Here is a 144,179-nt window from a genome sequence, read left to right as displayed (position 1 = left end):
ATTTTATGAAAATTTTTTTGTTGGAGGCACATAAAATAAATTTTTATCACGATTCGATATACTGCCATAAATCTTTCAATTTTTTTTTTAATCTTAACTGAAGAGTCAGGGTTGGAAGATTTGTATGATGTAAAATTGAAAGAAAAAAAAATTAAAATTTAAATTCTAGAAATTTCATTCCTAAAAATTAAAAAAAAAAAAATACATACATATATGTATATTATAAAACGGAGCTAATATTTTAGTTTTTGATGTTATTTTTGTATTTTTTTAAGATAAACTTTGAAAAAAATGGAAAAAAGTAGTGTAGGGAAAAATGTAGGGAAAATGAAAAGTGGGTGTAGGGAAAAAAGGGATTTTTTCTCATAAGCGTAGGGATTTCTGAAAAAAAATCTCCTGGCATCACTGGTCTGCACACCAAATTTTACATTTTTATTTCCTGTAAATGTTTAAAGTAATTGGCTTCTATTAGTTTTATAAAAACTCTTCTACGCGCTTTCTGAAAAGACAAATTTATTGCCGATTTTTAAGAATGCTAGAAAAACATTTGTCTAAGAACCTGAGACTGAAAATAACTGGGCCACATAACCAAAGTGATTGAATTGTGATTTATTTTTGTTTTTTTAAATAAATCACTCAGAATTGTCGAAAATTTATTAAAAATTTTCATTACGTTAATTTCTAAATCAAATTTTAATAACATTAAAGTTTTTTTAAAAAACGCATTATTTTATACAAGACAAAGGCAATCAAACATCATGCCTTTTTAAGCTTAATAAATCCACTTTCAAATAGATGAGAATTATCAATAGCGATTCTATAGACTATTTGTCTATGGTCATATTTGAACCTATAAAATTATGGTTAAGTACAAAAAGAAGTACAATTACTAAAAAGAAGAACATTTGCGTACTTCTATAGGGGTTATGCAGTTAAAAGTAGAATTACTAAAAAAAAGTACGCTTACTGCTGAAAACAGTACGTCTGGCAAGCCTAATCCGATCTCCTAGCCGGTCCACATAGACCTGGTCCACATTAAGAAACTTTTGTTGAGAAACTTTTTCTTAATTCTCTTTTGAAGTTTCCTTAACATGAAAACACATGAAAACTTTTGTTTCAGAAACTACGTATTAATTGCATTGATTTGTTGTTGTACGAATGAGAAGAATAACAAAACAAAACAAGTTTCCGAGTACGGGAGAGATGAATGATATTCTTTCTCTTTCTCTCTCACGCAAAATTAAAAGATTCCCAAAAAAAGTTTCCTAGTGTGGACCGGCAGATAGGAAACAATTTTTGGGAAACTTTTGATTTTGCGTGAGAGAGAAAGAAATATCATTCATCTTTCTCGCGGTACGGAGTTTTCGTACTCAACCAGTGTCGCCAGATGTGGGGATTTGTCCCCAAATTGGGGATTTCAATTTTTATTTGGATACAGATTTTCGTGGGGAGGCATTTGGGGATTTTTTATAATTTTTGAGCTATTTTTGGGGATTTTTAAATTTTTTATATTTAAATATTAACTATTATTTTCATTCTAGTTTAGTTTTTTATAAAATGGTCCTTTTAAAATATTTCAAACAGGGTTCGAACCTTACCCTCTCCGATTTGGAGAAATTTGGTACACATACTATACGAATAAATACAAAATTCAAATTTTTAAAGAATTTTCAAAATCGTTAATTTTTAGATTATAACGAAATTTTTCCTCAAAGGCAGACAAATTTTTTCTCAAATTCATGAAGTTTAATATCGATTATTTTCTAAATAAATTGTTTGATTTTATTAATCTCGGTCTCAAATTAATGGTTATGTGTTCTAGCTTGACAATTTTTGTTTTTAAATAAGGATAATAAATTCAAAAACATATTCGAGTCAAGTATGTACATGTGCCTCAAAAAAGGTATCTTTGATTTTTCTTTTTTTTTGTTCGAAATTTTTAATTATTTTTGTTCATTAAAGATAAAAATTTTAAACTGGAGATCCCCATGGTCCTATTCAGATTTTTGTATATGTTGTCGTTAACATTATAGCCTAATTTTCGTAAAGGAATTATAAAAATTACAAAATAAATTTTTACGATATCTTTGGTCAAGAATTGTTTTTGAATTTGTTATCCTACAATACCGCGCAACAGGACTTATTGGACTTAAACGATACCATATATACATGCTACTAGTGGTCTTATAAAGTAAAACTGCGTTTTTAGTTTTTCATTTTCTGATCTTTTCTCCTTTTTAAAGTACTTTAATTAATTTTAATTATATAAAAATATATTGAAATATATTGAAATATTTCTATCAAATAGTTTTCGTCAATATTGGTATCAAATGAAAGAGGATAATCTATGGAAAACAAAACTACATTTTGTTTTTTCTTTTCAGGACGAAAAGTGTAAATAATATCTTTATATCCTTCAGAATTTTCAATATATTTTTCTCCAAAATATATATATAGCATTATTACTTAAGTCGCTAAAAATATTACTCTACTATAAAAAAAATAATTTCTTGATATATAAGGAAATCTCTGTTAGTAAAATACTGGACATTACTTTTTGGACTTAAACAAAACCAAATACATACTCGTGAAAACAGAGATTACATACAGAAGAACTGGGTACTCAGCTTTCCACTTTCTGATCTTTTTTTCTTTTTAAAGGATATCAAAATGTTAAGTATATAAACATTTAATTAAATGTTTTTATCCTTATATCAATATGGGCATCAAATTAAAGTGAAGGATCTCTGAAAATTAAAAAATATATTGTTTTCATTTGAAAGTTGAAAGATTGTAAACGATGTCTTTTAAATATATTATCCTTCAAATTTCTAAGAATTTTCTAATACATATTTTATATGGTTTTTATTTCTGATGATATTGCCATTTTCAGAGACTTCTTACTTAATGTAGGAACACAAAGATATACATATTTGAATAAATTAATAAATATTATATCCTTGAAAATTAAAAGTCCTTCAAAAAGGAAAAGGGATCAAAAAATTGAAAATTGATTATATAGTTTTTCCAATCTCTACTTTCATTCGTATTTGGTTTTGTGACAGTCCAAAAAGTAATGTCCAATATTTTACTCACATTTGTTTCCTTATTTATCAAGAAATAAATTTTTTCATATTAGAGTAAGTACATAATAATATTATATTTTTACGGCTTAAATAATAAAGCTATAGAAACAAATTTTAAACTAAACTATATTTAAAAAAATATAATGGAAATTCCCAAGGATATGAAGGAAGAAATTTTCAAAGGATATTATTTAAAATTTTTCGTCCTGAAAAATAAAAACAAAAAATATATTTGACTTCCGGAGATTGTCCACTTTCATTTGATACCCACACTGAATAAAACTATTCAGTAAATATATTTTAATAAATTTGTATATCCTAAAACGTTGAAGTATGTACTTTAAAAAGGAGAAAATATCAGAAAATTAAAAACTGAAAACACAGTTTCAGATTAAATGACCTCTAGTATCATATGTATATGGTCTCGCTCAATTCCAATAAATAATGTAAAATTGTATCAATGTGTAACAATGCAATTTTTTTTTAATAGTTTCCAAACTAGAAACGTAACTATTAAAAAACCAAGAATAATAAAATCGGATATGTAGTTTAGAAAATATGCGATATTAAACTTCATTCTTCAAAAATTTGAGAATTTTGGAGAACTTAAGTCTTTTAATTAATTTCCTAGAACAAATCTTTTTTGTTAAATGTTATCTTTGCCATGTTCGTCTGTGCGTCTGTTGAAATTGTCTGAAGACCACAGAATCTTCGGGATCCAAATATTTCAATAATTCTGTCAGACATGCTTTCGAGAAGTTTCCTATTTAAAATCAACAAAATCCATCCATAAATAACGGAAATATGAGCAAAAATCAGAGACAACCTATAAAATTTCATCATGATTGCCATTCTTTACAGGTACAACTTGTCCAAACTTAACGATTGCTGCTTAATTAATATATGTATGCATCAGACCTGGGATAAATGCATTAAATGTGTTAATGCATTAACAATTTTTTCTACATTAAAAAAAATTAATGTTAATGCAAGTTTATTGCATTAACATTAACATGGGTACATTTAATGCATTAAATTTGCATTAACATTAAATATTTTTAAATTTAATGCATTAATTTTCCATTAACATTAAATAATAAATAATAAAATTAATGCATTAATTTTCCATTAACATTAATGTATAAAATAATTTATAAAAATAAGAATACAGCGCTAAAGACCTCGGTCTAACAAAATTCAAGTAAAATTGAATGTGTTGAAGTCCTTTCTAATAAGTCCTATACTCGATAATACATATTAGAAGAATAGTATCACTTCCCAGATATTTCATTTTTAGTTTATTTTGTTAAAGTTCTTTCTAATAAGTCCTATACTCGATAATATATATTAGAAGAATAATATCACTTAACAGATATTCCTTTTTTAGTTTATTTTGTCTGTGGAATCTTATATAAATATCATATTTAAAACATACAAGTTTGAATGGAATATAGGAGTTATTAGAAAGGACTTTAACCTATTTAATTTTAGTTGTTTAGTTAGATCGAGGTCTTTTGAGCTGTATTTTTATTTATGTTTATCAATTTTTATATATATTAATGTTAATGGAATATTAATGCATTAATTTTATTGCTTATTTAATTTTAATGTAAAATTAATGCACTAAATTCAGATATATTTAATGTTAATGCAAAATTAATGCATTAATTTGAAAAATATTTAATGTTAATGTAAAATTAATGCATTAAATTCAAAAATATTTAATGTTAATGGAAATTTAATGCATTAAATTTTAAAAATTTAATGTTAATGCAATATTTTTTACATTAAATTAATTTTTTTTTAATTTAATGTTAATGCAAAATTAATGGAAATCGCCCAGGTCTGGTATGCATGCTTGTTTTGACTGTATTCCGGTGGCCTATTTGGAATTAAATTGCGATATTGCGCTACCTATCAGTGAATAATATTTGTGTCGGACGGACATAAGAGTTTTTCATGAACAAATTTTGGGGAAAACAAGTAAGAGTGCTATATTCGGCTGTGCCGAATCTTATATACCCTTCACCATAGTATATTTAAAAAAATATAAATTTTATAAAATTTAAATTTATGTACCTATTTAATTTTCCCGATTATATCATTATTATAGCAATAGCAAAACAAGATGAACAACAACAACGCTAAACGAAATAAACACTCAAAAAACAAAATACACAAGGCAGTAAAACCAACAGACATCAAACATACGAAACTGTACACCAACAAACAAAAACAATATACACAAGGCAATGAAACACACAGCCATCCAAACATACAAAACTGAATACACCAAGAAACAAAAACAATATACACAAGGCACTGAAACACACAGCCATCCAAACATACGAAACGAAATACTCGAAAAAAAAACAAAATACACAACGCAATCAAACCAACAGACATCCAAACATACGAAACTGAATACACCAAGAAACAAAAAGCAATATACACATGCCAATGAAACACACAACCATCCAAACATGTGAAACGAAATACTCAATGAATAAGCAGTGTTGTTGTTGTTGCTTATTAATCAAAGCATGAAAAAAATTGTCTTTTTTTATGAAATTTTCAGAGGTTGTCTCGGATTTTTGCTTATATCTCCGTCATTTATGGACCGATTTTGCTGATTTTAAATATCGATCTTCTCGAAAGCATGTCTAACAGAATTATTGAAGATTCGGATCTCGCCGATATCTGGGGTCCTCTAAAAACTGATTTCAACAGACAGACAGACGGACATGGCTTAATCGACTCCGCTATCTATAAGGATCCAGAATACTTATATATACTTTATAGGGTCGGAAAATTATATTATAGAAATTACAAACGGAATGACAAACTTATATATACCCTTCTCACGATGGTGAAGGGTATAATTATAGGGAATTCAATTTAAAAATGGGGATTTTTTGGGGACAACAAGCTTAAGATTGGGGACATGAGTCAAAATTTGTCTGGCAACAATGAATGAGGGGGTTATATAATCTTCGAAAAAACACAACTTTTATACATAGATACAAAACAATAACAACAACTGCTGTGTTTATAATATATATCTATAACTATAAAAACTTCGAGTAAAACAGTATGACTGCTTAACATGAACTATTTGACAGCAATTAAATTTTTGTTTAGTTTGGACACAAACTAATTAAAAAATGTTTCCACACCAAAAAAATTCGAACAAATTTGACATTTTTTTCCAATTTGCTTTAAAAATTTGTATCTGGCAATTTAATTTTTCTCATCAAATCCACAAACCATTACAAGGTGTATTTTGAAAACTTGGGAGCATTGTTATCCATACTTACCCCCTCATTTTATGAAACGAAACTCTCGTTAACGTAAAAAATTTGTATGAAGAATACTGGGAAATTTTTGAAAATTTGAATTTTTTCCATACAAATTTTTTTGAACGTTTGTCGTTTCGTTTTATAAAATGAGGGGGTTAGGGTCTCATTTTATATATTATATATATTAAGGGTCTCATTTTATAAAACGAAACGACAAACGTTCAAAAAAATTTGTATGGAAAAAATTCATATTTTCAAAAATTTCCCAGTATTCTTCATACAAATCTTTTACGTTAACGAAATTTTCGTTTTATAAAATGAGGGGGTTAATTTATATGTAGGTATATCTGTCGCTACTTATATATAAAATTTATACCTACTTAAATTTGTACTGAAAATTTTTATAAACTTCGAAAAAACACAACTAACATAAAATAAAAAAATTTGTACGGTTTGAAAATTTACTAGGAAAGTATTAACTGCTTACCATTCTTACAATAAGATGGCGCTGTTAATTTGATTTTCCTCTATTCGTCACAACTTTTATACAGTACAAATTAAACAAACTTAACACTTTGCTTTGAGCAGAGCATAGCATACAAATGTTTCCAGAATGTCAAAACACCCCTTCAAACTGTTGCGCATCACCCCAGACGCCACGTCAGAAACACTTCTGGACGATTGTCAGACGAGAACGCACATTTTACAAAAACAAAATACATTGATTTCGATTTTTCGTCTTCTAGAAATATACTTTTAAGTTACTTCCGGACGATAGTTAAAAGAATGCATCCATTTTACTTAAACAAAAAAACATGACTATTGCATTTTTTTCATCTGGAAGTATACGTTTTAGTTACTTCTGAATGATAGTTAGGAGAGAACACACATTTTACAATAACATAATACATTGTTTGTGAATTTTTATCTTCCTGGTTTGTATGTTTATGTCACTTCTGGAAGATAGTTTGAAGAGTGTACACATTAATGTTGCATTTAAATCATCTGGAAGTGTACATTATAGTCACTTCTGGACGATTGTCAGACGAGAGCACACATTTTACAAAAACAAAATATATTGATTTCGAGTTTTCGCCGTCTGGATGTATAATTTTAGGTTATATATAAATACTCCATTTTTTCAGCGTAAACGCGAAAAAAAATACTGCAGAAATTTTGCTAAGTTCAGTGATGTTTCTGTCCTGTCATGTTCAGTTTTAATTATTCATTGTAAAACTTAAATTAGTTCTTGAATTTAATATTCATAGAAAAATAATATTATTAATATATTGTGAATTTTAAGTAATAAAAAACAATATGACAGTGTTGTGCTAAAAATCAACTGTTAATAAACATTTAAGAAGGTTTTGTTAATTGCTGAAATTTATTAAATAAAAACCAAAAAGTAATTATCTTCAAGGATTATATAAATAAAATTTAAAAATTGTCATATTTTACATTAAAATACTATTTTAGGAATAAGTTAACAACCCGAAACGGCTTCCTTTTCCACAATTTTTAAACAAAGTCTAGTAAGTTTAATTAAAAATGTTTTTATTTTAAATTTTGTCTCTCTTTTAATTGGTTAAGGAGTTATAAGCATTTAAGGTGGAAGTGCACAACACGCGTTGAGGTAGCACGCGTTTTATGCTTTTCAAACTTTTCGCGCTTTACAAGCTGCAAGTTACACATCACGCGTCATTTTGATCTTTCTTTTAATGTTTTTTAAGACTATTACTGTTTTAAAAATCAAAATTTCGAGTTTTTGTTTATTTTTTAATATTTTTCTTTCATTGTTGATGAAATTTATTTTATTTTATATATTATGGGTCTCATTTTATAAAACGAAAAGACAAACGTTCAAAAAAATTTGTATGGAAAAAATTCAAATTTGAAAGAATTTCATCAACAATGAAAGAAAAATATTAATATGCCGCGTACAACGCGTGTTGTGTAATTTTCAATTTTCAATATTTTTTTAACTATTTGCACGCTTAGATCCTGTTTCTAGATTACGTATGATCACTTTAAGCTAAAATTTTATTTGTATTTCATTATCGTAACAAAAACAAAATGCATTAAAATTTTTACTTAAAGTATTCAAACGATATCTGGAATCATTATATTTATATTAATACTACTGTTTTATACATAAAGTATTTAATTTTTATATGATGTAATAAGTAAGGTGAGAGCGTTTCGGCAACAAACATAATATCTCTTGCTGTCTAGAGTATGGGTTTTGTCAAAATTAAATTTCTAAAATTGTAAAAAAAAACTTTACTTAGTGCATACTGAATTTTTTTATTTAATTTTTGTTATTTCTTTTAATTTTTATTTATTTTAATGGGCCTTTTTTGCTCAAACGAAGGCTTATACAATTTACTTTAAGATCTTTATTGTCGCTTAATGGGATGCGAGTGGGATATCTTTAAAATGTAAACATATTTTATTCAAATAAGATATTTAATTGCTTCCATTTAAAATATTTGTATTATTTTTGCGAAAAATATTTACCCATACAAGCTATTGCATATTGCAGCTTACAGACAAATATAAATTTTTTTCATACGCAATATATTTCAAAGCTACTCGCTAACATATTTAAAATACCTACATATGTATGTATGTATATATGTATGTACATACATATGTATGTGTATTTTATATTGCTTGAATATAATATCAAAATATTTTCCTACAAAAATTATTCAAATTCAAAAATATTTAAGCCATTCAGGCAAAAATGTACGAATGCGCAAGCAGAGAATATATGTGACGACGAATATGCTAAATAAAACGATAGTCGCGATAATATTAAGTTTAATTTTTGTAAGTTTAATTTTTATGTGTAGTATTAACATTTATTTATTTTTATTGATTGTAAAAGTTAATATAATTAGAAAATATGTATGTATATGTGAAGATGCAAAAAATATAATTAAGTTTTTATATGAAATGACAATTTCATTTGTGAGTAGGTATAATTATTTTTTGTGGATATTAAATGTAAAATTTGTATTTATTCGTGTTAATTGCATTAGGAGAACAAGAAAAAACGATCTAGATTTTTACAGGAAATATGTATGCACATTAGATCGACTCACAAAAAATGGTGCTTAAGTTACCCCTTCAAAATATTCGCTGTTATGTAATATGATGTTTTCCAAAATATTTTGGGTTCAGTGTTGTCCGATCGTAAGCTGGACAGTTTTCAAGAAAATATCCTATGGTTGACACGATTTTTCATGTTTAATTCAATGTTTTACCCAGTTTCAAAAAATCTTTGTTTTATGATGGTTCCCAAAATATTTTCAGTCTATCGGTGGCCGTTCGTGAGCTGGGCCAGTTACAAAAAAGTCGCTTTTTAGTTATTTTTTTAATTTTTACAGATTATTTTTAAACAAATATACAATATGTGATGTTATTTAAAAGGTCTCTTGAAGCCACGTCTAGTGATGTGCAAAATTTACCAAATTGTCCATTAATTTTATTTATTTTAATGAAAAATCGAATAATTTAAAACTTTTTGGAATATGACAATTATGAGCAGACGGTTATTTATGATTAATACATCATTGGACTTAAAGCCCCTTTCAAACGATACACCATATTGGATACATTGTTTCAAAACAAAACTAAAATTAAAAAAATAATTAAAAAATAAATTTTTTAAATTCAGTCCAGCTTACGAACGGTCATCGCTAGACTTAAAATATTTTGGGTATCATCATAAAACAAAGCCAGGTAAATTTTGAGCAGGGTAACAAAAATACGTTTTTGCTTTCCATACAGAGTGGGTCGGTCTAATGCACATACATATGTATATACATATACAGAGAATCAATTAAGTAATTTGCCTATGTAAAATTTTATAAATTTTAAGAAAAAACTTTATCTGAACAATTATTTTTAGCAAAATAAAGCAATTTGTTTGTTGTATTTTTTAAAGAATATCTTATATTTTAATTTTCTACCACAAAAAGTAAAATCGTGATATTAATTAACGAGATTTTTGATAAAATGTGAACGTATTGTTAATCTTTAAGGTCAATAAAGTATTTTGCTTTTTTAGGTTTTTTGTTCAGTTTTTTAATATTGCTGCATTATTTTATAAAATTTAATATTTTTATTACTCCTATATATTAGAATAACATTTTTTAGATATTTTAGTAGTGGAACGACTAAGTTTGGACATTTATTAGCCGATTTATTATCCTATATACCTATAAGAATTTTTCAATATTTGACTTAACATGAAATCTATCGTTTCTTTGATTTAATTTCGAAAATAATAAGTAATTTTGAATTGGATACATGATAATTTGGAAATCAATGGATTTGGACCTAGAAAAAATTTTAGTGGGGTATAAATCTATAGATTATAACAAAAATAATGTGGGTTTTTGGTCATTTTGTATTGATAAACAAAAACTACATTACGGAAACCCCATCTATTTGGGGAGTACTGTGTGAATTTTATTTAGAATATTGATTCTTATTCAATAAAGCTAACACTAAGTACCATCCTAGCCACTCTAAGTATGGCGATATCACCGTATACCACTATAGAACTATTACATGCTAGAATTTTGATATTCTACCTCATATTTTGAATGCATTATTTTATGAATAAAATACAGTAGGCGTAGTTGGATTTGGATAGTTATTCTTGATTTTGGTTCTAACTATATATAAGTGTATGTATTAGCTGAAAAATATTGCTTTTGTGGATCTTAGGTGATGAGAACCGCCTCTATTTGTAAATATCTAAATTAAGTATTTTTCCTGTACCACGCGATAGTTCACTTTATATTGTTTCCAAGCAAACTAAGGTCTGTTTAGAGGTCTAAATTTAAACATAGTGTTCTTTTAAGTTCGTATATGGACTTTGGAGAAGATAAATGAGGACTTCAATGGTTTTTGCTTGGATACAAGTCGCTCTCCTTTGGCAGTTAAAGATTTTGAAAGACAACTCAGTGCGTTTTTTAATAATTCTTTGTGTTATTTCATCAATTTCTATATTTTATATTTTTTAATGATTGATTAAACATCTCATAATTGAATTTCATTGATTTATGCTTGTTCTAAAAATCTAAACTAATTTTTTATATTGGAATTGCCTCATTATTTCCCTTTAAACATTTTTAACGCAAATAACTACACAGTTTCACACAATAAGGATATGATTTTTGAAAATTACAATTGAAAAATACTTAACACGTGTCCTTTTAACAATAAAACAATAAATTCCAAAAAGCAATTAAAAAATAATTTGAAAAACCCAACGAAATTAACTGGAAATTTCAATATGCAAAATGACGTGCAAATTCTGATGAAAAATAATAAAATGCAACAACAAATGCACCAAAATTTTTATTTTAATATTTTTTTCTTGGTTTTCCCATTCTACACAATCTCTATTTTCAATTGGAAGACATAAATTTACTTTTTACCTTTTTTTAATTTTATTTATTAACAAAAAACTAAATTTAGGCAAAAAACTTAGTTGATTCACTGTATGTAAAATGTAAGTTGTAAAAAATCCATTCAAAAATGTAGAAAAGTGTTATTTATAATTTTTTATATATAATGACTATTGTAGGATAAAATAATGAAGGATGTTATAAGTTATAACATCCTTCATTATTTTATTACTTATAACTATCTTAGAAATTTGTAACAGGGGAGTAAATAAAAAATGCGGAGAGGGGACACGAAAACATAAAATTTTGTTTTTGTAATTTTACATTGTGAAAGGTTAAAATAACAAAAATGTATAAGTGTATGTATGTATATTTTCTTACATACATACATACATACATACATACATACATACATACATACATACATACATACATACATACATACATACATACATACATACATACATACATACATACATACATACATACATACATACATACATACATACATACATACATACATACATACATACATACATACATACATACATACATACATACATACATACATACATACATACATACATACATACATACATACATACATAGACATGTATGTACATGTGAATTTTTCATACATATGTATGTACATATATGTGACATTTCTATAATTTATTTGTTACGAAACCTTCTTTGTTCTTTTGGTGATCTACGATGCCGCCTCTACTAGCTCAGTCTTCGGCGTGGGATCTCAACCCGCATCTACACCAACTGTGGTTCGTCACAACAAAAAACTACCTACCTTCACTCAATTTCATTTCCATATAACACAAACATTTATAAATTATGGGTAAAGATGTTAATCCCATCTTCGTCGCCCACCCTACCTTGGTCACTTATCCTATTAATGACCAATTTCATATTCTTGTTCCTATACACATATTTAACAACTCACCATGTCACCAACTTACACATCTTCGGCCCACTGTACCTGTAACTGCACAAAATTTAGTAACACATTTTTATAACAAAATTTCTTTTCAAATCACATTTATTACATTTAATACTTAAAATAAACATCAATATAACTTAAACTAACATTGTGAAAGGTTAAAATAACAAAAATGTATAAGTGTATGTATGTATATTTTCTTACATACATACATACATACATACATACATACATACATACATACATACATACATACATACATACATACATACATACATACATACATACATACATACATACATACATACATACATACATACATACATACATACATACATACATACATACATACATACATACATACATACATACATACATACATACATACATACATACATACATACATACATAGACATGTATGTACATGTGAATTTTTCATACATATGTATGTACATATATGTGACATTTCTATAATTTATTTGTTACGAAACCTTCTTTGTTCTTTTGGTGATCTACGATGCCGCCTCTACTAGCTCAGTCTTCGGCGTGGGATCTCAACCCGCATCTACACCAACTGTGGTTCGTCACAACAAAAAACTACCTACCTTCACTCAATTTCATTTCCATATAACACAAACATTTATAAATTATGGGTAAAGATGTTAATCCCATCTTCGTCGCCCACCCTACCTTGGTCACTTATCCTATTAATGACCAATTTCATATTCTTGTTCCTATACACATATTTAACAACTCACCATGTCACCAACTTACACATCTTCGGCCCACTGTACCTGTAACTGCACAAAATTTAGTAACACATTTTTATAACAAAATTTCTTTTCAAATCACATTTATTACATTTAATACTTAAAATAAACATCAATATAACTTAAACTAACAGGTAAGATTTCTATATATCATGAATTCCATGAGAAATCAAATAAGAATTGACCGATGGTCTTCAGATTTCTTTAATTTTTTGTAAACACATACTCTATTAGACACATAAGACATATCAACGTTAAATTCTTAAAAATTTCAAGAAACGCGATTTTTATGGCGATTTTAATTTGTTCGAAAAGTACAAAAAATCAAAAAGGTATAAAACTTTGAACCTTTATTTTTTAAAGAAATGCACTTTTTGAATGCATTTTTGAAATCGTTCTCCCTGTTTAAAATTTTTTAAAAGTGCATAAGTCGATTATTTGAAGCTTTTTATGCAAAATATAAAAATATTTTGTTGTGACGTTCATTACATCTATTTTTGCCGATTTTTTTTTAATGTTTTACATTGAAAATTTTTTAAATTTTATTGCTATTTTATGCATTTAACAGAATTTAAAACTGCTTAAAATACATTACTGATCAGAATTGGGATGCAAATATTTGAATTCGATTAAAACTAATGTACACTTTCATAAAAATTCATTTCTAAATAATATCTTATATTTAAATGAAAGAGCTCATCCATAGTAATAGATTGGGCTCTAAAATCCGATATAAACTCTGAAAGATATAAAGTTCAAAGTTTTATACCTTTTTGATTTTTTGTAGTTTTCGATCAAATTGAAATCGCCATAAAAATCGCGTTTCTTGAAAATTTTCAAAATAAACAATGGAGTTGTTTTATTTTCTACTTAAAGAACATATATTGATAATATGAAGGAAATTGGAAGACATGAGGTCAAAAATTGTCAGTTTTTCTGTGTTCTTTCCTGGAATTCATGATATATAGCAAAAGGTCTTTTAAAATTCAAATTGTCAAAATACGTTATTTTTTTTTTAATTATTTATATTCTTAGTTAATTACCTAATAATTAATTTATCTTTTGTTTCCGGTTTTTCCAGCTAACATAAATAACATTTAAGTTCAAACGAACGGTTACTTTAACCAAAAATAATTTTTCTTTTTCTATTTTTCTTTTTCTTCTCTTTTTTTTTGTGTTTTAACGAAAGCACACTCTATTTATTCAGTTTTTCTATAAACTTGAATAATTGAATGGGTTTTCAAGATCCAAGTAATATTCTCTCTTTTTATTTTTTTTCTTTGTTTCCTATATAAGGATGATATTAAAAACTAATATCTTTTCTAATACTAAACTTATTCTATATAAAATTAATGACTTAACCTATACAAATAACACAATCAAACTAAATAAGGATCAACTAAAACAACTTTTCTATTGAGTTTCAAAACTTTACTCACTTTTTTCAAAACGTTAAATTTCTATATTTTTTTCTCAAATCCCTAAAGGAGCTCCCTGAAGGATGAAACTTTTGAGGCTCTAATATACTATTCCTCGCCTTCTTTTTCCGAAAAATTACTATTATATTTAGTATTTAGTTCGATCCCTTCACAAACAAAGAAAACTTATTCTAAACAAATTAATTATATATAACTTAACCTAACCTAACTCGTATACCATAATGGCTTTTTGCTATAAAGTAAATTTTATTTTTTGGAACGTATTCGCAGGTTCTGATCCTGATTAATGGTTCTGATCCAGGGTTTCCTATAGAATTACTTTTCAACTCAAATAATGTGACTTGTAGATGGCGTCTGTTATTATACCACTACTGGGCTACCAATGTAATTTTAAATATATATATAAGGAACAGTATTACCTCCAAATTTGAATATTCTACTCCCAGAATATGTGTCGTATGGACTTTTCGGCAATGTTCATGAGTTATTCTCATACAATTCCCCGTCTGCTTGTCCTATTCTCTCTATGACACGTTTCTATTTTATTAAATATAAAAAAATATTCATCATTTCAAAACTAATCACTTTATTTTACTCTAACGTTTTTATTTTTATATTTTTACTGGTATTACTGGTATATCTGGAAGGCACTTGTACCTGTTGTCAATATATTCTTGCACAGTTTATATTCAATATGTTCACTTTATTGTTATATTTAAATGTAATTGGTACACACTTGTTTCACTTGTGAGTTACTTTCTATATCTGATTGAAATTAACTTTAATTTTCCTAAAAAAACACACAAGAAAGTAACAGACAATTTGTACAAACAAATACTATATATAAAAAAACAAAGTTTTCATTTTCTTTTCCAGAGCACTTTGTGCATCTGTCATATTTGGGTCATTGTATTATTGCCTTTGGCCTTGAAGTTGCCTTTTTTTATTAAGAGAAGACTTTTTATCTAACTCTCTTCCTTCCATCATCTTCCCTATCCAGCAACCCTATTTTTATAAATCATCTTAATATTTGAGTCGCCCAATTGATGTTTATTATTCTTTTTTTTTTTTGACATGTCAACAACAAAGAATAAACATTGAACAACTAAGAAAACAAACAAAAGCGAAACAACACAATTCAACATGCAAAGACCAAAATTTAATTTACACAATTCAATAACAAAAGAAAAACCACGCACAGGAAAATTCAACTTAACAAAACTTAAAACCACACCACAAAAACCTTCCACACACAAGAATCTACAAAAAAAAAAAAAAACAACAACACAAAACATGCAACCAGCACACCGGCCACATGGAACAAGAAGACCGGCCAGATTCCCAATCTATCTCAACATATTACATACTCACAATGAGATATAATAATGAATAAACAGGCGCAAAGAAAAATATAGCAGTTAATAAATTTACATATTACATTGCCAACCTTTTGAATATACATGAGCGAAATATTAATGATATTTCTCTCTTCTTCTCTCCACCACAAATTCAAAAGTAAAGCAAAAGGTGAGCTTGCATTAACCAGCGTTAAGCTGGAGGTCCACACTACGCGTCTTCGCGGCAAAGCATTTTGTGCTTTGCATCCCACGCATAAAGTTACTTGCTACGCAAGTAATATGATCTGTCAGAATTTTGTGTAGAAGAGATCGGACGGGATCGTCTAAACGCAATATGTAATAAAACCATCACACATTGAGAGAAAATACGGATGGAAAATTTGACAGTCGTATGGCTCTCTTCATTTTTTGAAATGATTCAAAAAACAAGCAAGTCGCATTAGATATGGGATGTATTTTTATGTAAACACATACAAAAAAAGTGAAACAACTGTTTCCATCTTACTTTGTTATTGTTTTATACCAATCGTGTAAACACAAAAAATATAAATCATACGACTTTTATTCTCTTTTTTGTCATACAGATGGAATTTCATTTTACTTTTTCATTAGACTTGTCGTACTTGTTATTTACAAATAACTTCGCGTTTTTTTGTTTACATTTTCACAATTTAACTCGTTTTAGTTTATTAAAATTTATAAATACACATTAAATAAGGAATATAAATTGTCAAAACATATTCATGCGCCGCTTATGACGCTTACAGAAGTAGAAAGTAGATCTACTTTAAGCAATCTACGCGTAAAGGCATCCTACGCTTTTGTGCTTATAACTTCTAGCACACAACAACATTCATTCTACACGAGTGGTGTTGACCTCCAGCTTTAAGGAATGTGCGTAAAAGGATAAAGTAACAGGTCATTTTTATGGCGCATGTGTTTTTGTTATACATATATTTATAACTGTTTATCACTTCGTTTTTGTTATTATTGTATTTTATAGTATAAAATGCAATCAACGCAAAAAACACATGTGTCATAAAAATTACCTGTTACAGTACTTTCTTACTTTATCGTTTTACGCGCATTCCTTAACGCTGGTTTACGCAAGGTCATTTTTTTGGTCAACTTTTGAATTTGTGGTGGAGAGAAGAAAGAAATATCATTATTATTTAGTCTCTCTCATGTAAACTCAAAAGGTAACATGTAAATTTATTTACAGCTATATTTTTCTTCGCGCCTGTTCATTCATTATTATAAGATCATTGTGAGCATATAGTAGGGATCAAGGTATATTAATTTTATAAGGTAGTGTCATCGGCGAATTCAGAATACCAAGCGAATTGGTTATATTTTTTTTATATGTAGTTTGACATTGTGCCTGCACTTGAAGGCGAATTGGCTGTAAGGGAAAATTCAAAAACAGCTGACAAATAAATCAAAGCGAATTTAATTTAAACAAAAAATGTTTATAAATTAGAATCTCTTTATAAGTTATTTTGATGTTTTAACTTTAAAAGATTAAAAACACAAAAATATACCCTAATCACACAATTTCACTTTAATCACAAAATCCACATATACAAAATGAAACCAGTTTGACATTAACAAAATTAAAACAAAGTTTGACATTTACAAAATGTAAACAAAGTTTGACATTAATTATACACCACGGCGAAAAATGAACATAATAGCAAAAAACGATCAGCTGTTCTGATAACACTACCTTAAGCTGCATGGCCACACGTCAACATTTGGTCAAAACTTGTTTATGTGTTAGTAATTTATTCCAGCAATCATTGAGGAAGAAGAAGCATAAATTTCATTTTTATTTAGATTTTACGACGGCAACATCATTTTTTTACCGCATGGTGATAAAAAATGTATGAAACAATTTTATGCGTTATGTGTCTATACTGTTACACATACAATTTTTACCATTATTATTGTTCCAGAACGAACCTTAATGGGTTATTTTATTATTAATTCTTAATGAATGTTATTTGTCATATTTTTTGCACCGCCACTTTTTTCATTCTTCTTCGTTTTATATTCTTATTTGTTAACTTTAAAAAGAGCAATGAAAAAGTTTAAGTAGAAATTTGACTTGGTCGAAGACGGGTGAAAAAACTGCGGTAAGTGACATTTTCTGATTTGTGACGCATCAAATTATAACGGTCATCTTTTTTCTACAGAAATAAACTTATATTTTTTTATGTTCATCGCAAACCCGTTTTTATTTAGTAGCAGAACATTTTTATTTCGCAGCCTTTTTCTATGTTTGTGTATACAAAATAACAGCCAGCGGCACAACCACACAAGCAAGAGATGTTAACATTACAGGACAAAACATGCCAGCCACGCCACATGTTCAGACGCAGCCAGCGTCAGCCGACATAAGTAAAACAACATCCAACAAAGCCAGTGGTGCTCAGCAGACACAGCCTGTGTCAAAGCCATCTGTAAGCCATACTAAAGCAAGCATGCCAGCCCAACAGCCCCAGAAGACATCAACTGCCAGCGTAATAGAAATGCAAAAACACATTGCTATGTTGCAGCGTCAACTTTCAGACACACAGGTGAAACTTTGTGACAGTAACCGCCAGTTCCAAGAGCTACAATCAACTATCCAAAGAAAAGACCAGGTAAGTGATCCTAACCTAAAACAAGTCAGTGTTTCGCAATCAACGACGTCCGTCATTGACCAACCGCCAACAACAACATTCGGATTGCATTATGTTTGTCAGCCAACAAATACATCGACTACTTACACAGCCGCCATGTCAAGTTTACAAATTGCCTCGACAGTTAGCAGCGTCGCTGCTCCATTGACGCAAGCAGCATATGTACCAAATAATACATTAGGTCTGCTTGAAACAAATACAAACACATCGTCTATACAAACAACGCCAACCATTGTTAGCAGTACAGTTGCACCGACGCAAGCTGTCGGTTTCGACCACCACAAACAATCCTATGCCGCCATTTTGGGAACTAAATACACAACCTCCTTCTATTAACACCTCATTGAATCCAACCAACATGCTGCCACGCAAAATTCAAGATTTGCCGGAATTCAGTGGTGACCCAGAGGACTGGCCCTTATTTTACACAGCGTTCGTTCAGTCGACAACAGCATACGGATATACAAATTTAGAAAACAACCAACGGCTACAAAAGTGTTTAAAGGGAAATGCAAGATAAGTGATCAAATCCTTATTGATTTACCCTGACAACGTTGACGCAATCATTGAGCAACTTAAATTTCGGTTCGGTCGACTTGAGCAACTCATTCATAGCCAGCTACGCCAAGTAAGAGAGTTGCCGCGTATTTCTGAACATGATCTAGTAAAACTTGTGCCCTTTTCCACTAAAGTTAAATATTTAGCCGTTTTTCTGCAGTCGGTAAATGGTCAACAGCATATAGCCAATCCAACATTACTGGAAGAGTTGATCTCCAAATTGCCCATGAGCAAAAAACTGGAATGGGCCAGAGTTGCCACAAGTATTCATCCCTACCCTATCATTATTGATTTTAGTAATTGGATTAGTGATGTGGCCAACTTAATATGCCGCGTTCAGGAAATTGAACAAAAAGAGCCTAAACGCCGAGTTTTACTGCACAGTATAGAAAATCAACACCAATGCCCAATATGTCAAGGTTCTCATAAAATTTATGATTGTGATCGTTTTTTAAGTATGAATACAAACGATAGGTGGGAGGAAGTAAAAAAGATACGTGCGTGTTTCTCCTGCTTAAATGTCGGTCATACCACTCGTGATTGTCGACGTAAGAAAACCTGTTCAAAGGATGGATGCCACCGCAAGCATAATAAATTGCTACATGAAAATATAACTTGCCACCCACCATCTACATCAACATGCCCTACCTACCAACCCCAACAAAACGTTCTTAGCTGTTCTGCTACAATTAACAACAAATTACTATTTAGAGTTTTGCCTGTCACATTGTATGGGGAAAATAGTCATATGGATATATATGCCCTCTTTGATGATGGCTCGTCCATTACAATGTTAGATAGAGACGTTGCTGACAAAATAGGCGTTCGTGGAAAAAATTGCCTTCTAAATATTCAATGGTTTTGTGGCCGATCTGCTCGTGAGCCATCAATATCCTTTAATGTCAAGGTAAGTGGGACCAACAAAAAGAGTTGCCAACTACTAAAAAATGTATATGCTGTTTCTAACTTAAATCTACCCATGCAAAGCCTAACGCAAGAAGATATTGAAAAAGCGTTTGAAGGGTCACCTTCTGCGCCGGTTAAATCTTACACAAACGTAGTCCCTAAATTATTAATCGGTTTGGATCATGCATTTTTAGGACTACCATCAGTGACCAATGAAAACAACTTGACGGGTCCCTTTGCTAGTGATACAGAATTAGGTTGGGTGGTGTTTGGACCGTGTCATACTTTATCACCAATGCAGAAATCGTGTTTTTTTGTCAATGTTAAAGAAGTTGACGATCTTCATCAAATGGTGGCCGATTATTAATCGGTTTGGATCATGCATTTTTAGGACTACCATCAGTGACCAATGAAAACAACTTGACGGGTCCCTTTGCTAGTGATACAGAATTAGGTTGGGTGGTGTTTGGACCGTGTCATACTTTATCACCAATGCAGAAATCGTGTTTTTTTGTCAATGTTAAAGAAGTTGACGATCTTCATCAAATGGTGGCCGATTATTTTAATATAGAAAGTATGGGCGTGAGGACATCTCCTATTGTGGAAAGCCAAGATGATATCAGAGCCAAGCGAATTTTAAGTGAATCCACGAAAAGAGTTGGTGATAGATTCCAGACAGATCTGTTATGGAAACATGACGAGGTGACGTTTCCAAACAGTTATTATATGGCACGTAAACGCCTAGAAGGAATCGAAAATAAAATGAAACGAGATTAAAATTTTTCTAAGGCCTATAAAGAAGTCATCCAAGGTTATATTGATAAAGGATACGTACGTAAATTATCTCCTGATGAAATAAAGGTGACCAATTTAAAAAAGTGGTATTTACCACATTTTGGTGTGACTAATCCCAACAAACCAAATAAACTACGATTAGTTTTCGATGCCGCCGCCACTGTATAGAACATTTCCCTGAATTCCCAATTGCTAAAAGGACCTCAAGTTATTGCGTCTTTTCCGTCTACGCTATACAATTTCCGCCGTGGTCAAATTGCCGTTGGTGCTGATATACGCGAAATGTTCCATCAAATTTTAGTGCAGCCAAGCGATAGAGTCTCCCAAAGATTTCTGGAATGATGCCAGTACAAAAAAGCCACCCAATGAATACGAAATGGTTGTCATGACCTTCGGCGCAACCTGTTCGCCTTGTTCGGCATTATATGTCATGAAAACAAATGCCCGAGATCATCAGAGTTTCCATCCCCGCGCGATTAAAGCTATATGCGATCACCATTACATGGATGATTTTGTCGATAGTTTCGACAGTGTGGAAGAAGCTATAAACATATCCAAACAGGTTAAAGTTATTCACAAAAATGGAGGATTTGAATTAAGGAGTTTTATCTCAAATTCCGATGAGGTTATTACAACCCTGCATGGTAGCTTAACATCAAAGCAAATTCCTGGTAACGATTGCACAGAAAGGGTGCTAGGTCTGATTTGGGAACCTGCTAGTGACAATTTTATGTTCAATTTAAAATTTCGTCGTGTTGATGATATTGTTATGTCTAGCCAGCGCAGTCCAACTAAAAGAGAAGTTTTAAGCGTCATAATGTCAACATTTGATCCTCTTGGTTACTTGAGTCATTTTATCATCGGTGGAAAATTACTGTTACGAGAAATTTGGAGATGTAACTGCCTCTGGGACGAACAAATACCCAAAGATTTGAATACTACCTGGGAACGATGGAGAAGTCAAATGAACAGTGTTATAAAATTTCGTGTCCCCCGTTTTTATTTTTCGTGTGGCAAGCCAACATCTCTTCAACTCTATATCTTCGTGGATGCCAGTGAGGAAGCATTTGCGGCAGTTGAATATTGGAGATATTCCTATGGTGACGGTAACATTAGTACCAGATTTATAACATCAAAAACCAAATGTAGCCCATTAAAAAGAGTTTCAATTCCACGTCTCGAACTGCAAGTAGCCGTTTTAGGGATACGTTTGAAGGAGAACATTTTAAGTGAACACAGTCTTGTTCCAGAAAAATGCGTTTTATGGGGTGACTCTAAAACTGTGCTAAAGTGGATTGCGAGTGCTCACAGAAAATATAAACCTTATGTTGCTCACCGTGTATCGGAAATACTTGCCTCTACAGATGTTGAAAATTGGAGATGGATTTCAACGAAGGAAAACGTAGCAGATGAGGCCACAAGACCATTCAATAAAGTAGATTTTTCCTCTTCTTCCCGCTGGTTAAATGGGCCAAACTTCCTTAAATTGCCTGAAGAAGAGTGGACAATAAATGAGATTGAAATCACTAATGAGGTGGATGAAGAAGAAATTTCCAAAAAGACTTCATTATTAATTACTAATAATAACATAATAGATTTTAACAGATTTTCATCGCTTAATCGTATAAAAAGAACCGTAGCTTGGGTATTAAGATATATAAACCTCTGTCGAAAAGAAAACAACGATTTGGAACGTCATGGTCTTACCTCAACTGAGGTGGAACACGCAGGAAAAGTATTATGTCTTCTAGCCCAGAGAGAGGCCTTTTCGAATGAACTGAAACACATTAAAAGTGGGCAACCCCTCGAAAAAAACAGTCATCTGTATAATCTGATGCCTTATGTTGATGATGATGGACTGTTAAGAGTGTACGGAAGAATAGATGCAGCTAGCTACTTGGCCTACAGCTCAAGGCGTCCTATTATTCTCCCCAAAAATCATAAATTTACCAAGCTTGTAGTCATGCACCATCACTGTCAGATGATGCATCAAAATCACGAAGCTACGATTTGTGATTTTGATACAATTTTGGATACCTCAATTAAGAACTTTGCTAGAACATATCGTATCAAATTGTCATCTATGCAAGATTAAAAATGCCACCGCTCAAACACCAGTTATGGGTCAGCTGCCATTTGATCGACTTGAACCAAATATTGAACCTCTTAAGTATACTGGCCTAGACTACTTGGGTCCTATAAATGTGTCTATTGGAAGAAGGACAGAAAAGAGATGGGTGGCACTATTTGCATGCCTCAAGATTTGCGCCATCCATATAGAGTTGGCTTACGATTTGTCAACGGACTCTTGCATAATTGCTATAAGAAACTTTACTAATCGTAGGGGGGTGCCTGCTAGAATTCGATCTGATAATGGAAAACATTTTATTGGTGCTGACCTGGAAGCTAAAAGATTTAGTGAAGTTTTCGACGCCGTGAGAATTCAAAACGAGATGTCAATGAAGGGTGTTGAATGGATTTTTAACTGTCCGGTTAACCCATCTGAAGGCGGCATTTGGGAAAGCCAACGAATCAGCTGACTTAAAGCCTATTACTCTCAAAAAACAATGGAGAGTCTCAAGATGTTTAGGAGAACGATTTTGGAAACGATGGGTTAATGAATATTTACCTATGCTAACTAGGAGAGTGAAATGGTGTGAACGAACTGTTCCAATTAAAGCGGGAGACTTGGTCTTCATATGTGATCCGAACGTTCCAAGGTGTCAATGGCGGAGAGGTTTGGTCACTTGTGTTTATGCTGGACCCGACGACGAGAAACCGATGTGAAAACATCCACCGGAAAGTTGCAGCGTGCCGTGTCAAAATTAGCCGTTCTGGATGTTGAAAGTGGTGAAGCTGATCGCTCCACGGGGGTGGGAGTGTTCCAGAACGAACCTTAATGGGTTATTTTGTTATTAATTCTTAATGAATGTTATTTGTCATATTTTTTGCACCGCCACTTTTTTCATTCTTCTTCGTTTTATATTCTTATTTGTTAACTTTAAAAAGAGCAATGAAAAAGTTTAAATAGAAATTTAACTTTGTCGAAGACGGGTGAAAAAACTGCGGTAAGTGACATTTTCTGATTTGTAACGCATCAAATTATAACGGTCATCTTTTTTCTACAAAAATAAACTTATATTTTTTTATGTTCATCGCAAACCCGTTTTTATTTAGTAGCAGAACAATTATAAATGTAATTTTTGCTGTAAAAAACAATTATCCATTTCTTTAAATTATTTTTTTATTAATGAAAAAATGTTTTATTAAAAAACTGGATATTTTTCTTTGTATATTTCAAGTAAAATTTGGTACTGTGTCTGCAAATAAATTCGAATATGTTTTTTTTTTATCCATATTTCATTTACCTTGCGGCATAAAATGTGATGTTGTCTCACCAAAAACTAAATAAAAATGAATTTATGCTTCTTCTTCTTCAAGGTATGCTACATCTGCTTCAATTTCAGTTGAAAATCAAAAGTGTTTTGATTTTCATCTAACCAGTGCGTGTGAGTTTTTTTTTCACTAACACAATCAAAAAAAATCCTGTGTGTGTAAATTTGTTTGATCATTGCCATCACCCTTTATAATTACTATATCTTGCCAGCACCTTATCTGAATTTGCCTTGTTTTTCTCTTACAGCTAATTCGCCTTCAAGTGCAGGCACAAGGTCAAACTACATATAAAAAATATGACCAATTCGCTTGGTATTCTGTATTCGCCGATGACACTACCTTATAAAATTAATATACCTTAAGAGTTACCAAAATTTTCGGGGTAATTTGTTTTTGTATTTGGTACGCACTGATGTCAAAAACAATAATTCCGGCGAATTCATTTAATGAAAATATTTTGTAAACTTTTCATATTTTATAAAAAATACACATAAAAATATTAAAATTTGTGAAGATAGTGGAAGAACGTCTGTTCCAAATGAAAAATTCTAATCCGTCAGATTAATTTTGCAAAACTTAAGTTTGTGTCCAAAATTATGTAAAATTAATATTTTTGGGAAAATAAGCATAAAAATGTAAAAATTTATGGAAAAATTATGTACCGAATGAAAGAATCTTTATTGTTAGTGGAAAATTCTACTCTGACGGAGTAACTTTTAAGATGAGGTAAATACCTCATATGGATTTTGTTATAAAAAGCGTTCCGAAACAGAATTTTGTTATTTAATCACATTACATACACAGCGTAAATATAAAACAATTTATTAATTTTTTTAGATCTGAAAATTTGATGGCTGTTAACATTTAATAGAAGAAATATTATTATACCCTCCACCGCCATCAGTGGTGATAGAGGGTATATATAAGTTTGTCGTTCCGTGTGTAACACCAAGAAATATTCATTTAAGACCCAACATATATACATATATATTCTGGGTCTTTATGAAATTCTGAGTCGATTTAGCTATGTCCGTCTGTCAGTCTGTCTGCCTAATACACGCTCACGTTAAAACTAAGCAAAGGAAAACAACCAAATTCACGCAAAATATTTATTATTATCCTTATCTTAGCAACTTTTCTCAGAAACTACCATAGATATTTCCATGAATTTTGACACACATTATTTATTCAAAGTAGTGATTAATTATGTTCAAAATCTTTACAATCGATCCAATATTTCCCATAGCCCCCATACAAAAGTATATATTCCCGGAAATTAGTTTATCGTTAATAACTCCCTTAAATATATCGGTATCAACACAAAATTACATGCAAATATAATATGAACAGAAATCATACTGTCAACGTAGATCTCAGTCGGTCCACAATTGGTCATAGCTGCTATATAAGGTCCACTTCCGAAAATCACATAAACATATTTCATTGATAAATAAAGCTATTATTATAAAATTCGACACAGATATGTTTTGTGTACACACAAATCATTCTACCAAATTTTTTACCGATCGGACCATTATTGGTCATAGCTCCCATATAAGGCCCACTTCCGAAAATCACATAAAGGCACATATTTTATTGTCAAATAAAGCTATCTTAATAAAATTCGACACAAATATGTTTTGTCTAAATATGAATCACTCTACGAAATTTTTTCCTAATAGACCCATTATTGGCCATAGCTCCCATATAAGGTCCACTTCCGAAAATCACTTAAACGAATATATTTCATCAAATTCTAAAGCTATAAGGATAAAATTCGACTTGAAGATGTTTTGTGTACATATAAATCATTCTAAAACTCCCATATAAGGCCCATTTCCGAAAATCACTTAAATGCAGATATTTCATTGTCAAATAAAGTTATCATGATAAAATTCAACACAAATATGTTTTGTCTTTATATGAATCACTCTAAGAAATTTTTTCCGGATAGGCTCCCATATAAGGTCCACTTACGAAAATCACTTAAACGCACATATTTCTTTGAATAATAAAGCTATCGGGATAAAGTTGTCTTAGATCCCATATAAGGTTTACTTCTGAAAATCACTTAATACTTAATACTTAATTAGATATTAAATGATTATATCCGGATAAATCATTATATTAAAATGTTTTCGAACTGACATATTAATATACATTTTTCTGGACTTAATTAAAATTAGATTGACATATGCATATCAATACGGAAAAAAACACTTTTGCCAAGTTATCTAAAAATTATATAGTTAAATGGGTTTTAATTAAAAATAGCTTGCTGGTGGAGGGTATTTAAGATTCGGCACAGCCGAATATAGCACTCTAACTTGTTATATTAAGTTTGTATATGCGTACCAATTATTCATTATTTATATAAGAAAAATATTTGTTTACAAAATGCTTGTTACTTTCAGATATTTTACATAAATTATTCAACAACTAAAGAAGCTTTTCTCTGATTTAACGGAAATTTTTAAATTAAAAATGTAAACAATAACAATACGTTTATCTTGGAAACTATTACAGATAGAATCTTCAAATTTTGCACGAAAGAAGTTGCAATTATACTTTAAATTGAATTTGGAGGACATAATGTACTAAGTAAGAAATGCGAAATACAGCCTACTTCGTTTTTTTATATAAGTACCGCGAGTTTTTTACATAAAAAGTTCCAATAGAAATATTAAGTTCCAATAGTAATATTAACGGAAGGACGGACGAGTTTGAATCGACCCAAAAAGCGATTTTAAGTTCATGGATGCACCAAAAGGAGAGAGAGGATCCATTATTCACGATGTTAGATTGGCTAGTGTAAATAAAATAATATTACGGTGTTGTTATGATCTAAATCAACTCATTTAATATGTGGAAAATGACCAACAAGAAGAAAACAAACAGGGGGATTTTTTGCAAACTTTTTTCAGAGTTGCATAAAAAGGTACTTTTTTGTGTATACACTTGGAAAAGTACATAAAAAATTTAAATAAAGCAAAAAATACGTAAAAAACGTAAACAAAGAGAACACAACCAATAACAAACTAATTGATTTATTTCTAAAATGTTGAATTATTGATATAAAATGAAATATATTGACTGTGCACCAAAATAAACTATACCGATCGATAGGGAATCGGAAAATGAATGGATTCCAGTATTTTTTTCATTTCTGGGTACTTGCTATTACATGTTATGAAGCAGCAAACTCTGAGATATTTAAATATGCTTTGTGCAATAAAACAGAAATATGTAATCGGTAGAAAATCGAAAAATGAATCGACCTCCGTATTGATTTTTGTTCTTCGTACTTGATATCGGCTGTTGTGATGCAACAAACTTTGAGTAACAGATTAAAAAGTTTTTAAACTTAAAAAATAGATAATATTGTGTGTGCACCAAAACAGCCAATAGTGATCGATAGAGAATCAATTAACGAATCGATCCCTTTATTCATTTTTTTCCGAAGTACTTTTTATTGGACGCTAAGACGCAACAAACTTTGACATATTGCCAAATCTGACGAAAATTAGGAAATAGTTTTTATACAAAAAAATTTTAAAATATTCCGTGTGCATCAAAACAGCCAATTGTGATCAATAGAGAATCGATTAAGGAATTCATCCCTATATTCATTTTTTCCCGGAGTACTTTCTATTGGATTTGGACAACTTCACAAATTTAAAAAAAAAGAGAAAGAAGTTTTTATCCAAAAAAAATTTTAAAATATTCCGTGTGCACCAAAACAGCTAATAGCATGATAAAAATATTAAGGTAGTGTCATTCCCCTCTCACAAAAAATTTTTTTGAAGTTTGCTGGTATTTTCTGAGATTTGTTTTTTGTAAACGTAAAAAAGTTGTTGCCACATACGTTAAAGGGGAAACAATTTTAAGGCTTTTGTATTTTTTATGTGTAATTTATAGATATTAAATTAGTGTATAAGATTTTCTCATTCCGTTTGTAACACGTGGAATGATTCATCTAAAACCCACAAAAGTATAAATTGGCAATTTCGTGTCAAGTGACCCAACTTTTAAAATCGATGTCTTCCGATTTGGATGAAATTTGCACCAAGGTTAGTACTATTGAATAGTAGGCCAGACACACATTCTCAGCTCTATCGGTCAAGAACTGCCGGTCTTAGAGGGGGTCAAAGTTGGACATTTTGGTCATACAGGGTTTTATTCAAATGAGTGTAGCTTATCAACTATTGTCGCGCATATGAAAGCTTATACAATTTCCTTTAATGGCTTATAGTCCCATAATGGACAGTTCTTGACCGATAGAGCTGAAAATTTGTGTCTGGCCTACTATCCGATAGTAACCAACCTTGGTGCAAATTTCATCCAAATCGATTTTTTGAGTTTGGTCACTTGACACGAAATTGCCCTATGTATACAATGGGTCCTTACAAGATTCTAAGACAGACATGTCGTATGTCTGTGGACTATGTTGTTATAAAAAAACTACTAAACGAATCTTGTAGCTTTAAATCATTTTGGTGGCCTTGGCAATGTAAATCATCGTAGATTTTTAGCGCTAGCTTTTTTTTCTATTTTTAATATTATTTAATTCCTTTGACTTTATTTTTTATATTTTCAAAAAATTCTGTGAGAAATTATTTTTTATTTGACTTTTCAATAAACAAAATATGTAGTATTTTTGGAATGAGTATGGTAGCTCGCAGGGTGCACTCATAAGGTGAAGTCAATTCAACAGCTGATCACTCATTTTTTTTATTTGAGGTAGATACAACTGTCAAAGTACACCATTTAGAGTTGCCACAATCCGAATAATATAAGGGGGCTTACCTTTATTTTTCAATTCATGTATAATTCTTAATAATTTTTATCTTATAATACATATTTACTTTACGTGAAGAGATTTTTGGGCATGTGGGATTGTCTTCTTGTAAGGTAAATTTAAAAAAACACGGTGGCAACTTGTAAATTTTTTGACAGAAGTATCTACTTTTGTTGTTTTTGTAGAATTGACTTCACCTTATAAGTGCACCCTGGTAGCTCGATTTTATAAAATACCAGCAAAAGTCAGAAGGTTAATATCAAGGTATATTAATTATAAGGTAGTGTTAACAGAGCAGCTGATTGTTTTTTGCTAATACACTTTGGATTTTTTTATATGTAGTTTGACAGTGTGCTGGCACTTTGAAGTGTAGGCATGCTGTCAAACTCCATATATACAAAATAAAATGAATTCGCTCCGTATTTCTGAATTCGCCGACGACACTACCTTATAATTAATATATCTTGGTTAATATGGCGAGAAAAAGAGATAATGACACTACCAAAGTAAATTAATAAAGTAGCATCACTTGAACAGCTGACTATTTTTTTTAAACTAGATAAATGAAGCAAGTTGTCAAAGTTTGTTTTGAAAATTGATAACATTGTTTACGTCGCCATTTTTAAATTGTGTTTTGCTATTTGTTAAAATTTGTGAAAAGTTGAAAAAGTGAATTAAAAGTGGTTTTAAAGTAGTTTAAAAGTGTAATAAATTGTATAATATATAATAATATAATTAAATCGTTAATATTTTTAACTTAAAAGTAATATTTTTTATTTATGTTTTGTTCACATTGTTGTTCAGGGAAATTTTATTTTGACACAATCTTAAATTATTCCAAAAACAAAATACATGTGGTTGTTGTAGATGTTGTTGTACAACAAGATATGTCGCTACTTTATTAATATACTTTGGACACTACCTTGATATTTTTACCATGGCTAATAGTGATCGATAGAGAATCAATTAAGGAATCGATCCTTATATTGATTTTTTTCCGGAGTTATTTTCTGTTGTACGCTGTGACGCAACAAACTTTGACAACTTCACAAAATCTGACAAAAAAGAGAAAAAAGTTTTTATACAAAAAAATTTTAAAATATTCCGAGTGCACCAAACAGCCAATAGTGGTCGATAGAGAAGCGATTAAGGAATCGATCGCAATATTGATTTTTTTCCGGGGTACTTTCTATTGGATGCTGTGACGCAACAAACTTTGACAACTTCACAAATCTAACAAAAAAGAGAAACAAGTTTTTATACAAAAAATTTTTAAAATATTCCGTGTGCACCAGAACAGTTAATAGTGATCGATAGAGAATCAATTAGGGAATCGATCCTAATATTCATTTTTTTCCGGAGTAGTTTCTATTGGACGCTGTGACGCAACAAACTTTGACAACTTCACAAAATCTGACAAAAAAGAGAAAAACGTTTTTATACCAAAAAATGTTAAAATATTCCGTGTGCACCAAAACAGCCAATTGTGATCAATAGAGAATCGATTAAGGAATTGATCCCTATATTCATTTTTTCCCGGAGTACTTTCTATTGGACGCTGTGAGAATCGATTAAGGAATTGATCCCTATATTCATTTTTTCCCGGAGTACTTTCTATTGGACGCTGTGACGCAACAAACTTCGGTAACTTCACAAAGAGAAAAAAGTTTTTATACAAAAAAATTTAAAATATTCCGTGTGCACCAAAACAGCTAATAGTGATCGATAGAGAATCGATTATCGAATCGATCCCTGTATTCATTTTTTTCCGGAGTACTTTCTATTTGACATATTGACAAATCTGACGAAAATGAGGAAAAAGTTTTTATACAAAAAAAATTTAAAACATTCCGCGTGCACCAAAACAGTAAATACTGATCGATAGAGAATCGAAGGACGAATTGATTTCTGTATTGATTTTTTTCCGGAGTACTTTCTATTGGACGCTGTGACGCAACAAACTCTGACAACTTCACAAAATCTGACAAAAAAGAGAAAAAAGTTTTTATACAGAAAAATTGTAAAATATTCCGTGTGCACCAAAACAGCTAATAGTGATCGATAGAGAATCAATTAAGGAATCGATCCTTATATTGATTTTTTTCCGGAGTACTTTCTATTGGACGCTGTGACGCAACAAACTTTGACAACTTCACAAAATCTGACAGAAAAGAGCAAAAAGTTTTTATACAAACAAATTTTAAAATATTCCGTGTGCACCAAAACAGCTAATAGTGTTCGATAGAGAAGCGATTAAGGAATCGATCGCAATATTGATTTTTTCCGTTGTACTTTCTATTGGATGCTGTGACGCAACAAACTTTGACAACTTCACAAATCTAACAAAAAAGAGAAAAAAGTTTTTATTCAAAAAAATTTTTTAAAAATTCCGTGTGCACCAAAACAGCTAATAGCGATCGATAGAGAATCAATTAAGGAATCGATCCTTATATTGATTTTTTTCCGGAGTACTTTCTATTGGACGCTGTGACGCAACAAACTTTGACAACTTCACAAAATCTGACAGAAAAGAGCAAAAAGTTTTTATACAAACAAATTTTAAAATATTCCGTGTGCACCAAAACAGCTAATAGTGATCGATAGAGAATCGATTATCGAATCGATCCCTGTATTCATTTTTTTCCGAAGTACTTTCTATTTGACATATTGACAAATCTGACGAAAATGAGGAAAAAGTTTTTATACAAAAAAATTTAAAACATTCCGTGTGCACCAAAACAGTAAATAGTGATCGATAGAGAATCGAAGGACGAATTGATTTCTGTATTGATTTTTTCCGGGGTACTTTCTATGAGATGCTATAACGTAAACTTTGACCAATTCACAAAGTAAAGGAAAAAGTTTTTGCACTATAAAATTTGAAAATATTCTGTGTGCACCAAAACAGCTAATAGTAATAGATAGGGAATCGATTAAAGAATTGATCACTCTATTGATTTTTTTCTGGGGTACTTTCTATAGGATGCTGTGATGTAACAGACTTTGACAAATTCTCAAATCTAACGAAAAATACGAAAAAGTTTTTACATAAACAAAATTTTTAAATATTCCGTGTGCACAAAAACAGTCAATAGTGATTGATAGGGAATCGATTAAGCAACCGATCCCTATATTGATTTTTTTCCTGGGTACTTTCTATTGGATGCAGTTACGCAACAAACTTTGACAAATTCTACACTACAAAATTTTAATTGTATTCTGTGTGCACCAAAACAGCAAACAGTGATCGATAGCGAATCGAGTAAGGAATCGATACCGATATTGACTTTTTCCTAGGTGCTTAAATAATATTTAAAAATTTTTAAACAGAGCTTTTCTAAATATGCAAATTTTTTAAAGTTTGTTACGTCTCAGCATCCTTTAGCAAGTACCCAGAAATAAAAATTTGTCAAGGTTTGTTACGTCATAGCATCTCACAGCAAGTATCCCGGAAAAAAATCAATAAGGGGATCAATTCGTCCATCGATTCTCTATCGATCACTATTGACTCTTTTGGTGCACATAAATTATTTTAAAATTATTTTGTATTAAAACTTTTTCGCCTTTTTAGTTAGATTTGCGATTTGTCAAAGTTTGCTACGTCACAACATTCGATAGAAAGTACCCCGGAAAAAAATCAGTATATAGATCGTTTCCTTAATTGATTCCCTATCGATCGCTATTAGCTGTTAAGGTGCACACTGAATAGCATAAAAACATTTTCGTTAGATTTGTGTATTTGTTAAAGTTTGTTACGTCATAGCATCCACTAGAAAGTACCCCCCCAAAAAAAACAAAATAGGAATCGATTATCTATCGTTCACTATGGGCTGTTTTGGTGCACACCGAATATTTAAATTTTTTTTGTATTAATACTTTTTCCACTTTTTGTCAGATTTGCGAAGTTGCCGAAGTTTGTTGCGCCATAGCATCCGATAGAAATCACCCCGGAAAAAAATCAATATTCCGATCGATTGCTTATTCGATTCCCTATCGATCACTAAGAGCAGTTTTGGTGCACACGGAATATTTTAGAATTTTTTTGTATAAAAACTTTCTTTTTCGTTAGATTCGTAAAGTTGTCAAAGTTTGTTGCGTCACAGCATCCAATAGAAAGTAACCATCAAAAAATTTATATAGAGATCGAGTCCTTTCTATCACTATTGGCTGTTTTGGTGCACACGTAATATTTTAAATTTTTTTGTATAAAAACTTTTTTCTCTTTGTGAAGTTACCGAAGTTTGTTGCGTCACAGCGTCCAATAGAAAGTACTCCGGGAAAAAATTAATATAGGGATCAATTCCTTAATCGATTCTCTATTGATCACAATTGGCTGTTTTGGTGCACACGGAATATTTTAACATTTTTTGGAATAAAAACGTTTTTCTCTTTTTTGTCAGATTTTGTAAAGTTGTCAAAGTTTGTTGCGTCACAGCGTCCAATAGAAACTACTCCGGAAAAAAATGAATATTGGGATCGATTCCCTAATTGATTCTCTATCGATCACTATTAACTGTTCTGGTGCACACGGAATATTTTAAAAATTTTTTGTATAAAAACTTTTTTTTCTTTTTTGTTAGATTTGTGAAGTTGTCAAAGTTTGTTGCGACACAGCGTCCAATAGAAAGTATTCCGGAAAAAAATGAATATTGGGATCGATTCCTTAATCGATTCTCTATCAATCACTATTGGCTGTTTTTGTGCACACGGAATATTTTAAAATTTTTTTGTATAAAAACTTTTTTCTCTTTTTTGTCAGATTTTGTTAAGTTACCGAAGTTTGTTGCGTCACAGCGTCCAATAGAAAGTACTCCGGGAAAAAATGAATATAGGGATCGATTCCTTAATCGATTCTCTATTGATCACAATTGGTTGTTTTGGTGCACACGGAATATTTTAAAATTTTTTTGTATAAAAACTCTTTCCTCATTTTCGTCAGATTTGGCAATATGTCAATGTTTGTTGCGTCTTAGCGTCCAATAAAAAGTACCTCGGAAAAAAAGTATAAAAACTTTTTAATCTGTTACTCAAAGTTTGTTGCATCACAACAGCCGATATCAAGTACGAAGAACAAAAATCAATACGGAGGTCGATTCATTTTTCGATTTTCTATCGATTACATATTTCTGTTTTATTGCACAAAGCATATTTAAATTTTTATTAACAAAAAACTTTTTGTTAAATATCTCAGAGTTTGCTGCTTCATAATATATAATAGCAAGTACCCAGAAATGAAAAAAAACTGGAATCCATTCATTTTCCGATTCCCTATCGATCGGTATAGTTTATTTTGGTGCACAGTCAATATATTTCATTTTATATCAATAATTCAACATTTTAGAAATAAATCAATTAGTTTGTTATTGTTTGTTTTCTCTTTGTTTACGTTTTTTACGTATTTTTTGCTTTATTTAAATTTTTTATGTACTCTTCCACGTGTATACACAAAAAAGTACCTTTTTATGCAACTCTGAAAAAAGTTTGCCAAAAATGCCCCTGTTTATTATATTCTCTTAGGTTGTAAGTTTCACGTTTCTTTATCTCGATTATTTTAACGTAAATAAACACATAGTACATATCCCTATAAGAACAGTGACAGTCATTTGACCGGTCAATTGACTGTCACTACTGAGAATATACCCATCATTGCGTAGAACAAAGCTCCCATCACTTTCTTAAGGGCAATATGTAAAAAGTGATGGAAACATTTGTGTACATGTGATGTTGCATCACCCTCGCACTTATGAATTCTATCGACTTTAAAACATATATTTGAGCTGCTCACTCTTTTGTTGTTTACTAATCATGGATGATATAAATATTAGACATGATTGACTAATCATGCTTGATGGATATATCCATCACAGTTAACAAATAAAAAAATGATGCATTAATCGGTCATTGTTGACTAATCACACTTGATGAATATATCCGTCAAATCTGACGGCTATACCAATTTATAATAAAACACAATTTATTGATATTTTAATATATATATTTTGTTAATTTTATTAATATAGTAATCATATACATAAATTACCAGTCTCTTCACCATTTTACATATCTCGCAGAATCTTAAGTCCTCTGATGCTCCTATTAATTTGTAGAAATAAGTTGTCTGTAAAGAAATACATAAGTATTCATAAATATCGAAATATAAAAATCATAAGTACATATTTATGTTACCATTGATTGATTAAACTCCGAATTGTTTATCTTCTGATCCACTTCCTGAACTTTTTTAAAATTTAGTTTATAATAATTCTCTTTATTTTTAATAATTTAAAGACTTTGTAATTTTTTTATTTTTTCGCTTCTTGATCTTTAGCTTTCGCAGAAACAATTAATTTGTAACGACGAAAAATACAACTCTGTAACACAGTGACAGTCATTTGATCGGTCATTTGGCTGTCATTGTTGATCAAAATATAAATTTTAATACATTTTAATCAAAATGTAGTTGTTTCATTCTTTCATATGCAAATTCAACCCTATACCACACATTGGGTCCAGTAACGGTCATTTTACCGGTCATTTGACTGTCATTGTTGATGGAATCATCCATTAAATTTTTTTTTTTTCGACAATTCTATAAAAAAATGTTGCGTGTGTGTTAGTAAAATCATTTTGTATGTGTTAGTTTCGGTCATTCATTTCTTATAGCCCTTCAAACATTTAGAAGACAAAACCATTGCGCATCATCCCAGACGCCACGTCAGAAACACTTCTGGACGATTGTCAGACGAGAACGCACATTTTACAAAAACAAAATACATTGATTTCGAATTTTCATCTTCTAGAAATATACTTTTAAGTTACTTCCGGATGATAGTTAGAAGAGTGCATCCATTTTGCTTAAACAAAAAACCATGACTGTTGAATTTTTTTATCTGGAAGTATATGTTTTAGTGACTTCTGTATGAGAGTTGGGTGAGAACACACATTTTACAATAACAAAATACATTGTTTCCTAATTTGTATCTTCTTGATTTGTATGTTTATGTCACTTCTGGAAGACAGTTTGAAGAGTGTTCACATTAATGTTGTATTTTATTCATCTGGAAGTGTGGATTGTAGTCACTTCTAGACGATTGTCAGACGAGAGCGCACATTTTACAAAAACAAAATACATTGATTTCTAATTTTCGCCGTCTGGAAGTATACTTTTAGGTTACTTCCGGATGATAGTAAGAAGAGTACAAAAACAAAAAAATATAAATACTCCATTTTTAGCCAGAACGCGAAAAAAATAAAAATAAATAATGCAGAAATTTTGCTAAGTTCAGTGATGTTTTGTGTTTTGTCCAGTCATGTTCAGTTTTAATTATTCATTGTAAAACTTAAATGAGTTATTGAATAATATTCATAGAAAAATAGTGTAATTAATATATTGTGAATCTTAAGTAATAAAAAACAATATGATAGTGTTGTGTTAAAAGTCAACTGTTAATAAACATTTAAGAAGGTTTTGTTAATTGGTGAAGTTTATTAAATATATACCAAAAAGTAATTATCTTCAAGGATTATATAAATAAAATTAAAAAGTAAGTTGTCATATTTTACATTAAAATACTATTTTAGGAATAAGTTAACAACTCTAAACGGCTTCCATTTCCATAATTTTTAAACGAAGTTCTAATATGTTTAACCTATTTAGATTTATTTGAGTTAAATCTTAACTTTCAATATTTTTTAAACTATTTGCGCGTTTAGGTCCTCTTTCTAGATTACGTATGATCACTTTGAGCTAAAATTTTATTTGTATTTCATTATCGTAACAAAAAAAAAAATACATTAAAATTTTACTTAAGTATTTAAAGGCTAGCTGGAATCATTATATTCAAATTAATACTACTGTTTTATACATACATAAATTATTTTTTGACTTGGGTCACTCGACACGAAATTGCCTATATAAGATATTTAATATTAAAATCAGATATTTTTAAAACCACCTTTTTTAAATAAATACAATTCTATTAATTTTCATATAGCTTTGGATTTAATTATTTTAATTATAGGTACTTTTTTAGTTATTAACACCAGGTCTTTCTATGACCTTTATATGATACTAATATTATTAATATTGAACATGCCATTCCCAATATATTGAACCTAAGTAGACAGTTTTTGAACGTGTATAACTCCTTAATTAGAAGAAAGCAAACAAAAAATAGTATTGCAGTATTAGTGTCAAAAGCAATATCCTGTTTAGGGTCGTTAAGGTGTTTCTATCGTTAGTGATTGTAAATAATTTTAAAAATAATCCATGACTTAGTAATTTCAGATCTTTATAGACGGTTTAGTTTCAAGTTATTTAAAAAATGTTCACGAAAGGTAATGTTTTTATTGATTCAAAACAATAAATAAATTAATTAATTAATTTTTAATTATTTTATTTTTTTTAGAAAGCAGTAGCTAATATTGTACCCCCTATTAAAATACTTCTAACTGAATTAAAATATAAAAAAGGGATCTGGTAAGTTATATATGTCTTATTTCATCACGCCGTTCCATTAAAAATGTCGATTATTTGCAGAAAATGTAAAAAATGGATCTGACCGTTTAAACTTTGGTGGGAAATGTATTGATCATAAGAGAATCCTATTTTTATTGCTTCCTAAAGTGTAACAGGTAATTTCAACAAATACAAAAGTACTTATGTACATATATTCAATATTAATTATAACATTATTTTTGTTTATTTCATTGAAGGATTAATGTGTTCCAAAATATAACTCTTACAATTTGATGGATTGATCATAAAATTTATGAAGAACTACAAAAATATTTTAGAGTCCAACGTTTTACAATTCCTGAAAATTATCTTATTATAAGGTAATAATTCTAAATTTTTGATACATATGTACATTAGACCGGCTCACTCTGTATGGAAAGCAAAAACGTGTTTTTGTTACCCCTCTCAAAATTCCCAAAATATTTTAAGTCTAGCGATGAACGTTCGTGAGCTGGACCAAATCAATAAAAGGTATTTTGGAATTATTTTTTTTTAATTTTTGTTTGTTTTGCAACAAAATATCCAATACGGGGTATCGTTTTAAAGGTATTTTAAAGCCGCGTCCTATGATGTATTAATCATAAATAACCGTCTGTTTATAATTGTCATATTCCAAAATATTTAAAATGTTAGGTTTTTCACTAAGAAAAAATAAAATGTATGTACAATTTTGCGCACCACTAGACTTCAAAAAACCTTTCAAATGATACCACATACTGTATATATTGATTAAGAACTGCTGTATAATTTAAAACAAAATAACTAAAAAGGGACTTTTTTGTAACCGGTTCAGCTCACGAACGGCCATCGATAGAAATATTTTGGGAACCATTATAAAACATAACAAAGATTTTTTGAAGCTGGGTAAAATATTGAATTTAAGATGAAGAATCATCATATTACATAACAGCGAATATTTTGAGGGGGGTAACTCAAGCACCATTTTTTGTGAGCCCGTCTAATGTACATATATTACTTTTTTTAGATTAGTTGTTAAATCAATTATTTTTTCTACTATTTTAATTTCAATTATTTCAATAAAAACTATAAAATTTCATTTTATTTAGATTTATTTTTATAGATTTTATTTTGGTGAGTATACAAATAGAAGAAGAGAAAACTCATCTTCTAGAAGACGAGAATACTCATCCTCTAGAAGACGAGAATACTCATCTTCTAGAAGAAGAGAAAACTCATCTACTAGAAGATAAGATAGGAACACTTCTAGATGATACTAGGTAGTCACTTCAAGAAGTGACTTCCTAGTCACATCTAGAAGAGTCTTTGGCAATACCTTACTTCCAAGAGTCATCTAGAAGTTTCTTCTGCGGGTCTTCCAGAAGTATCTTCCACGTTACTCTTAGACGTTCCCCAGCTCGGCATCAGTTCTTCCCGACTGGTGACAAGAATTCTTATACTTCCGCAACATCGCTGGCGAGCTTTTAACACGTTTGGAAGTTTCATACGGGTAACTTCCGCAATAGAAAATGTTTGTAGGGTAGGGATGTTTATATAGTTATCATATCATATAAATAATCGTAAATTTATGATTTCTTATAAAAATTTATTTGTTTTTATTTTTTTGCCTATTGTTGCTAACAATGCGTTATGTGATTCCCTCAAGAATGATAATAATGATACATTAGTAAATATTGACTTCAGAATTAAAGAAAAATCAAATGAATATATTGTAATTTTTAAACATTATTATTGGTCCCGTACAAGGGAAAAATACATTCGTGCGGCTTTAAGCAGTGAAAATGTAATTTGTTAAATTCCTATAATTATACAGGAAATATATATATACATATATATAAATAAATATATAATTTTACAGATTTCAGATTTTAAAGTTGTTTTGCGACCAAAGTTGTCGTATTTGTATCCCAGTGATTTCGATGTGGTAAAGTCTACTAAAAATGTTGTGCAAAAATTGTCGTCGCATCCAGCAATTAAACATGTTAGTTCTCAGTCGCACATTAAGAGAATACTTTCTTATACGACCGTAGCTAATGTGTCTAGATTATATTCTAAGAGCAACACAAAGTTTGTGAAGCAAAATTTATTGTTGAAAAATGTACCCATGGAGCTATCATATACACTAAATGCAGATATTTTATGGGATCGGGGAATTACTGGAGCGGGAATAAAAGTTGCTGTTTTTGACACAGGATTAGCTAAGAAACATCCACATTTTCGAAATATTAAAGAGCGGACGAATTGGACAAATGAGAAAACATTGGATGATGGTGTTAGTCATGGAACCTTTGTTTCAGGAATAATTGCATCCTCAAAGGAATGTCTTGGAATAGCTCCAGATGTAGAACTTCATATTTTCAGAGTTTTTACTAACAACCAGGCAAGTTACATTTAATCCGAAATTTTTCGTTTATTTAGATACTTATCTATTTTCTAGTTTACATGCTTTAATTACATTGGCCTGCAAAAAATTGTTTTCACTCCATAGAATTTTAACGGAATATTGGTGTAGATTTAGTTTTTTTTAGAATTCAGGCGTTTTAACAAACAATTCTTATCACGTCTACTTTTTTCGCAATTTTTTTTTGCAAGAAATTTAAAGTAACATTTTAGAATCTAGACAAAATTGGTAAAAATATAACAATCATGTAAAATTGACTTTAATGATGTCGGAACCTATATAACTTACTACGTTGCAATTGTTCTTCTATTCATTTTCCTTAACATCTTCCTACTTGTACATAATATATCTTGATAAAACTTTTTCCCATGTTCATCTGATACTGTTCCCGAAAAAAAGTGCGAGTCCAAAATATTAATTTTTAGTGACAAATTGAATTTTTTGTTTATAGTTTTCAGCCTTTTCTTCCCTAAAAAGTAATGCCAAACGTCTACCAATGCGACCATTTCTACCATGGTAAAAAAAATAACTTAAGAATTTAATCTAACAGCAAGTTAAGGAGTAAATGGAAACACGAATAGGAAATTTCCAATAAAATAAGCTGATCATACTTCCTTTTTTAAAGAGGACAATCATCTATTTTAACTGGCTGTCATCTTTAAAATTTATGTCCTCTTTCTGTCATCTATTTCCATAATATGTCATCTTTATATTTACTTTTGTAAATTAAAACAAATCTTAAAATACCTTAAAATTTATTGACAAATATACGATTTGTATTGTAGGCCCAACCCTACTTTAAGCCAACAATAAGTTATGTTTAAGTTCATGTCAAGTGACCCAATTCTAAAAATCGATTTTGTCGAAATTTGCACCAATTAGATGGTAAATTAACATGGTAAAAAAATATTAGAAGGTAATTTCGATTTGATATTTTTGACGAGAAGTTAATTTTATTTATTAATATTTAAAGAAAGCATTGCCACATTTAGGAAAAGTGTAAAATACTTCAAGAAATTTTTAAACAAACATGTGTAATTTAAAATTCTAATTTTTCTAAAGCACTAATTATGCATTTCCAAAGCAACTTCAAAAAACATGTATGTACTTGAATTGAAGACCAAAAGTAAACGATTTGTTGTTTCTTTTTCTATAATATTTTTAATTATTTTAAGTACAACAAGCATCAATTAAGCCAAATCATACACATATAACCACGATCAAAACATGTGTTATAACTAAAAGAAGAAGGTACATATATTATCCGGGGTTTATCTGAATTTCGTTCATATAATAGACCAATCAAATTATTTTAAGATTAATAAATATCAGTGTTCTGGGAGGGCATTAGTATGGGAACTAGCTCAAATTGTTGGACGACATTCGTAATACTAAATAAGCTGCATCAACAGAGAATATGATTATACCTCTAGCTCCCCATATTTGGTAGTGTAGGTATAAAAATGCATGTAATAAGAAAAGAAACAATATTTTAAGAAAAAGAACACATCCACCAAGATAAATTACATTACTTGAAGAAGAGACTCGATCTGCAATTCATATTCCCATTATTATCATTCACTTTTTCAGTTCTGTATTATAGCCATGATCAAGGCACGTGTAGCCAGTTTACCTTGCCCATGATGTTATAGATTTGAATGACTTTTGGAAGCTTTCCTTATGAGCAGCCCCGTTTGGGATTTGAACAAAAATGCTTCTAGCTCTCACAATAATAAATTTAAATGGCTGCGGTAAATCTCCATCAGCAACTTTTCAGCAATTTTTCCACAATTTGATAGTGTATGTATATTTTCTTTGAAAATTATTTGATTTTTAAACAAAATATATGTATACAATTTGTTAATTTTGTTGGAAATATATTTTTATTTTTATTTGAAATATAAGAAAAGTCGTACAAATTATTACAGATATGGTAGCAAAGTATAACAAGTAGTCCGACTCTTTGACAGCAGTACCTAACTCTAAGTATGTGTTAGTGAAAAAGTACCTAACTCTAAATTTGTGTTGGTAACAAAAATGTATATGTGTTGGTGCGTTTTGAACACACAGAGTTTTATAAAAATTACAATTTTAAATTTGTTTGAATTTTCAATACTAAAAATTGAAACTCTGTAAATTAAAATTCAACTACAACAAAAATGAAATGTCAATAAATAGAAAAAAAATTTTTCCAGTTTAAGAAAATTAAACAATATTTTATGTGAAAAGTGCAATGAATCTATTTTAAAAAATTACAGTTTTTTTGTGGATAACTGAAATTTCGCGTACGATCCTTAAAAGTGGTCAAAAAAGAAAGGTAAACTTTTGAGGGGTTTGACAAGTTTAAACTTCTCACAAGAGAGTTGAATTCACACGGAACTCGTATATGTGGGAGAGTATATTTTAAATAATTCATCCTTCATAGGCTCCCATAATTGTGGCCCTACAAAGAATCTCTCTTTTTTTAATACTCCTTGCTAACTTTAATACATCCCGCGAGGATTTCTTTGATGATATATAGATCGAACGATGCGTAATTAAGAGGCCTACTAAATCATATTTTAAATGTGGGTGGGGGGTATATTGATTTTTACATTTCGTTTGTAACACATCGAAATATTGGTCATAGACCCACAAAAGTATATATATTCTGGGTCTTTATTAAATTCTAAGACGATCTAGCCATGTCCGTCCGCTGTCTGTCTGTTGAAAGCACGATGGTGTCCGAACATGTTTTCGCATAGGCCCCATACAAGTTTAAACATGTTTTATAGATATAAATATCTCTTCAGATATTAAGAGGATCGGTCCATAATTGATTCTACCCCCATATAAGATGCCCGTCATAAAATGGCTTTAACGCTCATTACTATAACTTGCTTCAACATTAACCCAGCAAAAAGTTACATGACAAAGATGTTGTTTAATCTGAGGTTCAAGTGATGACGAAGTGGTTCGATTTAGCTGAAACATGGATGATTTTAACATTAGCGTCTTATTGGAGATCATGTGTTTATGCAAGAATTCCGAATAATCGAACCAATGCAAATTCGATGATTCGAAAACGATGTTTCATTGGTTCAAGCTATTTGTTTTATATGTATTTTTGGAAGTTATTTTAAATATTATAATAAATATGGGAAAATATATAAAATAATATTAATAATTAAAAATATTTCTAATAACACATAAATTTCCTTTGATTAAATTAACAATCTGAATTAATTTTTGAAGTTTTAAAGGAATTTTTTAACTGCGGAATATGTTGAATTTAGGAAGGCGTTTAGAATGAGTTGTATTAGCACTGTTATTAAAGAAGTCATGAAACATGCATTCACTTTGCACTCTTGTTTTGTGGATCATTCATGGACTAAATATGAAATATATTTTCGCTAGAAGTGTATCCAACCCTCATTGACAGTATTTAACAAAAAACCAGCAAAAACTTACACAAATTTCAAATTATTATTTTAACACAGTGATGGCATTGGAGGCAAGTACTTACCCTGCTCCCCATGGTATGTAGTAATCATTGAAAAGTATTATATACTTTTCATTATACATACTTTTAAAATTTGTGAGCACAATACTATTTAAAGTTTATTAAAAATGTATTACTAAGAAAAATGTTCGAGATTTAAATTCAATCCAATAAGGGTTATGAAAAATAGTGAAATTCCAAGAATTGTGACGTGAATGATTTCACTGCAGACCAGTGTTTTCGAAGTTTGAAGTTCATTGCAGAAGGTGGCCCTATACATACAGTGTCTCTCATATATCATTTTAGACATCATTTTATAATAGATTTTGTGGGAAAAATAAATAAATAAATTTATTATGTTGTCCAGACAGTCCTTAAATTTTATACCACATTTTAAAAATTAAAAAAAAAATAATTTACATAAACTAATTTAACTTTATTTTAAAAAAGTGCAAAAAATAGCTTCACAAAAATATTCGAATTTTTTGTATAAATCATATTTAGATTAGCATTATGAAGTAAAAATAAATAATTAAAATGAAATTAATGTTTTGTATAATAGCCTTTGTTTTTAAAAACAACTTCCAAGCGTCGTGGGACCGTTTCTACCAATTTATGGAATAGTTCTGGCGTTATTATGTCCCATTCTTCATGCAAAGCAACCCTGTGGTGGTTTTAGAGGATAATGAGTGATTTAAAAGTTGTTCTTGTAAATATAACCACAAATTTTCAATGGAGTTTAAGTCCAGACATTAACTCCATTGAAAATTTGGTGAAAGAAGATACTTAGTGTCGTTAATGATCAACATTTTCACGTACCAGGTCGTGTATTTTGGATCGTTTTTCTGTTGAAAAATAAATTGAATGGGTTGTAGCCCCATTTTGGTGGTACTAGCATGCAAATTCTGCTCTAAAATTGACAAGTGGACCTTCTAGTCTATAATTACAATAATAAATTTTAGCAGTCGAACACCGTAGACGGATACAGAACCCCAAAATATGGCAGAGCAACTTGGGTCCTTTACAGTTGGTTTTAAGTTAGATAATTCCAAGGCATCTCCAAGCTTTCGCCATATCATTTGACGACCATCTGAGCCAAAAATATTATATTTGTTCTAATCGTCCAAGATAACCTCCTTCCAGGATCCAATATTCTTACTTATGAGTCTATTTGCGGAGTCAAGACACTTAACATCGATTAACTTCGATATGAGCGGTTTCCACCTTGGTACTTGACCATGCAAATTATTGCTCCCTAGTACTTTGCGCACAATTTCGACACTAATTTTTATTCACAGGACTGTCATGAGTTCGTTGTTAATTTTTGGAGCTGATAGATGAAGGTTCTTCGGTATTTCCTCAGTATTTCTCTGTCGTCCTGTATTGACGATGGAATTCTTTGTTCCATGCGTGTAATGACAAAATATATTGTCGATGGGAATCTATCAACCATTTCCTATATGTATTTAATTGATCGGCCTTGATTATACAGATATAAATTAATTTTTTAATTTGAATTGATCAACTCTTTCTCTTTGAACATTTTAAGCGCTTATACAGGAAGGGTTTACAACATAATTATGGATTATGTATGTATATGGTAGGGTGATCGATTATTCGACATTTTCCAAAAACCGTTTTTCGAATAGTTCGAATAGTTTACATTTGAAAAACCCGGTTGATATTTTCAAAATTCAGAAAAACGGCTAACCGGGTTTTTATCTATATATGTATATAAAAATGAATGTGTGTTTGTTTGTATGTTTGTATGTTTATATGTTTATAAGTTTGAACGTTATAGACTATTAAACGGCTGAACCGATTTTATTCAAATTTTCACAGCGTATTTCTGTATGTCTGGAATGGGTAATAGGCTAATTTTTATTTTGAAATTCCAAGTGGGCGAGGAGCCACGCCTATATTAAGAAAATATTAAATCCGTATATTTTAGATAATATAACAGTTAGAGTCCTCAAATTTTGTCGGAGCAACTTTAGTGTCAATATAATTATTTAGGACAAAAAGTAGGCGGACTATCATTAGGGGGCGTGGCACCTCCCATATAAATTAAATACAAAAATACGTTTATCTTGGAAACTATTACAGTTAGAATCTTCAAATTTTGCACGAAAAACTTTAACATCCATCTAAACATTTTGGGTAATAAATTGGAGGACTACCCATGAGGGGAGCGGCACCTCTCATATTAATTAAAGACAAAAATTCGTTTATCTGGAAAACTAATGGAACTAAATTCTTCAAATTTTGCACGAAGAACTTAAATATTCATCTGAACATTTTGGAGGAAAAAAAAGCGGACTTTCATCTGGGGGGTCTTGAAGCCCCCACATGAATCAAATAGAAAAATTCTTATATCTGAGAAACTATTAGAGCTAGAATTTTCAAATTTTACATGGAGAACTTTGAAATTCATGTGAACATTTAGAGCATAACGGGCGGTCTTTCAATGGGTGGCTTGGCACAACATATATGAATTAAATACAAAATTTCGTGCATCTTGGAAACTCTTATATTATTCAAATTTTTTATAGATAGATAGAAATTGGCGATAGATAGAAACTGGCGAACTTGCAATAATTTGCTTGACATCTTTCATATGTAACATATAATAAATCTGGTATTTATTTATACATATTCCTTTTAGGGTAGCAAAGCACACTGGGTATAGCTAGTCATTAATAAAAAAGCTCTTTTAGCATTTATACTTAAATTTGGCATGGAAAATTTTGAAATGGTGTTATCTATATATATAAAATTCTAACGTTACTGACTCACTGACTGACTGATTCATCATCGCACAGCCTAAACGGTGGAAGCTAAAGAGCTGAAATTTGGACAGGAGATTGGCTTCCCCCCCCAAAAAGATCCACTAACACGGAATTTTTGGAAATTCGAATGTTTAAGGGTTAAAAAAGGGAAAAAACTGGTAAATTCGGTAACCTCATATCTCCTCAACTAGAAAAGATACAAAAACAGTTTAAAGCTTATTGTCGTTCATTTAAAAAATAAGCGGATAGGTGTCTGGTACTTTTTTCAAATTCGACACCTTGGTACTTTGGTACTTTTTTTGCACCCCATGTATCATTTAAACCAGTGAACATTCAAACAATATTTTTGACTCCTTTACAACTTGACGAAAAAATAAAAATATGAATTTAGTACTTTTTGGATATTTGGACTTTTAAGTGGTGAAAATTGTACCTATTTTTGGTACTTTTTTCATAAAACATTGTTTCCTATGTATTGATTTGTAAATGTGAATGTTTATTACTTCAATAGGGAAAAAAAAGTATTAAAAGGGGGAAAACGGGAAATTTGATTTTAGTCAAATTCACTGACTCAATTTTAATAAATTTGGAAAAAATTATAGATTTAGTAACACCAAGGAACTCCGGTACAAAGGACTAATTTTTGGTACTTTTTCGTTTTTTAACTGGTATTTTTTGTGTTTCTATAATATGATATTAAGCATGTGGAGTCCGGAGATAATGAGAACCAATAAAAGGGGACTTTTTGGTACTTTTTCGATCTTTAAAGGGTAATTTTTGAATTTTCTATAATATTAAACCTAGAAACGTGAAATTAAACATGTAAACGAGTAAGTGAGAACCAATAAAAGGGGACCTTTTGGTACTTTTTCGTTCTTCAAAAGGTACTTTCTGAAATTTCTATAATATTGAACCTAGAAACATGAAATTAAGAATGTAGAGGCCAGAGTAAATGAGAAACTAAAAAATGGGACTTTTTGGTACTTTTTCGTTCTTCAAAAGTTAATTTTTGAGTTTTCTATAATATTGAACCTAGAGACATAAGGAGTAAATAAGAACCTATAAAAGAGAACCCGTTCTTTAAATGTTACCTTTTGAGTTTTCAATTATAACATAGAAACTCAAAACTAAGCATTCAAGGACCTATGTGAATGAAAATCTAAAATGGAGTATTTTTTGTACTTTTTCGTTCTTTAACTGGTACTTTTTGAATTTTCGATAATATTGAACTTAGAAACATGCAATTAAATAAAATATGTCTTTTGGTATGTTTTCGTGCATAAACATAAAATGAAACACGTAGAGTCCTGGTTGAACGAAAATATAAAAAGAGACTTTCTGGTACTTTTTTAATAATACTTTTTAGATTTTCTATAATATTTAATCTAGAAACATAAAATTGGACACACAGCTTCCTGAGTATATAAAAATCTGTATGAGAGGAACTTCTGGTTGAAAATTTAACATGCACCATCCTTATTCAACTAAAATCTCAAAAAGGAAATTTCTTTCCGTTACATTTTCGTTCTCCAACTGATATTAATCATTATTGATTGAAAATCTATGAAATGTTGAACCTTGCAACCTGTATGAAAATCTATAAAAGGGGACTTTTTGATATTGCAGATATACATAAATGTATATTGGACTGACTGAAAATTTACAATAATATTTTTTTTATTTCATTACGATGAGGGTAGCGAAGCACGCTGGGTATAGCTAGTTTTAATTAAAAGTAACATTTTTAAATTTAAAATTTGTAAATTATTTATAGACTTCATTACTTATACCGATATAAGAAAGCAATTTATATTAAAATTTTACAAAAGCGCCATCAGAAAAAATTACTATAGTCCGTGGACCTAACATTTTTCAAATTTTGTAGGGCTGCGTTAATATTTACTTGAATATTGAATTGAAGTATTCGTTATATTCGAAATCGGTTATTGAAGTAAAAAACGGGTTATTCGATATTCGAAAAATCAACGTTAAGAAAAATCCGTCAATAGTTAAACAGAAAAAACAGAGTCAACATCAAACTGTCTCTATCAAACTGTAATTTTTCTGATTGTGATCGCAAAAAAAATCACAGTGTGAGATTTTTACTAACACAATAAAAAATCTTACCGTTTGAGAGGGCCAGTTTGATGTTTTCCCCAGGCGCACAGTGTCAGATTTTGCAATTTAAGGGGGCTAAACTCTGAATTCTGAAATTATTAAACATAATGTTATGAAAACGTAGTAGTAGGTGTCGTAGGAGCAGTGTTAAGAATAATTTTTTTTCTTTAAATGAATTTGGTAATAATTTATTCGGCTGGGGGCCATTTATGTATGCATATGTAAATAGAATTTATTTTTAATTTGTAATTACATTTATTATATATAATGATAGAGTTAATGACATGAATATAGATCTAATGATACATGTATTATTGGCCATGAAGGCTTTCTATGTATTGATGTAAATAAATAAAATAAAATAAAAATAAAACGTCAATAGGCTATATCACTTTTTTATTTAACCAGAAAGGCACAAAAAGGCGGAAAATGGGTAAAATGAGTACTTTCTTATATAATGTTATTTTTTTTGTTCTAACGTGGAAATATTTGTGTTTTATCTCTCAAAACTTTTAAATATATGTATTAGTAAAGTAGTTTTGTAACTGCCTACCTTTCAGGGTGTAAAAACGGGCAAAATAGGGCATTCTACATTCATTTGTAAAAAAGATATTTATAGAGTCAATATTTTAAATATGAGTGAAAAATGACTTAAAATAATATCAATTAAATATTAATCTTTAAAAAAAAAAAAATTAAAACGCACCGGTAAAAACGGGAAAATATTTCTATTTTTGGTACTTTTTGCACCTTTTGTGTATGTTCCAATTGCGTCAGTACATATTACAACTACACCACGTCCTATCTCCTTGTTATCACCTGTAGCAAAGATTTTAGAATCACTACTACTACCAACCCTGAAAGAGCATTTCCCGCTCGCCAATCACCAGCATGGAATCAGGGCATAGCACCACAACATCTCTAACACAGATAACCTCACAGATCGCCAATGGCCTCAATCAGCAACGGCCGTGTCAGCGTAACATCGTCGCCGCCCTGGATTTATCCAAGGCCTTTGATATGGTCGATCGCTCGATGCTGATAAATGACATCACTAACTCAACACTCCCCAATGATGTCAAACGCTGGATAGCTAACTATCTTTGTGGAAAGTATAGCTAACTATCTTTGTGGAAAACATGCGTTTGTTGAGTTTAGAGGTCAAAAGTCAAAATACCGCAAGATAAAAATGGTTAAAAAAGGTTATCTAAATCCTCGGTATCACTTTTCACCTCTTGGACCAAAGAAGTAAGGACGGCGCTAAACATCTCCGTCAAAGAACGTACTATCCCCACGGTTCATAACCGGAAAATATTTTGTAGCGACCTATAAAGCTATAGGTCGCTATCTTCTCAATTATGCTGCCCCAGTATGGACCTCTTTCCTCAGTGATACCCAATGGCGAGGTTTACAAACGGCTCAGAATAATGCACTTCGAATCGCAACCGGTTGTGTCAAGATGACGAATGTGGATCATTTACATGAGGAGACCAGGTTACTGTCAGTCAGACAACATAATGTGTTGTTGACTAGATAGTTCTTGTTGGCATGCCATCTGCCTAGTCACCCCAACCATCAAATTCTGATGGAGGACATCCAAGACGTCATACCATCGGACGTTGACAGACTGTCAATTGCAAGCGCCAGGGAAATGTTGCTTCAAATGGCGGTCACCGAGGTCATTAATGGCTACAGATGCAACAGAGTCCTAAACGTATGGGGTTGCAAAAAGGTTCAAAAAATATCTTATAATCCCAATAGATTACAGTAGTTTTCAAACCCATATGTTGTCAGGCCTGTTCGTAAAATTGAAAAGTTCGTTATATGCAGTACTAACTAAAACGTGGGTTTTTGGTAGGAAAATAATTAAAAATAGGTACATAAAATATTTTTTAAATGTATTTTATAAAAATTAATTCTTTTTTTTATAAAAATAGCACAAAACACAAAATTCCGAATCTTCCCTGCAGTTCGACAAGGAGTCAATGCATAGCAAAAAGACAGTGATTTCCACTTATGTTAAACCACCTGGTGGGATCTAATTCATCTTTCGTCACGGATGTACTCTTTGTAAACGAGGGTGAAGGTAATCGTCACTTTAGTGTCCCCTTTGTAAGCGAGAGAGGGGACACTTAAAAAACACTTGTCTGTCTCTTCGTAACCTATGGGGTGACGATTGACTTCCTCGTAGGACAAGCACATGTTAAAATAGCTAGTCACCTGGACAGTCGGTGGCTAGGGGTAACCCTATGTGGTAGGCTAAATAGGGAGTTCGGGACTGTCCGCCCGAACTGCTGGGTTATATACCCACCTTCAAACCATTTTTGTGTCGAATTTCATCGCTGTATTTTTAATTCAGTCATGAGCGTTAAAGTTAATGATAAATGTCATTTTATCTTCATTTAAATAATAATATTTTTATTAGTTCGTTAAACAGAGTACAAAAAACAAGTTTTGTTCGTTATTTAAGGTAGTCAATAGGAAAAATTAGCTTGTTTGTTAAATGCGATGTTCGTAGAATTGAATGGTCGTTAAATCGGAAAACTACTGTATATATCATTTTATCATATGGGAACAACAGAACCCAAAATCAAGTTGTATTCTATGTTTTTTCGTCCATGAACAAAAATCTCATCAAATATACTTACATTTAAAAGTTAACTTTAAAAGACTTGGAGACCTTATTCTCAGTTATACTTTATATACGTTTAAGTTATAATAGTTCAAAGTTAGGGCACATGGAGCAGGTAAAAATTGATTTTAATTTTCTGTAATAAACACGACTTTCGGAGTACTGTTATTCTGTTTTCGGTCACATTTCTTTATATTTAAATGCATATGTTTACTATTTGGACAATTGTCTCTCATATTGAATTCAAACAAATGCAAACAAGAATCAAACAAATGTTGAGTTTAGTCCCCCTAAATTGACAAAATCCGACAACGTGAGGCGCTTTAAATCCATAACTTAACAACATAATCATCGGTTAAAGTTTGTTCCGAATTTAATCTAACAGCAAGTTAAAGAGTAAATGGAAACACGAATAGGAAATTTCCAATAAAATAAGCTGATCATACTGCCTTTTTTAAAGAGGACAATCATCTATTTTAACTGGCTGTCATTTTTAAAATTTATGTCCTCTTTCTGTCACCTATTTCCATAATATGTATGTCATCTTAATTTTTAAAACCTTGATCAATATTTATTTTTGTAAATTAAAACAAATCTTAAAATACCTTCATTAAACCATTGACAAATATAAGATTTGTATTGTAGGCTCAACCCTACTTTAAGCCAACAATAAGTTGATTTTTAAATTTTTTTCTCAGATCTCAGCTTTTTCGTTAATTTTAGATTGATAGCGAAAACTAATTGATTTCTTTTAAAATAAAATCTAAAATTTATAATTTTATCGTTTACAAATTTGTAAACAAATTTTAAAAGATTTTAAAAAAGTCTCTAATCTAGGTAATATTGGATTAATAGATTAATATTTGGCAATATTCCAATTGGCCAGCACTATTTTTAGGCATATGGAAATGCCAAACCAAATGATGGCCAAAATCATTTTATTTTCCTTTTTCATAGTGAATGCATATGAGCAATTTCATGTCAAGTGACCCAATTCTAAAAATTTATTTTGTCGAAATTTGCACCAATTAGATAGTAGACCAGACTCAAATTTTCAGCGCTATCGATCCAGAACTGCCGGACTTAGAGGTATGAGGTTACCTTATTAATTGTATCATAGATGTGAGTTTTTTTGACAGGTCATGTGAGAAACTTCTCCAAAATTTTGTTACAGAAACACCTTTTACTCACAAATTTCTAATAACTCAAAAATCGATTTTGACGAAATTTGCACCAAGTTCAGTTCTATTGAATAGTTGGTTGGTTGGTAGTTCAGGCTGCTATAGATGCACACGTGGGTCCTTTTGGTCCCTTTGTGATACCTGTAAGTATATTGAAAAGAAAAGAGGAAGAGGACATAGAAAGTTATGGTAAGAGGCAATAGTGAAGAGGCATTAAGGGGTTTTAATAGTAGTACAAGATATTGAAAGACGGAGATTAAGATAGATAGAGAAAGACTAAGAACATAAAATAAGAGCGAAAGATTATCGGACTCGAAAAAACTACTAATCAGTGCGAGTTTGAGTTTGTCTCGTCGAACCAACCGCAATGCCTGATAAAGGCGTTCAGGTTATCTATTTTAATCCCTGATACTTCTGAGGTGTCCTCCAGAAATCGATGTCCCAGATACCGAAGTCGGATGTCCTCCAATGCCAGACAGTGACAAAGAAGATGTTCTATTGATTCCTCTTCTTCCTCATCTTGACAGCTTCTGCAGTAGTCGTTATATACCAAATTTACAGTGTCCTGTGATGACACCTGAGTTGGGTTCGGCTATGTCTTAGAAGATGGTCCGTGCGCTCTATATCAAGCTTTGGCCATATCTTCTTTGTTTGAGTAAAAGTTAACTCATTTTCCCATCTTGCCTGTGAGAGTTCATAAAACATGTTATCTATGAGTCTTTTGCATACTCCTATCGGAGTACCACAGAAATGGTCTATGTCCGAGTCGGGCAACTGTAAACCCGCCTTCGCGAGCTCGTCAGCGATACAGTTGCCTATAGAGTCCCTGTGTAAACGTACCCATACGAGTACGATGTTTAAATGTCTCGCCATCCTATTTAAGGATATCCGGCAGTCTTGGACTAGTCGTGATGTAGAGTATACAACTGTCAGGGACTTGATTGCAGCTTGACTGTCGGTAAAGATTAGGATATTTCTGTTCGATATCTTATGATACCAGAGCCAGTTTGTCGTTCTTTTTATGGCCGATATTTCGGCCTGGATTGGATTACAATCGTTACCGATTCTAAAAGTAATCCTGATTCCAAATTCTGGAATGAAAATACCGCCCCCTACTCGTTCTCCTCGTTTTGAGCCATCTGTGTACACGGATAGGCTTCGTGGAGAGCGATTTTCCTCCAGTACCGCATTTTCCTAGATGATGAAACTAAAGCTTCTCTGGAGGAAGGGCTTGGGGACGCAGTAATCAATATTTACGATAGGTCCATATGGTCTGTACGACCATGCGTTTATTGCATTCAGTCTAAATGCCGTCGTGAGTGGTATTTTATTGGCCAACAAGTCCGTCGGGATCCAGTTGATCCCAGCGATCCAGTTATTAGGATCGACGTTCTCCTTAGAACATTGTCAAGGATTTTACAATTTGAGTTTTTATTTAGCGCTTTCCACCAAAATGTAGCTCCGTAGAACAGAATTGGCTTGACAACCGCTTCAAAAGTCCATTTCACTAATTTTGGTTTTATCCCCCATTTTGCTCCTATAGCTTTTTTGCAAATGTACATTGCCGTTATGGCTTTTGTCGAACTTGCTATGATGTTGTGTTTCCATGATAATTTACTATCAAGAATAACCCCTAGATATTTAGCACAGTCCGAAAGTGGAAGTTCAACTCCGTTTAGACGAGGCAGTGTAAAAGAGTCAATCTTATACTTCCTGGTAAATAGTATAAGTTCGGTTTTGCAAGTTTTCAAAAGTACGCTAACGGAATCCAGTAGTTTTAGGTTTAGGTTAAGAAGGGTTATACACCGTAAAAACGGTGTATATCCACTCGGAGACCATAAGGTCCATTGTGATTCCCTTCAAAAAGTGAAGATTCAAAACAGAGAAGACAAAAAACGCTACAACAACACAAGAATGAAAGAAAATAGGTAAAGAGGATGACAGCTTGCTGTCAAGGAAGATCCCTAAATACTTAGCTCCTCTAGATAAACCTAATTCGATGTCAATTAACTTTGGCAATCTGAAATTGTCCACCTTATACCTTCTGGAAAATAGTACCAGTTCCGTTTTACAAGGATTAACACCCAGTCCCTTATCTTTCGTCCATAAATAGAGTTCACCTAGTGCAGTCTCCATGATGTCACTGATCGTGGATAGAAATTTTCCTTTGACCAGTATCACCACGCCGTTCGCATAGGCAACTATCTTCCTACCCTTAGATTCAAATAGCCTTAGGATACCGTTAACCGCTAGTAGCCACAGAAGAGGAGATAAAACACCCTCCTGTGGTGTCCCCCTGGTAACCCTTAGCCTAATGCAGTGATCCCCTAGGGTCGAGTTAATAATTCTACTGCTAAGCATGCAGACTATCCAACTCACCAGGAATTCATGAACTCCGAGCCCTATAAGCGACTCCCTAATAGCCTCAATACTTATATTATTGAAGGCTCCCTCAATATCCAAAAACGCAGCCAGAGTATAATACCTTTTCTTCAAGCCGTGCTCAACACAACTTACCACCTCATGCAGTGCACTCTCAACAGATTTACCCTTAAGGAAGGCATGCTGAGCGCCACCAATGAGGCGTGTATCAATATTGTTCCTTAGATGTAGATCTATCAGTCTCTCATGTGTCTTCAAAAGAAAAGAAGACAGGCTGATAGGTCTAAAATCCTTTGGCTTTGAGTGGCTTGCCTTACCGGCCTTGGGTATGAAAATAACCCTAACCTCCCTCCACCTCTTCGGTAAATACTACCTACTACCAAGGCATCTCCTAAAAATCTCCAGCAGAAGAGATATAGCGTCCTGAGGCAAGTTCTTTAGTAGAGCTGGAAATATGTCATCCGGCCCGGGAGACTTGAAGGGGTCGAATGAATTAATCGCCCAGTAACAATTGTTGCAAATTGTTACAAATTATTGAGTACGCGAACAGACCTATTGTTGTAAATTATAAGTAGTGATCAGAATACAAGAACATGGTTGAATAAAAGTGTAAAATTAAAGAAATCATAGAGTTGTATTTTATAAGGATAGTCGATAATATGATTAAAAGCAGTATACCCGAAGGGAAAGGATCCAAATTACTTGTGTAGAAGAGCTGAGGAGGCTCTGAATACGGCATTGAGCTGGGCTCAACCGAGAGGCTTCAATGTTAACCCGGCAAAAACGGAAATCTGTCTTTTCCTGGGCAAGAAGATACCAGTGACAGACAAAGATAAGTACTATAGGCATGAAATGGGGTCTTAGTCCTACTACCTTAAAAGTGAGGTGGCGTTTACAGCCGAACGGCTTTTTACTTTAGGCGAACTGGCCAAAAGCGGTTATAGAACACGTCATCAATGTATACTGGACACATTGGAAGGTTATACACAATCATCGAACGTGCCTGATCGCATACCAGACACAGAATATGTCGGAAACTTTGAAACGCTGATCAAAGATAGAATGTCTTAATCAACCGTAAAACTAGAGCAAATACCAGTAGGAATCCGTTGTTACACGGATGGCTCTAAATTGGGGGACAAAGTGGGGCTGGGGTTCTATATTGAAGACCCAGAAACAGAAATATACCACCGTTTACCAAATCATGACACAAGCTTCCAGGCAAAAGTACGAGCAATAACGGAATGCGTAAATTGGATTAGAATAAATATGGCGCCCACAGCGCTTAATATATTTACCGATAGCCAGAAGGCAATTAGGGCGATATCAGGCGATAGAACTAAATCTAAGACCGTATTGGATTGTAAGAAAGCTTTAACTGAATACTCTCCCAGAGGTAAGGTTCACATCATATGGGTACCAGCCCATTCGTGAGTAGTCGGTAACGAAAGGTCGAATGTAATAGCTTTAAAAGGTAGGGAGCTCGAGGCAGTTAACCTGACAAACGCGAAACCATTCGACGCAACAAAAGCTGAACTAAAAATATGGGTGAGAGAATCCCATAAGGCCTCTTGGAATTATGAAACAGTGGGTAGAACCACGAAGATCCTATGGGATAACCCTGATGAGAGCAAGACGAAAAATCTCCTCAAAATTAGCAAGTCTGAAGTTAGTATGATGATACGTATTCTGAGTGGACACACAGGATTACGAGCACATCTATGCAAAATTGGACGTGCGAATTCAGACGAATGTAGCATGTGGAGAGGACAGTGAAACTCTGGAGCACTTTCTTTGCCACTGCCAGGCATTCGTCGAAGTTAGATCCAAGTATCTTGGAAGTGATCTTATTCCGGAAATAGCATTCCTGACTAACACTGAATGGAAGATTCATAGGAATTACGTTCAGGAAACTGAGTTTATGAACACTGAAAAATAGTTCATTCAGTTCCCCTTTTTTTCATGATAAGGAGCGCACAACAGGCCCGATAGTGGCCTAGGTGTATTTCTTCGGATTTGATGTAATATACATCCTCCTATCAACCTACCTACCTACCTACCTACCTACCTACCTTCCTGTATTTTATAAAATCCGTTAAATTTGAAAAGTATACGTTAAATTAAATAAATGTTGATTAGATGAACAGAGTTGTATTAAAAAGATATGACAAATAAATTAGAGTCGCATTTGATAAAAATTAGTTAAATTCAAAAATAAACGTTAAATTAAAATAATTATTGAAAGAAAATGAAATTAATGCTAATTCATGTTTATAAAATAAGAAAAATATATATGAATATAGAATAATAAATATGAACTGCTTCAGTCTCCCCCTTTGATGCTAAAATCGTCCCGATGAGGCATCAAATTCTTTATCCTCTAAACCGGCCTCTGTTTCGAATTCTTCGTACTGGCTGTAAGCATTCGTCCAACAATTCTAGTTTGATTAGAATATCTGGTTTAGGCTGAATTTATGAGTTCTGGAACCGATTTCCATTGAGTGTTGAAGACAATGATCCTCCCCTGGAGTAAAACTGCCCCATGTGCGTTACTATAGTAACTGGGAATGTGAGATGTTAACAAGTCTTCGTTTTCATTGTCGGTTTTCCGGACTTTGATTGGTGGTGCAAATAAAGTTGATATTTCACCAGGAGTCCTCTCTCCAATTGGAATGGCATCACGAAAGATATCCTGTATGGCATGTAGCGAATAATCATTGGAATTTTTGGGTGTATGGCATAGTGGCGATATCATCTTTTTGTCCTCCACAAAGCTGATAAATTTTGATATTTCACCAATGGCCTTACAGCATGGTTAAGACTCGTCTCTAATTTGCAAAGAGCAAATATTCGTCTTCATCAAATTGGTAAAAGGAAATTTCTGTTTTGGTTGATCCTCAAAGTACCAGTACTTCTGCGCCATGTGGAGAACTATACCATCCTGCTCCAAGAAGTCGGCACCAAGAAGCGTTCTATTCTATGTGGCATTTGGTAGGTAAACCAGTCTTATTTTCCTCGTTCTGTTGCCGATAATTATATCACATATGGTGAATATATTCTTACCCGTAGAAATTGAGTCATCTGCAAGTGAAATTTCCGCACGAACGTCTTGAAAAACACATTTATTTGCTGTGAGTATTTTCTTCAACTCCAAACTGGCAACGCTGATTTAAGGCACCTCTGTCAAAAATGGCTTCACCTTTAAGACCAAAAAATTCCACATGGGCTGTTGGCAATGAATGTCCAATAAGACCGGACGAAATTTAGTTGAAAGCCAAATACTGGCGACTGTCCTTACAGCTTGTACTACATGTGGGTGTATCCACATCCATAGCAAAAAATGTAGACTTTCTCATAATAGTGGCATCGGGTTGATTCACCAGTGTCTGTTGATTTTGATGCAGCTCTTCCATATTTTGTTGAGACTGTTGTTCATCACGCCTAATTTTCTTAAGTCAGGTTTTGACGCCGTGGCCTTTCATGCGGCAAAAGCTACAGTGATTTGTAATAGGAACCTCTTTTTTGGCTTCAGGAACAGCTATTGTCAACGGCTGAGCTTCCAGAAAAAACATCTCTGCTTCACGGCTGGCAGAAATTAATTGTTCGAAGGTATTAACATTTTCACGGGAAACACGATCTCTAGCGTTAATATTAAGGAGACCGTATAACATATTCATCTGAATGGTCTCAGTAGGAGGCACCTTCAGCTGCGGCAAAAGAAGTCTCTTCTTACAAATGAACGCATCAGTCGGAGGGGTGAATGTAGTCCGTATGAGGGATATGGCCTGCTCAAACGTACATTCATTATCCTTCACACCAATCCACCATGATGCGGCATAATCTTCCAAGAGTAATGGCATTCCTCGCAAAGCATCCACATCAGATATCTTCTCAATATCCTTAAATTTTTCTTCTCTAGGCGTTAAGTTTTCCACGTCAACTTCGGAGTTTGATTTTTCTTTATCTTTTTTTGTGGTTGTATCCGTAGCCACTGAGTTGGGCGCCAATGAAATAATCTTATTTCAAAGATTATATTTACACATGAATCTGTCGTCGAAAACACAAACACTGTCACAATACATTTCTTAAAACTTATTTCCTGCCATCTTTAATGAGTCTTAAATTTTCTTCAATTTATGAAGGATTCTTCAACAAGGATGTTAGGCCTTTTTTGATTTATTAATTTTATAGGTAGCTGGGCCTATAACCTCTTGGTATTAAAAACAATAAGTTGTTATTTGTTTGAATATCAGATAGAAAAATTTGTATTACAATATTTCAAAGTATTGGAAATACAAAACATAAGTTATGTGATTCAAAACTATTTTCTTTAGAATAGTGGTATTTTACAAAGTATATTTTTGGATTTCCAAGATTTACATCAACGCAACAACAAAATGTATTTATTTTAAATATATGTACATCACTGTGCTAGCGTGGTACAAGCGTGGTAGATTTACTAACAAAATATACAGCTGATCGGCATACCGCCAATAACATAAAGTGAAAATTATAAATATAGTTTTATATTTTGTAAATTTATTTTATAAAACATAAAGTGAATAAATAAATAAATAAAAATATAAATTTACAAAAGTATAAAGCAAAAATATAGTGACTCAAACCCAAAATCGGACATGATTTTTATTAATTTTAAAGTAAATAAAAAATATTTTAAAACTTACTTTTTTGAGATTTTAAATATAGTTAAATAATTAATTTAAATATTAAAAATTAATACATACCTTCAATAATGCATTTTAAAATAAATATAGTGCACCAATGAAAACTTCGCATGAAAATCATCGAATGTTCATTGGTTGTAAGTACTCATTTTAATGACGAACTATTTTTCCAAATACGAACCCATGCTCGCCAATGACACGTTAATGTTAAAATCATACATGTTTCACCTAAATATGAACCAGTTTTTTGCTGGGTATTTGCATGATTTAACTTATTATTCTGATACCAACTTGCAAAAGGTAATTTTTCTTTATAGAAATTTTCTACATTAAAGAAGAAACATAAACATTTTAAAGTCAAACGCAAAATCGGAAAAACAATATTTAAGTAAATCAGTAGGTAAACGAATTCGTGTGCAATTGGCTGCGTCCATGATATTATTAGAAGGTATGGCAATAAAAATAATTTGAAAATAAAAGCGTTAAGGTCAAGGAAAAAAATGTTAATTTTTACCTTAACTCCGAAATATTTTAAAAATTTATTGACAAAAAAGAGATTTTCCAAAAAAGGAGTTATGTGGGGGCAAGGGTTAGATTAGATTGAAGGGGCACAAAGCACTGCGACCTATGTGTGGATCTTTTGTGCAAGCCATTGGTTCACCATACAAGTTTTAGTTCACATACAAAGGTAACTGGTTTAGTTGGTGAGAGGTTGTAGATGTCTTTTGGGGTTTGTTGTGATTACCTAACTCATTGAGTTAAGTCAAGCAGCCCATTACAACCCCCGACCTTACTTCGCATGACAATAACGCCTTGAGTGATGCTAGACTATCCGACATTATAAAAATTCTTAATCCCTTATTTCTGCTCCTAACGCACTCCCTAATAAAGATGTCATATATTTCTGTTTGAAAGATTGGAAGGATAGTGTCCAAGGGGGATGGCCTTTTGGAATTTGGGGCCAAAAATGCCGCTCCCGTTTCACCGTTTATTTGATTGGACCCATCTGTGAACAAAACTTGATCAGCTTTTTCTTGCCACCAAATTTGATCAGTCCATAAGTCCCTATTCGGTATAATAACCTCAAATGATCTATCGAAAACCATAGTTGGTGACCCACAGTCGGGGATTCTAATGTATGGGTCATTTACGAATACTTTTAGTATACTCATATTAGCTACCAATTGGGTCTTAAAAATTCCGTAATTTTGAACTTATCTCGGGAAAAATAATTAAAATTTTTGTTAGTGTATTTCTGATCCACAAAACGAATTTTAGTGTATTATAAGGGGCATATAAATTTCAATATAATCTAAAAAATTCTGAAATGGACCAAACCACATACCAAACTATTTTTTAAATATTTTTCAGAATAAATTAAAAATTACGAAAATTGAGACACCTATTTCGATAAAAAACGAAAATAATTTGCCTCTCCAACCCACTAAAAATCATTTTGTGTATCAAAAACACTCTACATAAATTTTAAAATAATTTTTGCCGTAATCAGCTCGATTCAAAAAAATCGAAAATATTTTATTTTTCATAAATTATACTGAGGTCAGGATTTTCATGTTCAGTACATTAATACGCATCGGTTGAGAAGTATTCATACATAAAATTCTTAAAAAGGTCATTCCTCGGGATACTCTAATGTGCAAGGGTGGGATATGCAATATGGACATGCATCTATGGCGTATGTGGGACAGTTCTCATAGCTCCAGATATGGAGAAACAGATGAGACGATAAATCTTGTCCAAAGAAGCCCAAGTTTTGACCTATTCCACTTTTTGCCACCAAACTAAAGAGGCGTAGACAATATGGGCTTTATTATAGAATCAAATGTCCAGAAAATCATTTTTGGCTTAAGACCCTTTGACAGGCATATAATGCTCTGAAGGCTTTATTACAAAGTAAATTAATAAAGTAGCATCACTTGAACAGCTGGCTATTTTTTTTTAAACTAGATAAATGAAGCAAGTTGTCAAAGTTTGTTTTGAAAATTGATAACATAGTTTACGTCGCCATTTTTAAATTGTGTTTTGCTATTTGTGGTTTTAAAGTAGTTTAAAAGTGTTATAAATTGTATAATATATAATAATATAGTTAAATCGTTAATATTTTTAACTTAAAAGTAATATTTTTTATTTATGTTTTGTTCACATTGTTGTTAAAGGAAATTTTATTTTGACACAATCTTAAATTATTCCAAAAACAAAATACATGTGGTTGTTGTAGATGTTGTTGTACAACAAGATATGTCGCTACTTTATTAATATACTTTGCTTTATTAATAGTACTGGATATATGCGAATGCAATTAAGGGTCTTGTCAAGATTAATCCCTAGGTATTAAATAAACATCTGCATGGGTATACTTGTTCTTAAATTCACAGTACTGCATAGTATCAAAATACACGTACACTATTGTGAAAATATTAAACATGCATGTGCAGGATGTGTAGGTTCGAACAAATGAATCACACACAACTTGCTTAATTTAGAAACGGAATATTACTCGTCTCGCCCGTTGAGAGCTGTGTAGGGTATGAATAGCCAATAATCGTTTTTCTCGATCATTTTGACCGATTACGACTATTTTTAAAATTTTTTATATACATTTTTTTCTAGTTTTTAATTAAAAACAGGTAAAAATGTTATATTTGTTCGAAATCTAATTAAAATGTTAGATGCACCTCAAAAAAAGTGCTTCATTACCCTTCTTAAAATATTTATTGTTATGGGGTTTACTGTTGTCCCTTCGTAAGCTGGACAATTTTTACATATTTAGAGTCTGTGCCAATCGGTAACAATTTACTTGAAAATGTAAATTTTTGATAGATATGAGGTGAATAAAATTTTACTAGCTCATAAAGCTACATAAATTTTTGACAAATGAAAAGAAAATTTTGAAAATCCAAAAAATAAAATATTTTATAATTTTGTTTATAATCCATTTGTGATTGTAGAAAATCATTTCAATAATAAAAAAATCAACAAAAGAGTTTCCTTTATTAAAATAAATGCAGATTTTCTTGTGAAATTAGTAAAAATTGTCAAATTGTGACTTGTTACAAAAAAGCTCCTTTTTAGATATATTTTAATTTTTTAACATTTATCATTTAAAAGGTTTTTTGAATCCGTGTTTAACAGTGCACTATGGTTAAGATGACCACTTTCTTGTCCAAAAAATATTTTGCTTAAAATTTAAGTGTAATGACAGAAAGATATGCCAATTTACATAGTTAAAAAATTTAAGTTTTAACAGAAATTTTTAAACCTTTAGAGCGGGTTTTTGAGATGGCAATCAAATGCCAATTAATAATCAGATCAGTTAATCTAAAAATAAATTTAATTTTCTGTTAATCCCCTTGGATGTTTTTGAGTACAATATTTAACTTCGCAGTGTTGCCATACAAAACAACAGAAAACGCCACTGTTTGTTATCAAAACAATGCATATTTTATAAAAGAAGAAGAAGACAATTGCAAATTTAATGTGAAAATTAATGAAAACTTAAATTTAAAACAAAAAAATGTATTTTGATGTGTCCATAATTTATACTAATCAATAAATAGAACATTTTAATGTTTATATTTATAAAAATTGTATTAATTTTTTGCATCAGCTGTTTACACTTTTCTTTCATAAGTTTAAACCACCTCCATTGGGTGCTTAAACTTGCAAACAAAATTAACTAATTGAGTACTCAAAAACATCTTTCGAGGATTAATTTTAATTTAATCGCTAATCTTTCACCTAAAGATTGACCCTTAGATATATTTCAAATTTATCGAAAGCATAAATTTGAGTTATTAATTAAGAGCGGGTTTTGAGATGGCAATCAAATGCCAATTAATAATCAGATTAGTTAATCTAAAAATAAATTTAATCTTATGTTAATCTCCTTTGATGTTTCTGAGTACAAAATTAAACTTCGCAGTGTTGCCATACAAAACAACAGAAAACGTCACTGTTTGTTATCAAATCAATGCATATTTTATAAAAAAGAAGAAGACACTTGTAAATTTAATAAGAAAGTTAATGAAAACTTAAATTTAAAACAAAAAAATGTATTTTGAAGTGTCCATAATTTATTAATTTTAATTTAATCGCTAATCTTTCACCTAAAGATTGGCCCTATATTTAACGATATTTGTTAAATTTTGGAATATTTAAAGAAATGCAAAAGAAATGTCAATGAAAATGTCCGTTTTCCCGAAAATCGCAAAAATTCGCAAAATATTGCCAGTTGGAATAAAATCCCACTATTTCCGACAAACAGATTCTTTAAGTTTCATACTGGGAAGAGGTCGGACTTTTTTTTAAAAGCTTATATGAAGTTGGTGATCGCAAAGATTTAAGAAGTTATATCAAACATCCATGTTTTACGTACACCCACATTCTTTTTGGGTCAGTTTTTTACGTTAATTACACTAGTTTATTTTGCTCATGATATAAAACCTATATGAATTTCTTTATTTTGGCCGTCTAAGTCCAGAAAAAATATTAAAAAAATCTAGGACGTAGAATTTTTGAATTATGCATAAAGAAAGAAAATGCAAGAAAAGGGTTAAATTAGGAGGAAAAAATTGGATATTTAGAGTTGTAGTTATTTTTTATATAAAAAATTTTACTGGGTTTCCTTACAACACTCTAATAATGGATTCCTGTAACGAAAATATTAAAAATTACGTTGCAATAATCTTAAATCTTGGTGAATATACGCCATTTTTATCACTCACACTTCTAAGAGTTTTTTAGAAAAAGTATAAATGAGAATGTAAGAAATGAATTATGGAGGATAAATACAGATCCGCAAGTTTGTAATTCTGGAATAAAATGTCAATAATTTTTTAGAAATTAATTTTTTTTTTAAAACGTAACAAAAACAATTACTAAAAATCGGGTAAAAAACAAAAAAAGTGGTAAAAAATGGGTTAAGAAAGTCCTAAATTTCATATTATTGAATTTTTTTTCTGAGTTGGTTAGGTTCCCAAAACAGGTGCAAGCACCCAAAAAACAATTCTCATTTTCAAATATTTTTCCAGCACTACTGAAGAAGGATGCTTAATAAAAACCACTTTATCTCAAAATATCGACGTATAGGAAAAAAATAAAAATTGTTAATTAACCACCGGACAAAATATATGTTTCATTCCATGAGCAAACAAAAAATATTAATTTGTAAACTTGTGTTATTAAAGTACTTCCTTCTATCTTTTATATCCAACATTAATTATACCCTACCACATTAGTGGGGAGGAATATTGGGTTTGTGCTGATGTTTGTAACAATACAAAAATATATATACCTATCCTAAAGTATATCAAACGGCTCAGAATCGTTTTCTGAGTCCGTCTGGCTGGCTGTCCATGTAAACCTTGTGCGCAAGGTACAGGTCGCAATTTTCAAGATAATTGGATGAAATTTGGCACACACGCGAACCTTGGACACACCAAGGACGAAGCCTATTGAAAATGGTTAAAATCCATTATTTTACCTAGTTCCCATACAACAGAACCCCCCGAAAAGGGCTTCTGAGCTCATAATTATGTTAAATATACCTGTATATTGATAAAACTAAGTTTTATACAAGTCTTGAAGACCTCGCCAAATTTCATAAAGATCGGGCCTCATTTGACCCTAGCTTCCATACAAGGTCCCCTTCAGAAAAATACTTCAATGCCCAAAATTAACTTATAAACACAAATATCGCGATGAAATTCAGCACAAATAAATATTATATAAATAAAATACATTCACAAAATTTTATCGGGGTTTGGAACAAGGTAATTGTTTCGGCGTCAATCCGATATGGTTCAGTGTAAATTCACAAAAAGAATAAAACACAAAGAATAATTAGTTTTATAAAAGGAGAAGGATTTGCCTTCAGTAATTTGATATTTCAGTAATTTGTATAAAAATATTAAGCCTTTATTGAATGAACATTTAAATTGAAGTGAAGATATGAAAATAGTTTTCAAATATAAATAAATGACAATAGTTTCAAATACAATTGATAGTTATAATTTTTAAACAAGTAAGTATATATGTATATTTAAAACATTCCCTTGCACTTAATTAGTTTCCACTCGAGTTCTTTTTCTAATTCTTTCTGCGCGTCCAATCTTATCCTTTATCTCTCCCCCTATCCAACGTTTATTTCCAGCATAATTTCTTACATATACTTTTTGACCAATATTAAATTTCAAACTTGTATCTAAACCATTATGTTTTTTTGGAAACATTGCTGTTAATATTTTTAGAAAAAGTATAAATGAGAATGTAAGAAATGAATTATGGAGGATAAATACAGATCCGCAAGTTTGTAATTCTGGAATAAAATGTCAATAATTTTTTAGAAATTAATTTTTTTTTAAACGTAACAAAAACAATTACTAAAAATCGGGTAAAAAACAAAAAAAGTGGTAAAAAATGGGTTAAGAAAGTCCTAAATTTCATATTATTGAATTTTTTTCTGAGTTGGTTAGGTTCCCAAAACAGGTGCAAGCACCCAAAAAACAATTCTCATTTTCAAATATTTTTCCAGCACTACTGAAGAAGGATGCTTAATAAAAACCACTTTATCTCAAAATATCGACGTATAGGAAAAAAATAAAAATTGTTAATTAACCACCGGACAAAATATATGTTTCATTCCATGAGCAAACAAAAAATATTAATTTGTAAACTTGTGTTATTAAAGTACTTCCTTCTATCTTTTATATCCAACATTAATTATACCCTACCACATTAGTGGGGAGGAATATTGGGTTTGTGCTGATGTTTGTAACAATACAAAAATATATATACCTATCCTAAAGTATATAAAACGGCTCAGAATCGTTTTCTGAGTCCGTCTGGCTGGTTGTCCATGTAAACCTTGTGCGCAAGGTACAGGTCGCAATTTTCAAGATAATTGGATGAAATTTGGCACACACGCGAACCTTGGACACACCAAGGACGAAGCCTATTGAAAATGGTTAAAATCCATTATTTTACCTAGTTCCCATACAACAGAACCCCCCGAAAAGGGCTTCTGAGCTCATAATTATGTTAAATATACCTGTATATTGATAAAACTAAGTTTTATACAAGTCTTGAAGACCTCGCCAAATTTCATAAAGATCGGGCCTCATTTGACCCTAGCTTCCATACAAGGTCCCCTTCAGAAAATTACTTCAATGCCCAAAATTAACTTATAAACACAAATATCGCGATGAAATTCAGCACAAATAAATATTATATAAATAAAATACATTCACAAAATTTTATCAGGGTTTGGAACAAGGTAATTGTTTCGGCGTCAATCCGATATGGTTCAGTGTAAATTCACAAAAAGAATAAAACACAAAGAATAATTAGTTTTATAAAAGGAGAAGGATTTGCCTTCAGTAATTTGATATTTCAGTAATTTGTATAAAAATATTAAGCCTTTATTGAATGAACATTTAAATTGAAGTGAAGATATGAAAATAGTTTTCAAATATAAATAAATGACAATAGTTTCAAATACAATTGATAGTTATAATTTTTAAACAAGTAAGTATATATGTATATTTAAAACATTCCCTTGCACTTAATTAGTTTCCACTGGAGTTCTTTTTCTAATTCTTTCTGCGCGTCTAGGAGTAAATTGTTGTTGGCGTCTTTCACATCGCCCTCTTATGAACATTTGTTGACGATCGATAGCTTCTTGAACATTTATTTAACAATTGGTTTGAATTTGTGGGTTTTCTGTGGGTAGATCACCGTCTGGATTAGAAGGAATTGGCTCTTGATGTTTCGACTGATTATCTGGAAGTATTATGTCTAGATCAATGTTCCTAGTTCTTGGAATGGAAAATTGAGTTGATTGTTGATTTTCATTTGTTATGTCCAATCTTGTTTTTATTTGATTTTGATGCCTTTTCAGTACTCCTTGTAATGTTTCTATTAAATACATAAAATTTCCAATCTTATCCTTTATCTCTCCCCCTATCCAACGTTTATTTCCAGCATAATTTCTTACATATACTTTTTGACCAATATTAAATTTCGAACTTGTATCTAAACCATTATGTTTTTTTGGAAACATTGCTGTTAATATTTTTGACGTGGTTGACGTCCGTGCAATAGCTCTGCTGGTGATTTGCCAGAAATAGGATTTGGAGTTGCACTGTATGTTAAGAGATATTTATATAAAGCTTGTTCTTGTTTGTGTTCTTCTTGACATATTTTATAAAAAGATGACTTAAAAGTTCGGACAAAACGTTCTGCTAATCCATTCGAGGCTGGATGAAACGGTGCGGTTGGGTTTTCTGTGGGTAGATCACCGTCTGGATTAGAAGGAATTGGCTCTTGATGTTTCGACTGATTATCTGGAAGTATTATGTCTAGATCAATGTTCCTAGTTCTTGGAATGGAAAATTGAGTTGATTGTTGATTTTCATTTGTTATGTCCAATCTTGTTTTTATTTGATTTTGATGCCTTTTCAGTACTCCTTGTAATGTTTCTATTAAATACATAAAATTTCCAATCTTATCCTTTATCTCTCCCCCTATCCAACGTTTATTTCCAGCATAATTTCTTACATATACTTTTTGACCAATATTAAATTTCGAACTTGTATCTAAACCATTATGTTTTTTTGGAAACATTGCTGTTAATATTTTTGACGTGGTTGACGTCCGTGCAATAGCTCTGCTGGTGATTTGCCAGAAATAGGATTTGGAGTTGCACTGTATGTTAAGAGATATTTATATAAAGCTTGTTCTTGTTTGTGTTCTTCTTGACATATTTTATAAAAAGATGACTTAAAAGTTCGGACAAAACGTTCTGCTAATCCATTCGAGGCTGGATGAAACGGTGCGGTTGTTAAATGTTAAATTGAGTTAACTTCACAAAAACGCTTAAATTCTGCTGAAGTGAATTGCGTGCCATTGTCACTTACTATTGTCTGTGGCAAACCTTCTATGCCAAAAATATTCTGTAAAGCAATTATAGTAGATTTTGTTGTAGCTGCAGATACTTGTCGAACATATGGAAATTTTGAATATGAATCAACAACGATAAGCCACATCTTGTTGAAGAAAGGACCAGCAAAATCTATGTGTATTCTTTCCCATGGTTGTGTTGCTTCTGGCCATGACGAAAATTTTTGTTTAGGGTTTGCACTATTTTCTTGGCATATTGAACATATTTTTGATACTTTTTCGATTTCTTCATTTATTTTTGGAAACTATACATATCTTCTGGCAAGTTGTTTCATTCTGCTTGCACCCCAGTGACCTTCATGTAACATATTTAAAACTTTAGAACGAAGTGCGTTGGGAACAATTATACGTGTGCTTTCATTCTAAGGAAATAGAGTGTCTTCTGACAAGATTTGGTTAAATTACATTATCCGGTTTGGTATATTCTGGCCATTCATTCATTTCATAATTAGATACAATTTTCAATTACTTATCTTCTTTAGAGAACTTAGATATTATATTTGCATCAATAGGACATTCTTCTAAAATAGTACTATATACTTCGTCAATAAGTAATATATCCGATTCTTTTCTATCGAATTCAACGTCATCTCCAACAGGCAATCTTGAAAGTGCATCTGCATTTGTATGATGGGTTGTTGATTTATACTTAATTGTATATTCATAAGCTTGCAAAACAATGGCCCATCGTTGAAGCCGGTGTAAGGTCATAACAGGAAGTTTTTTGAAAGGATGAAATAGTGTTGTTAAAGCTTGATGATCAGTTACTAATTCAAAATGCCTGCCATAGAGATATTGATGGAATTTCGTAACATCGAAAATTATAGAAAGTGCCTCTTTTTCTATTTGAGAATAATTTACTTGACTGGAATTAAGAGTTTTTGAAGCAAAACAATTTGGTTTCTCAGATCCGTCGGGAAATCTATGGGACAATTCCGTGCTTTGAAGCATCAGTGGCCAAAATAATTGGATACTTGTCATTGTAATGGACTAACTGAACTATATTTACAATATCTTGTTTTAAAGTCTGAAAGGCAGATTCTTGTCGCTCACCCCAAACGAATTTCACATTCGCTTTTCGTAGTTCATTTAATAGTGATGCAGTTTTAGAAAAATTTGGAATGAACTTGTTGTAGTAATTTATTTTTCCCTATAAATGCTTCTAATTCTTTAATATTTGACGGTTTAGGCATTTGTCGAATTGCCTCTAATCTCTTTTCTGATGGTTTTATACCATCACAGTCAATGATGTGACCAACATATTCAACTGACGATTTTGCAATACAACATTTTTCAGCTTTACATTTAAGACCAATACCATAATATGTTCATAATTTGTTCTACCTGTTATTATGATATCATCGACATAAACGGCACATCCTGGAATACCTGCTGCAATTTCCTCCATTAATCTCTGAAAGATTGCAGGAGCAATACCGAATGACATTCGTTTATATTTATATAAACCGAATGGTGTATTAATAACCATGAATTTTCGAGAGTTCTATTTGTAAGTATGCGTCACTCAAATCAATGTTTGAAAAATACTGACCTCCTTGGAGTTTATGAAAAAGGTCCTCGATGCGTGGTATGGGGTATCTGTCAACTTAAATTTGAGAATTTAAAGTTGCTTTAAAATCTGCACATATTCTTATAGAAACATTGGATTTTCTTGCCACAACTATAGGTGATGCCCACTCGCTAGAGTTAACAGATTCTATGACACCGATTGATTCAAGACGACGAATCTCGTCATGAACTTTTTCGTATAAAGCAAATGGTATAGAATATGGCTTCATGAATTTCGGAACAGAATTTAAATTTATAAATTTATATTAGCTTTAAATGTTTTACAATGTCCTAGGCCATCAGAAAATATTGTACTAAAATCTTTACGAACAATTTTGAGAGATACTTCAATTGTTTAAACCTGTCATATCCAAATATATTAGTCACATGATCAATATTAACTACATAAAGATCTAAGTTTTTCCTTTCATTACCTATTTCGACCTCGACAGATATCATTCCTCTTAATGGTAATAGTGTACCACCATAGGATTTCAGTACTTTGTTAGTAGGAGTACACATTGGACTACTTAGTTTTCTATAAACGTCTAATCCAATAATGGAGCATGAAGCTCCAGTATCAATTTGAAATAGAAATTGTTTATTATTTACCTTGATTTCAATCATTATTTTCTCTTTGCTATTATTTACACTGTTTACACTTGAAGTCTCGATTTTTTCTATTTGACTGATCGAATTTTCTTCAAACGAATCTCCAGAACTTGACGAACATTTTGACGGGTATTACTTTGATCAGGGAAACATTCCTTTGGTGAGGTGTTTGCTTGTGATTGACATACTTTAGCTATATGTCCCAATTTATGACACTTATTACATTTGGTTTTATTCTTGAAGTGATAACAATCTATTTTCTTTTGAAATTTGCCACAACCTGGACAGGACTGAAAAGAAATTTTTGAGATGTTGGTTTGTAATCGATTTGATGAACGAATAGCATTAACGTCAGTTGTTAACTCCTTGTTACATTATATTTCCTTGGATGCATTTACAGTTGCACTTCATCTAATGAAGGATTTGACTTTTGTAGGCAAGCGGATCTAACTTTCTCATGGGGTGTATATAATACGAGCATATCTCTAATTTTGTTGTCGACATACGATTCTCTGCAGTTTTCGTTACTACATATGAAACTACATTCTCTTGCAATTCCTCGCAATTCAGCATAACCTTGATTTGTTTTCATTCTCATTTGATTATAAAATTTAAATCGAACAGCTAAAATATGTTGCTTTTTTAGGAAACGTTCGTTCAAAGCACCTACTAATTCATTGCATGATTTCTCCTCAGCTTTTCCCTCGAACAATTTCTGCAATAGTTCTAATATGTCAGCTTCAACCCAACTAAGAAAACATGAACGTCTTGTGAGTTTGCTTTAAAATAATGTTCCATTTGAAACTGATAGGTGGACCATTTGTCCAAGTCTGTATTAAATTTTCAAAATGGTGGCATTGAGGGTGCGCTTTGTTTTTTAGAAACTACATCTTCCATTACAGCCTTATTTTGAGCAAGAATTTGCGTAATAAATTGTTGATTCGATTCCTGGAATTGTCGAATTATTTGAAATAGAGCGTTCACATCCATGGTTAGATATTATATTCAAAGGTTTTCCTCGTCGCCAAATGTTAATTATGATATTTCAGTAATTTGTATAAAAATATTAAGCCTTTATTGAATGAACATTTAAATTGAAGTGAAGATATGAAAATAGTTTTCAAATATATATAAATGACAATAGTTTCAAATACAATTGATAGTTATAATTTTTAAACAAGATATCATGGGGCAGGAAACAGATTACATTCTATCTACACTGAATTTTAATAGGTCATTCAAGAACAAAATTCCGCAAGGGATGATTGGGCCGCGAATACTGTCCTAAGGGACGACGTGATCTCAATCTACGCAGATGGCTCAAAGACAGAAAGGGGTACGGGATCGGGAATCTTCTCCGATGATCTAAATCTTCTACTGTCTCTTCGACTACCTGACATCTGCACGGTCCTTCAGGCAGAGATATATGCCATCTATACTGCCGCGAGAAGAATCCGGGAACTAAATCTCGAAAATTCGACTATATATATACACTTGGACAGCCTTGCATCAATCAAGGCTCTTAACTCCAATGTCATTAAGTCGGAATGTCTTCTCAATTGCATTCAATCGTTGGCACAACTGACACAACATCACGTTTAGTTGATATGGGTTCCAGGACATGAGGGCATCCGGGGAAATGAAATATCTGATGAATGCGCAACCAAAGGGTCGTCCCTGGACTTAACCCTTGCGCAAAAGGATATTCACGCTCCCCTGACGACCCTATCAAAACTGATAGATGAATGGGCTCTGAGTGAGACGGAACTCAGGTGGTCAAATATCACCACTTGTAGAATATCGAGACTGCTCTGGCCCACTCTGACAACAGATAGGACTAGGACTCTCTTATCTCTTGATAAGAACTCGATTAGGCTTCTAACTGGTATAATTACTGGGCACTATGATTGGACATATGTCAGAACGTATGGGCTACCCAAATCATAGCTACTGTAGAAGCTGCTTAGACGAAGAGGAAGTGGAATCGGTACAACACCTTCTATGTGACTGTCCAGCCTTACAATAGTACATACTGCTCTATCTGGGTAGAGCTCTTTTCCATGATCTAGAGTGTCTCAGAGAAGCGTCACTGATAAACATGATCGGCTTTATTAAAAGCACCGGCTGGTTTACATGGAGACAGAACGAACCAAGTAGTCAACGAAATTATGGAGGTAACCATTCTCTCATCGCTAGGGAATGATAATTCTAAGGGTATCACAATGGGCCACAAGGCCTCCGAGTGAACTCGTTTGCTAGCGAGCAACCCACGTAACCTAACCTAAGTATATATATTTACGACAAAAATGATATACCAGTTAGTATTTCTGGGATCGCGATATTTTTGTACCTCTCCTAAGTTTCTATCAATGTCAAATAAAATGTATTGATGATCTCACATGGATATTTCATTGGATACGAGCCAGTTATGTATGGCTAAGGATAGATTTTTGCTAGATAATGTGAGATCTAAAACCTCCTGTCTAATAATATTTCTAAAGGTGGGCTCATTACCCCTGTTAATTATATTAATATTATTGTTACAAATGAATTCAATTAAAAACTCACCGCGTTTATTGTTATTTGTACTACCCCAAACTGTGGTGTGCGCATTTGCGTCGCAGCATATGATCCACTCTTTTAATTATAGCTACCAAGTCTCCTTGTAGGAATTCTGATATAGGTAAATACATTAATTTCTTCCTAATAAGGAGGGCCGCTTTGATCGTTTTGGAGGCCTTTAATTGCCCCCGAATTGAGCTAAGGTTCCTGCATAAAGCACACATTCAAGGATATTACCTTTGCTGACTCTGTTCATTACCTTCCAGTATTCAACCAGTAGGTCTGTCTTTTGTCCCTCAATTAGAGACAGCACCCGCGATGTTTCCGTTTAGGTCTTTTCCGGAAAGTAGCCAACGTAAATCTCCGCTCTGGGAATTTCCTCTTCGGACAGGACTTGAAGTTCAGCACCAGTCCATGGCTTTAATGATGGGACATGGTCCCTAATCCATTTAGCTGAGTCCGCGCCTTTGCAGTTGAAAATCCAGCCCGGCTTAAAGGACCAGCCTGCAAACTACATTTCCATAGGAAAATTTGGTGGTATGACTCCAAGTTTCCGCAACGTCTTTGTATGTTTGCTGAGTGTATGTCTTATTATTGGCATTGTTAATTTTGGCAACAGTAGTGCCAGCTGATTTTTGGAGGGTTATGCCATCCTCTTCGGAGGGTTATGCTTTTCAGGTGTTGAACCATCTGATCTGCCTCTCTTCCTCGGGATTTTTAATTTCGCTACGAACCTCTTTCATTGGTTTCTGGCATAGTTTTTGGCCTTTCAGTGGAGGTTGGTGTCTTTGGCATTTGCAACCCCAATCATGTTTGAATTTCAATAATTGTTTGTTTGGCATTGCTTTGCAATGCAACTAGTAATATGCATGAATCCTATAAGAAGGGGAAGCAATGTGCTCGTGGAATCTTCTGCGAGAAGGCAATGAGAAATGAGTATTGCATCTTTTATAATGTGTAAACATGTCTCTAGAAGGCCTAACATTCGAAGTCCTAGCATTTTTTCCCGCGGGTGTTTAAAGAAAATCCTACTAATACATGTTTAGAGTTAGATTTTTTTTGACAACAGAATTAGTTTTTTTCGGAGAGAGTTAGCTAGTCTAGTATACTCCATGGTACTAACCTTGGTGCAAATTTCATCCAAATCGATTTTTTATGTTGGTTCACTTGATACTTAATTGTCCATATATAGATTGAACCTAGAAACATGAAATTAAGCATGTTGAGCCCGTAGTAAATGAGAATCTATAAAAAGATTACTTTTTCGTTCTTTAAAAGGTAATTTTTGAATTTTCTATAATATTGAACCTAGAAACATTAAATTAAACAGAGTCCAGACTGAATGGAAATCTGTAGGAAAGTATTTTAGTACTTCGTTCTTCAACTGGTACTATTTGAGTTTTCTATAACATTGAACGGTGAATAATGATTAAAATTAAACGTGTAGATTAAATGAGAATCTATCAAAGTGTAGTTTTTAGTACTTGTTCGTTATTTTACTGGTACTTTTTCTGTCTCCTTTAATGTTGAACCTAGAAACATTCAGTGCACCGAGTGAATGGGAGGAATTTTTGGTACTTTTTGTAGTTTTTCAACGGTTTGTGAAAACTTTTGAAACCAATGTACAATGTTTAATGTATTTTGAAACCGAATCTGTGTTTATGTCTATCACCTACCATTTTCTCGCAAAATTGCATCGAATATGTTGGTCATATTAAAGACCTGTTGTTAGGAATTAGTTCATATATTACGGACATTTTATATAATTATAAAAATATATTTACGTTTGTGGGTTAATTTATTTTTATTTTTTCCATATCATCATAAATATGTCTTCATTATATATTTTTCCTAAGTTTCATTAAAATCGGTTGAAAACAAAATAATATTTCACTAAGGTTTCAAGAGAATTTCCCAATATTGCATAGCTTGAGTTTGACATTCACAGTTTATGGGTTAACATTATTCGATTTTACTAAAACTTCAGATGCATGTTTCCTATTATCTTGAATTATATATTATTTAAAAGTTTTATATAAAATGCATAAGAGTAAAGAATAAAGCCTGTTTTTCTAAAATTTTAACAAAAATTCCTCAAATCCTCAAAATTCAAATCGCAGGTACCGCTAATATGGAAGAGGTGTCGACCTGAGTTCTTTACTATTTTATTCCCTTCTTTATTGTCAATAAGTCACATGGAGATTTTCTTAAAATTTTAAAAATTTCTTAACTAAATGCTAAAAGTGTAAACCTGGATTTTTGAAACTGCCGTCTGAAGGGTTTCCCATTTATTACCATAACCTAAATACGGTTTACGCTATCTAATGAGAATATAAAGTCACATTTGAGTTAATATGAATGTCGTCACCTAAAATGTAAAATTTTGAAAAGTATTGTTACACTTTTCAGGAAAGATAAAAAACTGAATAAAATGAAAACTACAGTGTTTATAAAAATGATTTTAACAATAGCATCTAACAACAATGATACATTTATTTATTTATTAGTTGTCTTAAATTGATAACTAAAATTTAACTATGACTACTGCGGTCTTAAGCTAAGATATTGAAGTTATACAGAAATTAATATGAATATATACACTTTGATAACTATACAGAAAAAATAAATTAATTATATTAATTAAAAAAGTTTTAATTTTGCTCTAATAATCAAAATGATACTATTGATAACCTGAAAATTAGAAATGTTAATTGGAAAATAAGTGGCAAAAAATTCAATTAAAGCCGTATTATTGTAATTAATTTATGTAATTGGTTTCGGTAGCATATTTCAAAAAAATTTTTTAGTGTATTTGATTAATTTCTTAATTATTTTTATTTCAAATATCGACTAAAAAAATAATTATCCCAATTCAAGATTTAACTAAATTGCGAATAAAAATACTCATATTTTTCCATAATTATTATGTTTTTATTGAATTTAACTTTCAAATTGTAAGTAATATAAATAAAATGTGTGTATGTATCAGAGAACTGCAATGGGTGATTAAAAATATTCACACCCTAAAAATATTTGTATTTTTGTGTATTTTTATTCAAATGTTCAAAATTTTATTAAAAAAAAATAAAATAAAATTTGTTTTTAAATAAAATCATTGCTCAATTCATTCTAATCAAAAATTATTTTTTTTTGATTAGAAATAAAACTCAAAAAGGCAACAATCAATGTGTGTGATTTATTGCTCAAAAATTTATGAAAAACTTTGGGAGCTTTATGAAACCATAGAGCTATGAAATTCGTTGGACATCTTTAGTAATCCCATTCACGATAATGCCCTTTCTCTTCTGCTGCAACAATTTTTAAGCATTTTGACTCTTAATTTGCAAAAATAACTCTATATTGCTTAAAATAGCCAATAATCTGGGTAATATTGAAGTCTATCCTTGCGCTGCGTCGATAATGTATACAAATCTTTTCAAATGTGCTCTAACACTTAATATTGGTCATTTGACATGTTTTAAAAATAGTTTTTTCATGTCCACATATCTTATATTTACATTAATCCGTTTAATCATAACGTTCTGATTACATTCATTCATTTAAAAATGTTTTGATTTTATTCAAAACCATATTTTTTTCATTCAAATGTGTGAATAAAAAATTGTGTTTGAAAATACAATAATTCAAATTGTTTTTTCTTTGTTTTAATTTTTTTATATAAATGTGTTGTTTTGAAATATTTGAATTTAATTTTATTCAACATTATGATTAAATCAGGAAAAAATTGATTTTTGCAGTTCTCTGGTATGTATGCAATGTCCACGATATTTTCAGATACACTTGAGTGATTGCGAAACCAACCATAGCTGATGAAAACTCCTAGAATTTACCGGAGAATTTAGGGACATGTACCAAGAAATAATAATCTGAAAGAAACAACAAAATAAAACTTATGTAGATAAAAGTTAAGTTGTTTCAGTTTCTTTTAAATAAAACACAATTTTATTTTTATTTTAATTCAAAATATTCTCATTAATTTTATTCATTATTTATTTATTATTATTTAATTGTCCTTTAAGGATTTTTTGTTATAATTAATGTTTGTTAAATTAAAGTTTTAATTGTCCTTTTTAAAGGCTTATTTTAAATTGAAAAAAATACTTGTTGTGTCTGCTTTGAAATCTTGTTTCGAACTGAACTGAAGATTCATAATCAAACTAGGTTTAGGGATATATGAGCATGATATTATAATATTTTACTGATAGTGAACGATTATGATTGGTCAAGTATTTTCTTAATCTTTCCTACGCAATGTGCGTAAGTAAGTAAAGAATGTTAGTAATAATGTAGATTTACATACTATTAGCTTTGTTATTCTTCATGCCCAATACTGATAATTGTCTTGCAGTTAGTAACAAAATATATTAATAAAGCAAGCATTTAAATATGCGTAAAACCAAGCTGGTAAACGTGTGTAAAGCATCCAGTGAACATGCGTATGTACATACATGTATGTGTATGTACATGCGAATGTACATTTAAACGTAAGCTAGAAAATCAAGATTCTGCATGCCCAATCATGACATTTAGCAACAAATAACAAGCAATTATTAAATTTCATATTCAACATTTTTATATAAAGATTTCAAAGCAACCACTTAGTAACAAGAAGAGAATATAAATATTATAGTATACAAATAACATTAAGGGTATTCGATATATGTTTAAGATATATGAACATACATAAATATATGTGGGAACATATAACTCCCCCATCATTAAATTGAAGCTCCGAAGAAATTTCGTTAAAAAAAAATATATGTATATATTATACCAATATAGCATTAATTAGAAAAATTTTATAAATGACAATGTAGATAAAATAATATTTACAATATGTACTTTAATTAATATTTTTTTTAAGAATACGTATAAATACTTATTTATATGAAAATATGGAATATGTTATTGTTCCATTACATACAATACAATATATACAATATGTATGTTCTATAACAAGTACTTGTTACCAATTATCATAAATTGTTTTTGTATTTCAATACAAATTTAAAATATTTTTGTGAAAATTAGTAACAATTAGTAATAACTTTTAGTTATTGAACAGACCCAATATAATACATTTTAAATATTGTTGTTTTCATTTAATTTATTAAATTTATTTAGTTATACAATATACAGAAATAAATATGCCCATATTTAGAACATTTTGTCGTTTATATTTCAATAAGTATGCATAAATTTGTCGTCTCATTAATTAGTATTTAACTTTTTCCTTTTTATATGGGACTTGTAATATTTATGCCCTGTTTGACTTATAACATGATCATTATCAAGTTTATCAACATGGATTCTCCTAAATTTGGCATGATTCTTACCACCTCTATCACTTTTCAAATATATTTGTCCTGTTTGAATTTGGCATTCTTCGCGAAAGCGATTTAAATTCGATATTTTTCTTTCTTTGGATTTAATAATCCTTTCCCTTATATTTGGGTAATCCTCCGTTCTTATTGAACCGTTCTGAAAATCAATAGGTTTACAACCTGTGGTTGAATGGATCGTATTATTATAAAAAGTAACTACTTTGTAAATTTTTTCCTCCACACTATCGATATCCTTATCAGGGTCATGTCTGAGCAATCGAATATGCTCATTCATGGTGTTATGAAGACGCTCTATATCGGAGTTTGATGTGTGGTTATTATTCGAAATGAAATGGATTTCTATGTTCTCCTGTCTTAAAAATTCAGTTAATGGCAGGGCTTTGAAACCTAACTCATTGTCAGTTACGATTTTTCTAACGCTGCCGACAATACTCAGGTACTGAATTAAGGCTCTTCTAAACTCTACCCATGACCTATTCTGGATTTTTATTGCCTGAGCAAATTTGGAAAACTTGTCAATTATTGTTAAGAACAATGTTCTCTGTAAACAATAAAAAACATCTATATGAATTATCTGTCTAGGACTGTCAGGAGTTTCAGTAATTCTAAAAGTCTGTTTGATAGGGTTGCGGTCGTATTTCTCCAAATTGCAAATCTCACAGTTGTTAATATATTGCTGTATTCTCATCTTAAGTTTCGGGTGATAAATTTTCAGCTTAAGTTGCTCGTAATTTCCATTAATACCGCGATGGTTGTTTCTTTTATGTTCCCTCTCAATATGTTCGCAAAGAACATTTTCATCTAAAATGTCTTCTACGCAAAAATCACATTTTGCTATCTTTAATGTTGTATTTGCTGAAAAATATTCCAAAACTGTTTCCCGAAAAAGTTCGTAAAGTAAAATATCTTCAATAAGAATTGCATTAACTCTGCAAGGATGAAAATAATCCTTTATAATTGTTATAATGTCATCCTTGTTGAAATTACCTGCACTTATTATTTTCCTGTTATTATTAAAAATGTTTTTGTTAACTATCTTCAGAGAGGGGGAATTGGATTTTTCCAAAATAAATTGATTTTTATAAACGTTGACTGGGGATCTACTAGGGGATATTATGTTTGATTGTGCGTCCTGAATCAAATTTACATGACCGTCAATTCTAGACAATGCATCCGCATTTCCATTATCAATACCTCGCTTATACATAATCTCATAATCGTATTCTTCTAGCTTCAACCTCCATCTTATCAATTTCGAATTTGGTTCCTTAACTGAGACGAGCCATTGCAAAGGTTGATGATCTGTCTGAATGACAAATTTTCTTCCAAATAAGTATGGCCGAAAGTATGTTACAGCCCATACTACCGCCAACAACTCTTTCTCAACAGTGCTGTAATTTATTTCGTGCTGATTGAGTGTTCTACTGGCGTAACAAATTGGATGATTGTCCTGAGATAGCACCGCACCAAGTGCGAAATTACTTGCGTCAGTGTTTAAAACAAATTTCTTGTTGAAATCGGGATATATTAAAATTGGGTCATTGGTAAGAAGCTTTTTCAAGGTCCTGAAACTCTGGATGTATTGGGGATCACTTATGTCCACTTTAGCGTTCTTCTTTAAGTAATTTGTCATTGGTTTTGCGATTCTCGAGTAGTCTTTTATAAACTTCCGGTAATATCCACTAAGACCTAAAAATGTTTTTATTTGCTTCTGTGTCCTCGGTAATGGGTAATTAACAACACACTCAACCTTCTTCGGATTGGGTTTTATACCGCGCTGTGTGACTACATGACCCAAGAACTCAGTTTCCCTTTTCAAAAACTCACACTTGTCTATTTGAACCTTTAAATTTGCCCTCTTCAGTTTTTCGAATACAAGTCTTAATGAGTTGATGTGCTCTTGAAGAGAAGTCGAATAAATGATGATATCGTCAAGATATACTAAACAAACTTTATTGATCAGATCGCCCAAAATACCATTCATAAGCCTTTGGAATGTGGCAGGTGCGGTCTTGAGACCGAATGGCATCCTAAGAAATTCGTAGTGGCCTCCTTCGACAGAAAAAGCTGTTTTGTGTATGTCCCTCTCATCAATTTCCACTTGATGAAATCCTCGAGCAAGATCTAGTGTAGTGAAGTACATACACCTTCCAAGCTTGTCCAAGATTTCATCGATGTTTGGAATTGGAAAACGATCGTCTACGGTTTTCTCGTTGAGTTTTCTGTAGTCGACAACTAGTCGCCACTGTTTAGATCCACTTGAATCAACTTTCTTTGGAACTATCCATATTGGAGAGGAATATGCAGATTTTGAAGGCCTTATTATACCATTGGACAACATTTCCCGAATTTGTCTTTTAACTTCGTCCCTATGGATATACGGGTATCTATAAGTTTTCGAAAATACCGGTATATCATCCTTTGTGGTAATTACGTGCTTGATTGCATTCGTGAACGTTAACTTAGCGTCCGTTTCGTAAAATAGTTCTTTATAATCATTCAAAATGGCCGTAAAATTATCCCTTTCCTCTTCATTCATATGATCTAATCTTAGTTTTTCCAATAAGGAACCCTGGTTACTACCTTCATGTAAACTATCAACTAAATGGTAATTATCACGAGTTACAGGCCACGAATTACGCTCTGTAAGATATATAATCCCCGGACAGTGAGTTAAAGTTTCCATCTCGACCTTAAAATTTTCGGCATTATAAATCCCTTCTGTAATAATCACCTCACCAAATTCGTTGTGCTGTTCCGTGATGTGAATTAATCCACATTCGACACTGGTGATAAACTTGACTTTTTGAAAATTTGGAAATAACAAGTGTAATATTTTGCCATTAATTCTTAACTCATTATTATTATAATCCACGACAGCCTTATATTTGCGAAGAACGTCATTCCCAATAATTCCGTCGAAATGGTCGTGAAATTTGCACTCGACTAAAATCATTCTCTCGTTATCATCCCCTAGCTCAGAAAATATGGGTACTTGATAAATTGTGTTCGTAAAAATTTCGTTCTGAAGAGTTTTCAAAGTTAAAGTTCCCGTATCAAACCTCCATTTTGGATTACATATACCTGGGTTTACGATGGAGTGTGTAGCGCCAGTATCAATTATAAACTTAAGATTTCCCTTTAAAACTATATACGGTAATTGTCCGTGGAGGCCGGAAAAGGAAAATTTTCCGATCTCACATTATCATTTACAATATTTGGGTAATTAGGATGTCCTGTTTGCCCTGAAAAATTTACCGAATTTGAATTTTTAACCAAGGCATCGTTGCCTCTTTCCGCACGAGGCTGATTGCAACAAGGATATCGATAAGAAGATTGGGGACAATTGTTTGTGAAGTTGGTTCCTGAGCAATTCTGTTGTAATGGAATATTTTGAAAATATTCCGTATTATGCGAATCACGAATCATGTTTATATCCATCGGTTCTGGAATAGGAGGTTTAGGAAAAGGGTTTTGATGTTGGTTCGAAAAAGTTGTAATATTATTTCGATCATAATTGTTCTGGTTACGATTATTACCTATTTGATTACCACTTCTTTGAAAACCACTACCATTATAAGGTCTAATTAAGTTATGAGGATTGTTACCATAAAACGTGCTATTGACATGACTTCCCCTATGACTGTTGGGATATAAGTGACGACCACCGTTATTATTCCTGTTACTCTGAGCATCTCTATAATTTCCGTTACTATTGTCTGTACGTGACCGGTTTAAATTTCTATTGTTGGAATTATTATTCTTATGTTCACCTCCATAATCAGCATATCCTGAAGTGAATAGGATGTTCATTGCCTCCTCCAAGGTCTGTGGATTTCTACAAGCTAATATAGTCCTCATAGGCTCAGGTATTTTTGCCCTAAAAACGTTGAGAGCAGTTCTCATATTGTTTGAAGCAGCGCGTTCGCTATCTTCGTTCACTCCTAAGTCCGAAACCGTTCTATTGTTCAAGCTTCGAAGCCTATCTTTTATTTCATTATAAAAATCAGTTGAGTTTGTCCTGAAAGTTACTGATCGAAGTATGTCATAAAGTTCTTCTACACTTTGTCTTTCACCAAAATAATTTGTTAAAACTATCTTGACCTCAGACCACGTTTTTGCCTGAAAATTTATTTCAATGGCCTCCTTTGCCTTACCCTCAAATTTACTCTTTATAAGGTCGATAAATAGAGGTCATCATATTGGCTAAATAGAGGATTTACTCTATCTACAAGGGAAATAAATGTATATAAATCCTTCCTGTTTCCAGAAAATGTTGGTAGTTTTCCTAGAAACTCAAGCGGATTTAAGGTGATAGCGGAGGTATGAATGATGTCAGTAGTCATGTTTTAAGAAAGGAAAAAGATATATTCTTATTAAAAGTAAGAATGTGAAATGGTTTCCACGAAAGTTAGAGTACAGAAGAAATCTATTTGTTATACATACATATATTTTATGATTGTATATATAATATTAAAATTTATTATATACATATATAATTATAAATAATTATAGTAATAATTGTAATTAATTTAATAATTATTAAAATATATTTAAATACTTATTCTACTGCTTCCTTGTTTTCCACTGCTCGTCCAATTTTGTTGATTTTATAGTATTCAGCACACGTCCACTATATTTGCATGTATAGCGCAAGTTTTATTATTTAAACTTTTGTTTTATTTTTCCTGGGTTTGTAAAGTTTTTTTTTCTTTTTAATGTTCCTTAATTGTTGTCACATATATCACAATTGTTCAGAACAGGTTAGAGTTATACGTTAATTTTTTATTTAAAATTGAAGATTTAAATTATGGTTCATAGAAAGTACTCTTTTTTAAAAATTTATACGAGTTTCCCTTTTCCTTGTAACTCAAACACACATTATTGTATTAATTTATAAAAAAAATTCAAGTGAAATATATCGTTTTTAATTTGTTGGAATACCCACTAGCGACATTAAAATGTCGAATATCCTTTGATTTACCATTTAATATTCACTTAAAAAAAAATCATAAGGATACTTGGGTATCCTACCGACTGCGCCAGTTAAGTTGTTTCAGTTTCTTTTAAATAAAACACAATTTTATTTTTATTTTAATTCAAAATATTCTCATTAATTTTATTCATTATTTATTTATTATTATTTAATTGTCCTTTAAGGATTTTTTGTTATAATTAATGTTTGTTAAATTAAAGTTTTAATTGTCCTTTTTAAAGGCTTATTTTAAATTGAAAAAAATACTTGTTGTGTCTGCTTTGAAATCTTGTTTCGAACTGAACTGAAGATTCATAATCAAACTAGGTTTAGGGATATATGAGCATGATATTATAATATTTTACTGATAGTGAACGATTATGATTGGTCAAGTATTTTCTTAATCTTTCCTACGCAATGTGCGTAAGTAAGTAAAGAATGTTAGTAATAATGTAGATTTACATACTATTAGCTTTGTTATTCTTCATGCCCAATACTGATAATTGTCTTGCACTTAGTAACAAAATATATTAATAAAGCAAGCATTTAAATATGCGTAAAACCAAGCTGGTAAACGTGTGTAAAGCATCCAGTGAACATGCGTATGTACATACATGTATGTGTATGTACATGCGAATGTACATTTAAACGTAAGCTAGAAAATCAAGATTCTGCATGCCCAATCATGACATTTAGCAACAAATAACAAGCAATTATTAAATTTCATATTCAACATTTTTATATAAAGATTTCAAAGCAACCACTTAGTAACAAGAAGAGAATATAAATATTATAGTATACAAATAACATTAAGGGTATTCGATATATGTTTAAGATATATGAACATACATAAATATATGTGGGAACATATAACTGATAAACTGGCGAGAATTCTTGCACTACGCTTACCTCGTGTTATGTTCACCGCCTTATTCGAATGCATTTTGGAAATAATACATCTGAAAATAACTTCCACAGAATATCCCCGGGGGCATGTTACCATGGTGAAGTCTCCATCTTTGTGTTATTGCAATATTCCGGGGATAAGAGGTGCTACCAATACCTCTAGTCTGCCGGGACTATAAACCAGAGAAGCAAGCCGACTACAATATTTCGGCGGCGGCTGAAAACCAATTTTTTTCGGCGGCGGCGGCTATCCGGCTTGAAGCCGAGTTTTCTACCGGCTTAAGAAAATATTCGGCTGCGCCGAATTCTTATAATAAAAAATAACGTTTTTGTTTACAAAAAATTGTCACACGACATTTAAGCTATAATTTTATATTTTCTAAAAAAAAAAAACAAATTCAATTCACTTAAAAATAAACTAGTTATTAATGAGATCGAAATTAATATACTGAAAAGATTACTTAGAATTTAAAATGGGATCCACTAAGTGGTAGTTGTCATGTACAAATAATTGCCGTTTTACGGTAGAAGGATTTAATCTACTTCTTTTTGCCGTAATGCAGGCACCAGCAACTGAAAATGCCTCTTCTGAAGAGGCGGAAGTTGCAGGTATTCCAAAACAAAAGTTCGCTAATAATGCGATATTTGGAAACATCTAAGAAGAAAAAATATAAATAAAACTAAATATATATGTTACGTACATTTAATTCGTTTGGGACATCGAAGTACGATTTTATTTCCTTTTGAAGGTCTGAATTTGGTGGGTCTTCCTGGTTTGATGTGGCCAAAAACTCAAGCATTTCTTTTCTTGTGTTTGAAAGTTTCTTGAAATTAAATTAAATTAAATTATAAAAAGGCTTCCGAAATATTAAGAAATTAAAGTAACTTACCACTTTTTTTTAGAAGGTCCCGGTTCATTTCTGATATGTAAACTTTCTGGTGAACTATTTATTAATTTTAAAAGTTCATTGTAAATAAGTTTTTCTTTTGTAATTGGTTGATCAAAATTACAGTCTAAAACATCATTTAATTCCAGGCTATTCGTTGCTGGAACTTTTTTCAACCAATTATGTAAAAGTGGCCAGTTTCGCTGACAGGGATCCATTATAGCAGCTACTAGATGGATTTTCTTAATTTTGAAGCGCTTTTTAAAATTTTTTTTTGCAAAATTATAAAGCTCAATTGATATACCGAATTCCGACATTTCTTCATTTTTATTTAGTTTGTCTATTATATTTTCATAAAAGAAAATGACCGAACATATAGTCGGATAATTCCGTCCTTGTAGGTAGCATGTTGCATTTTCGAATATAGATAAGAAATCTGCAAATTCTTTTATTATTTTCTTTTCCATTTCACGGAATATAAAGGTTTCTTTTTTTGCTTTTATTAGTGCAATATTTATTGCATCAAAATTTGTTGCAAAGCTTTTAAACATTGTTGCTAAGGTATTCCACCTTGTATCATTTGCAACTTTAATTGTAGTTGCAGTTTGATTTTGAAGAGTTTCTTCTGGCAAATCCATTTCCTCTTCTAAAGAAACTCCGAATTCCTCCTCTAATTGCAGAGATTCGGCAATGTCATTACTTTGCAGTAATATTTCTATAATTCCATCTTGGAGATGGGCCTTTTGTATAGCCATTAAATCTTCGGAACAATACGATAATTTCGTATAAGTAGCCTTTAGTTTTTTTTACTACAGCTTTGATTTCATTAAATTCTGGATTGTCCAAAACATCATGCACTATAAATCTGTGCAATGAGTGTGCCATACATTCATAACGCAGCATTTTTGACATTCTTAATCCAGCTATGATATTGGCTCCACCATCGCTAACTGCGTGTATTTCACGACTCTCTAAATTAAACGATTTTACAGTGGATGTGATACAATCGGCAATTCGACTTCCAGTGTGTGGATGAGCAAAGTGCTCAGTTGTTAAACTGGCTGTTGTTATCTTAAAATTGACGGAGTAGTGAACTTTTATGTTTACATATGATAATTTTTTAAAATTGTCCGTCCACAAGTCCAAAACCAGAGCAATTTTTGTAGGCGCACTTTTTAAAACGTCTTTTACCGTGGACATATATACATTATACACATCTTGCAATGCTGTTGTAGCAATTGTGCGACTAGTGGGAAATTCCAAACCCGGGTTTTACAAGAGCCATGTATTTTAAAAATCCCTTCCTTTCCACAACGTTGAAAGCCTGGAGATCAACACAGCACATTTCTGCCACTCTTCTACCATTAAGAAACTTCGTATCTTTATCTTTAGATGAAGACGATAGTGCTTCATTTGTTTTTTTCAAGGAAGCCTCCGAATTTTTGCTCTTGAGCTCTATGTCGTGAACGTTGCGCAAGTGCGTTAAAAGATTTGAAGTTGACGTTACTTGGCTAAATCTACCCAAAATTGAACGTTGTATACGATTTAATTTAATACGAGATTTATTAAATTATTTATGAAACACTTTATTTACTTACCCTTTTAATGTTGTAAGCTCCATCTCAAAGCAAATTTTACAAAAATGAAGTTTTTTGAGCACGGACTTACCGCGGAGCATAAGTGTTCCAAAGTAGTCCCAAACAACCGAACCAGTTCCTTTTCGTTCATTTAAAACTATCTTTGCCACAGATTTTGCGGCTTTATTTTTACGAAGAATAGCCTCATAGTCACTTATCTGGCGATCTGAGTGATTTCTTATGAATGAATCTTCATCAAACTCTCCTGATTCATCAGATTCAATATCTTCATTTTCCAAAACTTCAGTAGTGCTCCTTTCATTTTCGTTGGTATTCGTCTTAAAAAATGATGTTATTTTTCTGTTCATTTTGCTTAAATCGATCACAAAACTTTTTAAAGACACCAAAATGTTACGACCGTTTTTTAAAAATTTTAAATTTCAAAGTGGGTACTGAGTACCGAGTACCAAAAATTTCTATATACGTATATGATGAACAGGTTGGTAACTCAATAACAATTAAATTCATATTAAACTACTCAATATTACGAATGGTAACTCAACTACAATTTATATTCAAAATTAAAATACAAAAAATATAAAATTTTTGTAAATTTTTTATTATAAAAATAATACATATATTTTAATAGAATTAATTTCATAAAAATGGCTTAGTCGACAACATTGACTGGAATCTAAGCCGCCGACAAGCCGGTTAATTCGGCGGCGGTGCGACTCTTTAAAAAAAATCAGCTTAGCGGCTAGCCGACAGCCGAGCCGATACGGCTTGCTTCTCTGCTATAAACTGGTGATGATCAAATATATCCTAGGCATTTCCTTGGAATGATTTGACATGGGGTCGAACCAGGGCACCATATAATCTGGCACTACGGGTGGCCAGTAGCCCGCAGGACTTGTCCTGGCTAGTCAGTTGGTTGAGGTTCCTTCGGGATCTATGTAGTGGCTGGGGTTCAAACTCAAATTCGCGGAGAGAGAATGTTGGTTTAAGGACTGATATATCCTATGGCATATACAATGTATACCCAGCAAAAATAAAACGAAGTACTTCCAAAAGAATAACATTTATCACCACTTCAAAATAGCACTAATTGATTTTTTTACCTTCTGAGGAAGTGATTTTTAAAGACTTCCGAATAATTATATTTTTTCAATGTTAAAGATATATTTTTTATTCTTTCATTTTTATGAGATAAAAAATGTTATATTTGGACTTTGGTATTTAATGTTTCTATTACCCTTATTATTGTTAATATTATTTAAGTCAAATTAGTTGTATTCTATAATACTACAATTTCACTCCCGAATAATTTAAAAAAAAGAGCATTAAAATTACTTCTTGAGAATGACTTCAGATGTAGTGAATTTGGAATCAAATAAAAAGGACATCCTTCCTATGACAAGCCTGTATTAAAATCATCACTTCTTCAGGTCTTTTTCAGTACTTCCATGGAGTAAATTCTACTTCTTTTTCGCTTCTTTGGAAGTTCTTTTTTTGCTTGGTATGTCATATATATGTCTGGAATCTCTCTTACATTATCTGACATACAGAGGGATACTGATTTATTGGCTGGGTATTTCGGACTACCAATTACGTCTCTGTTGTTGCCGAATCAACAGGGCTATCTCAGTAGTGTGGTTGCGCGGGCTTTGAAAGGTTAAAGAATGCACTGGAATGGGTCATAGGTCACTTTAAATAATGCAATTTTTCATGACATTTAATGGGTGGTTACCTTACGGTATATCGAAGGATTGATTTCTTCTGATGTTGGGGTTGTGTTCCCTTCTATTAACTTTAGACCAGCGATTGCTTTTTTCTTGTCGGGGTTTGCATTGGTATTGATCTCATGCTGTCTGTCATTCCGCAAAGGGGCTACAGCCTGAGTTCTTCATAGACGTTCAGGGGCTCGTGGTAGGCCGTCCCAAGTCTACCCAGTGGATGAAAAAGACCACCATTAGGCACTTAGATATTCCCACAGAATATCTTAAAGATACAATATTAAATTATGTACACATATTTTTAAACTAGAATATTTTTACTTACGGAATACGTCCCCATAACATACATACATATATGTGTAAATTTCCTTCCATTTCGTTTTTAAATTAACAATATCACATATTTTTGGATAAAATAATAAAAAAAAATCTGATAAAATAATTTAAAAATATTTTTTTTCTTACAAAATTTCTTACAAATGTAAAAATTTTACAAATTTCAAAAAGTCTAATATTCAATTACAAATACTAATTATAATAATTAAATTTTGTATTAAATTGAATTTTAATATTAATTAAAGGGTTTATTGATTAAAATATATAGATTTTTGTAAAATAATGTATTCAATAAAAAAATTAATCATATTAATTTAAAAAATAATTAAATTAAAATTTAATACTGATTAACATCTTAATTGAAAAATATTATTGAATATTTTTTTGTGTCCAGTGTTTATAAAAATGATTTTAACAATAACATGTAACAACAATGATACATTTATTTTTTGACGAATAAATAGTTTTTTCCGCTGTTCTGTAAGTTGTGTGGGATACGCCCTTTTAAATTCGACTTTTCTAAAACCAAAAGAAGTATCAACGGTTTAGTATGTATAGCTTGAAAGCAATTAATAATATAATTTGATTGAATTTAGTACATACATATGTTCTATTTTTTCCAAATAGAAACCCTGTTGGAAATGGTTTACATTGGTTCATAATTACATCAAACGTTTGTAATAACGTTTGATGTAACCTCAACCTGGAATATCCGGAAAAAAAATAAAATTTTGTTTAATATATAAATAACCCTTCTATCAAATTTAATGTGGATCAGACCACACTTGACCTCAGCCCACATCTCCTTTAACATTTATAATAGTAATGCAAATGTGAACAATATCACAAATAGTACAGTATATAACAGTATTAACACTATGAAAACCATTAATGATAAGGAAAGTCATTCAAGTCCAATGTCAAAGAATGCTGGTGTCATACCGAAAAATACTCAAAATACATTAAGCTTAAATAAAATGGGAAAGGACCAAAGGGAATGGACCGTTATGTCATTTATAAAAAACGTGGGTCCAGCCCTAGGACTTTGTAGATCCTTAAAACATACTCCTGAATAATTTTATAACGATTGCTGCATAATCGAGGCACTTACGAGTATTTCGACCATAATAATCCTATAACCAAAATTTTGTCTCTAAACTTCTGATTTGTAATTTAACATTAAGCAACTCTGGAAGTGGTTTTGAGTCTATTGGAGTCCTTTAAGCTTAGTTAAGTACTATTATTTTTGGTTTCTAATAACATTACCTGACTCACATAATATAAATTGTAATGGTATAGGGTATAAAATTTAATATACTGGCTTAAAAATGCGAGTACAACAACGAAATTCGACATCAACATGATTTGTATGAACCAAAATCATTCTACAAAGTTTTACGGGAATCCATAATTGAATCCAAGTTTTGTACGACCCAAAATTTGTCTAAGAACTTTTGTGGGATTCGGTCCATAATTGACCCTACCCCGATATATAAAGTACCCATCAGAAGATTTAACGTTCATTACTGGCTGAAAAATACAAGTTCCGTAATGAAATTCGATATAAACTAATTTTGTATAAGATAAAATCTCTTTACCAAATTTTGTGAGGATCGGTCCATAATTAGGGTTAATTAATAAGATCTCTTTAAGAAAATAACTTTAACGCTCATTAATGGCTTAACAATACGAGTAGATCTATGAAATTTGACATAAAAAAGGAACTGAAATCTTCCTACCAACTTTGAATTTGTCCAAATACATATAACCCTACTCCTCATATAAGGTCATCTTCAGAAAATTATCTTAACTCTCATTAGTTACTTAAAAATATGAAATAAGATACGAATACTGCGATAAAATTCGAAACAAATAACTGTTGTATAGACAGATGAGGATAGGTCCATAATTGACACTACCACGCACCGAGCTGGACACAATACGGGCACTGACTCATTTTCTAGGACTGTAAGGGACAGGGTGGTATGCCTGAGGCAAGATGGACCGCTGACAAATTTTGGTGACGGAAATGACCCAGACGGATTTGGCTTTATTCGGGCAGAGACTGTCGGTGATGCTCTGAGGAAAAGATCCAATAAGAAATCTAGTGAGATGGATGGAATCCTGATTTTGTACTTAGAAAAACACGCCGTAACACCTGGCGTTTTCTGGCAGTGTTGTTTAATCACTGCCTGAATATTGGATATTTCCCCAGGGCATGGAAAAGGGCCCTTATAGTGCCAATTCTTAAACCAAGGACTGATCCAAGACAATGTGCCAGCTATAGGCCGATATCACTACTGTCTCCGTTCGGTAAATTATTGGAGCAATTTTTACTGACGAGGCTAATTGACGGTTTGACTGAGGGTAATTCCTTACTGGATGCACAATTTAGTTTTAGGAAGGGTCATTCAACTTCCCATGCGTTGACGGTATTTCCGGACTATGTGTCAAAGAGTCTCAATAGGAGATACCCGACAATTACTGTGAGCCTGGATTTTGAGAAGGCTTTTGATACCGTCTGGCAGGATAAGGGTATAGATAGGAACATGTGAAGGATTGTCTCTAACTTTCTTGATGACAGAACGTTTTCTGTAGGAGTCGGTGACACCAGATCTGGTGAGAGGACGGTGACTGCCGGAGTGCCACACTGTTCATTATTGGGCCCTGTTCTGTACAATGCCCTTCGAAGGGGTCTAGATAGGAGAGTGGGATTGCTCCTCTATCGGCAAGTAATCCGTCCCCTCATGTCCTATGCCTTTCCAGTCTGGTTCAGAATATCTTCTGCTCAGATGGAACGGCTTAGGATATGGGAGAGACGGATTTTGGTAGCCTGTCTAGAATTGAGGCGTAGACGTGGTCCGGACGGAATTTGGCGCAGACCTTCTTGCAGGTCCATCTACAGGGCAATAGATTTTGAGAGGATAGATTCGTTTATGATCAGGACTGGTATATAATTTCTGGAAAAGGCTCGTTCCTTAAAGAACAGCCTGGTCCGGGAATGTTTTGATGGAGCGGGAGATCTGGAGACTGTCCGTGCATCGCGGTATATGTCATCGGTAGATCTTCTCACTTTAGGGGAAGCTGGTCTTCTCTTCGAGGGTGCAAACCTGTTGTTTTACCACAGGAGGATAGGTACACTTGATATAGGGAATGTGGTGTATAATACTGCACAATAGGCCAAGGGCCAACCTTTTGTAAATATTTTCCTTCTCACTTTTGTATATATTTTTTAATCCTTTCCTTGTATATATTTATCTCCCCCTTAGTTTTAAGTTATTATTTAAGATTATCTTTTAAGTATTTATGTATATGAGCAATTATCAAAGTTTTTTAATTCCTTTGAAATTAAACTAAATTGTTAATAACTTTGGTAAGAGTAAAATGTCAAACAAATTTTTTACAGGATTATATACACAAGACTTCCAGCCTAAAAATTGCAAAATTGTAAAACTCTAGGTCTTCATTTCTAAACGTAATCGGTTTTGGAAGTTTACAAAATTAAAAAAAAAACGTTTGTCACTAACTAATTTTTTCACCTTCTTTTTTTTTATTTTTTGGTCCATAGCTTTAAACTTTTGGACACTATTCGTTATAGTGCTAACTAAAGACACTTAGAAGATAAATTCTTTACAAGCTTATCCGTGTGATATCACTTTACGTATTAGAACTTGGTGTTGAAATTTGTCACCAGGTTTTTTCCAATTTTGAAATTTCTACAGTTTTTTTGACCGGGCGCTGACGCCCTTTAATAAAATACAAAAATTGGGACAACAGTGGTTAGCTGATGTAATTATACACAGTATGGTATATATCTCGTTAATGTGCCCTGAATAGGAGATCTGTACGACAGCTACAAAAGTTGGAAAACTTGAACGTAAATTCATACCAGTAAATTCATATCAGTTTTTGGCGCGGCACATTCGCACTTATATAGGAAATAATTTGAATTATTGCGTAAATTGAGTTTTTTGTTACTTTGAAATATAAAATCGGAGGAGCATGCAAAAATTTTGTGAATTTTTTATATAGGAAATAATTTGAATTATTGCGTAAATTGAGTTTTTTGTTACTTTGAAATATAAAATCGGAGAAGCATGCAAAAATTTTGCAAAATTTCATTTTTTTATTTTTGCGATTTTATATATCAAACATCGACTTATACAAACATTTAATGAATAGACATGATGATAATGACAAACACAATGGTTTGGGATCATAAATGTATTTAAAATGTCCTTGTAAGCTACAAAGACGTCACTTTTATCTAAACACATTTTGCCAAGGGACGTCATGGATGACGCTCAAAATTCGTCAAAATTATCACCATTTGCAAGTTTTCTTAATACTTTAATGTAAAACTGGGGGCGCATCAAAAAAGTTAAATAATTATAGTTTTTGTGGGCCAAATAAAATGTACCTAGCATCAAAAAGCATCACTCTATAAATATTTAATTCCTTCAAAATATAATTTTGTAATTGCATTCCCTTATAAATCAAGCTGGTAGAATTCAGTTATTAACAGTTTTTTTCTTAAATTTTACTAATTCACGATTTTTCAAAAACTATAAGCAACAAGTTAAAAAATTAATGAAATGAAATTTCTTACTGTGTATTTTTTAAATTTTTAAAAATAAATCTTATGGTATGTATTTAATGCGATAAATTTGAATTATTTTTACAATTATGTGCAATTTTTTTCAAATATTACATATATAAATGCTATTTTTAAGATTTTTTTTTTTAATATTTAAGTAAAAACTTTTGCGCCCCTCGATCAAAATGATTAACGCGAACGGATTCAGCACGTATTAGGATCTGTGTATATTCACACAAAATATTTTGAATGTGCCATCAAAATTTTTTTTTGATTTTTCTTAACTTTAAAATTAAAAAACTTTGATAATTGTTCATATATATATCTCCTTTTTGTTCCTATTTTTCGGAGAATCTTATTGAATGTTTAATAAACATATGTAAAAAGGAAATTTTTGGAAATAAACTGAACTTGAACTTGACACTACCGCGCATGTGATTCCTCTTACAAATTTTTTAATTTCATTTTTTTTTTATTACATATTTTCAAAATTTAAATATTTTCGACGAAAGGTCCTGAGTAGATTTTTAGGAAGTCTCTCGAAGTCCGAAGCCCCACGGGTGGATTTTTTCAGTCTTTTGACTGTACCGATGAATAAAAAACATTCACAGGTTAATTAAATATGTTTTTATTTTCATAATAAGGGGATTGGCCTGAAATGACCCATCCAAATAAAGTGTATTGGGCAAGTGGAACTTTTACTTTAATTATGGAAGCACTAAGTTTGGGTCCTAAAACTAAGGCGATCTGTCCCGACTGCAAGTAGAATCCCTTCAAATAAAGTTAAAATATCGTTAGATATATTTTCCTCACTGTAGCAGACAACGCATATATTGTTCACGTTACTCGTGTTATTTTTTTATAACTTACAATGTAAATATTGTTAAAATGTAAATTTTTCTCGATATAGAGCGTAATTTTGAGTTCACAGCTACAGTAAACGGTTATTTCTAAAGGAAAATAAGTTATTTTTTAGAATTTGATGTCACTACATGCTAAAAAGGATAATATCCTGCGATATCCTTGAAAACACGTTTTCCATTTTTCATCAAAAATTATCAATATACGTCAAAATAAAGTGTGTGGTGAAGTCATATCCATAAAAATATCCGTGAAAGGGTTAAATCATAATATGCAAAAATTAAATAAATTTGTCATATCTAATAATATTATATTGTTTTTTTAAATTTTTTAATAAATAGGAAACTATATATTGCCATTGGGAATGTTTCTTCTAGAAGATCTATTGAGGTGTATTCCGCTATTCCTCAAGGAACACATCTTGGACCTTTATTATTTTTAATATTTATTAATGCTTTACCTCAAATTTTTAATTTCTCTAAATGTCTTTTATTTGCTGATGATTTGAAATTATTTGTTGTACTGTTTCGTATACACGTTGTTTGAATCCAATAATTTTTAATTACAAAATTAATGATAATGACGTAAAGCGTGATGTTGAATTTTTTCTGTAATGTGTTGTGCGGTCCACTGGCCAATCGACCACAAATGGGTGTGTTCTTGATGACAGTCGTGTGCTGCGTAAAAATATACGGATATCGGGAACGAGTTCCCCAATTTCAGAGGAACACATTCCATTATAGTATCGATAGAACAGTGAACGTTGCGACGGTGCTCCAGTGAATCAATAGAGTTGGATACACTACTGTCACCGATAAGTACCTTCACCCTCTCTTGTACGCGGTCGAGTAGCTCCAAAATAGACTTCGAAGCTCCGGCCCATACATGGGAGTTGTATACCATTTTCGGTCGGATATAAGTGGTGTAAATAGTAAGAAGATCAGATGGAGTGAAGTATGTCTCACACCGTTTCAAAAAACCGTGACACTTGAATGCTGTGAAGTTATTACCGACACCAAATGCAATAAGTTTTGATACAAGTGCATCATGCCACACTGTATCAAACGCCTTGGAAATATCTGGAGCCACCACTTTACTTTCGCCAAAATGGTGAATGGAATGACACAATTTCTCCGAAAGGAGAAATGCTGAGATCCGTTAAAACCCGGGCACGCGCTCAAAATATATTAGGCATAGTTACTGATACCCTTTCGAGCTCGGACAGTGGTTGATCGCTTTCCGGTAAGCAAGAATTACTTGCGAATAACTCAGCTAAATGGTTAGCTTTATCAACCGGGTCGGTGAAACTTTGATCGTCCCTGAAAAGCGTCGGAATTGAAGACCTAGCATTATCCTTTACACTTTTTACGAACGACTAAAAGGTTTTGTTGCCTCTAGAAGCAGCAAGAACCTTAGCACATAGGCGCTGCTCGTATAGAACTTTTTCGCGTCTAAGTATTTTGGCACACGAAGACCTCGCCTTTTTGCGCAGCGTGTCAGTTTGGGCGTTATTATTATTGCGCCAAATTCTGAAAGCTTCCTCCCTGGATCTGATTGCACTTTTGCACTTCTGATTAAACCAATACTTTTGCCTAGGTCTAATCGACGATTTTGAAGGAATGAATGTGTTTATTTCCAGCCTAATTATATTTTCAACCATTTTCGCCATGGCATTGACATTATTGTCTAGGAAACAAAGTTTCCAATTGAATTGCCGAAAGAATTCGTTGATCCCAGCCCAACGAGCCTTTTCGTAGATAAAAATTGAACGTTTCGTAGCTGGTTGTGAAACGTTGCGAAGTTCCAAGAGCGAAAAGGAGGCGGAAATGGTGCAGTGATCCGAATTTCCGAGAGGTGCAAGAACATCCACTTAATACTTGTCAGGGTGTGAAGTGAGGAAAAGATCGAGGGTATTATGTTGGTGCCCTTCAACACATGAGATATGTGTTGGTTCATTCACCAATTGCGCAAGATGGTTGTGCGCGGCGAATAGTTCAGCATATTGGCCTTCTGGAGTTGTGTGACTTGAATGGCGAAGCCATGAGGAGTTGTGAACATTAAAATCACCAGCAACTACAATTTCACTGTTCGGACTACTATTTCCTACGATACAATGTTCCTGTCAAAGAATAAACAAGAAGTGAAACGCTGTCATTTTTTTACAACAATAACATTACGCTCTTCTCACAGACGAGTGCTGTGTAAATCCAACACATATGTAAATATTTTATTCTCTCTCCAAACTTCAAAACTTTTTCGCGAAAATTTGAGGATAATAGCACTTTGAAATATTTTTTATCACTTAACATTATATTTTATAATTTTTTTGCACAATTTAAACACATTTAATAGCCCGAAAATAATATATTTTTTAAAAACGAAAAAAAATATTTTTTATTTTTTGACATTGAATTTTTGTTGGTTGAAATTAAAACTAAAAAAAACAATGTTGTAAATTTTCGTATGGTAAACGAAAAAGATATTTCAAATAAATAATTTATTTTTTCAATATTATAGATTAAAAAACAAATAGACGTGTTTATAAAATGTTTGTAGATAAAATATGTGGAACATATTTCAAAGTATAAATTGAAATGTAATATTTTTTTTCAATATTTTTCAATACGATTTTTTGCAACTATGTTGACTTGAGAATTCTACTAATACATTCTTAGAGTTAGGTACCGGATGACAGTAGTCTTAGGTACTTTTGACAACAGTTTCATTTCTTATTTATTCTTTGGTTCCTGTATTTAATTGTAGTTGATGATATATATGTTGATATATCGTCCATCATATTGACTATATAACTTCTAGAGCATATTGTATGTTGGGTTTTTAAGGAGAAATTCAAAGGAGTTTAATGATCCTTTTATTCTTAAATCCTTGTATATTTCTCTGGTCCGTAGCTTATTGGAATATTGCAAATTCAGCTTTTAAATTGTTATTTTGTCCTATAGATCCTTCCCATGAATCTAAAAGGAAATTGTTTGGTCTTAAAATATTGCACGATCGCAGATCTTATTGTTGTGTAATGTTTGTTTATAAAGCATTATCTGGTCAAATATTATATACCGATATTTGCAATCATTTTACATTACTTAATCCGCATAGAAATTTGAGGAGAAATCGCATATTTAAAGACACTTTACATAGGGCAAATTATGCTTTAAACGAGCCATTTACAAGATGCCTAAAATTATGTAATAGTATTTCTCCTATATTAAATTTTGTTGGTGTAACAAAGTCGATAAACTACAACACTGTATAATGCGTTTTGTTTATTATAATGAACTGTCAAATATTCTTTCCTTTTTGTATTTTCTTTATATTACTTTATGTTTTTATTTCTTTATTCATTCCTCTTTTATACTTCAATAAAGTTACTTGAATTTAAACAACGTGTACATGATTTAATAAATTTTAATGTCAGCCTAAATAAATAAATAATTAAATTAAATTTATTTATGTTATATAATTAATTGATTAAATTAAGTAAGTAAGAATTTTCTGTAGATGAAATGTAGATAAATAAATAAATTTTAACGGCTGTATTTATAAAAATTCAGGAAAATCGTATTTATAAACGTGAAATAGCTTAAAACACCTTCAATACACCATTGACAATTAGAAGAATTTTATTGTAGGCTCGACCCTTCTTTAAGCCAACAATAAGTTAACAATTTTTTTCTCAGATAAAGATTTTTCCGGTAATTTTAGGTTGATTGCGAAAACTAATTATGGTTTCTTTTAAAATCTAAAAATTCTAATTTTAACGTTTACAAATTTGTAAATAAAATCCCAGAAAATTTTTAAACGATTATATTTTGAGGAAAAAACTCAAATCTAGGCATTATTGGATTAATGCATGAATATTTGACAATATTCCAATTGTCCAGCACTATTTTTAGGCAATTTGGAAATGCCCGTCTATCAACCAAAATCATTTGATTTGGCTTTTTCAAAGTTTGTTGGTTAAATATAATGCCATAAAGTAATTAACCATGTAAATTATATTGATTAGTGTTATACTAAAGCAAAATATATTCGCCGGCATTAAAATTAGTCAAATATCAAAGAAATTTATCAATATTTGCAAATATTTATCAAAAATTACAAGGAAAATAAGTAAAAATAAGAAAATGTGTCATAATGATGTATATTTTGTCGCAAAATATCCGTTATTCGGATACTTTTCATAATAATTAGAAATTATATGTTATATTTATACATCTGAACTAAATAGACATTTATTAAAGCCATATATATATTTATTTTTCTTAAAAGTTTGTTTTTATTGTCAAAAATCTATTATAAACAAAAATATGAAATTAAGAAAACCGAATCAACGAATATTTTATCCTAATTGTACACAACACTAACACATAAAATGACAGCCATATTGTACAGTGCTGCCAACTTAAACATAAATCAGCACAATAGTTAATATACGTTTATTATTTGTTTATGAATATCACAATTTGATTAATGGTTTTTAAGGCTAAAGTGTGCTTTAAATATTGAGTGCATTAAAAGCAAAATAAGATTTTTTTATAAATACAAGCGTAAGCCTATGGTCCAACTACATATGTTAACGTCGTTGGCGAACCAGATAGGCAGCGTAAGCTGCCGAACTAGAGACCAGAGAAGTAAGCCGATCGCTTCTCTTCGGTGGCGGCTGAATGGGTAAATTTGTCTGCGGCGGCTGCTTATCGGCTTTACGCCGAGTTTTTACCGGCTCAAAAATTTCGGCTCAGCCGTGTTTATTTTACTAATTGTACCAAATTTAAGTTGGCATCATTGTTTAAAATTAAAGGGTTTATTGCAGTAAGCTTTAATGAATTTTTTAAAAAGAAATATTAATTTTACTTAAAATATCGACATATTTCGAAAACGATCAATAAAATTTATTCAATTATTTCAGATATTTTATTTTGGATTTGCATATGGGCATTTCATAAACCAAGACTGAACAAATAAAAACATTTTAAACTCTAGATCCTTTGAATGTAATTTAACAAAATTTGGTATATGGTCATCTATTATACTAAAGAAGTGTGTTGAAAAAAATTAAAATCGGTCAATTATTTCACTTAGGTCCTATGCAACCGCTTTTGTGCTCATAATTTCGTTAAATATACTAGTATTTCTACAAAAATCGGTGGATGTATAATCTATGTGATTAATTATAAAATAAGGCAGAAGTAAGTTTTATATAAACGTAAATCCCACCACAAAATTGCATTAGTATTGGTTAATATTTAATCCTAGTTCCCATATAACACAAATGGCTTAAGTATGTTAATCGTCGATCATGTCCGACTGTATTTTCTTACATCCAAAATGAAAATTATATGCACAATATGCTGTGTAATATAATTATTTTGGCTTTGTATTACAAATAATAAAAAAGAATTATCAACATTTTAAGAACCGTCCAATGAAATAACCAACGTCTTCATAACGATATTGATAGCTTATGTTAAGTTTATAACGCACATTTTCTCAAAATAAACCATCAATAACTTTATTAAGCATTTATGAATATAGGTGTTAGTCTTTATTGAATTATGAGATATTTATGGGCCTATGATGTATTGCAACCGAACTTCATTTGCGTTACCAGCTTCAAAACAAGAGAATGATTTCAGTCAAGAAATGGTTCAAGTCAACCAAAAACTCATTGGACGAAGATTATTATTGAAAAATCAAAATTATAATTTATAAATTTCCAAGCCATTGCTTAAAAATATATTCATCTATAGTGGATAGATGTGTTTTAAATCGCTCTCACAGGAAAATAACATTGTGAATATAAATTCTTAATAAAAATATAAAAAAAGATAAGTAACAGCGAATGGACGCTAATTAAATACATACTTATTTATTTTTAATATTAAAAATACATTTAAATTAAATAAATTGTCGTTTTTGTTAATGCAATTATTAACAAAACAATTTATAAAAAAACAAAAAGTATACAAAAAGAAAAAATAACAACAAAACCTTAAATAGAGTGTAGTGTGTGTTATTGTGCATGAGTTTCTCTAACTCTCCAACAAGTGAAAGGAGGCTCAGTAGCAATGGAAAAAATGCATACTTTGTTATGAGCTCTCCATGCAACAACAACAATAATTATGATCCAAAAAATCATAAAAACTATTTAAGTGTAAGAACAACAACAAACGAGAGATCTCCTCTCTCAAGTGCGCCAAAACAGAACAATTGTGTAGATAATAGCGCAAAAGAAAAAATAAATAAACAAACAACAGATTCAAAAACAACAACAAACGAGAGATCTCCTCTCTCAAGTGCGCCAAAACAAGACAATTGTGTGGAAGACAAAGCAAAAGAAAAAATAGATAATCAAACAACTGATTCAATGGTTGATGTAAATAGTAATGCTAATGTGAACAATATCACAAATAGTACCAATAACAATATTAACACTGTGAAAACCATTAATGATAAGGAGGGTCACTCAAGCCCAATGTCAAAGAATACTGGTGCCATACCAAAAAATACTCCAAATTTATTGAGCTCGCATAAAACGCAAAAGATCCAAACGGGAATGGACCGTTATGTCACTTATGCAAAACGTAAGTCCAGCCCTAGGACTTCAAAATTGAAACCAAATCCAAAACAAGCGAAAACAAATTCCGTAAGTCAAAATCGTTTTGCACTGCTTGATAACCAAGAAAGTGAAAAAGTACCATCCATGACTTTAAAAGACCAAAAGCCACCTCCCCTCTATTTGCGCGAACCTACCACCAATCTATTGGTAAATAAGTTGTCCCAACTTGTAGGCAAAGAAAATTTCCATGTAGTCTCTCTACGGAAAGGAAACATTCAGGAAACAAAAATACAGACTTATTCAGAAAAGTCTTTTAGAACAATAGTTGATAGTTTTGATTCTGAGAAAAGAAATTATTACACGTATCAACTAAAAAGTGCAAAGGGTTTGACAGTAGTTATCAAAGGTGTAGACAGCTCTGTACCAACTGATGACATTAAAAAGGCGCTAGAGTCTGAAGGTTATGAAGTGAAGTCCATTCACAATATATTTAACAAGGACAAAATTCCCCAACCAATGTTTAGAGTTGAAATTACTTTTAACTCTTCACAATTGAAAAAAAAGGGTGATACTCATCCAATATACAGTTTAAGATATCTTCTCAATCGCAAAATAACTGTAGAGGAACCCATTAAGCGCAGAGGTCCTCCTCAATGCCTAAATTGCCAAGAGTTCGGTCACACCAGAACTTTCTGCAAATTACCATCTGTTTGTGTGAGATGCGGAGACATCCATAAGAGTCAAGATTGTCCTTACCCAAAAACAGATAACAATAAAAGAAAATGCAGTAACTGTGGTCAAAATCACACTGCTAACTATCGCGGATGTCCAGTATATCTACACATCCAACAATCAAATAAGGCCAGAAGACCTTTATATGCTCAATATAAAGCTTCTAACTTCCCAAGCCTTCCTAATACTTCTAGTGCTCAATATAGAAGTATCACAAATAAAAGCAATCAGAATAAATCGTATGCCCATACGACAAAAGAGGGTTCCGTTACCCAAATGAATGCAAATCAAACTTCTAGTGCCCAATATAGAAGTCTTACAAATAAGAATAATGAGAATTTGCAATCAAATAATGAAAATAATGCCCCATTATTTTCATATGCACATGCATTAAAAGAGGGTGTGCCTGCACCCGAAACAAATTCTCAAAGCTCTATTGAGAATCTAATTCAAACCATGAACAGTTTCATGGCAAATATGCAAAATATGTTTCAACAATTAATGCAGAATCAAAGCATGCTCATGCAGATCCTGCTAAATAAAAAATGAATTCTCTAAGAATTTGTTTTTGGAATGCTAACGGCCTTAGCCAACACAAGAATGAAGTAGAACAATTCCTGCTACTTCAGGAAATTGACGTACTACTCGTCTCTGAAACACACTTTACCCTAAAGAATTGTTTCAGAATTAATGGATACTACACTTACGATACAAAACATCCAAGTGGCAGAGCCTGTGGTGGAACAGCCATTTTAGTGAGAAAAAATATTAGACATTTCCCAATGCCAGAATACAAAAAGGACCATATCCAGGCCACCTCTATAAATATACCTGATAGTCGAGTTACAATATCTTCAATATATTGTCCTCCTAGGTATAATGTTAATCGAGAGCAGTTTCTCGAATACTTTAAAACTCTTGGCCCAAGATTTATAGCAGCTGGTGATTATAATGCAAAACATACATTTTGGGGCTCTCGCCTCATTACTCCCAAAGGCAGACAATTGCTAGAAGCAATATCGTACAACAGACTAGATGCCATATCTAGTGGCCAACCTACCTATTGGCCTACAGACCTCAATAAGATTCCCGATCTAATTGACTTTGCTGTAATCAAAAATATAAAACGAGAATTCATTTCAGTGATCCCTTCATTGGAACCTCTCGTCAGACCACTCGCCTACAATTTTAACGTTATTAGAAACCCCAAATAAATTGGAAAACTATTGTTCTTGTTTCCCTAACAAGAAAACGAACTGGTTAAAGTATAAAATGTATGTTAGCTCACACCTGCCACAAAACATTTCATTGAAGAATGACCATGAAATACAATTCGCTGTCGATATATTTACGGATATCTTACAAGATGCTGTCAAAGTGTCTACACCTCCAGTCACCTTGGGAGACTTCAAAAAATCGAAATGTCCTAGGAACATTGAGTCTCTTATTAAAGAAAAGAGAACACTCAGACGTCAATGGCAACAATCACGATCTCCAAACATAAAGGTTAAACTTAATCAGTGCCATAGAAGACTTCACATCGCTTTAAAGGATAATAAGGAATCTAATCTGAGAAATTATCTCAAAAACTTAGACCCTACTAAGAAAACAGAATATAGTCTCTGGAAAGCTGTTAAAAATATGCAGTGCCCTATTGCATATGAGTCACCTATACGCCTCCAGAATGGTCAATGGGCAAGAAATACGTCAGAAAAAATTGAAGCATTCGCCAATCACTTGGAGAATATGTTTACTCAAAATGATACAGATTCTTCTATTAGTGCTAACATTATAAATAATGTGGTTCCACACCCAATAAAATTCCGGTTCTCTACCGTGAAGATGACAATCAAAGGTCTAAAGGCAGGAAAATCACCTGGTATAGATAAAATTCCTACCACGATGATAAGTAACCTGCCCAATTCAGCACTGAGAATTATTTTGTTCATCTTTAACTCGATGCTACGTATTGGATACTTCCCTAACTCATGGAAAGTATCCGAGATTGTTATGATACCAAAACCGGGGAAAGATGTCACTCAAGTGACATCATACCGTCCCATTAGCCTGTTGTCTTTATTCTCAAAACTTTTTGAAAAGTTATTGCTTGAAAGCCTTTTAGTACACTTTAACGATAATTGCATTATTCCTGGCCATCAGTTTGGTTTCAGAAGAAAGCACAGCACTATCGAACAGGTACATCGAATAACAACTCTTATTCGGAAGGCCTTCGAGAGCAAGCAATATTGCTCTGCATTATTCATAGATATTTCTCAAGCTTTTGATAAAGTCTGGCACGATGGACTAATACACAAAATTATCACATTACTACCTGCGAATGTTCACAAACTGCTTAAAAATTACATATATGAAAGATCTTTTCAAATCAGATCTAAAGATGTGATCTCTTCACGTCGAAAAATATCTGCTGGAGTACCCCAGGGGAGTATTCTAGGTCCGCTCCTATATATTTTATATACTGCAGATATGCCAACGAGCGCACTGACTCACACATCTACATTTGCGGATGATACCGCTTTTGTAAGCATGCATGCAAACCCTTCAATAGCTTCTGAACAACTCCAGTTTCACATCGGCGAATTGGAAAAATGGCTGGACAAATGGAAAATAAAAGTCAATGCTACAAAATGTACTCACGTTACATTTACTTTAAGAAGGGAAAATTGTCCTCCCGTGCAGATAAACAATATAAAAATTCCTGAACAAAGCCATGTGAGATATCTTGGTATCCACCTTGATCGCCGCTTAACATGGACTCACCACATTGAAGCCAAGGTTACACAAATAAAATTAAAGTCAGCTCGATTGTACTGGCTAATTGGACCACGGTCTGCTCTAGACTTGGAGTACAAAGTGCTTTTGTACAAAACAGTTATAAAACCGATATGGCTATACGGCATTCAACTGTGGGGAACAGCCTCCTCATCTAATGTTGAAAAATTACAAAGAAAGCAGTCAGCACTGTTAAGGTCAATAACAGGTGCCCCGTGGTACATTCGCAATAGTAATATTCATAGGGATCTCAATGTCCCCATAATACGCGAGGAGATCAAACTCTCTTGTTTAACCTACCTGTCGAAACTAATGGATCACCCAAATCCCCTTGCCAGGGAGTTGCTGTCATTTGAGGGTCATAGACGACTGAGAAGAACGGAAACATTGGATTTTGCCAGATAATCAAATTATCGAGAACTTTTGTTGAAATTGCAGTGGCAATAACGACGTTAGTTATAGTTTAGGTTAAGATTTCAATACTTATTGTAAATTTCTATGTAAGAAAGATTCAATAAATAATAACTAAAATGAAAAAAAAAAAATTGCTTAAAAAACGTTCAGTATCCACGTCATTTTTGCAACTGGCAACGCAAGTGAAGTGGCAACCGAGATACATAATCGACCTATTAGTTGTATGTTTCATTAAAAGTAAACAATTGTAAAGTCAAAAAATTATATTTTGAACTAATTGTATATAAAATTTTTCTAAAAAATATTTTTTGGTGAATCTAGTAAAATTGGCATTTAGAAAACTAAAAAATATCGACACAGTCGAAAAAATCAGCTTCAAAATAAGCCGCCGACAAGACGACACTTTCGGCGGCGCACAGTGCTCCCATGTAGAACAAAATTTGGCAAAAATAGAAGGAGTTGTTGTAGAGTTATGAAATTTGGCATAGGGCTATATGTCATAAACATAAGACAAATTGATTTTGAGCAAAATCGGCCCAAAGATAATGGTATCTCCCATATATCCTTAAAAACGAAAATGTCAGTAAAACAATTCTAGTTGTCAATAGGCAAACAAAATGTGGTACAGTTACTAAAAAGCAACGTTCTAATTTCCTAACTATTCTTTTTCTTCAGAAAAAGGACACTATAAATCCTATATATCCTTTAAAAAAAAGTAAAAATATCTGAAGTTATTGAAAAATTGGCTCTTTGGTTATAGAAACTTTTTTTTGTAAAGTAGGAGCAAGGAAACACTTAAATCCTTTTGTAAAAATACCCAAAATTTAATCAAAAATAATACAATTTCATATTTTTGTAATTAATTGTTTTTTCAAATATTTTAAATGCCTTATATTTGTACCTATATACTTCTATATTTATAAAGTTCGCAATGGTTTATTTAATAAACTATCATTTGTCAATTCTTAGGATCTCTGAAAAGTGACTCTGAAAATTGGTCAAGAAATTCTAGAGAGAATTTGTGGTCATTATGGAATTTTAAGGAGGGGCTGGGATACCGCGATATATTGAATTGGTAGTCTCAGATGTCCTTAATAGTTCCATATTACCAGTTTATCCCAAATTTATAAGAAATTATGGAAATTTTCATTAATTTTTTTTAATAGGTAGGTCTACTAGTTTTGATATGTATAAAATTTTAACAATAAGTATTTAATAAAAACATTTCTAAAATATATAAGTATTTAATAAACATAAATGCATATGTATACTTATGTGTTATCATATATTTATAATATAAGTTTATTATTTTTAAATAAATACATTTTTCTATTAGTAAATTTTATAAATTCTTCAAAAACGATCTCATTAACGATCTTGGGGTCACAGGTTCGAATCACGGTTGGCTTTTTTCTAACTAAATTTTTTTATTTACAAATAAGTACTTTTTCTAGTATAATTAGATTTCTCTTTATTTTAATTGCATTTTCTTCAGAATACGGATATTTTAGAAATGTTTGTTAATTATACCCTACACCACTATATTGGGGAGAGTCTTATACGTTTGTGCTGATGTTTGTAACACACAAAAATATTGATTCTACACCACCTTAAAGTATACCGATCGATTCAGAATCACTTTTTGAGTCGATTGAGACATGTCCGTCCGTCCGCCTGTCCGGCTGGCTGGCTGTCCATGTAAACCTTGTGTCAAAAATTGACTTGTAACCATTTGTATCGCAATGAAACTCAAAATAACTAACTGTTATTTTAAAATATATCCTTTTCCCAAATTTAATGAGGTTCGGCCCATGTTTGACCTATACTCCCATATAAAGCCTCATTTAGAAAATTTGTTTGTTATCAATAAATTGTTTACTTTGGAATTAAGGTATAATTCAACATAAAAGTTTCTTTATGAAAAATAAAATTTTTTTAAATATACTCATGGTGTAGGGTATTATATGGACGGCCATGTCCGACTATACTTTCCTACTTGTTTTATACGTAGAACGTAACCAAAAAACAATAAAATAAAAACTAAACAAATATTTGTCTTTTTGCGAGGGTTGAACACGGAACCCAATGTTTGCAAATCCACCGCTTTACCGACTACACCATCGCTGCACTCAGTGATTGCTTGCTTAAATTATAGTTTTTATACTTAAGTATTGTTTTCAATTTTCAGGGTCACTTTTCAGGGATCCTAAGATTATTTGGGATAAACTAGTAATAGGGAACTATTAAGGACATCTGGGACTACCGATTCCATATATCGTGGTATCCCAGCCCCTCCCTAAAATTCCATAATGACCACAAATCCTCTCTAGAATTTCTTGACCACTGTTCCTGGCCACTTTTCAGGGATCCTAAGATTATTTGGGATAAACTGGTAATATGAAACTATTAAGAACATCTGGGACTGCCAATACCATATATCGTGGTATCCCAGCCCCTCCTTAAAATTCCATAATGACCACAAATCCTCTCCAGAATTTCATGGCCACTTTTCAGGGATCCTAAGATTATTTGGGATAAACTAGTAATAGGGAACTATTAAGAACATCTGGGACTACCGATTCCATATATCGTGGTATCCCAGCTCCTCCTTAAAATTCCATAATAACCACAAATCCTCTCTAGAATTTCATGGCCACTTTTCAGAGATCCTGAGATTATTTGGGATAAACTAGTAATAGGGAACTATTAAGGACATCTGGTACTACCGATTCCATATATCGTGGTATCCCAGCCCCTCCTTAAAATTCCATAATGACCACAAATCCTCTCCAGAATTTCATGGCCACTTTTCAGGGATCCTAAGATCATTTGGGATAAACTGGTAATATGGAACTATTAAGGACATCTGGGACTACCAATTCCATATATCGTGGTATCCCAGCCCCTCCTTAAAATTCCATAATGACCACAAATCCTCTCCAGAATTTCATGGCCACTTTTGAAGGATCCTAAGATTATTTGGGATAAACCAGTAATAGGGCACTATCAAGGACATTTGGGACTACCGATTCCATATATCGTGGTATCCCAGCCCCTCCTTAAAATTCCATAATGACCACAAATCCTCTCTAGAATTTCTTGTCCAATTTTCAGGGCCACTTTTCAGGGATCCTAAGATTATTTGGGATAAACTAGTTATAGAGAACTATTAAGAACATCTGGGACTACCGATTCCATATATCGTGGTATACCAGCCCCTCCTTAAAATTCCATAATGACCACAAATCCTCTCTAGAACTTTCTGGTCACAAACCATTTTTAATGCCAATATAGTAAATTTTTCTTTTTTCTTTATATATTTTTATTCTGAAAATATTTCAGAAATACTGGATATATGATTTTTTTCAACAAATTAGAGCATTTTGACTGTTAATTGGTTAACAGTGCACTGTTAACTGCAAAAATAGCTATGTTAAAGAATTTGGTTAGCGTCTTTACTAGTTAAATTCGAATTTATCTTCACACTCTCAGAAACTTATAGATTATTTTTAAAATTAATAAAATTAAATAAAATTAAAATTAAAACTACTTACAGATTATATTATGAATTCCAGGAAAGAACACAGAAAAACTGACAATTTTTGACCTCATGGCTTTTAATTTCATTCATATTAACAACATATTATGTTGTTGAAGTAGAAAATAAAACAACTCCGCTGTTTATTTTCAAAAATTTCAAGAAACGCGATTTTTATGGCGATTTTAATTAATAAAACTTTGAGAGTTTATATTGTATTTTTTTTTTTGATTTAGAACCCAATCTATTACTGTGGATGAACTCTTTCATTCTAATATAATTTTTATATTAAAAAGTTTAAGGTAGTACATTATTTATGGAAATGCACTTTTTTAATGCATTTTCGAAATCGTTCTCACGGTTTAAAATTTTTTAAAAGTGCATAAGTCGATTATTTGAAGCTTTTTATGCAAAATATAAAAATATTTTGTTGTGACGTTCATTATATCTATTTTTGCCGACTTTTTTTTAATGTTTTATATTGAAAATTTTTTAAATTTTATTAACTTTAACTTTATTTAACTGTATCCAAACTCTCCACGTTATTAATTAATTAATTACTATATCCAAAAAATATGTTTTAATTAGAAAAACTCGAAAATTTCGGAATGCGTGTTCATGATTTACATCTTATCTAATGACGCTTCGTAGGAGGGCTCATATAATACCCCATTCGTTTATAGGGAACTTTTCAATTAAATATTTACGTACGATTGTAAGGGCAAATAAAAGCAAGGAGATGAGCGAAAAACTAATTGTGTTTTTCTCACTCAAAAAGAATTTGTTTCTGTTTTGCTCATGTACAGAACGATTAAACAAAGTTGAAAAGTTTTGTATATTGTAGAAAAGTTTGCGAATTGTTTTGTTAGTTTTAATACACTGCTCGTTAATCGATTCAGAAACATTTTAAAATACATAAATATTTTTTATAAAATAAGTAAAGAGCCACAGCTTCGCATAAAAAGAGCCGAATTTGGCTCGCGAGCCGTTGTTTGCCGACCCCTGGCCTACCAACTAGACTTTAGATGCATATATTACACCGTCCGACACTCAAAATTAGACACGAGCGGATGAAATACGTCTGAATCTATAAATTTAATGGATAAAAACTGCGTTTTTAGTTGTTCATTTAGTGATACTGTGTCCTTTTTAAAGGACTTCAAAGTTTAAAAAAGTACATTTTTCAAAAAATATTTTAAAATACTTCTACTGATCAAACAATGCTTAATTAAGTGTCAAGCGAACAAGAAGAGTTGGGAAATATTTCGTGTTATTTTTTTTTTATTCTGTTAGGATCCAAAGATGTAAAAAATTTCTTTCAAAATTTTTTTGAAAAAATTATATTAAAGGTTAAAAATTTTAAAAGACATTTTTTTTTAATAAATATTATACAAAATATTTTCGAACTCTTGTTCTCTTGGCATCAAATTCGGCATTGTTTGATAAGTAGAAGTATTTTAAAATATTTTTTGAAAAATGTACTTTTTAAAATTTTGAAGTCCTTTAAAAAGGACACAGGATCACGAAATGAAAAACTGAAAACGCAATTTTTCTCCATTAAATTTATAGTTTCAGACGTATATCATCCGGTTCGTGTCTAACGAATTTTTTCTCTTTTTATCGTACGGTGTTATATATCCTATATACAGCGATGGACATATAAATGGCACACATTTGAATAAGTTTTTTTGTTAGGCTAAAGTATGGCGAATACTATTAATCAAAAACAAATTTTTGGATTTATCCAAAGGTTTATTATATGTATTTATGAATGATATAAACTTAAGTCGAAATTCATTAATTAACAATGTAGAGGATGAGTCTTAGGCTATTACTTTATATTTTTTTTTTTTTTTTTGTTAAATTAAAAATAAAACAAAGAGTTTTTTTTTATTTATTAAATTCTTCCGATATGTTTATTCTTCAGCAGCCAAAGATCAAAGAGACAGTTTACAATTTTGTTATGACTTTTATCAGTCAACTTTCAATTGAAATCAGTGGAAAGATATTGGAAATGAGTGGTTTTATTATTGATGAGCGCAGATTAACGGGATTATTGCATATTAACTATATTTAAATCAAGTGTAATGACAAAACAAAAGAAAAGTAAGAAAGATCAAATACATAAAACACTCAATTCCAATGTAACAAAACAAAACGAAATTCAAATAAAAGAAAACAATAAAAAAATGTATTACAATTCAATTACAAAAACAAAAGTAAGTAAAGACAAATGAACAAAATGATTTACAGTAGAGAACAAAAGTTAACGCTATGAATTAATAATAAAAATGAAAAGTACAATAAATATTAAAAAAATGAAATGAAATGAATTACAATTGAGAACAAAAGTTTAAATTATATAAATAATAAAATTAGCAATAAAATTAATAATTTACATAAATTAAAATAAGAAGTTTAATTAAAGTAAAATAATCTTTGCTACAGCCTCCCTCATTTTGTTGTATGGTTTTTGTTGTTAAATTTGCTTTCTTGTGTGCTGATTTTGGACGGCCTCGTTTTTGAATGGGATATATAGGAGCATCTTCAGGTCTATCATATGGTGTTAAGTCGGACACGTGTTGCATTCCAAGAGGTATATTAGGGCTTTCTTCTGTGGCAATTGTAAAACATGACCCTTTTTTGTCCATTATGATGTAGGGTCCGTCTCGTCGTGGTACAAATTTTGATGTGAGGTTTTTAGTGGCTTTACTTAAGGCATGTGTTGCCACGAGAACTTTGTCTCCAATTTTAAAATCTGCAGGATGTCTTCGTTTAGAATTAAAGGTGTTTTTAATTCTGTCTTGTACCTTCTCTTCAGCTTCTCGAGCATTCTGTAAAGTATTTGCAAGATTCATTAAATGTGGAGTAATTTGTGGTATAAAATTTTCAGAAATAATTATTGATTTGATATCATGGTGAGCCTCTAAAGGACTCCTTAGCTCTCGTCCAAACGTTAAATATGCTGCTGAATATCCTGTGCTTTCGCATTTAGAGGTATTCATTGCAAAGCGTATCATAGATAACTTCAAATTCCATGATGTGTGTTCTTTTTCTACGCATATGGCCAATTGTGTTTTTAAATCGCGATTCTTTCTTTCTACTGGATTCGCTTGGGGATGATATACTGGTGTAAATGTTTGTTTAATTCCTAAACAGTAGGTGAGTTTCTGCATAACAGCTGATATGAACTGACAACCATTATCAGTGTGTATGCGCCTTGGTACTCCATAACGCAATATGATTTCATTCAGGATAACAACTGAGCAATTTTCCGCTGATGCTTCTCTTAATGGAAACATTTCAACCCATCTAGTGCAAATATCTTCGAATACTAATATCCACTGATGTCCTTGATTTGTACGTGGCAGTGGCCCAACAAGATCAACAGCTATTACCTCAAATCTTTGATTGCTTGATACAGTACGATACAATCCAGCGGGTTTTAAATTCGTGATTTTATATTTTTGACATTCGATGCAGTTTTTGACATATTTTGCTATTTCTGACTTCATACCTGGCCAGTAGTAATGAGGAACTATACGATTTATTGTCTTTTCGATACCGTTGTGGCCTGTCATTGGATCATTGTGTAGTCTTTTTAATATTGTTGCACGCATCGATTTTGGCACCACTAACTGTCCATTTTCTGTGTCTTGATCTGCACAATATCGATATAAAATTCCATCAATTGTAATGTATCCACGGTTTGTGTATAATGTTGCACTGTCATCATTTGTTTCAAACGCATTTATGATTGAATTTATATATTCATCTTCGAGCTGAGCCTTTCTTATCTCTGCAGAACCTTGGCGAGGAAAATCTATAGAAATCATAAAACATTCTCAGGAAACATCGATGTGTTTTGTGCATTGTGGCCTTGATAATGTATCCGCCACTACGTTTTTCCTTCCTGGAATATAGCCAAATTTTATGTTATATGGTTGGAGCTGCAGGGCCCATCTAGCTAAGCGTCCAGTTGGTGATTTTAAGCTAAAAAGCCATTTTAGGGGTTGATGATCAGATAAAACTGATATTTCCGAGCGTTCAATGTACCCACGAAACTTTTTTACTGCCCAAACTACAGCTAGGGCTTCACGCTCTGTCGTTGAATAATTTCTTTCTGCCGGAAGTAACAATCTGATAGCATATTCAACCGGATGTTCTTCTTCCTTCTCCCCCTGGAGTAAAACAGCTCCGAGCGCATAATTGCTTGCATCGGTTTTTAAGAAGAACGGTTTATTTTCATCCACTTGTTGCAAGATAGGTGGTGATGTTAAGAGACTTTTTAGTTTTTCAAAAGCTAAATTTTCTTCTGTTGTCCACTTCCATTTTGCGTTCTTCTTTGTTAAATTGGATAAAGGTTTCGAAATTTCAGCAAAGTTGGGTATGAATCGATGATACCATGAGCATGTCTGCAGAAACGATATTAATTGCTTTACATTTTTAGGGCAAGGTCTTTTTAAGATGGCTGTCATCTTGTCTGGATCTGGCTTTAAACCGTTTTCAGTTAAAATGTGGCCCAGATACTTAACTTCTGGCCTACAAAAATAACATTTTTCTCTATTTAGCTGAATATTAAATAGTTTTATTCTCTCAAATGTTTTTTCTAAATCTTTAATGTGGTTTTCGAAGGTATCGGAGCAAATAATTATATCATCGAGATATGCTAGAATGGTTATTTGAGGAAGTCCAGATCGAAATTTATCTACCAATCTTTGGAAGGTTGAGGGAGCGTTTTTGAGGCCAAATGGCATTCTATTAAAGACGAAAATACCAAAAGGGGTTGTGAATGCTGTTTTAGTTTTGTCTTTTTCAGATACTTTTATTTGCCAATATCCGGCTTTTAAGTCAATTGTTGACATAAATGATGTTGGTTTTGCTGCATGCAATAAATCGTCCATCCGAGGAAGAGGGTATTTATCACTAATGGTGATGGCATTAAGGCGACGATAGTCGACGCATACTCTTATGTTACCATTTTTCTTTGGAATTAATACCACAGGGAAGGTTCAAGGTGATTCCTCTTCTTTAATTATGTTGTTTTTTATCATTTCGTCTAATTCTATTTTCAGCTTTTCTTTCATAATTGGAGAAATACGATATGGGGGGCATGAGATGGGTGTATGAGAACCTGTGTTTATATAATGTTCAATCTGTGATATTGGTTCTAAACTATCTTCAAAAATGCTTTGAAACTTTTCCAGTAAATTATTTAAAATTTGCTTTTCACTACTTGATAAGTTAGATCCTTCTGATTCCTTTAGTTTTAGATCAAAACTGTTAAGTTCAATTGGCGATTTATTTTTTTCATTTGCATTTTCCTCAGGTTTACTTCTTTTCATTGGTGGAAAGAGATCCCAGTCGTAAACATCTGTTTCTGTTCCTTCCGGAATACTACCTTCAAAAATTCTGTTTATGCCAGCTGGAGAATAATGGTAATCTGATGACATATCATCACGTTTTGGTGTGTGTTGGTCATCATTATTACCAACTGTGTTTGTGTTTTCAACCCAGTTTAAAAAGTTATCAACAGAAGTATTTTCTGTGACATTGAGTTTCGAAATAGGGATTATTTTCTTCGATACTGGCTTATTCATTTTAAAATGAAAAACTGTTTTTGGATCATCTTTAAAATGCCAATTTCTTTGGGCCAAGTCAAGGACAATTCCGGCCTGTTCTAGAAAGTCTGTACCAATTAGAGTGCGGTTTCCTCGAGCTTTAGGTAAACAAATGAAACGAATACGTCTTAAACGTTTGCCAATTAAAATGTGGACAATTGTTGCGTAAACTATTTCCTCTTTGGGAATACCATCTGCGAGAATTACCTCAGCAGAAACTTTTTGAAATTCTACGTTTTGCTCTTTAAGTTTTTGAAAAAGGAAATATCCGGCGACACTTGTACGTGCGGCGGTATCAAAGTAGACTTCCCCTTTAAGACCACTGACATTAATGTCCACTGTGGGAACATCTCGTCCCACTATGGTTGTGTGAACAGCGTTGAAGTCTAATTTTTCTGGGCTATTAATTATGTTTTTATTATTACAATTTGGGCAATTTTACCTATAATAGCCAGCTAATCCACATCCGTAACAATTCACTGTATTTTCCTGAACTTTAGGTTTTCCTTTTCTGTCGGCCTCTAGTTTCTTGAAACAAACGTCTGCGGTGTGATTTTTCTTTCTACAAAACGAACAACGAACTAATGGCTTTTCTACTGGGGGAATATGTTTTTGGGCTGGCTCCTGATTTTCTTTAATTAACATTTCCACTTCTCTAGCTTTCTCTAGTAAGTCTTGAAAACTACTTATCGAATCCCTAGAGATTTTGTCCCTTATATTTATTAGTAGTTGGGAGTAAATAATGTTTAGCATTGTATTTTCTGACAATTTTTCGGACAATTGTGCAAATAACCGGCGTTTTCTACAAACAAAATTGTCAGTGGTTTCAAATGCTTTTTGTTTTTCCTGACCTAATTCTGAAAATACACGCCAATCTGGCTTGGGGGGCGAAAAAGCGTTTCTTAACAACTCTATTGCCTTTCCAAAACTTGTGGCTTCATTTTTAACACCTTGCCACCAGGAAGACGCATATCCTTCGAGCAACAATGGCAAACTCGTTAGTGCCAGGGAATCTGATACATTTTCTGCATCTTTAAAAACCATTATTGTGGCGATAAAATCATCCACCTTTGCGGTGTTTCTTCCGCCACTAAAACGAGCACTACAATTGGAGAACGTGTTTTTTGTTTCCGACCTTATGTTTAAGCCTCCTAGTAACTCCATAAATTGGCCTTGCGTTAGGGTTATATTTACCGGATTGTTGGAACTTGTTTGTGAAGGCAACGATTCCTGCGCTGTGTTAAATGTACTGTCATCATTTTGTGATGGCGTGAATGTGTTGTGTGACATACTGCGTGTATTTGGGGGGCTTCTACGCATTTTGTTCAATATTTTATTTAAACGCTTTTTTTTCACTTTTCTCAAAATAACTATTTTTAATTTAAATTCTTTTTTTTTACCACAAAAAATCACACAAATAATAAATTAAATACAAATACTTTACCTCTAAACCAGCGATAATTTATTTCAGGAACGCAAAGGATTTTATTTTGGTATGTTCTTTTTTAGTTGGGCGCCAATGTAGAGGATGAGTCTCTCGAAGATTTGTGGGATTGGGTCGATGCCAGACGATATCGTCATAACCGACCTCAATTCCTTCTATTTGTTTTTATAATTTGTGGCTTGAACAGACTAAAGTCATATTCGCCATCAAATTAGGCTTTTACTTTATATTTTTTTTGTTAAATTAAAAATAAAACAAAGAGTTTTTTTTTATTTATTAAATTCTTCCGATATGTTTATTCTTCAGCAGCCAAAGATCAAAGAGACAGTTTACAATTTTGTTATGACTTTTATCAGTCAACTTTCAATTGAAATCAGTGGAAAGATATTGGAAATGAGTGGTTTTATTATTGATGAGCGCAGATTAACGGGATTATTGCATATTAACTATATTTAAATCAAGTGTAATGACAAAACAAAAGAAAAGTAAGAAAGATCAAATACATAAAACACTCAATTCCAATGTAACAAAACAAAACGAAATTCAAATAAAAGAAAACAATAAAAAAAATGTATTACAATTCAATTACAAAAACAAAAGTAAGTAAAGACAAATGAACAAAATGATTTACAGTAGAGAACAAAAGTTAACGCTATGAATTAATAATAAAAATGAAAAGTACAATAAATATTAAAAAAATGAAATGAAATGAATTACAATTGAGAACAAAAGTTTAAATTATATAAATAATAAAATTAATAATTAACATAAATTAAAATAAGAAGTTTAATTAAAGTAAAATAATCTTTTGTTTTGGGTATGGAATACCAATCTTCCTGAACGGCTGACCATAATTCGTCCATATTTTTATAACTTTTTTTTGGCGATTTCAACCTTGACTTCATTCCACAGTTTTTCAATAGGGTTTAAGTCAGGGCTCTGGGCTGGCCAATCCAAAACGGTAATCTGTTTCGAACGAAACCAATTTTTTACTAGGTTTGACGAGTGTTTGGGGTCATTATCTTGCATGAATTTCCACTTAATTGGCATAGAATCCACTTAATTCCATATGGTTTTTTAGAATATCCAAATATTGAAACTTGTCCATTTTTCCATTGATTTTTACAAGTGGAGCTACGCCATGCCAAGGAAATGCACCCCAAACCATAATGCTACCACCGCTGTGTTTTAAAGTCTTCTGCGTGAACCGAGGATTATATTCTTGACATCTAGGACGACGAACAAAGGTTCTGCCATCTGGTCCAATTCTATTAATTTTTGTCTCATCACTCCATAAGACGTTTTTCCAAAAATTAATAGGATTGTCCTTATGGGTTCTGGCGAAGGCTAAACGTTTTGAAACATTTCTTTTTGAGAGCAATGGTTTTTTCCTGGAAATGCGCCCAAATAAATTTGCCTCGTTTAATCGTCTTCTGACAAGCCTGCTGGATATTTCCAAGCCAAATGATTCATTAATATCAGACGCTATCTGTCGTGAAGACTTGAATGGATCAATTTTTACCATTCTTACCATTGCTGCATCTGTACGCAAGCTTGTTTTTCGAGGTCTTGGCTTGCGACTTTTGCCCTCAATCAATACATCGGGATTCTCTTCACATGATTTAATAGCATTATAAACTTTTTTTCTTGAAACTTGCAGTTCTTTAGCAATTTCCGACACTTTTTTCCCATTTTCATGCATTTTCCATATGGTCCGCCTCTCCTCGGTTGTTGTATGCTTGCCTGATCCCATTTTAAAAAATTTTTCTTTATACTTTTTTTTTTTTAATTTTTTTAACTCTTTAAGTTTAAGTTAAGTATAAAGTGATCTGAATGAAATCTACACGTGTAATAACTATTTCAAATAAATTGTGCCATTTACATGTCCACTTAAAATCAGCTTTGTTTACGCAAAAATAATAACGGTAAATAATTAGCAGAATAAAACGGAATATTTGAATGCTGCTGAAACAAAAATTCTTAAAGCAACAATCTTAAGAGATAATTGTAGCATTTTATAAAATTTCTAGTTGACAAAACATAAATTTTTTTCTTAATTAAAATGTGTGCCATTTATATGTCCATCGCTGTATATAAAACAGACTGTTTGTTTGTTACGCTTTCACGGACAAACTACAGAACCGATTTACATGAAATTTAGAACACTAATAGTTCTATTCTAAAGTAGAACAATAGGCTATATAAAATAATGATTTGACGTCACGATTCTTCTTATGCTCACTTTTTTCTATATATGTAATTGTTATACAAAATTTGAATTCGAGACTTACAGAAAACTACTGAACCGATAGGTCTGATCTCAGGATTGGACGTCACGCCCCTCTTTACACCAACTTTTTGTAAAACAATTATTAAATCAGATTAACGTTCAGGCATACAAAAAACTACTGATCTGATTTTCATGAAATCTGTTATAATGAATGTTGTGGAATGAACAGTACGACACATTACATCTTTAAAACCTATAATATATAATAATAAATATATATGAAACTCTTTTTTTCTCTTTCACTACATAACTAATAAACTTATTTACATAAAATTTGGCATTTAATAGGTCTAACCTCAGAAGTTAACAAGTTAGAGTGCTATATTCGGCTATGCCGAATCTTAACTACCCTCCACCAGAGTGATTCATATGTATGTACACAAAACATATTTGTGTCGAATTTTATCAGGATAGCTTTATTTAACAATTAAATATGTGAGTTTAAATGATTTTCGGAAGAGAGCCTTATATAGGAGCTATGACCAATAATGGACCGATCCGGGGAAAAATTGTAAGAATGATTTATACGTATACAAAACATCTTCAAGTTGAATTTTATACCAATAGCTTTATTTATCAATAAAACATATGCGTTTAAATGATTTTCGGAAGTGGACCCTATATGGGTGCTATGACCAATTATGGTCTTATCCGAAAAAAATTTCGTAGAGTGATTCATATATAGACGAAACATGATTGTGTCGAATTTTATCAAGATACCTTTATTTGACAATTAAATATGTGCGCTTAAGTGATTTCCGGAAGTAGGCCTTATATGGGCGCTATAACTAATAATGGACCGATCCGAAAAAAAATTTGGTAGAATGATTTGTATGTACATAAAACATATTCAGCTCGAATTTTATCACAAAAGCTTTATTTGTCAATGAAATATGTGTGTTTAGGTGATTTTTGGAAGTGGACCTTACATTGGAGCTATGACCAATTGTGGACCGACTGTGATCTACGTTGGTAGTATGATTTCTATTCATATTATATTTGTATGTACAAAATTTTGTGTTGATACCGATATATTTGAGGGAGTTATTAACGATAAACATATATCCGGGAATATATACCTTTGTATGGATCAATTGTTATGAGTTTGAACATAGTAGATCCCTGGCACAAAAAAATAATGTGTGACAAAATTCATCGAAATATCTTTGGTAGTTTCTGAGAAAACTACTTAAGAATTGGGAAAAAAACTTTATTTTTTTTGAGGTAGTCTGAAATTTTTAATCATAACTTTTTACGTCGTGAACCGGTTTTACTGATTTTTAATACCAAACTGGCCGGATAATAAGGAATGTTTTGGGTGAATTTCGTGAATTTTTATTGCTTCGTGTTAACGTGAGCGTGTTTTACACAGACAGGCGGACATAGCTAAATCGACTCAGAATTTCATAAGGATCAAGAATATATATACTTTGTTGGGTCTCAGATTAATATTTCTTGGTGTTACACAATGACAAAGTTATATATACCATCTATCACCACTGATGGTGGTGGAGGGTATAAAAAAACTCTATATGATATTGATTGGATAATACGCACATTTTTATGTTCACTTTTTGAATAACTGCTATAACACCAAATTTCTAGGCTAAATATAAAAAAACATGAACCGATTTTTAAGAAATTTGGAAGGAAGAGAATGTTTAATACACCAAATCCAAATAAATACACCTATAGCACTAATTTCGGGCCTGTTGTGACCGAATTTAAACTGAACAGTTCTTTAAATCAACTGTGCATGGGAAAAATAAAACAACTAAATTGAAAGTGTCCTTAGTTCCCTACCAGTGATTGAGAATGCTGATTTCAGTATAATTTCTCAAAAAAACTTTACTAAATGTTTCTATAAATTAGTCAAAATTAAAGCTCGTTTTCAATTTGTAAATTTTTAAGGGACATTTTTGTCCTGAAAAAATATAATAACTATTTTATCGTTATAAGCTAAATTTAAAAAAAAATATAGTCATTACAGACAGAATAATATTCTCTTTATTTTAGAAGAAACCCGGTCAACGCCGGGTACGCGCAGCTAGTATATATAGTATGTTGTTATCAACCAATTAATAACAAAATAAACAACAAAAATAATAATTTAAATTACGCAATTGCTTAAATTTCTATTAAATGTCACAACTACATTGTCTCAGATTTTTATTTTATAAAAAATAAAACCAGTCATTAAAGCGACTTTTAACATTTTTGTATGAGGTGATAACACTCTTTTTTGCAGAAAATAAACAAAGAACAGCTGTTATTTGAAGCTGTTTGATCTTACATTTGGTTTGCAAGATCAAATAATTATTTTGCCAAAATTATGTAAATTATTTGACTCTTGGTGTTCACATTGATGAAACAATAACAAAATATTTATTTGCCAAAAATCAATTTGTTTTATGAAAATCATTCGCATTGCTGTTTGTTAACATGACATATTTTATGTTCAGATTCGACAAACAAGGTTTTTTCAATCGTGTTATATATTAATATTATACATTTTTATTAAATAAATTTAATTTTAAACCTAATAAAAAACAAATTGGTAAATTGTTTTTTTCTTGCCTGAAAATATACGTTATACTGTGGCTGCAAAACATATGCATGTTTGAACCAAATTATTTTTGCACTGTTTGATAAAACAATAACATTAGTTCAAGTCTGAACATGAAATAAATATTGCGTTTGCTTGACGCAACTTTATACATATATATTTTATAACAAATATTTCAACAACAAATTTTACAGGTCTGAACGTAGCTTAAATTGTGGTGAGTTTCTGCATTGTTCTGTCTAACTACTGGGGAATAACTAGTCTTTTGAGCTTGAACATACATGTGCAGTCGTTCTTTAATATTTGATAAACAGTTAACAAACGCATTATAAGTCGTCTGATATTCTGATGTAACGACATCTCTGTCATCAGGTTCTGCTGTGTCCGAAGTAGCTAAATAGTCTAGGTATGTCTTATAGGTTGACTTAACTTCGTTCATTAAAATCTTCAATTCATCGAAATGAACCTCAATGCTAAAAACAGTGAATATTTCTTCCCTAAGATCGTTCATATTAGCCTCAAAGCTTATGAGAGCATTAGAAGCTCAAATAAAGCGAGCAAGAGCAGGCACAAACATAGTTATTTTAATTTAAATGCGATTAACAAAAATAAATTTAATAATTTAATTGCAATTTAATTTTTTCCTTATTTTAAAGAAGACTAGAATTTATCACGATTTATTATTGCGTAAAGTAATTAAATTGGACAAAGGAAAACAAATAATTAAATAAAAAGTGCTAATTAGTTACAAAGTTTATTGAAAACTGTGAAAAAATATTTAAATAGTAACCAAATTTAATATTAGTCAAACTGACCGACCGTAGGGTGATAACTCAACACGGAGGAAGAAGCAGATAATTGTACAAGATACATAAACACAATATTCTTTATTTACTTCCTCTTTATTTAATTTATTATTATCTTTTATTTGTTATTACTTAATTAATATTTTTATCACACACGTTTTTATTAAATTTATTTTTCGCACTTTCTTTAAAATTAATTTTTTTAATTTTTATTTTATCTTTAATATGTCTGTTGTAAACGGTAGATATATTTAGCACTGACAAAAAAGGTAGTCACTACTGCCAAACAAAAAAAGACAATTGACAATCCCTGCAGTACGACGATCTATTTCGACAACGGCGATATCAATATCCACTAAGAACTACAACTAGAGAATTTTCAACCCACTAGCAATGTTATTTACTGTTGAATTTAACGTGGGGATTTCATTGCGAGTGGCCGATTGACACCTTATGCATAATATGTTTCCATTAATATCACTAGTTCAAATTCTCCAACAAAAATTAAAAAATAAAGAGAAAAAATTAATTCTGAAACTGGGGTTGAACTTGGTGTCTATCGATTTGTAGTTAGAAGCTCTGGCTGCAACATTGCGATTTTTAGCAGAAGGGTCTTACCAAAGGTCAGTTGGAAACGATTCCACCATAAGTCTAGGCAGAAGTACTGTATCAGTTGTATTAAGTCGTGTACTAAAAGTTCACTAGTTCAAATTCTCAAACAAAAATTAAAAAATAAAGAGAAAAAATGAATTCTGAAACTGGAGTTGAACTTGGTGTCTATCGATTTGTAGTTAGAAGCTCTGGCTTCAATTTTTTACAATGAATTTGTTCTCTCTGTGTAGTACATATACCGGCGGATAGAGAGGCAGATAAAAAAATCACCACTACACACACACTATTGGCATTTTTTCATTGAAATTGCACTGAAAAAAATATTTGGTTATTTTTAATTTTGAAGATTAAATTGCATTACTGTAAAATGCGAATATTTATAAACAAAGTGTAATCAATGTACTTAAGAATGATAATTTCTTCACATAGAAATAACATTTCTAATTAAAATGTACAAAAAAAAAGTATGAAACAAGATTAACTTATTTACTTTCATTGTTATGCATTCTAGAAAATTATTTAGAGTGTGCGTTGTTTTTGTAAATTATGCTCTTGCTTTTGCAAGTTGTTTTTGTTTTTTCAAGTTGTGTTTGCAATTTCTTTAACAAAGCGACATCAACCTGCTTTGTTGAATGCTGTCAAGCAACTAAATAAAATATTTGTATTTTTGATGCTCTTGTTTAGAGGTTCGTATGCGATCGTGTTGTGTACATGTAATTTGCCGAAAATCTTCGTTGTCAGAACAATACTAGCGCCGACGTCTGGTGTAGTAACATATGAAACAATAATTTGTCATTATTGGCAATAATTTTTGTTTGGAAGATATGTGACAGTGGCATGATGATACGAGCAGTTAGCGCACGGTATTCCGGCGGAAGTCATGATTCATTTGTGTGGTATATGAGCAACGCACGTCAGCATTTCCTAAGAGATTACGAAAGTGGAGATCGAACGACTAGATTATTAGGAGATTGCGGGTATGGAATTGAACCATTTTTGTTAACACCTTATAGAGATCCTGCATACAACACAAAAGAACATAAATTTAATATGCACACACCTCAGCTCGCAATATTGTGGAGCGAACTATAAAGCCCAGAAAAAGTAGTACAAAATTTCATTTGAAGCTGAAGAAATAGCTGTTGCACCAGACGATCTTGAACAAGATAATTCTTTATTGTTCTCTAGTCGAATCTGCAAAATGAAGGCAAGAGAATAAGAGACGAAATAGCAAAAACAAAATAAATAAAATAGTTTATTTATATTTTATTATATTCAGTATTTTAAAATTAATTAAAAGTAATTATAAATTAAATTAAAAGTAATTTATCCTTTGGACTTGAGGTCACGTATTTAGGTTTTAATAAAAGAGATCACTGGGCATTACTTTTATTATGTAATTCAAATTTCATAAGTTCTAGTTGCAGCTGTTGTTTTTTTTATTTTATTTTTTTCCTGCATTGCCTTCAGAATTTGGGAACTGGTAATTCCAATTCATTTTTAAAATCATTAACACCCTTTTGTTTTTTTCAATTGCGCGATAAATGCGTCTAAGGGCACTGGTATTTTCTTTTTCTACAGCAATAAGATTATTTCTCTTTTCTTTTCACCATCTTCATCCAGAATTTTTTTTAAACGGTCTGTTGTGGTTTGCATTCTTTTTGGTGTACTACACATGTAAGGTGTTTCATGTATTATCCTAGATGAGCCTGTAGGCATATCATCATTTACGGCAATATTTGATTCCTCTATCACCTCTATAAGGCCCAATTCTATTCCTGAAACACCCTCCACTGTCGTTTGGATTCCACACAATCGTAATATTGTTTCTTCTGTTTGTGTAAGTTGGGCCTCGGCCTTGTGAGCAAGTTTTTTTAAATCTCGCTTTTCCATTCTATCCATATCTGTGTGTAAATACGAATACCATATTTGTGGCCAAGTTAATGAACTTTAAACAAATAGTTTATCTTTTTCCACCCATTAACATCCTTATTCGGCGGACCAGCGCCGTTTAGAGAAACCGTCCATTCCTGCCAAAGAGAATCCACTAAAACTTTATCGCGTTTTGTGAAACCTTTTGCTATATCTGGGTTCTTCCCTATGAACTCTAAAAATAATGCATTCTGTGTTGCATTCCTATGTTTGCCCCTATTTGTACCAAAAATAATTGATTATTTATAAATTATTAAATTTTTATTTATTTAACTTACATTTTCCAACAAAATTCCACAAACTAAGAAAACAAAAAACAAAAGAAAACTGCAAATCTGGCAGCAGTCAGCTGATCGGATTATTTCTGACGAAAAAACGATAACATCAGATTCTATGACATCAAATTCTGATTACAATTCTGATTCGAATATGAAACCAAAAACATTGGTTTCTATGACACCAAAATCAATTTTTGGTCGGTTTCAAATCTGATTCTGAGAGCAATCAGATTCCATAACAGCCGTGATTATATTGAAAAATTTAAAACCAATTATATGAAATTTTTTTCCAAACAAATCAATACAGAACAAATTTTGTTTTACTACTTTTTACTCGATAAAAATATTCAAGCCAAAAATAGTAAAAGAGAAAAATATTTTATTTCAAAGAACTTACTATTTTTTACAATTTTTATGTACAAAAACAGAAAACTTTAAAAAATAGTAAAAATGGTAAAAGTAGTAAAAAATAGTTTGTAAACGAGCAATCTTAATGTTGAATGTAAGAAGTTTGCCAACATAATTCTTCTAAAATGGAAGTAAGATTTTGAATTTGAAAAAACTTACCTAGAAAACAACAACAAAATACGAATGCTGCGTATGGATGAAAATCTACATAATATAAACAATATTTGACGTTTCTTGGCGTAATGTAAACAATAGGCCAACAAAATATAATAAGGGTTTTCATTTAAACGTTTAAGTTTCCCATTTGTGCAAGTGGGCAAGTTTATTCGACTTGTTTCGTGAAACCCCTGTTCAAATTCTGTTCAATTACAATATTTATAAACATTTTACAACAATGTCAAACGAAATCAAAAAATAAAAAATAAATTATTTGAACAAAAAATTGTACAAAATATGTTAAAAATGTGAATGAACAATAATGAACAAATTTATTAAATGCACAATGAGTTTGCTCAAGTTTTCCAGTCTAAATAGTCGCTCAAACTTATAAGAGTTGTGCAAATCAATTTTCATACAATTCTATTGCGAGAATGGAAACATGCACAGGTTGCACAGTTTACGAGGGTTTTGAACGTTTAAATGAAAACCCTTAATTTAATTTAACTTAAAAATTTATAAATCAATTATAACTTTTAATTTTTCAAAACTTTTTTTCACTCGTTAATTTAAAATTTGCGAAACAAAAATAAAATACAAATTTCAAGAGAGCACCTGTCAAACTTTGGATTTGAGATGCCATATGTGTGTTATTTATACAGTATTACCACCTCAATTACATAAATAATTATGAAAATACACTAAGAAAAACAATGCATAACTTTTAAAATATTTATGATAAGAAAATACGAATTTTATAAATATTTTTAGAGAATAATTTAATAGTTTTAAACAAATTTTTGTTTCCATAGCAGTAAAAAGGTAAATTAATAAAAAATACCTACAAATGAGCATAAAATAAAAAATCTGTCCCTTTTTCCCTGCAACAAAAATTTTTGCAAAAAATCCCTACAAAAAGGGAATTTTCCCTACAATTGTCATCACTGCACGGCGGTAAATTCCGGCCAAAAATCTATAACTTCTTTATTTCTTTAAAAAAATAGCTGAAATTTTCCACAAATGTTTCTTATAGGTAAGGTTTGTTTGGTACTGACTAGGGGCAATATCGGTTGAAGATTTCGCCTAGCCTCCATACATGTGACCCCCCAGAAAACTCCTTAAATACTCATAAATACGTTAAATATGAAGCAATTTCCATGAAATTTAGTACAAATCAGTTTTATGCACCCATCAACTTTACGGTATAGTATGGCGGACATCGGGTCATATTTGACCCTAGTACCCGTATAAGGTTCTTAAATACTGATAATTGGGGTAAAAATAATAGTAAAGCTACGAAAGTTGACATAAAATATTTTTATAGGAACCTAAACCTTTCGACCAAATTTTCTGGCAATCGGCCCATAATTGACCCTACCTACCATGTAAGGTCCCCTTCAGATAATTACTTTAACGCTCATTACTGGCTTAAAAATATATGTATGGCAATGAAATTCGACATAAACAAGATTTATGAGAATTGGTCCATAATTGACCCTACCTAATTGAAAGAAATAATTTTTGGCCGGAATTGACCACCGTGCACTGATTAAACTTTATATTGAACGCCAGTTGATGTTTTTGTTATATTAATATAAGATATAGATATAGATTTTAGGTGGCGATATATTGAACGTAATGACATGATCTTATTAAATTATTTCCCAAAATTTGTTTTTTTTTAATATTTCTCATTTATGTATGTCTCTTGTGACACTAAATGATCGGAGAAATTTCTATTAACTTTTAAAAGTTTTTAATTTTTTAATTTAATTTTTTCAATACAAATTGTTTGACAAATTTGTTATGAGTTTCTATTTATTTTTTATTTAAAATTTTATAGAAATGTTTGTTCATTTCCTCTATAATTTTTGAGTTACTTTGAAGCTAGTCATAATAAGTTAGCAAAAAGTTAACTTGATTTTTAATTAACTAACAAAATCCTACAGGTTTAATAGTATGTATGACCATATTTTTCAGTAAAAGACAGAACAGGAGAAAATAAAAAAAAGTAACCACCATTTCAGGTTATTTTTAACTGTCTAAAGTTTTAAACATTATTATATTTATTGTTCACAGAAAATCGTTTCAGCATAAATATTATGAACTGCTTTAATTGACAAAAGTTAATAATATTTAAGAATAAGTTCCTAAATGGTATGGTTTAAAATTTTTTTTAAACATACAGCCTGTTTTCTTAAATTGAAAATGTGTCTTCATTCTTAAAAATAACAAACGAAATTGGCTTTACGTTTTTGTAACGAAAAAATAAATTTTAATATGAGTGGCAACGAAAGAGCTTTATTTTTCCATATATTTTTGGTTTTTAGAAAATGAATTCCTTCGTAATAAATTAAAGAAAATGTCAAAAATAGACGATAGGCAAAGGTCTTTCGTTTGCCCAAAAAACAACGAAAATTATATCAAAATACCAAATAATAAGTGGCCACTTGAACCTGAATGCAATTTGTTGTTTATAAAAAAAATTCATAAATTAAATTTTATTTCTGTATATTTTTTAGGGATAACAACAAACACCTTATTACTACATGAACAAATATTTAAAATTTCAGTAATGAAATACGTAGGCAATAATGCTTTGTTACGATAGAAAAAGCTTATTTCATTTTAGACATTTTTAAACGAAAACTTTCAAATGTTTTATAAATTAAATCTAGAAGCCGTGATTTAAAATATTTCAAATTTATTTTTATTTTTCTGTTTGATAAAAAATGTTTGAAATTTCCTTTGGAAAATTGTTTATTTCTTTATGATTTTTAGATTAAAATCCATTAAATTTGCGGGCCATTTTGAAGAATGGATGTTAACTATGTTTTCTGATTTTTTCCTGTTTTAGATTTTGTTTTTCAAACATTTAAATTTCTATTTTTTATTATACAAAATTCGTTAATATAGAATTAATATTCTGTTTACATAGTAAATAATGGACTTTTATGCAATTATTTCATGAATAACGTTGAAAAAAGTAAACATTCAAAAAATTACCATCATGTACAAGTTCATACATTTTATGAACTTTTAATATTCTGAATGAAAATCGTTTGGGAAAAAAAGTCATGTTCGATTCATACAACTTATTACAAAATTCATTCCAGTTATATATTAATTTTTTTCTGTGTTAGAAAAATAAAGATTTATTGATTGAAGAAGTACAAAAAGAATGCAAATAATAAATATTTGCCGACGAACACGTCGGTGAAATCAACCTCGAAGGTAAGGGAATCTCAAAAGAAGCCCCGAAAAACGAGGAAGGAGAAGCTAGACGGAGGAAAAGAAAAAGAGCCGCTGTCTTACGCCAAAGTTGCCAGAAGTAGGCACCGGGACGATCTCTGCTATGCAGTTTACGATGCCGGTAATCCGACAGGCAAAATTCCAATAGACCAACAGAGTAAAATAGAAGACCTGGTCAACAATCAGATAGTGGACCATCCAATCCCTTCAAAGGGCAAACAACCAATAGAGAGCGAGAGCTGCGAGTTCAGCATGGGCGTGATGTTGATGAGGTTGGCATCTCACCAATGTGTTAGCACCCTAAAGAACTTGGTGGAAAGTATCCCTCCTCCCTGGGACGGCGCTAGGCTGGGACTGGCAAAGAAGAGCGAGCTTCCGGTGCTCTTAAAGCCCACTGTCTACATAAAAGGATGGGGCAGTAAACTGGCTAATGAACGTATAGTGGAAATTCTTGGAGGTCAAAATGCTGAGCTGGCAGTGGAAAAATTTGATGTCTCTTACAGGAAAGAAGAACCTGAGGGAACTTTATTTGTAATAGGTATCGACCAGAAATCCATGGCTAGTCTTGCCAAGAATAAAGGTAGGGCTTACTTCGTCTCTAAAGCTGTCATATTCAAAATTGGGAGGGTTTCGATTGGAAGGGCTGTTACAACAAGCCTCGAAAAGGACACTAAAAAACCTAAGACCACAGCATCAGTATCCACTACTGATAACGTTGAGGAGTCAAATCCTAAAATCGAAGAATTTACCATTAACTCGCCAGAAGAAAGTGTAGTTGCCCTTTCCAAAATTGGGAAGGCGCCGATTGAAAGGGCTGTCAAAACCGGCCCCGACAAGGACACTAAAACACCTAAGACAGTACCCAAAGCATCATTAGCAAGTACTGGCAATGATGAGGAGTCAAATCCTAAAAGCGAGGAGGAAATCACTCACCCGCCAGAAGACAGAACAGCGGTGCTCTCCAGAATTGGGAATGTGCCTATTAAAAATACTGCTATTCCTATGCCTGATAAAGACACCGCAGAACCCACTGCATTAATAGCCACTTCAGGCTACCCGGAGGAGTCAAATCCAAAGAGCGAGAAGGTGACCACCACCTCCTCGCTCTCATGGTCATCCATTAAACTGGAAGACAGTTTAATGGATGACCATGATTGAGGTTATCCAAATAAACCTCCATCGAAGCGAGACAGCTACCAACGCTCTGATGGCTAAAATTAACACAGGTAAAATACATATAGCTTTAATCCAGGAACCTTTCTGGATTAAACCACGTAAATTTCCAACTTTTCTACGCTGATACAGGGTCTCGCCCGAGAACATGTATCTTATGTCACAAGAACTTATGTTTTCTCCTCTCAACAGGATTATCAACATCGGATGCAACGGTGCTGAAGCAAGGTTGTGGCAACATATTCCTTGCATCTGTTTACCTGCCTTTCGATTCTCCGACACTACCACCAACGTCGGATCTGATGAAACTGATTGAAGAGGCACAAAGGAAAAATAAGAAAATTGTAATAGGTTGTGATGCCAACTCGCACCATGTAGCTTGGGGTAGTACAAACACCAATCGCAGGGGACAAGCCCTCATGGATTTCCTTAAAGACTTGATAACATTGAACTTAGGTAATAAAGCTACCTTCGTCAATAGAATCAGAGAAGAAGTATTAGATATAACTATATGTTCAGAAGAGCTTATAAACGAAATTCAGGATTGGAGAGTTTCGGACGAGCACTCTTTTTCTGATCATCGGTACATAAGATTCTAAATATTAAGGCCACCACCAAAGCCGATAAAGTTTCGGAATAAGTCTAAAACTAATTGGACAATGTTCGGGACCTTACTAAAGAACCGTTTAGGTCAGGACACTTTTCAATGTCGAAATAAAGAGGATTTAGATGCCAAAGTGGAAACGTTCACAAGTGCCCTGGTTGAATCGTTCGAGGACAGCTGCCCTCTGCGAGAGAAGATCTGCCCAGGAGAAACCCTGGGTAACTGGGGAGATCCGGAATCCGGATCGCAAACTATTTAACCGGGCACGGCGTAAAAAGACCGCAGTATACTGGGATGAGTATCGTAATAAACTTGGTGAATATAAGAAAATCGTTCGAAAATCCAAACGAGACTCCTGGAAACTTTTCTGTGAACAGGTAGATAGCGTAAATGACGTATCGAAGATAAAAAAATTCCTATCCAAAACTCATGTCCAACCGGAATCTATGATCGATGACACGGGCAGGAGGCTTGAGGATATGGAGGAGACAATGAAACTCCTAATGGACTCTCATTTCCCACTCGGTATATCGAATAACATAGATGAACCGATATTGGAGGAAGGGGAGGGTAACACGGAAATAGTTATTACATCTGACATGGTTAAAGGGGCAATCAAGAGCTTTGCTCCCTATAAAGCTGCAGGGCCGGATGGCATTTTCCCGGCACTTTTGCAGATGGAGGCGGGACTGGTTTCCATACATCTGTCACAGATATTCTACAAGGGTAATATTTATACCCAAACCAGAGAAACCTAGCTATGCGACACCTAAGTCCTATCGACCGATAAGTCTTACGTCCTTCCTACTTAAAACCTTGGAACGGATAGTCGATAGCATGGTTAAAAGCAGTATACCATACAAAGACCTTAAATATAAGCAGCATACTTACGATTGGTGGAAACCGCTTTAAACGAAGTCGTCCACTACATAGGTGAATCTTTCGATAGCAAACTGTATACACAGGCGGTATGCATTGACATCGAAGGCGCTTTCAATAACGTGCACACTGATACCCTTATCCAATCCCTAGACCAGTTTTATGTTGACCGGGTGCTCCGTAACTGGGTCAACTACATGCTAAGGAACAGATGGATAAGCTGCGAGATGTACGATATAACTATCAGGAAAAAGGTATTTCGCGGTATATCACGATTAATAGCCTCCTAAGAACCCAAACAGAGAAAGGACTTAGAAATGTCTGCTATGCAGACGATGTCGTAATACTTTTAAAGGGAAAGGATCCAAACCCCGCGAAGACGGAAATCTGTCTTTTCACAAGAAAGACAAAAATTTCTACACATACTGAATCTTGCTTCCTGGGCAAGAAGATACCGGTGACAGACAAAGTTAAGTACTTAGGTGTAATACTTGACCGGAAATTAAAATGGAGACACCGCATAGAGGATAGGATCAACAAGGCACATCGGTGCTGGACGATATGTAGGAGAACCATAGGCATGAAATGGGGTCTTAGTCCTACTATGACAAATTGGCTTTATAAAAATGTAATTAGACCAATTCTAGCTTATGCTTCAATAATCTGGTGGACTGCTTTGGACAAAAAGTGTAATATCAAACTACTACAGGGAGTTCAGCGTACATGCTGCTTGGGTATAAGTGGTGCCATGTGTACTACTTCAACCAAGGCTCTGGAAACGTTGCTAGATATTCCATCCATTGAAACATATATAAGATATGAGGCGGCGCTTACAGCCGAACGGCTCTTTACTTTAGGCGAACTGGCCAAAAACGGTTATAGGACACGTCATCAATATATACTGGACACATTGGAAGGTTATACACATTCATCGGACGTGCCTGTTCGCATACCAGACACAGAATATGTCGGAAACTTTGAAACGCTAATCCCAGATAGAATGTCTTGGTCAAGCGGAACATTGGAGCAAATACCAGTGGGAATCCGTTGCTACACGGATGGCTCTAAATTAGGGGACAAAGTGGGCCTGGGGTTCTATATTGAAGACCCAGAAACAGAAATATACCACCGTTTACCTAATCATAACACAGGCTTCCAGACAGAAGTACGAGCAATAACGGAATGTGTAAATTGGATTAGAAGAAATATGGCGCCCACAGGGCTTAATATATTTACCGACAGCCAGAAGGCAATTATGGTATCATGTGATATATATCATGTGATAGAATTAAATCTAAGACCGTATTGGATTGTAAGAAAGCTTTAACTGAATACTCTCCCAGAGGTAAGGTTCACATCATATGGGTACCAGGCCACTCGGGAGTAGTCGGCAACGAAAGGGCGAATGTAATAGCTTTAAAGGGAAGGGAGCTCGATGTAGTTAACCTGACAAACGCAAAACCATTCGACGCAACAAAAGCTGAATTAAAAATATGGATGAGAGAATCACATAAGGCCTCTTGGAATAATTAAACGGTGGTTAGGACCACAAAGGTTCTATGGGGTGACCCTGATGAGAGCAAGACGAGAAATCTTCTCAAAATGAGCAAGTCTGAGGTTAGTATGATGGTACGTATTCTGAGTTGACACACAGGATTACGTGCACATCTATACAAAATTGGACGTGCGGATTCAGACGAATGTAGAGCATGTGGAGAGGACAGTGAAACTCTGGAGCACTTTCTTTGCCACTGTCAGGCATTCGTCGAAGTTAGATCCAAGTATCTTGAAAGTGATGTTATTCCGGAAATAACATTCTTAACCAACACCGATTGGAAGATTCTTAGGAATTAGGAAACTGAGTTTCCGAACATGGAAAAATAATACATTCAGTGAACAATTTTTTTTCATGAATTGGAGCGCACAACAGGCCCGATAGTTGCCTAGGTGTATTTCTTCGGATGTGATGTAGTATACATCCTCCTATCAACCTAAACTAACCTAAATATTTATAGTTGAAAACTGTATTACCTACATTTGTGTCAGAATTTTTTAATGTTTTTGTATTTTGTATGTGTTTTTCTATGCGTTTTTATGTAAAACTGAAAATATGACGAAATACTGAATAAATACAGAACACCAAATAAAATACAGAACATTTTCACGTTTTTAGCAATTTTTTTTGCTAATATTTGTTGTTAATTCAATACAAGAAATGTGCATATAAATTACATTAAAATCGGAATAACCGTTTTAAAAGTTACAGATGTATTTCTCTCTTTTCATCTTTTCTGTACCTGCACACTAGGGTTATGACTTTTCACAATTTTTGCAAATATCAAAAATACCTTAGCAAGGGCGTGAACAGATGTTATGGAATTTTTAACAAATCACTATAATATTATAAAGTCATAACCCTACTGTACACTGTATGTCGTTATTTTGGTATTTTTTTCTGGTGGAGACCATATAATACTTTTGATTAGGGGCTCCAACTTCCTATATGAATGCAAAGTTCTATTGGTGGGCTCTCTCCGAACCAAAAAAGTATATATTTATATTTTTTTAATTCCTTTAAACATTTATTTGTATTGTAGGTTTCGTATACTTCTTGGTTCCTTGACGCCTTCAATTATGCAATGTTTAGAAAAATCAATGTATTAAACCTAAGCATTGGCGGACCAGACTTTATGGATAAACCTTTTGTTGATAAAGTATTAGAACTATCAGCAAATAGAGTAATCATGGTATCGGCAATTGGAAATGATGGTCCACTTTATGGAACTCTAAATAATCCTGCAGACCAAAGTGATGTAATAGGTGTTGGTGGAATAAATTCTGATGAAATAGTTGCAAAATTTAGTTCAAGAGGTATGACTACTTGGGAATTGCCATATGGATATGGGCGACTTAAACCTGATATTGTTACATACGGAAGCCAAGTAAAAGGAAGTAATTTGGACGGTGGTTGCCGAACACTATCAGGTACATCCGTTGCATCGCCTGTCGTGGCTGGGGCTATTGCTCTTATTTTAAGTGGAGCTTCTAACAAATCCGACGTAATTAACCCCTCATCTGTAAAGCAAATTATTATAGAGGGAGCAACAAAATTGCAACATAATAATATGTTTGAGCAGGGCTATGGAAAACTAAACATTTTAAGAAGTATGGAACTCCTACTTTCATATGAACCGAAAATTACGCTGAGTCCACCGTATATTGACTATACTGAACCATATATGTGGCCATACAGCTCACAGCCAATGTATTGTGGAAGCATGCCATCGATTGTAAATGTTACAATAATAAATGGCATATCTGTAAGGGGAAAAATTTCGAGTAACCCAATATGGCATCCATATATAGATAAACATGGAGAATTTATTGATGTTAATATTACTTATTCTGCTGTATTATGGCCATGGACTGGATGGATGGCTATTAAAATATGTAAGTATCTACAAATCATTCTGATTGTCCTTAAGACATGAATATAACCAAACGTCAGTCGACATTAATTACACTGGGAAACGAAATTATGGTTTGTAATAACTTTCGACTGATTTTAATGTATTTTTAGCTGCTGAAACTTATTTAATATCCGTTATTCTCTATCACCCACAATTTTCTCGCAAAATGGCATTGAACATTTAGTTCATATATTATGGACATCTATATACAGTGTACATACAATCCCGCTCACTTAAATAGGTTCACTGTTTTGTTTACATTCAAATTAATTATTTGCAAAAAATAATGGACTAATTAGTAATATTAAAATGTTATATAATAACATGATGTCTTAGGTATCACTTGTAAGACAAAAATTAGCGCAATACCTAATAGTTGATTTTTAATAATTTTTTTTTCTAACATACTATGTGTTTAGCTATATTTTTTTTCCTCACATTCAGAATAAAATCAGTTTCCTGCTGGCAGTGCGTAAAATCCATTCATACTCTAGTGTCTGTGAATATAGGCAATATATTTTTTAAAAAGTAGGTCGCGGTAAGCCTTTAACTAAAAAATAAAATGGCAAAATTTAAGCCTTTTTGAAAACTGTCCAACATCACAGGAATTTAGCAAAAAAAATGGTCAAATTCAGAATGTTATTCGCAATTTTATAATAAAACAGTCTGAATATTAGGAAAACATTAATGGGCGTACATATGGAGTCATAACAAAAGCGGACAGAAGAGATTTCATAAAATCTGCCTCCAAGTCAAGTGATTCTGCAGCAAAAATTAAATAAAAACTGGGTGTTACACAAGCCTAGCCGCAGTAAAACGTATTGTAAGAAGGGACAAGGCTTTTAAAATATTAAAAAATTAATAAATGCCACTCCAATTGCCACTCGTAAAGAAAAAACCTCTTCAGTTTGCACGGAACACATGGTTATAAAAAACAATATCAACATCTTTTTTTTTGCGGATGAAAAAAGTTTAATGTAGAAGTTCCAGATCGATATAATCATTATTGATTCGGCGACAATCCGAAATGGTTCAGTGTAAATGCACAAAAAGAATAAAACACAAAGGATTAGTTTAATAAAAAGGAGAAGAATTTGTCTTCCTTTATTTGATATTTACCTTAAAAAATATGCACACAAGAAGTGCTCTTTAAGGCTTCTATATGACGAGTCTCAAACAACTACTTATTTCTAAGTATATGGAGGCAAACAAAGTTTAAATACAGTTAGCGGTTTACTCGTTAGTTTTATCATAGTTTTCCATCAAAGATGTAAACTAATGGTAGTAAATCATTTGGATTTACACTTAGAGAAAAATACCGCAAATAATCGATTTGTACTTAAACATTGCCGGCCCCCTTGCAACACATAAGATGTTGTAATAAAATAAATGTCGAGCCATTAAGGGCTCCCGTGGACTGTATTTTTATTTTTGAATGAGTCACTCGGATTGAATCATTAAGGACTCAATGATGTTTTAATTATGATGTGTCATTAAGGACTCCAGTTTTTACTAATTGGGTCATTAAGGTCCCGTTTGAGCCATGATGAGACTCCGGTTAAGCTGCTTAAGGCTCTTGCTGAATTAATAGAATTTAAGAAAAGGTTATTGTAAATTGATATATAGTGATAATTTAGGAATTCAAACAACAAGTCTGCCTCTGTTAAGAGCAAATTACCTAAATATTCTTCTTTCCTTCTTTTACGATTCAATTTATTCTGCGCTAGGGATAAATGTAAATCTCTAATTATTTATATTTAAATATTACCTCGTAAAAGGTTACAATGTGTTTGCACGTAGTGCCGTGTCGTAGACGATATGAAAAATTAATGCTTTATTCACGACTTTAGTTAGTTGCGGTTGTGTTACAGATCGCTAAAATAACAAATTCCCACATCATTTGGGAATGTATCTATTTTTAGTTGGCCTATATAGCTGGTGGTATACGTCAGCTCCTAATAATATTTCTACAGGTCTGCTTCCGAAAGTAATCGAATCTGCCAACTGAAGATTTAGTAATTTGTCGGCATTGACCGATACCGAAGGCAAATTTCCCGAAATGCTTGGCAAAATAGAAGCAGAAGTATTTAATAAAAATGACGAATTAGTACTAGAACCTATTATCAAATTACAAGTCTTCGTCGAAATGGCCGAAAATTCCTCATTTACGCCCGAAAACAGCTATTTCGGAAATGGTTGGAATCTTGAATCTTTTCCTCAACTTTTCAGAAATAATTTTACATTCTGAAGCAGGGTCAATTAAAACTCTAACTTGGTATCTACAACCATTGTGTATTAAGTCGACAGTTGCTGTACCCTATAGAACAGAATGATTCCTACGAGTATGGAATACTTGTCGTTCAATCATGGTGCCTGTCGTAGTAGGTCTTCAGCTGTTGTACCTGACAAAGTGCGTCGTTGGTTATTATGAGTTGGATTAGTGGGTCGTAGAACCACACTAGAATTGTCATTGCACATTGGGGTCTCCTTTAAGTAAACTTGGCATAAAGTAAATATTTAGAAATTATTTTTTGATAAAAATTTAATATGCCTGGAAAGATAAGACTTTTTTCTATATAACGCCATCATTAGTTTTCCCATTTTTATTGTATAGGCCTTTAGATGATGTAGCAAAGTTTATGTTTTTATGTATATTTTTCTAAATTTTTTTTTATTATTTAATACCATAACTTTTTTTTACGAATCTACCATTAACTACAAATTTCTAAAAATTTTCTTTTCGATACCAAATATACTATTGTTATGTATGAAAAGGTGTTATTTTAAATCATCTTTACATAGATTTAATTATTAACGACTTTTTAAAATGCTATTTTTTATAGATATTTATGTTTTTTTACAATTTTTAAAAGTACAATTTGGCCGCTGATTGAAGCGACCATATCCCAAAGATACTCTGAAATCTTCTCAATAACACCAAAATTAAAATGTTTGCCTCTTTTTGCCTCTACGGCATTTAGGCTCACTTTTCTAACACTACATGATATGAAAATATTTACACTCTATGTAAAATCTAATTATTGAATGCGAAATGAATTAATTTAAATAATCAGTAAAATAGTAGAAACTAGTAAAATAATGACTGGACATGCTATTGATTCTTGCTTTATTAGTCTTACATTCTTGCAAGAATATTAGATGGGAAGAGTAAAGGTACGTTCACACCTATCAAATATTTGACGTTTTTTTATCAAATATTTGTTGGCTGTAATGTGAACACAAAATATTTTGAAGAGCAAACAAAATATCAGCTGTTTTTCGTGAAACATTTTTATTTGTCAACCTACAAATATTTTCTTAATGTGAACACAATGTGAACACCAAACATGAAACATTTTTGTTAAACGTTAAAAAAACTATTTAATAATATTTTTTACGATTTCATAGAAATTTCTGCCTAAAAACAAAAAATTAAATACATTTTTATTTCATAATGTGCTTAAAATGAGTATTTCTATTTTGACGTTTTGTTTGAAGAAACAAAGCCAAACACAATTCAATACAAATAGTAAAAGTTTGTTTGCCCGGTGTTCACATTACAACAAATTATTTCGTAAAACAATTGACGGATAAAACAGTAAAAAAACAAGATTTTATTTGCAGGCAAAGAGGAACATAGCAACAAGAACAGCTAATGCGCAACCAAACCAAAAGCCAAAAATATATGTGTTTATATTTACTAAAAAGCTATATCATTGAATAATAACTTCTATATATTCTAAAATTTCATTTAATATTGTTTTTCATCAAAATTTTACAACAAAAAAATACAAATTACATTTCAATACCTTGTGCAAGTGGAAAAGAGATAGATAGACTTGCACAAGGTATTGAAATTACATTTCAATACCTTGTGCAAGTGGAAAAGACATAGATAGACTTGCACAAGGTATTGAAATTACATTTCAATACCTTGTGCAAGTGGAAAAGAGATAGATGGTGGATCTTTACTGTCATGTTGTTGCTATTTAGTATAGTCAATGTAGCGAAAAACCTTGGTTGTTTGGAACGGTTTATAGCGATTTCAAAAAAATCGCTATAAGCCCGGAAATAACCAAATTATAAATAATTTTCATTAAATTACATATCTATAAAATTGAAAATTATAGAGAATTGTTTATTATTAATATATTTTTATATCCATTAATATAATAAATAATTGTTTAAATAAATTGAGTAATAAATTAATTAAATAATTTCTCAATTAATTACTAAACTATAGACTAGATTATAACCTATAGACTAGACTATAAACAATACTATAAACTAGAGTATAGACAAGACTATAGACTAAACTATAGCTTGACTATAGACTAGACCAGCGGTTCCCCCGGTTTTTACTTCGCGGACCCCTTGAGGAATTTATTTAAATTCGCGGACCCCCATACATATTTTGATATCTTATTCTTCTAAATATGTAATTGTTCATCCGAAAATTGTCATAGTCCATAAATCCCAAGGTCAAACAGATGTAGATATGTCATTTCTATAAAATATTCCCGTACATTGAGAATAATTAATATTTCAGAGAAGTTTCAATTGCCTGTTTTTGAAGATAGAATGACTTCATTGTTGAAATGTTAACATGATGTTTAATTTTATGATCGTGAGATCTTTCGCGTTCATTTTTCTTTAAGGTAACGAAAAGGTTTTTTCATCAAATATCGTCGACATGTGCTTAAAGAGTCACGTTGCAAAATTTTTTTGCGATTGCAGACGGGTAATCTGAGAATGTTAGCTAATTTTTCGGGAAAATAATATAAGAAAGTTGAACTTCTTCGATATTGTTGCGGAATGCGTTTATCCGCATAATATATGACTTGAACTCTTTGCGAAAGTACTGTGAATTTTACTGCATGGATTTGACTATTTATGCATTTTCTGATGTTAATTTAATAATATTGGTCGACAAAATCAAGTTAAAATCTGTGTATCACGTCGGAATGGAATATTTATATTTAAAATTACCTGGATTGACGTATTGAAGACGAATAAAGAGTCACCTCTGTTTCGGAAATATATTATTTTAGTCCTTCAAAACAAGAACACTTTTGTTTACAATTTGACAAACTTAAATCTGCGATAAGCTTGTCCTTGAATTATGAAATGTGGCCTAACTTCATACTACGAGATAACAGTATCTCTTATTTAATTGTAATTTGGGAACCGTTGGACTAGACTGCAAACTAGACTATAGATGCATAAATTATGTAGTATAACTATATATAGTATGTTGTTACCAACCAATAAATAACAAAACAAACAACAAAAATAATAATTATCATTAATTTACGCAATTTCTTGAATTTCAATTAAATGTCACAACTTTGTCTCAGATTTATATTTTATAAAAAATAAAATAAAACCAGTCATATAAGCGACTATTTACATTTTTGTATGAGGTGATAACACTCTTTTTCAGAAAATAAACAAAGAACAGCTGTTATTGACGCTGTTTGATCTTACATTTGGTTTGCAAGATCAAATAATTATTTTACCAAAATGACGTAAATTATTTGACTTTTGGTGTTCACATTAATGAAACAATGAGAAAATATTTATTTGCCAGCAAATCAATTTGTTTTATGAAAATCATCCGCATTGCTGTTTGTTAACATGAAATATTTTATGTTCAGATTCGACAAACAAAGTTTTTTCAATCGTGTTATATATTAATATTATACACTTTTATTATAAAAATTTAATTTTAAACCTAATAAAAATAGTTAAAATTAAAACAAATTGCCAAATTGCTTTTTTCTTGCATGAAAATATACGATATTCTGTGGCTGCAAAACATGTGTGTGTTTGAACCAAATTATTTTTGCACTGTTTGATAAAACAATACCATCAAATATTTGTTCAAGTCTGAACATGAAATAAATATTGCGTTTGTTTGACGCAACTTTATAAATATTTTATAACAAATATTTGGACCAAATATTTTACAGGTCTGAACGTAGCTTAACTCTCATGAGTGTTTGGTAACACTTGAAATGTTTTTAAAGCCTAGTATACCGGTATATAAACCACTTATTATCATGTTAGCGATTTTTTGTGACAAAATATAGGAAATAAAAGAGCTTTTCGTATATTTCCCTAACCCAGATCCTATATAACTGTAAACAGAACTTTCTCTAAAAAAATCCAATATTCTTCCAGAAGATGCATTGAATTTAGTCTTTCGCGAAAGTAATTAGGATATATATAAATGTAATAAATATACTTCGTAAATAAAATTGCATTAAGTGCAACTTTTTCTTTTTTTACTTCGTATCTAGAGGACTTCCTCTATCCATCGTTACCCATAATTTATACCAAAACATTATAGTTTAGTTAATGCCAAGTTTTGTTCAGGGAGACTCCACTGTGCATTGCTAGTCACTGTACCCAAAGGAGTAGAATGATTTTGACTAGTATGAAATACTTGCCGTTCAACTATAGTGCCTTACGTAGTGGTCTTACTACTAATGCAGTTGACGTGTTAGTAGGTCGTTGGTCATTAGGAGTGGGATTGTATGGTCGTAAAACCAAAGAGTTGTCATTTAATGACTCAGGAAGTGCATTTCAAGAGTTTTGCGAGAAGCTGAAGAATCCCGATGTAGTGAAGTATGGTGCCGCTTTTTACAAATAGAACAACGATGTTCACTTAAACAGTCATTAACTTCATGTGAGTTAGCAAGACAGTTAATGCAGCAATGCAATTTTTTAACCGTTCTACATCTCTCAGGAATAGACATTCTATCAAACTGACGGCAAAAGCGAAGTAAGTTTTTTACATAGAACACAAGCATTCGCAGGACTTTTATTCAAAACATGAGCCTTTTCCTTGCGTTCAATGCTTTTCTTCTCAGTATTGGAACTCATAAGATCGCGTATGCAATCTAACGTTTGGATTCTTTCGGTCAAAAACATGTCCAAATCTTTCCATAAAGATAAGGCAGTTTTGTCCTTAACACTTTGTTCCCATAGTGCACTGTCTGAGAGGGAAGTCTTTGTATGCAAATAAAGTCAGTTCTTTTTATCAAATAGCATAAATGTTCTATATTTCTAAGTCGTTTGTTATTAATATATAACGCGGTAAAAAGGTCCCTAAACGTAGGCCAGCAAATATAGTCACCACTAAAAACATGTCAGTGTCACAAGGTGGGAGAGGTAAATTATGACAAATATTGTCGAAATTCACATCATTTTCCGTTGACGGCTTAGGTTTTGAATTAGCCTCAAGTTCGTCAATCTTAAAATCTTATCTTAATTCCGAACAACGAGCAAACACGTCCATGGTACTGTGATATTTACTTTCGACTTGCTTGAATATCCTCAGGCTCAGTGTCTTCAGATGATTAAAGATCATCCATGCACTTATGAAAGTTTTTTTTTCACTTTTTCCAATAACATTTTCAGTTCACTTTGTAGTACCTTAAAATAATAGACGTGGCGATTCTCCCCACGAAGGTTATTGAAATTGACCTCAAATTTCACAACCATGTCCGCATCGCGAGTGAAATGTTCGAGAGATGTCAAAGGCATTTTTCACAATTTTAAGATTGGATTTTATTAAGTAAAATACTATAAAAATGGAAGCAGGGTTCAAAATTCACAAAAAAAATCAAATTTGTATTATAATTTTCGAAGCAAACTATTTTAAGTCAAACCGACCGACCGTAGGGTAACTATCAATAAATTAGTAAAAGGAGGAAGAAGAAGAATTTTATCTTTCGCAACACAATTACTAATACTAAATTTGTATAAAGAGATACTTGCATAAAATGCAGACACTTATTTTGATCACCATTTGTTTCACTAAAAAATTAACAGCAAAATAATTATCATAAAATTTAATTATTGAAAATAATTTATTTATTTATTTGCCGAAGAAAATTCAAATTGTAATTATCAACAGCGTTGCCACTTTGGTCCAATTGGACCAAAATTGGTAGTTTCAAATCTCTGAAATGACTTTTGGTAGTTTATATTTCATGCATATGAATTTATAAACATTTCTGACCTTGTTATGGCAAAGTAATAAATACGTCAATCTTAAGTTTATCCTTCTTAAGTTTATATTGTTTGTTCTAAGAAAATATTTCTATGTATTTCAACATTTCTGATTTATGAATGTTAAGTTAGTTAGTTTGAAATGAGGATGTTACATAAAATCCGAAGAAATACATATAGGCCTACATCGGTCCCGTTGTGAACTTCCTAACCAATGCCTCAGGTGGGAATCGAACGCACGGCGTCAGGTCTGACTATAACATAAACCACTAACCTACTGGAGGCCACACTAATTCATTTTTTTCTAAGAAGCCAGATTCATGAATATATAATTTGGTGGGTCTACTACCATACAAACGGAATCACAAAATTAATATACCCCAATCTTTTTTTATGGGTATAAAAATATTAGGGTATATTGATTTTGTGATTCCGTTTGTAAGTATATATTTTTTCTAGCCGCCCAGATAGACTACGCAAGCGTCTTAACAAACATACTTTTTTCATTCGATTTTGTGGACTAGCAAAGATACAGATGACAATTTTTCTTAGAAATTCAAAATGTTTGTGTAAAAATCATTTTTTTTAATTTTTATACAAACAAACAGCAAGCATTTGTACAAACACGAAACACTCTCATACACTACACAACAGGCTTGCACAAACGTAAAATATTGGTATGTTTGTCAAGCCGCTTGTGTAGTCTATTTGGGCCTTAAGACGATATAGCCATGTCCGCCCGCCTGTCTGTGTAAACAGTTTTTTAAGAACAGAAATGTCGAATGGTCCACAATTGATCCTATTACAGCCATATAGTCCCTTTTACGGAAAATAATTGTATTATCAATAAATAGCAAATTAGTTAACCGTAGTATAATAAAAGGATTTATCCATAAAGTCCTCAATTTATACGATAGATGCTGATGGATATACATATATGATTCGTCATAGCCGAATATAATACTATTACTATTTTCTCGTGAATGTTTTTGGTATGAATTTTGTCGAAAACAGCAATTATGTATTTCATAACTATATAGTACCAAAGTAATTGAAAATTTTGTCTAATTACGTAAAAGTAAACCATTGATTCTTTGGAACAAGTCATTGTATGATATTACATATTAGTTTTAAAAATAATGAAACTCTAAACAGAATCAATTCACCCTAAGGAAAAACTTGGTAGTTTTTAGAACGTTTTGGTAGTTTTTTGTCGGAACTTTGGTAAGAAAAATAAATTGTGAGTGGCAACGCTGATTATCAATTATGGCTGTCCGTCCAAAGTAAATAAACGCAGCCTTGATTATAAATGTACCGATCGCTGTCAAAGGGTACTGTATAAAGTATAATCGCGCGCAAGGATGTATTTAATAGGGATTAAATTATTTCACAATAAATTATTGGCAGTAAAAGTAATTCCCTTTTTGACAATAACTTGTTGTTTTCTTTTGTTTTTTGTTTATGAAAGACACACACACGTATATATATATATATATATATATATATATATATATATATATATATATATATATATATATATATATAAATATATATATATATATATATATATATATATATATATATATATATATATATATATATATGTATTTTTGTTTTTGTATATTTCTATGCTTTTCCTTTTGACACAATCACTTTTATATCAATTTACTAACCTTTTTTAAATGAAAGCTTCAACAAATCTCCAACAAAAGGGCGCTTATTAATTCCTTGGCAATGAGTCTTCCTTTGGAACATTGGAGTATGACCTTCTTCGTGTTTTATCCTCGGTTCGAAAATAGCAATATAATTATCCGGTTCGAAGCGACCAATGTTTCGGCGACAATCCGATATGGTTCATTGTAAATGCACAAAAAGAATAAAACACGAAGATAATAAAAAGGAGAAGAATTTGTCTTCCTTTATTTGATATTTACCTTAAGAAAGTATGCACACAAGAAGTGCTCTTTAAGGCTTCTATATGACGAGTCTCAAATAACTGCTTATTTCTAAGTATATGGAGGC

At 31.8% G+C, this 144,179-nt stretch overlaps 1 protein-coding gene and 1 long non-coding RNA gene across 2 annotated transcripts; both read left to right on the top strand.

Moving 5' to 3' along the window:
- Positions 1-25,080: 25,080 nt before the first annotated feature.
- On the top strand, positions 25,081-27,811 carry LOC119603188. The gene is made up of 2 exons (XR_005231399.1): positions 25,081-25,395; positions 27,084-27,811. It is a non-coding gene; the product is annotated as an uncharacterized LOC119603188 (long non-coding RNA).
- Positions 27,812-39,461: 11,650 nt separating this feature from the next.
- On the top strand, positions 39,462-134,118 carry LOC119603186 (membrane-bound transcription factor site-1 protease-like; the record flags this gene model as incomplete). The annotated part of the gene is made up of 3 exons (XM_037955140.1): positions 39,462-39,747; positions 39,823-40,344; positions 133,266-134,118. Coding segments are annotated over exons 1-3 (1,591 nt in total), but the record flags the coding sequence as incomplete, so codon positions are not given.
- Between the last annotated feature and the right edge of the window lie 10,061 nt (positions 134,119-144,179).

This window comes from Lucilia sericata, unplaced genomic scaffold (genome assembly GCF_015586225.1).
Source record: "Lucilia sericata isolate MDLA Ls3-8-SP2 unplaced genomic scaffold, ASM1558622v1 Contig000280F_arrow, whole genome shotgun sequence".
NCBI classification, from domain to species: Eukaryota; Metazoa; Arthropoda; class Insecta; order Diptera; family Calliphoridae; genus Lucilia; species Lucilia sericata.
The sequence above is the reverse complement of the archived record's forward strand: the minus strand, read 5'-3'. Positions and strand labels throughout refer to the sequence as shown.